The sequence below is a fragment of the Vanessa cardui genome, chromosome 28, assembly GCF_905220365.1.
Source record: "Vanessa cardui chromosome 28, ilVanCard2.1, whole genome shotgun sequence".
Lineage (NCBI taxonomy): Eukaryota > Metazoa > Arthropoda > Insecta > Lepidoptera > Nymphalidae > Vanessa > Vanessa cardui.
Window position 1 is genome coordinate 6848077 of NC_061150.1, and position 144179 is coordinate 6992255.

A 144179-nucleotide genomic window follows, 5' to 3' on the forward strand; every position below is an offset into this window, starting at 1 on the left:
ATATGTGTTTGAATGAAATGGTATATCTTAAAATTACAATAATATAACCTACTTATACTACCTTTGCGTTCACACCACAAAGATAATTCTTTCTAGAATGACACTGCATTTGACATTTACCATCTCTTTCACACATATGGTGTTAAAAAGAATAGCCAAGATATTTATCATTGCGATATATTATACATACAGCACTTATGTGTTTATATTCTTACATAGGATTTGTAAACTCTTTTGTAAATATGTTTTAATCAATGACGTTTACTTCGGTTATATTTTATATAAAATGATTATTTTTTGTTATATTATTTTTCATCTGGTTTACAAACATTGAAATATTTTTGGAATGAAGATCTTAGGGACCATTCTTTATAACGTAAGACTATTTTCGCTAGTTCTTGATCCCCCCTATTATAGGTAAAAATAATAATAGGCCAACCCCCTGTTTAATATTTATTACGTAAAAAAATGGATACACGATTGGTTTATTTTTCTTTACATTTACTTTTTTTTACATGACTATATTTAATTTCGGCAATACTAATACTCCAGGGCCCCGGAGTTTAGGGGGCCTTCTAAACTCAACCTTAAGTTCACGACCCTGCGCACAAGATTTCTTATTTGCTATAAATTTAAAGGGTATTAGTTAAAGAGGGATGGGAAAGAGGGCATGAGGGCCCGATTCTTTTTCTATGCACCGGGGCCCTTCCTCACCTAGCGATACAATTGGTAAGAACTATCGTAACTCTTTCCCCCGATCAGAAAATGGTCGACTCCCCCAAAGCCACTGCTAAGAACTTTGGCACTCTTTCCCCCGATCAGAAAATGGTCGACCCCCCCATAAATGGACCCTTAAATAATGTAAAGCCTCTGTCTGTCCATCTTTTGTTCTTGTATACAATGTTAAATAATATTATTTAAACGAGTTTTTATATATTTTTTTAAATTCAGATAACATTTTTGTCAAGGTAATCTATCTTAAATATTGATATAAAGTATCTTTAATTTAATTTTCATTACATAGTATAAGTATAACACAAAGTCGCTTACCGCTGTCTGTCTGTATGCTTAGATCTTTGAAATTACGCATCGGATTTTGATGTTTTTTTTTTAATAGATAAAATATTTCGAGATGAAGGTTTTCGTTTATTATACACTTACAATACAGTAAAGAAACAAGAAAAATCTGTAGTATATTTAGTATCGGCATTGAATCCATGCGAAACTGGGCCGGGTCGCTAATACATGAAATATAGTTAAAGCTGCATTTTTCAAGCGAGTGTCCTATGACGCCTCTCGTAATTTTATTTGTCAAGTTCTTTATAAAAAATACAGCAGGTAACTGCGCGTGTCTTATTAAGCTCAAATATAAATATAATCGGAAATGTTAGAAAGAGACAAAACATTTAATTGTTGTATTGTATTGCATTTGTTTTTATATATATAAAGAACGGTTCCCGCGCTTTTTCTTATTTGATTAAGGCAATGGAAATTTGTTAAAATTCCCAAGATTAAAGCTGAAACGCTAATATTAATATCTATTTAAAAATCAGTATGATTTAATAATTAAGAAGGTATTTGTTTAAATAACGATATTTTTCGTGATATTATGTATATTTTTAATTTTGTTTTTTTTTTTTTTTTTTTATGGAACTCGTTGTCTTCGCATAGCTAAAGCTTAAGTATATACATACTTTCATAGAAACTTTTTTTTTTATTTATGTTAAGTTATGTGTAAGTCAAAGTTATTAATTATTAACAAAATATTTTCTGATATTTATATATAAATGTATTTAAATTTATAAGGGGTTAAGTTATTTTTCTTGTATTTTTTTTTTTTGTATTTCTAAGGTACTTAAAGTAATTTGTAATTTTATTTTTATGATAGCAACACAATAAAGAAACACGATGGATATTTTTATAATTTTACTTATTTTCCCAAATGATAAAATTAACATAAAGCCGAGATGGCTCAGTGGTTAGAACGCGTGCATCTTAACCCATGAGTGCGGGTTCAAACCCAGGCAAGCACCACTGAATATTCACGTGCTTCATTTGTGTCTGTAATTCATTTCGTGGTAAAGGAAATCGTGAGGCAACCTGCATGTGACTAATTTCAACGAAATTCTGCCACATATGTCGATACTAAGCCGCTTTAGAGGAGCGTGCTGTAAAACGCTCCCATCCTTCTCTTCAAACGGAGAGGATGCCTAGCCAGCTGTGGGAAATTTGATTTATTTATTTATTTATTATGTCACACTGTATAAATATCATTACAGGATTGTGTCCCAATTCGATATTTCAGCACTTAAAAAAAAATTTAAATATCTATCTATATTGTACATGATATATTCCAAGCAGCAATTATTGTGAGTTCAGTCAGGCTGCAACAAAACAAATCCACTCTGCGTGCTATCGCATTGAGAGTACGTAGTGTATGATGATGATGATAAATTAACATTCAGCGAATCATAAGTTGAAATTATTTTGAAAATTAAATATTCAATCTAAAAATCAAATTTATAAACGAATAATATTTAAAATTAAATATGTTTGTAAGAAGTGAAGACTTTTATTTTATTTTATCGATAAGACGTTTAACAGAATCCCAAAAAGCGTGCAAAATGCTTCTGTTGAAAAATTAAAAAAAAAAATGATTAAGGAACGCGTGTGGGCAAAAGGTTATTATACAATTAATGAGTTTATGATTGATAGCACACCCTGGAAATGAAACGATCGCTCCCTGGCTATTTCATTTCATTTAAATTGTTTATATAATACATGAGACAAAAAACTCTCTGAGTTTCTTTCGCCGGTTCTTCTCAGGTCAGGGTATTTTCTTTTCCGAACCGGTGGTAGTGTTTCAATTGTCCATCAATAAGAAAGTGTAATTGAATAAAGCAATTTGAGTTTGAGTTTAAGTGATCGCGATAATCATTAAATTAGATATTATCACTTTAATCATTTTTTGAACAATAGACATAGCTTTTATTCACAAACATTTTGATCAATATTAAGGGAAACTTCAATGATATTCTGATAAACAGATATGTTATACTCATACTAAACAACAAAAAAAAGTGTGCCGCGCCGGGGACCGTTTATTTTAAATTTCGCTGCAATTAAAAAGGATAGTTTGATAAAAAACAATAAATAAAAGGAATAACTAGATTTTTTAATTACGTAAAACGTATTACTACATAATTACGATGTATTATGACGTATTACTGGAATAATTATGATGAAAACGACTGAAGGCAAACGTCCCAATTAGGACGTTTTCAAGTCTTCACTTTTTGCGCGTTAATGACATATCTGTTTACTAGAACATCATTGGGAAATTTAGTATTAATGTATATCTTTATACTTTTTTTAATAGTATAATTTATTGGTAATGGCAACATAGCGTACATTTACTGATATTCAAGGTTGTTGATAATAATGTCAAATATTTGCCAATTTATGACGTTCAATTAGTGTTACTAGTATATAGATTTGCCTTTACAGAGTCTTATTTATTACAATCAAGTAAGAAATCCGGGAAATATAAAAGAATCACAAAATAATAACAATTTGTTTTTAATACTCGAGTCGGCAAGTAATTTCCTAAATTTTTACATCAAATTTAATTTTTGTAGTACTTCAATTTTTTTATTGAATAAACCTTTACATATGATATAGTTATACATCATGTTAGCTTTTAAATATTTTATTTTTTGTTGAAGAATAAATTTTGAATAAATATTAGTTAAAGAAGATGAAGTTTAATTAAATTTGTAAAACTACTTAAAATAAATATATAATATTATTTCTGCTTCACCTTTCAAACCGAAGATCCTTACGTACCTTTTGAAAAGCCTTTTAATAGCAGTAATGTTACATTTAATATTATATTTGTATACAATACGAAGAGTTTAATGAGTATATTTAATCTTGTAGCGTTATTTAAGTAAGTTCTAACGTTCTAAGAGTCGGTAGCTTTAGGGAATATTTTACAGATTGCACTGGCAATACCGTTATCAAAGTCAAGCAAATTTCCCAACCCCCTCTACATACAATGTTTTGGCAAAATAATAAAATAGAACAATAAATATATTTTACTTTAGATTAAATTAAATTATTATTGAAAAATAAAATGCCACTTTTACGCTCGGCCAGTTATAATCTATTCATAGAAATTCTTCTTCGTATTCTTTTATTCTCTGCTTTTTGGTGAGTTGGCGACCATATGTTATAATCTAATTTTTCGATAAGATTTTATGAATGAAACATATACCAAATATATGTTAAACCCGCACTTATATCTTTATTATTTCATTAAGTTCTTCGAACATTAAGTAATATTGTGTTAAAAACGATTTTGTGTCGAAAAATATGTGCTCAAACTAATCATTCATTTTAAATGTAATGGATTTCCGCTGTATGTATCCGCAGCGCGATTTGTGCAATAAAGAGAGAGTTACTTATTAAAGAAATCAATGTTTACACTTTATTATTCATATTACAATTATTACATATTTATTATTTATATTACAATTTATTATTATTATGGAGTCTAGATGGCCCAGTGGTTAGAACGCGTGCATTCTAACCGATGATTGCGGGTTCAAACCCAGGCAAGCACCGCTGATTCATGTGCTTAATTTGTCTTTATAATTCATCTCGTGCTCAGCGGTGAAGGAAAACATTGTGAGGAAACCTCCATGTGACAAATTTCATAGAAATTCTACCACATTTGTATTCCACCAAACCGCATTGGAACAGTGTGGTGGAATATGTTCCAAACCTTCTCCTCGAAGGGAGAGGAGGCCTTTAGCCCAGCAGTGTGAATTTACAGGCTGTTGTTGTTGTTTGTTATTACTTTATTATTTAAGCTATTAAAATATTACCGAACAATATTTGTTTATATATTCTTATTAATCATTTACATTGATGAGGATGTGCCCTAGAGCCTACACAAGAGAGGAAAACAATCATAATTGGAATGAGCTTAACTTACCATTACAAAAAAGATAAAATGGATAATTTATTATTATGTCAATACTGTATTGCGATTTATCAAATTTGAAGGCATGCCAAGGCAAACAATGGTTTAGTTCAATCTTGAGTAAAAGTATTAACTCAAGAATAAATAAATAAAACATATTAATTAGTATCTAGTCTTTGCATGCATCTTTGTTCATGATTAAGGGGATGTCAGTAATTAACATAAAAAGGTACCCTATATCCATGGATCCAAATTTGCTATATACAAAATTTAATCAAATTCAGTATCAATATTTTTGCCGTGAAAGATCAATAGATAGATAACGATTGGAAGTCACAAATTAAATATATACTTTCTATTTTCCAGTTACATGGAATCATTGAATCCGTTCATCAGAGTGATACCACATTCGGAATTGGAAAATAACTGTAAATACCCTCGGCACGAATCCTACGTTCCCAGTGGAACGCTTTGGTCGATTGTACTATCAGTACCATGTGTGCTGTCGTTGATAGCGTGGGCAGTGTGCAACGATTGCAACGATGCTTTGGAGGTAAGGCTTGATAACATCGGTGGCAGGGACAGATTTGGTACTTTATTTTTTACTTTGGACTAATATTATGCGAAAGTTTGTTGGATGTATGTATGTTTGTTGTTTGGCGGATTTACAAATCTGCCCCTACTAGACTAGTAGGCTATTCAATTTTTGCCGCCCCTACTTTTTTTTGCAATTTATGATTTGTGTTCTATCATCCTCATTACATCGGTTTTTTCCAGTTATTAGTATGATTATAAACTAGGTGATATTTCTGTCAGTTACTAGATTATTTTTCTAACCCGCTATGCAGTGACGAGTATACGGATTACGGACGTAATGTGTGTACAATATACATATAATTATAAGATTTTTTTAATTTCTGTAAGATAATAGCAAATTTGGGCTAAATTTGCAGCGCCTCTGAATCTGCCGCCCTAGGCCTGCTTAGCCTATTGGTAAATCCGCCACTGTGTTTGTTACCTTTTCACGAAAAACACTACTGAACGGATTTGGATGAAATTTTACAGTAATATAGGTTATAAATCAGAGTAACATATAGGTTACAATTTATAATGATGTTACGTGATTTGTTTATAATATAACGATACATATCAAGTACTCGTGCAAAGCCGGATCCGGTCGCTAGTGGAGTATATACTGTAGAATCCCGATTATCCGAACATCGATTTTATCCGAATATCCGATTATCCGGAGTCATACGTCTCGGCTTTAATTAGTAAGTAAATAATATAAAAATGTTTTGACGGCGCAACGAGGCATGTATACGGAATATTTTTAGACATTTGTAACTTTGTCGTTTCGTAAATTCGAATCGTTTGTAAAAAATACATTGGTAAAACAGGCATATTATTCGATACAAGATTTTGTAGATGATAAAAAAGCGTGGAATTAGTACCTGTTGACTTCCAAGCATACATTTACATACATATATAATTGTATTTAACTAATATGACTGTATTTTGTAAATGTTGAAAAAGAGTAACTACTGCGTTTCTTGCCGGTTCTTCTCGGTAGAATCTACTTTCCGAACCGGTGGTAGCTTCACTTAATTGTTCAATGACGATTCAAAAGTGCTTGTAGAAGCCTACTTGAATAAAGTTTATTTTTATTTTTGATTTTGTATAGCCCTGGTTTTATTTCATCCGAATAATTGGGATTCCAGTGTATGTAATAATATCGAAGTTTGTCGGCCACAGAGTAAATAATTGAATTTATATTTCCAGTTTCTCCTTTCCTGGTCGCTTGCTCTGGGGATAACGGGAATGTTAACTGATACGGTTAAACTAATTGTTGGTGAGTGTTTTATTGACTGCCTCGTTGGTCCATTAGCTAGATATATGGTCTAAGATCATCTGTATTTAAACCCTAGATTGGGGCGGTAGTAAGTTACTGAGTTTTTCTATTGTGCAATAGCCTATTGGTTATTATTATGAGTTTAAAAATGTTTATTTATTAATGAAAGTTGGCAATAGTAATTAATTTATTCAAAAATCAATAAATAAAAATGCATTTTTTCAAACGTTTGTCACGTGACACAAAACGCTCCTGATTGGCCGGGCTTATGATGAAGTCACTTTCTTGTAAACCCTGCTTTTCTACTATATGTACCACAGATTAAAATACAGTAAAGTGACGTCACCGAGCCCATTGCAGCGCCATATTGTCCATGTAGCGTTTTCGCGCGTTATTTAAGTACGGAATTTTTAATATGATATCTTTCGGCAAATATGTACTAGAACTAAAAAAATCAACTTTTACTGGTTTCCTCTACTAAATAATATAAAATGGTGGTTTTCTTGGTGGTAGGGCTTTGTGCAAGCCCGTCTGGGTAGGTACCAACCACTCATCACTTATTCTACCGCCAAATAACAATACTCAGTATTGTTGTGTTCCGGTCTGAAGGGTGAGTAAGTGTAACTACAGGCACAAGGGACATAACATCTTAGTTCCCAAGGTTAGTGGCACATTGACGATGTAAGGAATAGTTAATATTCCGTACAGCGTCATTGTCTATGGGCGATGGTGACCACTTACCATCAGGTGGCCCATATGCTAACCGCCAACCTATACCATAAAAAAAAATGGATTTTAAAAACCAGTCTAATAGCCTATTGATGCTTTTTCGCATTGTCTAATAGCCTATTACTATCGATCAGGTCGACCGCGCCCAGATTTCTTCTACCGCTGCTTCCCTGATGGCATCGAAACGCCAGAGCTTCAGTGCACAGGCGACATATCCGACATTATGGAGGGGAGGAAATCTTTCCCTAGTGGGCACAGCAGCTGTAAGTACAGCACACACATAAAGATTATTTTAAGCATAAGATATTGTAATGAGCTGAGATGGCCCAGTGCATCTTAAGCGATGATTTCGGGTTCAAACCCAGGTAAGCACCACTACATATATGTACTTAATTTGTGTTTATAATTCATCTCGTGCTCGGTAAAGGAAAACATCGTGAGGAATGCATGTGTCTAATTTCATCGAAATTCTGGCAAATGTGCATTCCACCACAATTGGAACACCACAGTTGGAACAGCGTGGTGGAATATGTTCCAAACCCTCTCCTTAATGGAAGAGGAGGACATTTACATTTACTTTACTTACTACTTACTTGGTTGTCTCATGATTGTCGAACGAGATGACTTATAAAGACAAAATAAGCACATGAATCAGCGGTGCTTGCCTGGATTTGAACCCGCAATCATTGGTTAAGATGCACGCGTTCTAACCACTGGGCCATCTCGAGTCTTATAATATAACTGATATAATAGTGAGTAACTTAGGCTACAATACTATTTTTTTTTTTGTTAAATTCAAACGCGTACAAGGTTGCGGGCTCAGCTAGTATATTAATAATAATAATTATCCATGTTTTGTTTTTATTTGTTTTTATGGAATAGCTTGGCGGACGAGCATATGGGCCACCTGATTGTAAGTGGTCACCATCACCCATAGACAATGACGCTGTAAGAAACATTTACTATTCTTTACATCGTCAATGCGCCTCCAACCTTGGGAACTAAGATGCTATGTCCATTGTAACTGTAGTTACACTGGCTGACTCACCCTCAACAAAGCAATACTGAGTACTGATGTTTGAGGGTAGAATAACTGATGAGTGGGTGGTACCTACCCAGACGGGCTTGCACAAAGCCCTACCACCAACTGTCTCAGATACCCAGGTATAAATAAATACCTGTCTCAGATATAGAGGTGCGCTTTGGCATTTTGCAAATACATGCATAACACCTTTATGGTAGTAAAGCAAAACTAAAACTTGGAGACTTTGATACCTCAAATTACATACATAGTTAAGTGCGGAATTTGCGGGTAGAAAAAGAATAAGTTAGTAAAAATACAGTAAAATCAGTTACTGAAGTTTATGGATAAAAAAATCTCTTGCTGTCTCACGTATAGAGGTTATTGTAATGATACAATAAGGAACAAACCCCAGTTACAGAGGCTTGCTTCGTCCAACTAACAGAGGTGATTCAATGCCAAAGTGATGGGACCGCAGTATGAGTTCCAGTTATGGAGGTATTTCACTTATCCAGGTCCCAATCAGAGTCGGATCTAAAGGTCTGGAGGCCCCCGAGCCACAAAGCAGTGGGGGCCCTAGACAAACAGAAGCGTGAACAACCATAATTATACTATCATGAATTAATTACTTTTTCATTTCAATCACTAAGCTATGATTTATTTACTTGTATCGGTAACTTTTAAAATATTAAATAATAACATTATTATAATTTGACTATATCTCGGTATTTGTTTACTTGCTGAAAAATGTGGCCCCCACTCATGTGGAGGCCCCAGGACAATTGCCCCGGTTGCCCTCCCCTGAATACGGCCCTGGTCCCAATTAACCAAGTTTCTTTTTTATCAAATTCCATTTTACGAACCATCGATTTCTTCACAGTGTCATTTTGTTCGTTGGGTATCGCGTCAGCTTGGATCTGTGGACGATTGGGCACGATATCCAGGAGGCGTGGGTCAGGGGCCAGGGTGCTGACCACAATCATACCCCTCGTGATGGCAGGCTGTATCGCACTGTCCAGGACCTGTGACTACCATCATCACTGGCAAGGTAATTCGTATAATAATAATAATTTTAATAAACATGAGACAACATCACATACATTACTCTGATCTTAATGTAAGTAGCTAATGCACTTGAGTTAGGGAAAATCAGACGTAACGATACCACAAACACCCAGACCCAAGACAACATAGAAAGCTAATGATAATCTACATCGACTCGGCCGGGAATCGAACCCGGGACCTGAGTGGCGTACCCATGAAAACCGGTATACACACCGCTCGACCAAGGAGGTCATCAATATATAATATACTCCATTCATATCGTAGATAAACAAATAAGTATACCATCAGATTTTCTAATAGGTCAGCTATGTAATAGTATATTAATACTAACAGCCTGTAAATTTCCCACTGCTGGGCTAAGGCCTCTCTTTTGAGGAGAAATTTAGGAGCATATTCCATCACGCTGTTCCAATGCGGGTTGGTGGAACACATGTGGCAGAATTTCGTTGAAACATGCAGGTTTCCTCAACAACTGCCTGTAAATTCCCACTGTTGGGCTACAGCCCTGCTCTCCCTTTGAGGAGAAGGTTTGGAACATATTCCACCACGCTGTTCCAATGCTGGTTGGTGGAATACACATGTGGCAGAATTTCTATGAAATTTGTCACATGCAGGTTTCCTCACGATGTTTTCCTTCACCGCTGAGCACGAAATGAATTATAAAGACAAATTAAGCACATGAATCAGCGGTGCTTGCCTGGGTTCGAACCCGCAATCATCGGTTAAGATGCAAGCATTCTAACCACTGGGCCATCTCGACGCAGGTTTCCTCACGATGTTTTTATAAACACAATATTAACAGAATATTCAGTGGTTCTTGCCTGGATTTGAATCTGTAATCATCGTTTACGACACTTTTCATTTAGATTATATTCATATTTGGGTATAATACTTGTTGACTTCCAGGCAGGATATATAACATACATATATAATTGTATTAACTTTGTGTTTTTAAATGTTGAAAATGAGTAACTATTGATTTTCTTACTGGTTCTTCTAGGTAGAATGTACATTACGAAACGGTGGTAGCTTCTCTTAATATAGTTGTTAAATGACTTACTTGGTGGTAGGTTGTGGTAGCAAGCCCGTCTGGGTAGGTACCACCCACTCGTCAGATATTCAACCGCCAAACAACAGTACTCAGTATTGTTGTGTTCCGGTTTGAATGAGCCAGTGTAACTACAGGCACAAGGGACATAACATCTCAGTTCCCAAGGTTGGTGGTACATTGGTGATGTAAGGGATGGTTAATATTTCCAACAGCGCCATTGTCTGATTGGTGGTGATCACGTACCATCAGATATTGATAGTTGGGAAAAAAGTTCATATATACGAATTATGGGATTGTGGTTTTCAGATGTCCTGGTGGGATCGATCTTGGGGTTCACGGTTTCAGTGCTTTGCTACCGTCAGTACTACAATCCCCTCACTTCGGACCTAGCTGGAGTGCCATATATAGTATCAAAAGCAAACTCAGCTAAATACTTCAGCGGCAAACCGGATATAAGTCCGATTAAAGACTGCAAAGAAGAATCTACGCCGTTGCTGAACGGGAAGAAAGACGATAAATGGATTTAATGTTATCATCAACAAGTGTTGCCAGGATAAAAAAATTCGGTACCTTTTTTGTTGTTGGAAAAATTTGATGATGACTTACTGAAGTTCCATTGTTATCGTAATGACAGTATTCGGACTGTGTTGCCATGATAAAAAAATCGATACTTTTTTATTGTTGGAATATTTGATGACTTGATGCAAGTTACACCAGATTCACCTGCCCTGGAGGCAGTCTGCCTATTCGATTTGATAACTTATAGAATCTTATTCAGAGTAATTATTAAATAATTACTGATTTAAAGAAGTAAGCGGTGCTTATGTATTATAAAAATGATTGGAGTGCGTCAAACATTACAGTGAGGCTAAAATAGCGAATACAATTATCTAGTATTCGATGTCAATAATAGGCTATTTGACTGGTTTTTAAAAACAATTTTATATTACTTAGTAGAGGTTACGTAACCCAGTAAAACGTTGATTTTATTTCTAGTACATATTTGCCGAAAAATATCATATTAAAAATTCCATATTTAAATCACGCGAAAACGCTACTTGGACAATGGCGCTGCAATGGGTTCGGTGACGTCACTTGCCTGTATTTTAATCCGTGGAACATAGTAAGCAATCGAGGTTAACTAGCAATTGACGTCATCATAAGCCCGGCCAATCTGGAGCGTTTTGTGTCACGTGACAAACGCTTAAAAACTTTTGAATAAATATTATTTTCAACTTTCGTTAGTGAATAACCATTTTTAAACTCATAATATACACTGATTACAATAATTCACAATTTATTTTTTGCATTGTCAAATAGCCTATTAATTAGTGATATCTTTTGACTTATAACCTATAAGGCGAGTAAGGAATGCAGTTATATCATTAATATATTATCTGTGGTAACGATAGGTGTTGCCATATACAAAAAATGAACAAATTCGAGTAGATTATTATGAAAAATTTATTTTAATTAATTAATTGGTTCTATAGTTCTAAACTATATCAATAGTAATATATATGTGTATGTCTGTCTGCAACGACTAAAATACTGAACCAGATTTGATGGTATTCAATATTCATTCTGCCTGTACACGTGCATCTTAACCGATGATTTCGGGTTCGAACCCAGGCAAGCACCACTATATATATGTGCTTAATTTGTGTTTATAATTCATCTCGTGCTCGGTGAAGGAAAACATCGTGAGGAAACCTGCATGTGTCTAATTTCATTGAAATTCTGCCACATGTGCATTCCAGCAACCCGCATTGGAACAACGTTGTGGAATATGTTCCAAACCCTCTCCTTAATGGGAGATGAGGCCATTAGCCCAGCAGTGGGAAATTTACAGGCTGTTACTTTATTTTATTTTACTGCCTGGAAATCAACAAGTATTAATTCCACGCTTTTTTATAGTCTGTATAATCTTGTATGGTATAATATGCCTTCTTTACCAAAGTATGATTTTAGAAATGTATTAATTATGAAACGACAAACTTAAAAATGGATAGACGTAAAGAACAATAATATACGAACAAAAATATATATTAATATTATAAATGTGAAATTAATACTGTCTGTCTTTCACGACCAAACCGCTGAACCGATTTTGATGAAATTTGCTATGAAGCAAACTTGAACTCCGAGGAAGGCTACTTTTTTACTAACAAATGACAACTAATACCCTAAAATTTGAACGAAGTTTCGGGCAACTAGTTGTATATACATATATGTATAGTACGACACAAATTAGATGTAGCATCGGAAAATGCAATGGAATGATAATAAAACCGATCACTGCCGATTCACAACCAACAGAAACAGCTCCCTATCGCGCCACTCGACGCTATTCGTCGCTATAGATTCCCGCGTCAGTTCGACCCGAGACAGCGAGTGCGTGTGAAGCGACGCGTCAAATTGACGAATATATCAGGTCATGCGATATTACAAGTTATTACGTTTGTGTAAAGATCATATTCGCATGAGAAATAAATATTGATAATTTGCGATAGCGTACTCAATTCGGATGTGATCGGTTTTACGAATTTTGCCGATGCTACATCTAAGTTGTGTCGTACTATATATATATGTTGTGTATTCAAATCATAAGAGAGAGAAAGTGAATAAACAACATATGACCTTCAACGAACGCGTTGTCATTGGGCGAAAGCATAAATACTCTATGATATTCTCTATGGATTTTCAAGTTAAATTAAAGCTGATATAAGTTATACATAGTGTTGTTTTATATATGTATATTATGTAGTGTTTGTAGTAGAATGATATAGCTGAGATATTAGCATTGAATATTAAAGCAGAGGTTTTATAGATTCGTAGAACACACATGTGGTATTCTACCGTGAAACAGTAATACTTATTGTTATGTGAGGTTTTAGAGCCGAGATGGCCCAGTGGTTAGAACGCGTGCATCTTAACAGATAATTGCGGGTTCAAACCCAGGCACCATATATATAGATAGATTTGTAGTACGTGTTCATTGTTTTACGAATAATGGTGTTGATATGTTAAATCAATGATGTGAAAAATGTTTTGGTATCAGTGTTTTGGTGGTCGATTCTGATGGTCACCACTACCCATAGACATATCACCATTAGAAACTTTATTTATTTCTTAATGATCTCCAATTTTCCACCAAATTGAAGTACTGAGTTACAATATCCCTTGTGCCTGTTACACTGGCTCACTTATCCTGTAAACCGAAGCAAAGTATTCCTGTTTGACGGTAGAATATGTACAGCCAGAGTAAGAAAACCTTCGTCAGTTTTCAAATTAATTCCTTTATCAAGTCTTCAACTCTTAGTACCTTTTGAAACTAACGCACTGAACTGACAGCTGCATATAAAATTAATCTTACACAGTACGATAACTTGGTTCAAAATAGCGTAACATCTTTGGACTGCGTCTAGTTTTATATCAACGTGAAACCTTATTAATGACGTAATTAGTCGTTATAAATTCAAATTAGATAGGATATCGTCTACTGAATTGTCAAAATATGTCTGTCAGTGTCATATATTCTCGATCGGTAGAGCAGATTATCGCTCGCACTGAGCACGCGAAAATAGATCTTAAGGTGACGAACCTTTTCTTACCCCGACTGTACAAAGCCCTACCACCAAGGAAAGTATATAATATTTATGAGTTATGACGTTACGTTTTAAAATTGTCTGTATTTAAAAATGTATATATTAGATTTGCCAGTGGATTAACATTGGTGTAGATAACGAGTAGAATATAAAGGGGATATATGAAACCTACTAAAATCTTAATATAATACGAGATGTGATAGTTTTTCTGCCGTATTTTTAAACCACTGGCTCACTGAATCCCAGTGTATTATTTGGTAGTGTTATATGATAACATTCCGACGATTTGTGATATTTTGTGTTACCAGATGTATTTGAAAACGAATTTATTATATTTTTTTATTATGTCATTATTATTTATTTTTTATATTTGAATGAGTTTTTTAATTTTTTTTTTTATTTTGTGCCACGGCACTTAAATTGAATGGCCCCTTTCAGCAGCATCTGACGGTATTATAAAATTCGCTGCTATTTTATTAATTTATGATAAACACAATGAAAATATAAATTTATTTATAGTAAATGAACACATGTTTTTTTAGTTTAGTGTATCATCATAATTTGAACGATTTTTATATATATAGAAAATAAAAATGGCCGCTATTAATCCTTTAGTGATGTAACATCGAAATTGATTATTGTAACTGTTTTTTAATTAAATATAACTAATTAATATGGAGTACAGTTAATAAAAAAGAGTTTCGTTACTGAAATAAATAGTTTTTTTTTTTATATCTACCCACGACCGGCCCTCTTCACACGGGTAATACTGATACTTTTTTTTCTCGCTGGAAACACGCATTGCGCGCTTCCCCCACGTGATGGAAAGTGGGGGGGTGTCTGGGACTCCCCGGAGCCATGAACGCCGAGTGCGCCCAAGCACACCGGGTGTACCCATTAAAAAACCAGCGGTACCCTCTCCGTCTTTCGGCGGGCGCTACGGGATCGCTTACGCATGCTACCGTGGGGTAATACTGATACTAAATATACTACAGATTTTGTTTATTTACGACATTACGTTAGAAACTTCTGAAATCATCAGTGTTTCTGTATGTTTTCTAATAAACTACAGAAACACTGTTTTTTTTTAAAACAACACTGTAAGACATTCTGTAATATATTTAGTATTAGTATTGCATCCATGTGACCCGATGATTGCGGGTTCAAACCCAGGCAAGCACCACTATATATATGTGCTTAATTTGTGTTTATAATTTATTTCGTGCCCGGTGAAGGAAAACATCGTGAGGAAACCTGCATGTGTCTAATTTCATCGGAATTCTGCTACATGTGTATTCCATCAACCCGCATTGGAACAGCGTGACGGAATATGTTCCAAACCCTCTCCTTAATGGAAGAGGAGGCCTTATCTCAGCAGTGGGAAATTTACATGTTACTTCTACTACTATTGCATCCGTGCAAAGCCGGGGCAGGTTGCTAGTTTATAATTATAGTACATACATCTAATTGTTTTGTTGTCAAGGAAATATATAAGCACAGTAATGATAATTACTCATCATATTCCAGTTCGAATCACGGTGTTTATAAGTGATCGAAAATCCACGGGAAAACCAAATATATCACCTTAGATAGACATACATACGATTCAGTAGCTAACCACCAGCCACAGATATGGCCCAGTGGTTAGAACGCGTGCATCTTAACCGGTTATTACGGGTTCAAACCCAGGCAAGCACCGCTGAATTTTCTTGTGCATATGTCTAATTTCAACGAAATTGTGCCACATGTATGTATGAATACACCAACCAGCATTGGAGCAGCGTGGTGGAATATATAACCATTCTCAAAGAGAAGAAACGCCTTAGCCCAGCAGTGGGAAATTTACATGTGCATGTACAAATAGCGGTTACTTTATTATTACAAACAGACACTCCAATTTTCTTCTCTCTTCAATTAATGAATACATTTTAATATTATGCTTGTATTTACTACTGATTAATTTCTTCAGAAAAACCCAATAATCTTTAGTGTTATCAACTCCACCTGTTTTGAACCCAGTCTTGGAATCTACGGCCTTACTAGTCACCAGACTAACGAGACACTGACTAGTTATTTTTTATTTTTATTTATTTGAATGGCACATCAAAAGTACATACATTAAACACTTAAAATTAAACATTTAAAACTGACACATATCTGATGTATGTACCAATTACAGACGTACACAGCACTGCTGAAGATTACTGTCTAGCTGCTTAATAATAATACTTATCTTTTGACATTACAAAAATAAATAAATAAAGATAACAAAATAATTTTCAATTACAAAATTATTACGAAAAAATTACAGATAACAAAAGAAGAAAGAATATCACATAAGTATAATAAAAATATCACATAAGTTGATTTCACATTCATCATATGACAAGGAACCGCCATTTTGTTTAATTTAAAACATAGATAATATTATAAATGATAATTTAATGTGTGCAGATTTGTTTAGTGAATATATTATATATTTAATGTCTATTGTCTATTCTATATATATTTATATTAATTTAAGTACTCGTATTATAACTTGGTCACCGCCCGTCAGTGGTTATCAAAGAGGGTACCATTGAAAACCAGCATTGGATGTCCACGCCTATTAATTGCTGAATGGTACACCTATTTGGGACACGTCATATATAGGATTTTTTTTGTTTCTTTTAACCCTTTTTTTGTATCAAGTAATTTTTTATTGTTAATTTTTTTTAATGATTTTTCGCGTAAATGTTAATAGTAATTTAAGTTGCTTTTTTTCTTTGGTTAACTTTTTTTATTTTCTTTCCAATTTTGAAGTAACTTATATATTTTTATAATTTTTGGATTATTGTTTCCAAATAAAAGCTATCACTACATAGTATAAAACAAAGTCGCTTTGTCTGTCCCTATATCCCTATTTATGCTTAGATCTTTAAAACTACGCAACGGATTTTGATGCGGTTTTAATAGATAGAGTGATTCGAAAGGAAGGTTTTTGTAAATTTTTGATGTGATTTTTTTACTTGATGGCCTCTACATCAGTTAGTTAGCTCTGATTATATGTAATTTTGCTTTTCGATGGCTAAAGATGTATCAGGGACCAAGGTGAAGTAAAAATATCCAGTCTAAAACAGATTTTAAAAATGTTATGCTGGTAAGTAGGTAGAATTTCGGTGTAAATTGAAAAATTAACGAAAAAAATCTTTAAAAAAAATGGATGGGTTTTGAATTTTTTGGCCAACTTGTATTCTCAAAATGGGCCCCCGAACACGCTCACTGATTCGTCGGACCCTCTACAAAACACTCTGTATCATATGACATGGACATGGACAATATAGTAAAAAAACGTTGACAATTTAAGAAGTTTCTAATGTGATGTCGTAAATAAACAAATTATGTAGTATATTTAGTATCACTCTTGCCCGTGCGAAGCCGGGGCGGGTCGATAGTAATCAATAATTAAGTGCTACAATTAATAACACATACACAAACATTGTTTTTCTTTCCTGCTTTTATCATATTGTTTTGACCTCAGTACGTTTTACTAAATAGTGAGGCGTTTTATCGACACGAAATATCGATGATTATAAAATCAAAATATACTTGCCTTGCTATCCGCCCCGGCTTTGCACGGGTGCAAAGCCGATACTAAATATACTACAGAATGTCTTACAACGTTCACAGCTTTTCTGATATTAGACAATATAAACCACTGTGTCCCTGCTTTTAAAATCTGTAATATTTTCGAAAATATTCATTTAAATTACATATAGTAAAGGACTATATTGATGTATATTAAATGCACAATGTATTTAAGGTACTTATTTAGATCTTTATCTAATTGATCTTTATCAATTATGTACTGCGTAAAATCGCTTCGGAAATAAACCAATACTTGATAAAAATGGTTACTGTGGGTTATCCCTAAGAGATAGACATATACCATTGCGGACTTTTTTGAAGACCTTTTCAAGATGTACAATGCTGTAGTATATTATTTTGATCTATATCGTAGGGTTCAGCCAGCGTTCACAATGTAAGCGCAAAAAATGTGTTTATTTACGACATCACTTTAAAAACCTCTGAAATTGAAAACTGAAAGCCCACTTGAATAAAGTTTATTTTGATTTTGATTTTGAAATCAACCTAAATTTTTAAGAAAACCCCGTTAAAACCCGGCTTCTGACCACCGACCGCTCTCTTCTGTTTTTCTTCTTTTATTTCTCCTGTCACCTCATAATCTCTCCAGTCATCCAATCAAAGTCAGCTGATCAAAGTCGGCTTTCTAACCAGCCAACCACAGTGCAACAGAATAACATAATTAAAATCATCCCAGGTATAACACAATTTTACAAATTCCACCATTAATTTTTTTAATAGATTAAACACTGTAAAATAATTTATTGTATAGCGTAAGAACTGCGCGCGAACTTCAATGAAATTTGTTCAACAACATCGATATCGATAAAATTAGTGCTACATCACTAGTGCCGTGATAAATGTTAGGATTTTTTACCGACCAAGCAGTCATCCGTCCGGTGCGCTGCCGGGACGAACCTTTCGTTTCGTGCTATTATAAATTAGAACAATTAAATATGTGGTACGTATGATCTATAAAATTAAGCTAGCAAAGCTCGCTCGGCAAAGCTACAGAATTTGTTTATTCACGACATCACATTAGACACATCTAAAATTGTCAGTGTTTCTTTACTATATTGTTCAATGTATTATATACAAAAACCTTCTTTTCGAATCGCTCTATCTATTGAAAAATACCTCATCAAAATCCGTTGCGTAATTTTAAAGATTTTAACATACATAGGGATATAGGGACAGAGAAAGCGACTTTGTTTTATACTGTGTAGTGATATAATTAAGACGAATATTTTTAAACTAGCTGACATTGTTAGTGAAAGAAGGCAGGTTTCCTATTCGTTAAGTTAAGTCAGCTGTCGACTATTTTTTGGAGGATGGTAAGAAGTTGCAATTTTGATTTATTTTGAATAAAGCTGAAAAACTCAAAAATTGTTCACTTTTGCATTATGCACATGGGGGTTGCGAGCTGAAATGGCCCAGTTGTTAGAACGCGTGCATCTTAACCGATGATTGCGGGTTCAAATCCAGGCAAGCACCACTATATATATGTGCTTAATTCGTGTTTATAATTCATCTCGTGCTTGGCGGTGAAACCTGCATGTGTCTAATTTCATCGAAATTCTACCACATGTGCATTCCACCATCCCGCATTGGAACAGCGTGTGGAATATGTTCCAAACCCTCTCCTTAATGGAAGAGGAGGATTTATACCAGCAGTGGTAAATTTACAGGCTGTTGTTGTTAATCCCCATATGCATAATTTTTTTTTACTTGTTGGTAGGGCTTTGTGCAAGCCCGTCTGGGTAGGTACCACCCACTCATCAGTTATTCTACCGCCAAATAACAGTACTCAGTATTGTTGTGTTCCGGTTTGAAGGGTGAGTGAGCCAGTGTAACTACAGGCACAAGGGACATAACATCTTAGTTCCCAAGGTTGGTGGCAAATTGACGATGTAAGGAATAATTAAAATTATTGCAAATAGTCGGGGTGAGTATCCCCTCCTAACGGAAATACGTCGAATTACCAATAACCCTATATAAATTACTAACAATCGTATTTTTATCGTTCCGATCCATTCTGATCTCAGTCGATTTTGTATTCTAGGTTTAATTTGGTGCATCTCTGCGCGTTGATGCTGTGCGTCGCCGCATCTGACAGGGATGTTGAACTAACCGAAGAATTCTTGTTACAAGCTTTCGATGAGGGCACAAATAACGAAAGGGGTAAATCACGGAGCCTAGAAAAATGTAAGTATTGATTTTTGTTTGAATTTAACAAAAAAAATATATAGCCTAAGTTACTCCTCATTATATCAGTTATGTGTCAGTGCAAGTCCCGTCAAAATTCGTCCAGCCGTTCCAGAGATTAGCCGGAACAAACAGACAGACAGACAGACAAAAATTTAAAAAATGTTATTTTGGTATATGTATTTTGGTGTATATACATATGCATTGAGTAAAAAAGGGCTATTTTAATATTACAAACAGACACTCCATTTTTATGTGCGAAAAAAAACATGGAATAAATACTTGTTGACTTCCAGACAGGATATATTACATGCATATATAATTGTATTTAACTAACATGTCTGTATTTTTAAATGTTGAAAAAGAGAAACTACTGACTTTCTTGGCGGTTCTTCCCTGTAGAATCTACATTTCGAACCGGTGATAGCTTCACTTAATACAGTTGTTAAATGATGATTCAAAAGTGCTTTTTAAAGACTACTTGAATAAAGTATATCTTGATTTGCTTATAGCCACTCACCCAGAAAGCCTGTGTACAAACCCAGACTGAAAAGTCATTGGAGTGTTCCAGAAAATTCTCTGTAAACAATATTATCGTCTTATTTTTATCATCAGTTATTCTACCGTCAAACAACAGTACTCAGTATTGTTGTGTTCCGGTTTGAAGGCTGAGCCAGTGTAACTACAGGCACAAGGGACATAGCATCTTAGTTCCCAAGATTGGTGGCACATTGACGATGTAAAGAATTGATAATATTTCTTACAGAGTCATTGTCTATTTGTGCTCGTCCGCCAACCTATACCATAAATAAAAACAAAAATTTTGGTTGTAACTTAGAACAATACTTTCAGATAAGCTATGTGACCACGAAGACGGCGAGGATGCAAGATGTGTTAAGAAATCGCTCTGTGATGTGAAATCGCCCCCCCTCGACCCGGCCACGACCTTCACCTATAGGTAAGACAGCACTTTTTTTTTCTCGCTGGAAAAACGCTTTACGCGCTTCCCCCACGTGAAGGGAAGCTGGGGGGGGGGTATGGGACTCCCCGGAGCCCTGGACGCCGAGTGCGCCCAAGTACGCCGGGTTTACCCACTAAAAAACCAGCGGTACCCTCTCCGTCTTTGGATGGGCGCCACGGGATCGCTTATGCATGCTACCATAGTAGAAATTCTGGAAGTTATCAATCATGCGAACATTCCTACTACTCTGGATGACCACATGGAACACGTGGTAAGCGGTCACCACCACCTATAGACAATTCAAACTCAAACTCAAATAACTTTATTCAATAAAGAAGCATTACACTTTCTTATTGACGGTCAATTGAAACACTACCACCGGTTCGAAAAAGAAAATACCCCGACCTGAGAAGAACCGGCGAAAGAAACTCAGCGGGTTTGTTTTTGTTTGTCTCATATATTATATAAACAATTTAATATGAGATGAAATAGCCAGGAGACGATCGTTTCATTCCCAAGGTGTGCTATCGATCACAAACTCATTAATTGTACAATAACCTTTTGCACACAAGCGTTCCTTAATATTTTTTTTAAATTTGGCAACAGAGGCATTTTGAACGCTTTTTGGGATCCTGTGATCCTGTTTTAAAATCGTAATGATAATTAATTACGTAACGATAATACTAATCGTTCCTTGCATCGCTAATTCGCCACCAACCTTGGCAACTAAGACGTGACCCTTGTGCGTGTGTTACACTGACTTACCTTTCAAACCGGAACACAACAATACTGAGTACTGTTGTTTAGCGGTAGAATATCTGATGAGTGGGTGGTGCCTATCCAGACGCGCATGGGCAAATATCTGCTACAACCTTGGCGGACGAGCATATGGGCCACCTGATGGTAAGTGGTCACCATCACCCATAGACAATAACGCTGTAAGAAATATTAACTATTCCTTACATCGTCAATGTGCCACCAACCTTGGGAACTAAGATGTTATGTCCCTTGTGCCTGTAGTTACACTGGCTCACTCCCCCTTCAGACCGGAACACAACAATACTGAGTACTGTTATTTGGCGGTAGAATAACTGATGAGTGGGTGGTACCTTTAATCTACCTTTTAAAGATTTCACCTGGATGGAGAATGCCCTACACTGAAAAAACAGAAACTCGAATTAATATATTCAATACAAGCTGTGCCCGCAAAGTTGTAGGCGTTTGAATTTACAAAAAAAAAATTGTAGTCTAAGTTATTCCTTATTATATCAGTTATCAGCCAGTAAAAGTGCCCTCAAAATTGGTAAAGCTTACTACTACTAGGTTCAATATAATTTATTAAGCTGTAAAATGCAAAAATCAAAATCAAAATCAAAGTATACTTTATTCAAGTGGGCTTTTACAAGCACTTTTGAATCGTCATTTAACAATTAAGTGAAGCTACCACCGGTTCGGAAAGTAGATTGTACCGAGAAGAACCGGCAAGAAACTCAGTAGTTACTCTTTTTCAACATTTAAAAAAATACAGGCATGTTAGTTAATACAATTATTAAATTAATATATCCTGCCTGGAAGTCAACAGGTAATAATTCCACGCTTTTTTATCATCTGTTTTTATATATATTATTTTTTAAAATCTTGTATCGAATAATACGCCTTTTTCATTTCAATTCCAAAGTAAATCGTTAACCAAAACTTTTTTCTTGCAGAGAAATGGTGGAAGGTGGTTGCACTTACCTGCAGACCTGTTGTCCTGAAGATAAAATAAGAACTGAACCAAGGAAACCCAAGCCGGTGAAGAAACTAGGCTGTGGTTACAGCAACCCTGGGGCGAACGTACTCCGAGAGCTGGCCACTAAAAATGGATACACAGACTATGGCGATTTTCCATGGATGATTGTTCTTATGAAGTGAGTTGGTTTATAGTGTATCGACGACCTCCGTGGTTAAGTATTGTGTATACCGGTTTTATTGGGTACGCCGCTCCGAGGACCTGGGTTCGATTCTCGGTCGAGTTGATGAATGTTAGAAAAAGTTCATTAAATTTCTATGTTGTCTTGGGTCTGCGTGTTTGTGGTATCGTTAATTCTATTTTTCCAAAACACAAGTGCTTCAGCTACTTACATTGGGATCAGAGTAATGTATGTGATGTTGTCCAATATTTACAGAAAGGGCGTGCCCAAGGAGAAATTCGATGAAGCGTACATCGGTGGAGGTACCCTAATAGATCCGTCTGTGGTTTTAACTGTAGCTCATAAAGTGGACGAAGTCAGCTCTTCTGAGGTATTTTCATTTCTAGTATTAGCATGTGTGTATTGTATTTTGATTAGAAGATTATATTTACAAGAAAATCCTTAGTTTTTTCCACAAATAAAACCCTAAATCAAATCAAATCAAAATAAACTTTATTCAAGGAGGCTTTTACAAGCATTTTTGAATCGTCATTCAACAGTTAAGTGAAGCTACCACCGGTTAGGAAAGTAGATTCTATCGAGAAGAACCGGCAAGAAACATATACAACAGTCGTTTTGAATTTTGTAGATCGTAATCATAAGTGTGCTGTACATTTAATTCTTCGAAATTGGAGTAATAAACCACTGAGTTTCTTGCTGGTTCTTCACAACAACAGCCTGTAAATTTCCCACTACTGGGTTAAGGCCTTCCTCTACGGGGAGAAGGTTTTGGACAAATTCCACCACCCTGTACCAATGCGGGTTGATGGAATACAAATGTGGCAGAATTTCTTTAAAATAAGACACATACAGATTTCCTCACGATGTTTTGCCTCACCGATCTCGAGATAATAAACATAAATTAAGCACTTGAATCCGCAATTATCGGTTAGGATGCACGCTTTATAAATAAAGTATTTCATCCTAGGTGATGTGCCGCGCTGGGGAATGGGATACGAAGTCAGAGGATGAAACATTTAAGCATCAGGACAGAGATGTAAAGAAGATCATCATACACAATGAATACGTGAGACGTGAGTGATTTAGGTCACTGGATCACTTGGCCATAGCCATAGCCATTTATGGCTATTGTGCCAGTCCGCCCAAATAGTCATGACGCTAATACTTGGAGCACAAGAGATATATGATCAGAGTACTCAAGATTTGGCAATAAAATGCAGATCCCAATATCCTGGCTGCAAATTAAATTTATTCAAGTAACTAGCAAAATTTGCCAAAAATATAACCCAGCGAGAAGAAATGGCAATGTCTGATAGTTGACATGACATGTACAGCCTGTTAATTTCCCACTGTTGGGCTAAGGCCTGCTCTTCCTTTTGAGGAAAAAGTTAGGAGCATGTTCCACAGCGCTGCTTCAATTTTGCAGGTGGATTCACATTTGGCACAAGTTCGTTAAAATTAGACATATGCAGGTTTCCTCACGATGTTGTCGAACGAGATGAATAGGCTATATGACTAGTTTTTAAAATCCATTTAATAATATTTAGTAGAAGTTAAGGAACCCAGTAAAAGTTGTGTTTTTTATTTCTAGTACATATTTGCCGAAAAATATCGTATTAAAAATTCCATATTTAAATAGCTCGCAAAAACGCCACTTGGACAATATGGCGCTGCAATGGGGTCGGTGACGTCACTTTGCTGTATTTTAATCTGTGGTACATATAGTAGAAATGCAAAGTTTACAAGAAAGTGACTTCATCATAAGCCCGGCCAATCAGGAGCGTTTTGTGTCACGTGACAAACGTTTGAAAAAATGCATTTTTATTTATGGATTTTTGAATGAATTGAGTATTATTTTCAACTTTCGTTAGTAAATAACCATTTTTAAACTCATAATATACAATGATTACAATAATTCACAATTTATTTTTCGCATTGTCAAATAGCCTATTATGAACACAAATTAAGTACATGAAAATTCAGCGGTGCTTGCCTGTGTTTGAACCCGTAATAACCGGTTAAGATGCACGCGTTCTAACCACTGGGTCATATCTGTGGCTGATGGTTAGCTACTGAATTGTATGTATGTCTATCTAAGGTGATATATTTGGTTTTCCCGTGGATTTTCGATCACTTATAAACACCGTGATTCGAACTGGAATATGATGAGTAATTATCATTATTGTGTTTATATATTTCCTTGACAACAAAACAATTAGATGTATGTACTATATTATATCTCGACTCTCATTCGGATAGTTGCTTTAAATAATGATTTACAATAATTCATTCACAATTATTATTGATATAATTATTGTACAGTATTTTTACTTGGTGGTAGGGCTTTGTGCAAGCCCGTCTGGGTAGGTACTACCCATTCATCAGTTATTCTACCGCCAAATAACAGTACTCAGTATTGTTGTGTTCCGGTCTGAAGGGTGAGTGAGCCAGTGTAACTACAGGCACAAGGGACATAACATCTTATTTCCCAAGGTTGGTGGCACATTGACGATGTAAGGAATAGTTAATATTTCTTCCAGCGTCATTATCTATGGGCGATGGTGACCACTTACCATCAGGTGGCCCATATGCTCGTCCGCCAACCTATACCATAAAAAAAATCTATCGGGGTAAGACAAGGTTCGTCACCTTAAGATCTATTTTCGCGTGCTCAGTACGAGCGATAATCTGCTTTACCGATCGAGAATGACGTATGGCGTCGCAATGTTTTGATGTTTAGATTCAAAAGGTACTAAGAGCTTAGGACTTGATAAAGGAATTTGAAAACTGACGAAGGTCTTCTTACTCTGGCTGTACATGTATGTGTTTCTTTTATCATGAACAGAATATGCTCGGAACGATGTAGCGCTGATCATCTTGAAGGAGCCGTTCGTTTTGGAAGGAGCTCCCCACATCGGGGTGGCGTGTCTCGAGAAAAAGCTGCCCAGACCTGGAACGGAGTGCTTCAGCATGGGCTGGGGCAAAGACTTCTTAAATGGCGATAAATACGCTTCTATACTTAAAAAGGTACCACTTCATACGTCACATTCATCTATACATATAATAAAATTGGAGTGTCTGTTTGTAATATTAAAATAGCTTACTTTTTTACTCAATGCATATTTAATGTACATGGTACATATATCAAAATAACATTTTTTACAATTTTTGTCGGTCTGTCTGTTTGTTCCGGCTAATCTCTGGAACGGCTGGACCGATTTTAATGGGACTTTCACTGACACATAACTGATATAATGAAGAGTAACTTAGGCTACAATAATATATTTATTTTCTGTTAAATTATATTGTGTACAAGGTCCCGGGCTCAGCTAATTAAGGTGTATAGAGTACTTATTCTTTAAAGGCCAGCAATGTGTCAGCAAGTTGTGTTCCGGTTTGAAGGGCGAGTCCAGGGCCGTATATAGGGGAGGGCAACCGGGGCAACTGCCCTGGGGCCTCCACATGAGAGGGGGCCTCCACGTGAGAGGGGGCCTCCACGTGAGAGGGGGCCTCCACGTGAGAGGGGGCCACAGTTTTCAGAAAGTTAACAAATACTGAGATATAGTCAAATTATAATAATGTTACTATTTAATATTTTAAAAGTTACCGATACAAATACGAAACAATTCATAGCTTACTGATTGAAATGTGTTGTGTGTTTGTGTCCCCGGGGCCTCCACACCTTTAAATCCGACTCTGGGTGAGTTAGTATAATTATAGGCAAATGAGACAATACATCTTAGTACCACGGCTGGTGGCGCATTGGCGATGTAAGGAATGGTTAATATTTCCTACAGCGCAATTGTCTATGGGCGATGGTGAACGACAGGTGGCCCATATGCTAGTCCGCAAACCTATAGCATAAAGAAAACACTGGACGTTACTTTTGAAGCCTGTTTCACTGAATATTTTTAATACTGTAATACTTTCAGTTGAAACTACCGCTGGTCCCGGCTGACAGGTGTCAGAATCTCTATAGGAACAGCCAGCTGGGACAGTCGTATACCTTGCACAAGAGCCTCACGTGCGCTGGAGGGGAGGCCAACGTGGATACATGCATTGGAGACGGCGGCTCATCGCTCGTATGCCCTATCCCTGTAAGTACAGCATACAAATCGTCGACCTTTTTACCCCTTTGAGGGTCGAATTACAAAAAACCCTTTTCCAAATCGCGGTTGAAGCCTGAGTAACAGACAAAGTTACTTTAATAATTATTAAAAATATTAATATTAATGTTAACCAAAAATAGTTCCAAATTAGAATTTAATTTTAACCGATGACTGTGGGTTCGAACCCAGGCAAGCACTGAATATTCATGTGCCTAATTTGTATTTATAATTCATTTCGTGCTCGGCGAAGGAACACATCATGAGGAAACATGCATGTCTAATTTCATATAAATTCAGCTACATTTGTATTCCACCGCATTGGGACAGCGTGGTGGAAAATGTTCCAAACCTCCTCGGAGGGAGAGCTTTAGCCCAGCAGTGGGAAATTTACAGGCTACTATTGTTATTGTAAAAGAACAATACTAAGAATGGAAATCCAGGACATTTTGGCTAATATCTCCAATTTTTTCAGGATAAATCTGGCTTGCGGTATTCCGTAGTGGGCATGGTCGCGTACGGTCTAGGTTGTGGCGCTGAGAACCTGCCTGGGGTCTATGTTAAAATACCAGAAGTATACGATTGGATATTTAAAGAGACTACTTTGGAAGGATTCACTGATAAGTTATTTGTAAGTTAGGATAAATGTACCAATAAATATTATAAACGGAATTGTGACTTTTTTTGGCAGAAAACCCAAATATTTTTTTATTGGCTTGACCTTAGACTTGAACACGGAATCTAAGGGTTAGTGACCTTATATCAAGCTACTAAAATAACTAGGCAGTGGAATAAATATCGGCTAATAAAGTCATATGACGGTGAATAAATAAAAACATCTTTCTAGGATTAAGCTTGTGTTTCTAAATCGAAAAATGCACGCTGATCGAATAATTTCCGTTTCTATAATAAAATTCCGCAGACATTTTTAACTTTGCCGTTTTTTAAATTCCAATCGTTTGTAAAGAATACATTGGTAAAAAAGGCATATTATTCGATACAAGATTTTGTAGATGATAAAAAAGCGTGGAGTTAATACCTATTGACTTCCAGGCAGGATATATTACATACATATATAATTGTATTTAACAAACATGATTGTATTTTTTAAATGTTGAAAAAAAGTAATTACTGAGTTTCTTGCCGGTTCTTCTCGGTAGAATCTACTTTCCGAACCGATGGTAGCATGACCTAATTGTAAAATGACGATTCAAAAGTGATTGTAAAAGCCTACTTGAATAAAGTATATTTTGATTTGATTTAGACAATATCTGCGACTCAAACGAAGGATCGACTCTGTGAACGATTTGTTATATATTATATGTATATGTTATATATTTTGGTATTTCGGCCATGTTGTCCAAAATTTCAAGAGCGACCGGAAATCTACGAATTACGTAGAGCTGCCGTTGAGGAAGCAAAATAAAAACCGAAACGAATTTATTTAATTGAATAATTAAATATAACAATATTTAATTGGCCCCATCTCATATCCGAGAAACAATGTTGAGAGCCGGTGCCGCTGCGGAAAAAGCTGAAGCCAAAAAAATAACTAAATATTCGTGTATTATATCTAATTACTTTTTTGTTCCATTTGCTGTCGAAACGCTTGGCCCTTGGAGTAGTGGTGCAAAAAGCTTCATCAAAAGTATAACACCTCGCCTCATTGCCTCCACTGGTGACAGGAGGGCTGGTTCGTTTTTTGCCCAGAGGATCGGAATTGCGATTCAACGGGGAAATGCTGCTAGCATTCTTGCCACCATTCCACGCGGTCAAGATTTATACAGTAACTAGTTTTAGTTCATATTTGTATATATTAATATAACAATTAATTACTTCTAATTTGTAATGTGTGCAGTGGCGTAGCTAGGTGAGGGAGGGCCCCGGTGCATAGAAAAAGAATCGGGGCCTCACCCCCTTTTTCCCATCCCTCTTTAACTAATTATTACCCTTTAAATTTATAGATACCAAATAAGAAATCTAGTGTGCAGGGTCGTGATTTTCTAGCTTCAGAAGCTTAAGGTTTAGTTTAGAGGGCCCCCTGAACTCCGGGGCCCTGGTGCACAGCACAACCTGGCCTTACGATAGCTACGCCACTGAATATGCGACAATCTGTTAATGTTAGAACAAGTGAGTTAGTTTCTTGGTAGTAGGGCTTTGTGCAAGCCCGCCTGGGTAGGTACCACCCACTCATCAGTTATTCTACCGCCAAATAGCAGTACTCAGTATTGTTGTGTTCCGGTTTGAAGTGTGAGTGACCGAGTATAACTACAGGCACAAGGGACATAGTATCTTAGTTCCCAAGGTTTGTGGCGCATTGGCGATGTAAGGAATAATTTATATTTCTTACAGCCATTGTCTATGGGTGATGGTGACCACTTACCATCAGGTAGCCCATATGCTCGCCCGCCATCATACTCGTATTCCATAAAAGAAAAAGTGAAGATATCTGATAGAAAGAAAGTCTTAAGTACGTTTAAATGCAATCCAATGATATACCACAATCCCTCACCATGATATGGTAATTCTTGGTAGCGCTCGCTGTTCGAGAGGGCTTGCGAAACAAAAAAAGCGGCCACAGGTGTTAGCTCGAGCAACGGCCGTGAGTCATGCATGGTGTGATTATTTCTTAACATACCCAGAGCCTTTTACGAGTGTGTTCAACCACAGACTACAGAATTTGTTTATTACTACATTACATTAGACACTTCTAAAATTATCAGTGTATCTATATTCTATTGTCCATGTATTACATCAAAAAACCTTCCTCTCGAATTACTCTTTTGAAAAATTTCCGTTAGGTAATTTTAAAGATCTCAGCATACATAGGGACAGAAAGCGGTAAGCGACTTTGTTTCATACAATATATGTCGGCGCGAAACCTCGAATTTAAGAAAAACACTTGTCCAGAAATGATTATTTTGATAATAATATAAAACTGTTTGATTGTTAAATTAATATTTTTTAGTGAATTTTGATATGTTAAATTAGTCTAAAATATTTTAGTGTTTGTAAACAGCTGTTATGTTGAGTGAATGAGTCTACCCACCTATTTTTGTTATAAAAGATCAAGCGCCCGCTGGTATCGACAGGATCGGACCGATATTGCCTCATATTGGAATAAATCACAGAAGAATATTCCCAGAATTTAATTTCAAACCTCCGAGGATGGATAAAGATCGAAACCCTGATACTCGTTTTGTTGTTTGTTGTGTGTATGTTTTTTTTAATAAAACGGGCTCGGACATACTGCCCCGTTGTATATAATAATGTTGATACTATTTCTCTTAACTATTTAGTACTAATGTCAAAACACATGACAAAAAGCTCTATTAAATGTAGGTATAACACCTCGAATTATCTCTACTGGTGACAGGTTCGTTCGCCCAGAGGATCGGAATTGCGATTCAACGGGGAAACGCTGCTAGCATTCTTGCCACCATTGCATGCAATTACAGCAACTGTTTTTAAATCATATTTTTATATATTTAAGCTCTTAATTACTTATATTCACTGTTCTGTTCGTCTATGAATATCTTATTCAAGGTCACCAATGATATATAAAGTTGTTTCATGACCTCTTTTTCGAAAAAGGTTTAAAACAGTTTGAGAAGAGTATGTAAATAAAAGAAACAACAAATTTAGAAAAAAAGCCATCTTTATGCGGTCTAGCTGACGAAGAACTTCTCGTTGTATCCCTGGGAAACCATTTCCCGGAACACCCAGTCGTACACTTCCGGTATTTTCACATAGACGCCTGGCAAATTTTCCGTTCCGCAACCGAGCCCGTAAGCGACCATCCCGACTACGGAATACCGTAAGCCAGATTTATCCTGAAAAAATAAATAAACTCAAACTCAAATTACTCTATTCAATATAGAAGCATTACACTTGCAGAGCTGAGATGGCCCAGTGGTTAGTACGCGTGCATCTTAACCAAAGATTTCGGGCTCAAACCCAGGCAAGCACCACTATATATATATGTGCTTAATTTGTGTTTATAATTAATCTCGTGCTCGGTGGTGAAGGAAAACATCATGAGGAAACCTGCATGTGTCTAATTTCATCGAAATTTTGCCCCATGTGCATTCCACCAACCCGCATTGGAACAGCGTAGTGGAATTCGGGGCATTCGCGGTCAAAAAATTTAAATTATGTACCGATGTTGATACGGCTCGCTTAGTATATTTCAGTTACTTTCACAGTATAATGTCATACGGTATTATGCTTTGGGGTAACGCAGCCGCTATCCATACCATATTTGTGCTACAGAAGAGGGCTATTCGCGCAATCTATAACCTAGGAGCTAAAGAATCGTTAAGGAATAAATTTAAAGAAATCAAGATATTGACTGTTGCTTCTCTATATATATTCTGCAATGTTATGTATGTACGAAAAAATATTAATGATTTCGTGAGAAAATGTGATACTCATAGCATTGGTACAAGGAACAAACACAAACTTGTTACTCCTGTTACTCGACTACATAGAGTCAGTAACTCTTTGTGGGGCAATGTATACGGTTTTACAACAAGATTCCAGAAAGCGTTTGCCTCTAAACTCTAACTCAGCGGGTCTTTTTTTGGGTGGAATTATATACACAATTGAATATGAAAATAAATAGCCAGGAGGCGATCGTTTCATTCCCAAGGTGTGCTCGATCATAAACTCACTAATTGTATAGTAACCTTTTGCACACAAGCGTTCCTTAACATTTTTTTTAATTTGGTTCACCCATGGTACAAAATTTTCATTTTGGAATACTTTTAATTAGTTCGAACAATAGGCTATTTGAAAATGCAAAATGAAGTGTCAATCATTGTAATCAGTATATATTATGAGTTTAAAAATGGTTATTTATTAATGAAAATTGAAAATAATAATTAATTTATTCAAAAATCCATAAATAAAAATGCATTTTTTTAAACGTTTTTAACATGATAAACGCTCCTGATCGGTGGGGTTTTTGATGACGTCACTTTTTCGTTAACCTCGTTTGTTTACTGTATATGGAATACATGTGCCACATGTTTTACAATTTATTACAATACAGGCAAGTGACGTCACCGACCCGATTGTCCAAGTACCATAAGTATAAGTTTTCGCGCGCTATTTAAATATGGAATTTTTAATTTGATATTTTTCAGCAAATATGTACTAGAAATAAAAAAAAAAACAACTTCTACTGGGTTCCTTAACCTCTACTAAATATTAAATGATTTTAATAAAACAAGTCAAATAGCTTATAACAAATCGCTTGGTGGTAAGGCATCCTATCACTTATCAGGTATTCAATGGACCACTACTGTTCGTATTCGCTGAAGATATATTAAGCACCATACATCGCCAATGACCTTGGACATTTCACTGGCTCACTCACCATTCGGAATACAACAGTACTGTTTGTAATATTTGATGAGGTACCAGACATGCCCAGTGCTCAAGTATTAATGCCTTGCTAATTAATGTTGATCCTCAAAAATTACCATAATCTAAGGGATACTAGGTCTACTTACAGGGATAGGGCATACGAGTGATGATCCGCCATCTCCGACGCATGTATCCACGTTGGCCTCCCCTCCAGCGCACGTGAGGCTCTTGTGCAAGCTGTACGACTGTCCCAGCTGGCTGTTCCTATAGAGATTCTGACACCTGTCAGCTGCGACCAGCGGAAGTTTCAACTGAAATGAATCAAGCCACTAAGTTGAGGCAGGAAAACATTGAGGCATATTATCTATACATATAATAAATTGGAGTGTCTGTTTGTAATATTAAAATTGCCCTCTTTACACGGTACATATACCAAAATAACATTTTTTACAATTTTTTGTCTGTCTGTCTATTTTGTTCCAGCTAATCTCTGGAACGGCTGGATCGATTTAGACGGGACTTTTTTGTTAAATTTAAACGCGTACAAGGTCACGAGCACAGCTAGTTATTCAATATGAGTAATGGAGGAGAGATGGCTCAGTGGTTAGGACGCGTGCATCTTAAACGATGATTGCGAGTTCAAATCCAGGCAAGAACGTGAAAATTGATGTGCTTAATTTGTTTTTGTAATTCATGTTGTGCTCGGCTATGAAGGAAAAAAAGGTAATCTGGATTTGGCAGAATTGCAAAGAAATGCTGCCACATGTCTATTCACCAATCCGCATTGAAGGAGGGAGGCTTCTGTCTGTCGGTGACTCGATATAAGATCAGAATAGTTTTGGTATTTGTTCATATCTAAACAGAATATACCAATTTAATTGTATTATATTGATATCTGTAATTAAAATGGTGGAAAAGAATAACTACTGAGTTTCTTGCAGGTTCTTCTCATTTAATTCAACTGTAAAATGATGATTCAATTATTCTTCTATGAGCCTATTTGAACCTAAATTAATATAATAAATGTGAAACTAACTCTGTCTGTCTACGGTCTGTCTATCTGTCGGTCTTTCACGAGCAAATCGCTGAATCGAATTTGATGAAATTTGGTATGAAGCAAACTTGAACTCTAAGAAATGACTTTGGCCAATTCTCGCCTAACATATAAATAAATAATATATAAAATAAATAACATACAACTATAAATAAATAATAAATATGAGACAACATCACATACATTACTGATCCCAATGTAAGTAGCTAAACTTGTGTAATGGAAAATCAGAAGTAACAACGGTACAAACACGCAGACCCAAGACGAATTGAAAACTAATGATAATCTACATTGACTCGGCCGGGAATCGAACCCGGGACCTCGGAGTGACGTACCCATGAAAACCGGTGTACACACCTCTCGACCACGGAGGTCGTTATCAATCAAAATCCATCCAATGTTTCATTGGTCCATTTCCTCTATATCCATACATATGTTTTGGTTTACTTATTAATTTATAATAAACATAACTTGAAAATGAGTATAGCCTAACGTAACCTTACCTTTTTGAGTATCGCAGCATACATTTGATCGTTAACAAAGTCCTTGCCCCAACCCATGCTGAAGCACTCCGTCCCAGGACTGGGCAGCTTCTTCTCCAAGCATGCGACTCCTATGTGAGGAGCTCCATCCAGGATGAACGGTTCCTTCAGGAAGATCAGCGCTACATCGTTATGTGCTTTCTCTGGATGTGATAAGGAGGTTTAAGTTCAGATTTATTTATTAGCAGTAATTAAACAGCAGCTGTGGTAACTGAGATGGCCCAGTGGTTAGAACGCGTGCATCTCAACCGATGATTTCGGGTTCAAACCCAGGCAAGCACTATATGTATGTGCTTAATTTATGTATATATTTCATCTCGTGCTTGGCGGTGAAGGAAAACATCGCGAGGAAACCTGCATGTGCCGAATTTCAACGAAATTCTTCCACATGTATCCAATTCCTTCCTTCCAATAATCCACATTGGAACAGCGTGGTGGAACATGTTTCAAACCTTCTCCTTAAAGGGTGAAGAAGCTTTAGCCCAGCAGTGGGAAATTTACAGGCTGTTGTTGTTGTTGTTGATATAATACGTACGCCTCATATATTCGTTGTGTATGATGATGCTCTTCACATCTCTATCCTGATGCTTGAAGAACTCCTCATCCGTCTTGGTATCCCATTCCCCAGCGCGGCACATTATCTGGGATGGGAAAATTTTGAGTGCAATATAGAAAAAAAAAATCGAGGTGGCACTGTAAGAGCAATTTTTTTAGTTACAGGGTTATTTGGCCTACCACCTATTTAAATTTGGCAAGAGGTCCAAAAATAATCCTGTATTAAATGGGTACTTATTATGAATATTGACACACCATCTATCTTATCTTATCTATCCAAAAATTTTATATGTCTAGTGCAATAAAGAATTTCACACATAGTAAATCCACACCAACTCGTCACAGTTACAAGTGTTTTAAAACGTAATTTTTTGGACTACTAGATATTTTCTGTTTCCCATCAAACTTACTTGTACAGGGTACAGCAAATCACATGAAATATTTCTATACGACACAACTCAGATGTCGCATTGACAAAATTCGTAAAACTGATCACATCCGAATTGAGTACGCTATCCCAAATTATCGATAATTATTTCTTATGCGAATATGTATACATATGTACTTGTAATATCATGTGACTTAATATATTCGTCAATTTGACGCGTCGATTTACACGCACTCGCTGTCTCGGGTCGAACTGACGCGGGAATCTATAGCGACGAATAGCGTCGAGTGGCGCGATAGGGAGCTGTTTCTATTGGTTGTGAATCAGCAGTGATGGTTTTATTGAGTTTGCCGATGCTACATCTAAGTTGTGTCGTACTATAATATACACAATGTGCATATCTACCTCAGAATTGTCTTCAATATCGTCTACTTTATGAGCTACGGTCATGACAACAGATGGATCGATCAGAGTTCCACCAGCTATGTAAGCCTTATCAAACTGTCCCGCGGGTATGCCTTTCCTGTAACGATGATTATTATCATTAAATTTTGCCAACTTCCATGGTCGAGTAGTGTGTACAGCGGTTTTCATGGGTACGCCACGGGTCCCGGGTTCTATTTCCGATCGATGTAGAAAAAGTTCGTTAGTTTTCTCTATGTCGTCTTGGGTCTGGGTGTTTGTGGTATCGTTACTTCTGATTTTCCACAACACAAGTGATTTAGCTGCTTACATTGGGATCAGAGTAATGTATCTGATGTTTGCCAAGGTATTATTACCTCATAACGTATTATGTATACTTACTTCATCACAACAATCATCCAAGGGAAATCACCATAATCTGCATAACCATATTTGTCAGCTAGTTCCCTCAGCACGTTGGCCCCAGGGTTACTGTAGCCGCAACCACGCTTCTTCTCCACTTTGGCCTTCTTTGGTTCGGTACTTATTTTATCTTCTGGACAGCAGGTCTGAAGGTACGTACAGGTCCCACCGATTTCTCTGTAAGTTAATTGATCTGGCTTGAAATTCTTGTTATTATTATTGATATGTCGGCGCGAAACCACGAATTTAAGAAAAAAACGTGTCCAGAAATGATTATTTTAATAATTTAAAACTTTTTCATTGTTAAATTAATAATTTTTAGTGAATTGTGAAATGCTAAATTAGTCTAAAATATTTTAGTTTTGTAAACAGCTGTTATGTTGAGTGAATAAGTCTACCCACCTATTTTTGTTATAAAAGATCAAGTGCCCGCCGGTATCGACAGGCTTGGTCGAGCCGGCAGAGCGAATAAATCAGAGAAGAATATTCCCTGAGTTTAATTTCAAACTTCCGAGGATGGATGAAGATCGAAACCCTGACAATCGTGACGTCAGTTATGCTGTCGTCGTGTTTTTTAAAAAACGGATTCGGACATGCTGCTCCGTTAGATATGTATTTAATTAATTAGATAAAAAAGACCCGATGAATTTCTTTCAGTTTTAGAGGCGAGATGGCCCAGTGGTTAGAAGTTTGAATAAGATGCACGCGTTCTAACTTAGAACTAACTAACTTAGAACGCGTGCATCTTAATTGATTGCGGGCTCAAACCATTCCACCGCGCTGTTCCAATGCTGCTTGGAATTCACGTGTGGCAGAATTTCTACAAAATTAGACACATGTAGGTTCCCTCGCGGTGTTTTCCTTCACCGAGCGCGTGATGAATTATAAACACAAATTAAGCACATGAGTATTCAGTGGTGCTTATCTGGGTTTGAATCCGCAATCATCGGTAAAGATGCACGCGTTCTAACCACTGGGCAATCATAGTTCTCATCATTATAAGGTAACCAACATGATTATAACACACAAATCATGAACCCCCCCCCCCTGATAAAGTTAAGGCACTTATTTTATAAAGAGGCAAGTAAGTGTGTTGCGTGCTCAAGGTAATACATTTTGACCTCTGGACCGTCTCTGCTGGTTCTTTCTTACCTGAAGGTAAAAGTCGTGGCAGGATCCACGGGAGGTGCCTTGTCTCCACAGAGGGATCTCTTGACGCAGCGCGCGGCGACCCCCTTCTCATGATTACATAATTTGTCTGAAAATAAACATTAAAGTAAACATATCTGATGGTAAGTGGTCACCACGCATAGACATTGTCACCGTTGGGACTGCTTTTTACCCCAATTTGCCACTGATCTTGTGTTAGTCAATTAAGGATAACTCTTTCGAATCGTCACTTTACAAGATATAGGTAAACATGTATATATTTTTTTTAGAATTATATATTCTAGAGTCAGCGAAACTCAGAGGTAGCTTCAATCAATGAAAATAAACTTTATTCAAGTAGGCTTTTATAAGCTCTTTTGAAACGTCATTTAACAATTAAGTGAAGCTACCACCGGTTCGGAAAGTAGATTCTACCGAGAAGAACCGGCAAGAAACTCAATAGTAAATACAATTATTTAAATTAATATACCCTGCTTGGAAGTCAACAGGTATTAGCTCCACGATTTTTTATTATCATCAAATCTTGCATAAAATCTTGCATCGAATAATATGCTTTTTCTACCAATGTAATTTTTTACAAACGATTTGAATTTACGAAACGGCAAAGTTAAAAATGTCTGCGGAATTTTATTACTTTTTTTTTTTTAAATATTTGTATAAAAACAATGATACAATCATTAAAGGGCTACGTTATCAAAATTTGGTGGAGCATTGGTGATGTAAGGTGACCACTTACGATCATGTGACCTTTTTAACCTAACGTCTAAATCTAAATTAATATATGTATATACATATTTCACATTTCTATATAATTATATAGAAATGTGAAAGTAACTCTGTCTGTCCGTCGCTTTCACGACCAAACCGCTGAACCGAATTTGATGAAATTTTGTATGAAGCAAACTTGAACTCCAAGAAAGGCTACTTCTTTTGCCTGACACATGACCAACACCTTAAAACGAGAAAAGCCACGGACGACTAATAGTGTATCATTAAAATACAATAACGCACAGTTATCTGGAAGTAATGCTTTAACGGTTTCGTTTTTTTCTTTTTCATCTGCGATTTCCAGTAGGAATGTTTCTATCTGAGAGACATCTACGTCGCTCGCCGCGTTACACAGCATCAACCAGCCGAGAACGGGGAACAGATGAATCCTGTAATAGAAAACAAAATCAAAATTTTATTCAAGTAGGCCTTTGCAAGCACTTTTGAATCGTCATTTAACAACTAAGTGAAGCTACCGCCGGTTCGGAATGTAGGAAACTCAGTAGTTACTCTTTTTCACCTTTTAAAAAATACAGTCATGTTAGTTAAATACAATTATATATGCATATCATTTTTCTTGCCTGGAAGTCTGCAGTAATCTCAGTATAGAAAAAAATATGTATATCAAAAACATGAGTGTGAAATGACAGCCAAGTTCAGTATTATGACATAGATTTTGGTTGTTGTCTTCAACGACAAAAGAGGTGAGATCTAAATGGATGCCAAGTTCAATGGTCAGTCCTGAATAACTACATAAAATATAATTTCTTTATATAACATAGGAGAATGCTGTAGATATGTTTTGACTAGTTCTTATATTCGTTACTCAAATATCACACAACAACAGCCTGTAAATTCCCCACTGCTGGGCTAACTGCTCTTCTCCCTTTAAACATATTCGTATTAGGTTTGGAACATATTCCACCACGCTGCTCCAATTCGGGTTGGTGGAATACAGATGAGACAGAATTTCTATGAAATTTGACACATGCAGGTTTCGTTACGATGTTTTCCTTCGCCGCCGAGCACGAGATGAATTATAAACTCAAAATAATTATATTCGGTGCTTGCCTGGGTTTGAAACCACAATTATCGTTTAAGATGCACGCGTTATAGCCGCTGGGGCATCTCGTCTATATCACACGTTTAAGTGAAATAGTTTTTAAGTTATGAATGGTTGAAAAGTGGCTCAAAATGGTCCGTGTGATATTACACACGGAGGCTCGTCAGTTATTTGAACTTGGCTTGACACGCTACCGCGTAGCTTGATAGATTAAGCAACAAATATTTCACATCTAGGACTTTGTGAAATGTAGGTAGAGGTATCATCCAATCATCAGGTACTCTCCTGCGAATCACCGGCTTACACATAGCTCTACCATTATGTATATACATACCAATATATATATTTTTTTTTTTCGGACATCATTAATGATCCTTTGTATCCCCTGGGCCTATGAATCTTAGGCCCTTACTTTTCAAGCGAGCCTCCGAAAAAAGTAAAATTTCCAGAAAATCAAAAATCATATATTACTAATAAAATTATTTAAATATTTTACATTTGCTTATACAGTATATGATTTATTACATTACCAGCGTCATTTTTTCCCCAATATATGTATATTGTGAGGAAGGCCTTGAGCATGGATGTGGATAGATATAGACGTAGACGACGGATGGATTGTGTGACGATATGGTTAGAAAGAATGTTACTTGTGAGATGACGTCTGACAGAGAAGTATGGAAGGAGAAGAAATGCTGCGCCGACCCCGAATAGAATTGGGATAAGGGCAGGAGGATGAATATCGGCTCGACTAGGATTCCCTGTGCAATGTGCTATTTAAGCCCAATAAATATTAAGACATCACTTCAAAACTTCTAAAATTATTAGTGATTCTCTTCTGTATTGTGTGTGTATACATATAAATTCCTCTTAAATATGTATATACAAATATGAACTAAAACTAGTTACTGTATAAATATTGACCGCGTGCAATGGTGGCAAGAATGCTAGCAACATTTCCCCGTTGAATCGCAATTCCGATCCTCTGGGCGAACGAACCAGCCTGTCAATTCAATTGCTTTTGAATCAATGTATCTATTAAAATTCAATATTTGCATTGGGTTTGAACCCGCAATCATCGGTAAATAATTATATTATATTATTATATAATTAATTAGTTTTAAACAAACTACCGCTAACTTCATTCACCGCTGTCTGTGCATATGTATGTATCTTTGAAACTACACAACAGATTTTGATGCGGTCTTTTTTAATATATAGACTTATAGAGTAATTCAAGAGGAAGGTTTTTGTATATAATACATGGACAATATAGTAAAAAGAAAGTAATAATTATTTATATAATAAATTAACACATTTTTTTGCGCTTACACTTTTACGCTTTTGCGTAAACGCTGGCTACAACCTATAAAGTAAATCGAAAGAATTATTGTCGTACGAAGCCGGGGCGGGTTGCTAGTCACTAGATATAAAACAAATACCCCCGGCGTCTGTCAGTCTGTATGTTAGCGATAAATTTCAAAACCACTGCTTTTAAACTACATGCCGTTTTCACTAATAGACAAAAATATTAAAATAGAAGGGTTACGTATAATTTATTAAGGTTTTTGAGTAAATCAGTTGAAATAGAATGACAATTAAACATGTCGGAATAGAAACGAAAAAATATTAAAAAAAAAACTTATGAGCTGAGATGGCCCAGTGGCAGGCAAGCACCGCTGTATATATGCGCTTAATTTGTGTTTATAATTCATCTCGTGCTCGGTGACGGAAACCTGCATGTGTCTAATTTCATCGAAATTCTGCCACATGTGCATTCCACCAACCCGCATTGGAACAGCGTGGTGGAATATATTCCAAACCCTCTCCTTAATGGAAGAGGAGGCCTTATATCAGCAGTGGGAAATTTACAAGCTGTTACTTTACTTATGCCGCATAGTATATTTATATAACCAAACAAAGATCTTTTAATACCTTATAATGACCTCATAATACCTCGTATAATAATATGCGAATAAAATAAAAATAAAAACACAATCGCGTCAAACTAATCAAATATTATATACACAGAGATTATATTTATCATGAACTTAGTTAATTATTAATGAAATATATTTAATTATAAACACAACTCACCACATATTATTAATAAACGAGTAAAAAAACTGGTCGTCACTCAAGGGAAACACATCGACGACTGACCGGTCATACAGGTAATATACAGAACAGCGCTAGTGATGTGACTCTGTGCTTAATTTATCGATGTTATTTTTGACAGCAAAACTATTTAATAATTGAATTGTTTAACGTGATAAAAGCTTATGTTGTTATTTGTTTTTTGGTTATAATAGTATAATAATGTAAATGGAAGGTTATTTTTTAAATAAAATCTTTTTGATGTTTTAAAATATTACGTGTATCACACTGGTGTGTATTTGACCCCTTAGGGTAGAATATCCAGATACTTACTTATTTTTAATAAGTATACCAAAATTAAACTTTCATATATGTAGTTAAAAAATGATGGATTTCTATACAAACTTTCAACGCCTATTTCACCCCTTTAGGGATAAAAATTCAAGAATCTTTTCTTAGTGGGTGTCTACTCAATAAATCGATACTACTTAGCAAATTTCAAGGCTCTTTAGTAGTTTACGGTCGGCGGTGATGAATCAGTCATTCAGAATTTGTTATTTTTTATATATATTTATATACATATAATATATTTTACTATTCTTGATTCAATTTTGTGTATGTACAGTGGGGGTAAGAAAAGGTTCGTCACTATAAGATCTACTTTCGTGTGCTCAGTGTGAGCGATAATCTGCTTCACCGATCGAGAATATATGACACTGACAGACATATTTTGACAATTCAGTAGAAGACATCACATCTAATTTGAATTTGTAACGACTAATTACGCCATTAAAAAGATTTCACGTTGATATAAAACTAGACGCAGTCCAAAGATGTTACGCTATTGAACCAAATTATCGTACTTTGTAAGTTTAATTTTATATGCAGCTGTCAGTTCAGTGCGTTAGTTTCAAAAGGTACTAAGAGTTTACGACTTAATAAAGGAATGAATTTGAAAACTGACGAAGGTTTTCCTACTCTAAGTGTACATATCATTACAGGGCATATTTGTCCCAATTAATACGCCATTAAAATTTTACGTTGGTAAAACCAGACGTAGTCCAAAGATCAGTCAGTGTGATGTAGTTTTGGTAATTATTTCCTTAATTTGAAGCAACCATTTTGTTTTTCGAGGAATATATCGAAATTTTTACAACAACAACAACAACAGCCTGTAAATTTCCCACTGCTGGGCTAACGCTTGCTCTCCCTTTGAGGAGAGGGTTTGGGACATTTTCCACCACGTTGTTCCTATTATGTTGTTCCAATATGCTGTTCCAATCCTATGTCTTTAGTCACATGCAGGTTTCCTCACGATTTTTCCTTCACCGCCGAGCACAAGATGATCACGTCACGTCGGGTGCCTTCCAACGACTTTATATCACATAAGCTACCTCTAACACAATTAAAGTTATAATAAAATCTGTGAACTGAACAATAATATTTTCGTTTGTATTTAATATTTTACCTAAGTGGCGGATTTACTAATAGGCTAAGTAGGCTGGAGCCTAGGGCGGTAGATTTAGAGGGGCGGAAAATGTAGCCCAAATTTGTTATTATCATACAGAAATAAAAAAAAAACTTATAATTATATGTGTACACATTACGTCCGTAATCCGTGTACTCGTCACTGCATAGCGGGTTGGAAAAATAATCTAGTAACTGACAGAAATATCAGCTACTTTATAATCATACTAGTAACGGGAAAAAACCGATGTAATGAGGACGATAGAACACAAACCAATAATGTTTCAAAAAAAAGTAGGAGCGGCAAAAAATGACTAGCCTACTAGCTTTTACCTCGATGTCCGAAAATCCAAAACAGCGCGATTTCTAATACATTTTCTGCCTCGCACAATCACTTTGTGCAACCAGCTTTCGCCGGCGATTTTTCCGAACCGATAGGACATGGGAACCTTGAAGAAAAAAGCGTACTCCTTTCTTAAAGGCCGGCAGCGCACCTGCAAGCCCCCTGGTGTTGCAGATGTCCATGGGCGGTGGTAGTCACTTTCCATCAGGTGAGCCCCCTGTTCGGTTACCACCTATCACATAATTTTTTTTATGGTATAGGTTGGCGGACTAGCACATGGGCCACCCGATGGCAAGTGGTCAGCATCACCTATAGACAATGACGCTGTAAGAAACATCAACTATTCCTTACATTGTCAATGTGCCACCAACCTTGGGAACTAAGATGTTAGGTCCCTTGTGCCTGTAGTTACACTGACTCAGCCTTCAAACCGGGATACAACAATACTGAGTACTATTATTCGGCGGTAGAATAACTGATGAGTGGGTGGTACCTACCCAGACGGGCTTGCACAAAGCCCTACCACCAAGAAATTCAATTCAATTTTTAGTTTAATGGCTTTTAATTGTGACAGGGCACAGATTATTTCGCAAATGTCACGTAGGATGGAGAAGACACGAATGAGATTGATCGCTACGGTTGAGACACTAAACTTTATTATAAAGCCAAGTATAGTAGTCATTTCCTTGTTTATCCTTAACCTAGGACAACACAAACATTAAGATTTAATAATAGAGTACATTAAAAATAGTTGTTAGTATTCTAAATTATATAACATAAAATAAAATTGGAGTGTCTGTTTGTAAAATTAAAATAACCTTTTTTCAATCAATCCCTATGTATGTGTACACAGTACATATACCAAAATAACATTTTTTACTATTTTTGTCTGTCTGTTTGTTCCGGCTAATCTCTGGAACGGCTGGACCGATTTTGACGGGACGGGCAGATAACTGATATAATAAGGAGTAACTTAGGCTACAATAATATATATTTTTTGTTATATACAAAGGCGTACAAGGCCACGGGTACAGCTAGTATATGTGATAAAGCATGTAACTATATAAATCATTCATGGTTTATAAATAAGGCCGATGTCAAAACTCGTCTTGTGACGTCAGAGTTAAAGGTCAATGACGCCATTTTTGACATTTGCTTTTTTTCGTAAGAAGGACAAGGTATCGTCCTGTTCAGCCTAATTTATTTAAGTTATTATTTATGTTACTATTTGTTGTCATGAGTCAGACAAAAGAGGTAGCCTAGGTCGTTTGGGGTTCATGTTTGCTTCATAGCAGCAACAACAACAGCCTGTAAATTCCCACTGCTGGGCTAAAGGCCTCCTCTCCCTTTGAGGAGAAGGTTTGGAACATATTTCCACACGCTGTTCCAATGCGGGTTGGTGCAATACACATGTGGTAGAATTTCTATGAAATTTGTCACATGCAGGTTTTCTCACGATGTTTTCTTTCACCGCTGAGCACGAGATGAATTATAAAGACAAATTAAGCAGATGAAACAGCGGTGCTTGCCTGGGTTTCAACCCGCAATCATCGGTTAAGATGCACGCGTTCTAAGCACTGGGCCATCTCGACTCATAGCATAGGCATACTGTCATACTGTCATATTTATAATATTAATATAGATTATAAATGCGACAAAAACTCTGTCTGTCTGTGACGTATAAACAGTTACTACACCGTCTAATTTTTTAATTCATCCGTTTAAGGAGGCAAAGTTGGGTTAATAAAATTGGAGTGTCTGTTTGTAATATTAAAATAGCCTTTTTCACTCAATGCATATGTGTGTATACACGGTACATATACCGAATTATTTTTTTTTTACAATTTTTGACTGTATGTTTGTTCCGACTAACCTCTGGAACGGGTGGATCGATTTTGACGGGACTTTCACATTACAATAAATTTGTTTTTGTTAAATTCAATCGCGTATAAGATAATATATAATATAACAAGTTGTAGTTCGCGGATTTGCTTGCATTTTAAATCCTTTTCTTTAGATTGAGTTTATTAATTTCGGGGTTTAAGTTTATATAGCAAAATTTCATCAAATTGAATTTGAAAAATGACCAGAGTCACTTAGCATTAATAACATCAGTGTAGTTAATTACGATTAAAGACATAGATATACATAGAGAAAGAGAGCCAATATAGAAACGTAATATGTCAGCATCATTGATCTTACGAGAACAGGATTTTTTTTTCTTTTTTTTTTATGGTATAGGTAGGCGGACGAGCATATGGGCCACTTGATGGTAAGTGGCCACCATCACCCATAGACAATGACGCTGTAAGATATATTAACTATCCTTACATAGTCAATGTGCAACCAACCTTGGGAACTAAGATGTTATGTCCCTTGTGCCTGTAGTTACACTGGCTCACTCACCCTTGTAACCGGAACACAACAATACTGAGTACTATTATTCGGCGGTAGAATAACTGATGAGTGGGTGGTACCTACCCAGACGGGCTTGCACAAAGCCCTACCACCAAGTAAATAGGATAATGTTTGATTGTAAATAACTGCGACCCAATGAGCTTTACAAGCTGGTATACCCAGTGCTTATCATGTGACCTTAGGTCATTCTTATCAGAGGCTATCGCAGTTAATTTAGTGTTTATTAAATATATAACAACGATACATAAGGCAGGGATCGCTTCTGTTTCAAAACAACATATATTTATTTATTTTCAACCGACTTCCAAAAGGAGGAGGTTATCAATTCGTCTGTATTTTTTTTTTTTTTTTTTTTTATGTTTGTTACCTCATAACTTTTCACTGGGTGGACCGATTTTGATAATTTTTTTTTTGTTTGAAAGGTAGTACTTCCCGTGGGGTCCCATTTTTTTTATTTTTTTTTCCGATGATGGTATCCATGTGAAAACGACATAAGTCTTAAATTTGCGTTATGTATATGCGCGACAAATAGGTGAATAACTGAAAATCACGTTAACCAATTTTGATAATTCTTTTTTTATTACAAAATATATACTTCAAGGGTAATTTGGTGAAAGTTTGGTAAGGTTCTGAGCACAGGATCCATGACAAAGTGACGGAACGGAAGGGAACGGAACAATTCTGAGGAGCACGTTAGCGATACTCGGTCGAATCTCTTATTTATAGGTTATTTGGATATTTGAGTCACCTTCCGTAATGTGGTTATGTTTATGTAATTATCATAGTCGAATATTATAATCAACTAGCTACCCACCCCGGCTTCGCACGGGTGCAATACTGATACTAAATATACTACAGAATTTGTTTATATACGACATCACATCGCAAACTTCTAAAATTATCAGTGTTTCTTTACTATATTGTTCATGTATTATATACACAAACCTTCCCCTTGAATCACACTATCTTTTAAAAAAAACCGCATCAAAATCCGTTGAATCCGTTTTACAAATTACCTTTTACACAATAATATACTGGATCAATCAAGGGACTCGTATCGCTTCTTTCTTTTGATTGTTGGGGCAAGGGCACCGTGGCTGACACCGGCTCCAAATATACCAATAACTATAACTACATGATATAATCGTTAATCCACTTTTAAGTAGTCTAATATTTTTCATTTCATTTAACTTAGGAAGACTCTAAAAAATATGTTGAATACGCAATTATTTTTATTACTTTTTCGTGCATATTCATTTGTTTTAAAATAGTGTTTTGTTTGAAGTCGGTTTTTCTTTTTGTTAAAATTTTATTTATTACATAGTATAAAACAAAGTCGCTTACCGCTATCTGTCTGTATCTCTGCTTAGATCTTTAGAATTACGCAACGGATTTTGATGAAGTTTATTTTATTACATAGTTTGATTGAAGAAGGTTTATATATATAATCAAAATCAAAATAAACTTTATTCAAGTAGCCTTTTAAAAGCACTTTCGAATCGTCATTTTACAATTAAGTGAAGATACCACCGGTTCGGAAAGTCGGTTCTACCGAGAAGAACCTTTAAACTCAGTAGTTACCCTTTTTCAATAGTTAAAAAATACAAAGTCGTGTTAGTTAAATGCAATTATTTAAATTAATATATCCTGCCTGGAAGTCGACAGGTATATACATTCACAATATAGTAAAGAATGATTTAAAAACTGTATTCAGAGTAAGAAAATATATTTATATATTTGCGTTCTAGAGTGGAGACCGCGTCTCGGCAAACGTAGTGTAGGACGTCCTCAGGCACGGTGGAGTGACGATATACGCAAGGCGGCAGGAGCTGGATGCGAGTAGCCGAAAGACCACAGTGGCGTGCACTTGGAGAGGCCTATGTCCAGCAGTGTACGGGTACGGATGATGATGATGACGATGATTGCTACCTTGACTGTGCGATGCCGGGGCGAGTTGTTAGTTTATTCATAATGCGAAACTGTGTACAGTCGGGGTAAGAAAAGGTTCGTCACCTTAAGATCTATCTTCGTGTGCTCAGTGCGAGCGATAATCTGCTTCACCGATCGAGAATATATGACACTGACAGACATATTTTGACAGTTCAGTAGAAGATATCACATCTAATTTGAATTTGTAGCGACTAATTACGTCATTAAAAAGATTTTACGTTGATATAAAACTAGACGCAGTCCAAAGATGTTACGCTATTTTGAACCGAGTTATAGTACTGTGTAAGTTTAATTTCATATGCAGCTGTCAGTTAAGTGCGTTAGTTACAAAAGGTACTAAGAGTTTACGACTTGATAGAGGAATGAATTTGAAAACAGACGAAGGTTTTCCTAATCTGACTGTACATATAGTTACAGGGCATAATTGTCCCAATTAATATAACAAAACGTTTAATAATAATATTTAAAGAAGTATAAAGCTGTTGAAAGTTGAAGACATGATCAAATCCGGGTTGGTGGAATACACGTGTGGCAGAATTTCGATGAAATTAGACACATGCAGGTTTCCTCACAATGTTTTCCTTCACCGAGCACGAGATGAATTATAAACACAAATTAAGCACATATATATGTGGTGGTGCTTGCCTGGGTTTGAACCCGCAATCATCGGTTAGATGCACGCGTTCTAACCACTGGGCCATCTCGACAAAGTATTGCATATTGATTTATAATAGTAGTTAGTTCAACGTAATTACTCTGTGAGAAGACGACTGTGAGTTTTAATTAATAAATTAAGACTTACTTGACCTTGAAAAAACAGGTATTTTATTATAGTACGATACAACTTAGATGTAGCATCAGCAAATTTAATAAAAACCGATTACTGCCGATTCACACAACCAATAGAAACAGCTCCCTATCGCGCCACTCGACGCTATTCCTCGCTATAGATTGTCGCGTCAGTTCGACCCGAGACAGCGAGTGCGTGTAAATCGACGTGTCGAATTGACGAATATATTAGTTCATATGATATTACAAGTTATTGCAATTGTGTAAAGATCATATTCGCATGATAATAAATGTCGATAATTTGGGATAGCGTGCTCAATTCGGATGTGATCGGCTTTACAAAATACCGATGCTACATCTAAGTTGTGTCGTACTACACCTGAGTTTTATTAAAAGCGATGCCATTTGTATACGTCTAGAGAAGATTAGTAAACATATTTGACCTTTGATCTTTGATTATGATTTGAAATTGTTTGATAAATCAAAATATATATAATATAATAAATTGTTGACTTTCAGATATATGTATGTATTACTATAAAACAAAGTCGCTTACCGCTGTCTCTCCCTATGTATGCTTAGATCTTTAAAACTACGCAACGGATTTACAACGGGATCTCAGAAAACGTTCAACAATATTCAATTATAAAATTCAAAAGAATCGTTAAAGAGCGTTTGTGTGCTAAAGGATATTACAGCACTAATGACTTTCTAGTTGACTGCACACCGCGGGAATGAGATGATCGTTCAGGCTGTTTCAAATAACAACAATATGTTTATTATTGTATGTTGTAAATCGATATTATAACAAAAAAAATTGATCCCGCTGAGTTTCTTTCGCCGTTTCTTGTCAGGTCTGAGGTGTTATATTCCGAACCGGTGGTAGATTTTCGACTATCAATAAGAAAGTGTAAACAATTCCATTTTAAATAAAGGTTTTTGATTTTGACTTTGAGTAACGGATTTTGATGAGACTTTTTCAATAGATAGAGTGAATCAAGAGGGCAGTTAGGTTACGTTACATACAAGGTTTATATGTTATCAAGTGGAACATAGGCACACAGCTATGTGACATATGATAACAACTCTCAATAATATATTATATCCTGATTTATTTACCTATACTTTATTATTTGTATAATGTACTAGCTGTGCCTATGTTTGAATTTAACAAAAAAAATATTGTAGCCTAAGTTACTCCCTATTATATCAGATATCTGCCAGTCCCGTCAAAATCGGTTCAGACACACAGACATATAGACACATATGTACCGTGTATACATATGTATACATTGAGTAAAAAAGGGCTATTTTAATATTACAAACAGACACTCCAATTTTATTATATGTATGGATTATTTGTAATTTCGTTATTCGTCATGTTATTAAATTAACAATAATTTGACTAATGTTATACTTGGTGGTAGGGCTTTGTGCAAGCCCGTCTGGGTAGGTACCGCCCACTCATCAGTTATTCTACCGCCAAATAACAGTACTCAGTACAGTCGTGTTCCGGTTTGAAGGCTGAGTCAGTGTAACTACAGGCACAAGGGACATAACAATATCTTAGTTCCCAATGTTGGTGGCACATTGACGATGTAAAGAATAGTTAATATTTCTTACAGCGTCATTGTCTATGGGTGATGATGACCACTTACCATCAGGTGGCCCATATTCTCGCCAACCTATAGCATAAAAAAATTGAGTGTTTTAATTGTAAGGCTGTGTTTTATTTTCTTAAAAACTCACAAGTCATTTAACAAATCATTGATAAATTAATTACAATAATAATTAAACTGTAATTAATAATATTTTATATGGCATAGCATTTAATACCGGCATGTAATACTATTTCACATTTTCAATATGATTAAGCTGTCATTAGAAAACAATAGCGTGATATTGTAACAAAAGATAGAGAGAATGGAGCATCATTATAAAACGATAATATTATTTTGGCCATCCCGATCTACTGATATTACAATAGTAAACGCTGGTTGAAATAGATCAAAATAATGTACTACAGTATTGTACGCCTATGACTATGTCTATCTCTTAGGGATAACCCACAGTGACCATTTTTATCCTTTACTTTTTACCACAAATAATGGCTTATATACGAAGCGATTTTAAGCATTACTGCATTGATTCGTAACCAATTAAGTGCCTTAAATAATATATATATATATATACTTATATATTGATTCTTTATTTTTATTTGACAATACAATATATATATAATAACGTTTTTGCATTTTAAATCTGTTGTATCTTCGAAACGATTCATTATTAAATTATACGCTGTAAGAACCATATTGATCTATATTAAATGCTGAATTATTTAAGGCACTTAATAATATATATATATAAAACTGTTCCATTACTGAGTGACTATGTGACTGACAGACAACGCACAGCCTAAACCAATGGACCTAGAGACTTCAAATTTGGCACACGTATGCCTTAAGAGTCCTAGAAGTGCACTAAGAAGGGATTCTTCAAAATTCCCACTGGTTTTTTTATATATTTGTAGTATTGCTGTTGGCCCTACTGGCCTTTACAGCGTCATCGATCTTTCGGGCGAGAACTAATATCCTCATCTCTGAGGTTGAGCGCGGGGCTCAGATTTAAAGTTCGTCCTGAGGGTGTCTCCTATGAGATCGCACCTCGGCTCAGAACGAAGTCGGTTGGGGAGTGAATCTAAGCACTGAGTGAATTTACTGACGTCTCGGCCGCTTCCGAGACGTCGCTAATTTCGGTCCTCCCACGGGATAGGGAATAAATGGTATTTATATTTTCGAACCAAAGTAGCTCTATCTCCGTAACTTTAATTATTAGGGGTTTCAAATTTAGCATGCAAGTAGGTTATAACAACAACTAAAAACTGTTTTTAGGATATTTCAGAATTTCCAAGGGATAGAGAATAAACGGGACTTGTAAAGTATAGAAACATACCATATTAAAATTTTAAGGATAATTAAAAAAACGAAAAAAATATAAGACATTTATTTAGTCTGTGTTACAAAATATGTCGCAGTTCAAGTGGTGTATGTTGCAGTCGTATAGTTAAGTTTGGTCATTTCTTGGTTTATCCAGTCGAGTGCTGCTGGTATGTTCGCGTAGACACCTGGGCGGTCAGCAACGCCGCAGTCAATGCCATAGGCCACCAAGCCGTATGCTGCGTAGCGTGTATTATTATCCTTTGTCTGGAATCAGAATGGATTAATTCCATATGTTGGAATTTTACTAAATCCTTACTTATAGAAGAGCCGAGATGGCCCAGTGGTTAGAAGACGTGCATCTTAGCCGATGATTGCAGGTTCAAACCGTTTCGTGTGCTTAATTTATGTTGGTAACTCATCTCGTGCTCGACGGTGAATGATAGCATCATAAGGAAACCTACATGTGTCTAATTTCAAAGAAATTCTACCACATGCGTATTGCATAAACCCGCATTGGAACAGCGTGGTGGAATATGTTCTGAACCTTTTCCTCAAAGGGAGAGGAGGCCTTAGCCCATCAGAGGGAATTTCCAGGCTAAATACTGACAAGAAACTCAATATTTAATATACAATTAGGTAATTTATTTTTCCATAATATTAACGATAAGTCGCCCTCGACTTCTCTCGTATTTTAGGGTGTTGGTTGTCACGTGTCAGGCAAAAAAAGTACCCTATGCCCTTCCTCGGAGTTCAAGTTTGCTTCACACCAAATTTCATCAAAATCGGTTCAGCGGTTTGGTCGTGAAAGAGCGACAGAGATTTTTATAAGTAAATATTGGACAACATCACATACGTTACTCCGATCCCGTAAGTAAATAAAGCACTTGTGTTATGGAAAAACAGAAGTAATGACGGAACAAACACCCAGATCGAAGACAACATAGAAAACTAATTAACATTTTCTGCATCGACTCGGGAATCGAACCTGGAACCTCGGAGTGGCGCACCCATGGAAACTGGTATACACTACTCGACCATGGAGGTCGTCGTTACATTTATATTGATTGAACTCACTTCGATCGGGCATACTAGTGCGGAGCCGCCATCGCCTTGACAGGTGTCGATACCCTTGACACCCCCCGCGCAAGTCAGAGACGAGTGGAGTCTAAAATGCATCCCTAGTCTCGCCTGCTGGAGTTTCTCCGTGCAATCTCCTGAACCGACCAGTGGTAATTGAATCTGTAAAAGAAACACCATAAACATCTAGAATATTTACAGATAGATGGCCCAGTTCTGCAGGCAAGCACCACTGAATTTCCATGTGCATAATTTGTGTTTTTTTTTTATGGTATAGGTTGGCGGACGAGCATATGGGCCACCTGATGGTAAATGGTCACCATCACCCATAGACAGTGACGATGTAAGAAATATTAACTATTCCTTACATCGTCAATGTGTCACCAAACTTGGGAACTAAGATGTTATGTCCCTAGTGCTTATAGTTACACTGGCTCACTCACCCTTCAGACCGGAAAACAACAATACTGAGTACTGTTATTTGGCGGTAGAATAACTGATGAGTGGGTGGTACCTACCCCGACGGGCTTGCACAAAGCCCTACCACCAAGTGCTTTATACTTCATCTCGAGCTCGATGGCGAAGGAAACCTGCATGTGTATAATTTCAACGGTATTCTGCCACATATCTATCCACCAACCAGCGTTGGAGCAGCCTGGTGGAATATGATCCAAACCTTTTCCTCGAAGGAACATGAGGCCTTTGCCTAGCAAATTTACAGGCTGTTGATGATGATGTGAATATTTATAGATACAAATTATATTTGGATAAGTTTATGTCTACCTACACCCACTGCTGGGTGAATGACAACTTTATTTTGCATGTTGAACCTAACTTACCGAATTGGGCTGTTGGTTACAACGCATGCATTTCAACCGATGTATGGGTTCAAACCCAGGCAAGCACCAAGCAAGCAAGTGTTTACAATTCATACAATGGAAAACATTGTGAGGAAAATTGCATGTGCACAATTTCAGTGAGTTTCTGCGTGCTGGGATAAGCTCCAAACCTTTTTCTCAAAGGAAAAGGAGGCTGTAACCCAAAATGGGTTGAAGGGTGTGATTACTACCAGTGCTCATAGTAGCAAAATTATAAATACGAATTGAGTACATGAGAATTCAGTACCAGCACGGGTTTGAAGAGCTGAGATGGCCCAGTTTTTAGAACGCGTGCATCTTGACCGATGATTGCGGGTTCAAACTCAGGCAAGAACCACTATATATATATGTGATTAATTTGTGGTTATAATTCATCTCGTTCTCGGCGGTGAAGGAAAACATCGTGAGGAAACCTACATGTGTCTAATTTCAAATTATTCCTATTGTGTGCTATATACAATTACCTTTTTCAAGATGGTTGCATATTTGTCTTCATTGTTGAAATCAGGACCCCAGCCCATACTGAAACAGTCTGTCCCAGGGGATGGGAGCGAGTCTCCGAGGCAGACTGGCTTTATGTGGGGTGCAGCCACCAGATCAAAGGGTGTCTCCATCACGAGCATTGCGACATCGAAGTACAATGATGCTGTAGAAAGAAACAAGTGTCTTCAAAAATGTGGGTTTCGAAGCTTGTTTTATATTTTCATGAAAATACGACTTACTTTTGAAAAAGTGGGGGTGTATCAATATCTTCTTGACGTTTCTCTCTTGATATTGATATTTCTCTTTGACTGTCTGTGTGTCCCATTCACCGGCGCGGATTTTTATCTGAATAAAAGATATTTAGAGAAAATTATAGTTTGTTCGACAATAGCGCAATGGCGTAAGCCCAAATGGTCCAGTGGTTAGAATCAAACCTTCAAACCCAGGCAAATCACCACTTAATTCTCATATGCTTAATTTGTGTTTATTATTCATCTCGTGCTCGTCAAAGGAAAACATGTATCCAATAAATATATGAGACAACATCACATACATTACTCTGATCCCAATGTAAGTAGCTGAAGCACTTGTGTTATGGAAATCATAAGCAACGACGGTACCACAAACACCCAGACCCAAGACAACATAGAAGAGTAATGGTAATCTACATCGACTCGGCCGGGAATCGAACCCGGGACCTCAGAGTTTCGTACCCATGAAAACCGGTGTACACACCACTCGACCATGGAGGTCGTCAAAATGAATAATAAAGATATATGATTTTCTGAATATTACATTATTATATGTATGTTTCTGTGTTCTGTATGTTTAGCCACTAATACGTATTGCAGAGTGGTAAGCTCCAATCTAAGTCCTTAAAGGGACAGGAGCCCCTTAGCCCAGTAGGGGATCGATATAATATAGGCAATATATATGTATGTATGTACTAGCGACACGGGGGCAACTGATTTTAAACTACATAATTTGTTTATTAACTACATCACATTAGAAACTTCCAAAATTATCAGTGTTTCTTTACTATGTTGTCCATGTATTATATACATAAACCTTGCTCTCGAATTACTCTATCTACTAAAAAAAACCGCATCAAAATCCGTTGAGTAATTTCAAAGATATAAGCACACATAGTTACAGACTAGTAAGAAACTTTGTTCTGTACTATGTAACTATGATATAGTATTATGAGACTTCGTACATCGTATGGATAAAAAATACATTGGTAGAAAAAGCATATTATTCAATACAAGATTTTATATATAATAAAAAAGCGTGGAGCTAATATCTGTTGACTTCCACGCAGGATATATTAATTTAAATAATTGTATTTAACTAACATGACTTTGTATTTTTAAATGTTAAAAAAGAGTAACTACTGAGTTTCTTGCCGGTTCTTCTCGGTAGAATCTACTTTCCGAACCGGTGGTAGCTTCACTTGGTTGTAAAATGACGATTCAAAAGTGTAAAAGCCTACTTGAATAAAGTTTATTTTGATTTGATTTGATTTGATATGGGATGGGGTACAGATCTGTCAATTTCATATTAAGTGTGTGTTGTGTGTGAGATACATACCCTTTTAGCGTTCATTTTATCGACCTTGTGTGCTACCGTCAGCACCACCGATGGATGTATCATGGTACCACCACCGAGGTAGTCGTTTGGTGACCATGCTGTCGAGGGCCGTTTCCTGATCAACAACAACAACAGCCTGTAAATTCCCACTGCTGGGCTAAAGGCCTCCTCTCCCTTTGAGGAGAAGGTTTGGAAGATATTCCACCACGCTGTTCCAATGCGGGTTGGTGGAATACACAGATGGCAGAATTTCTATGAAATTTATCACATGCAGGTTTCCTCACGATGTTTTCCTTCACCGCTGAGCACGAGACGAATTATAAAGACAAATTAAGCACATGAATCAGCGGTGCTTGCCTGGGTTTGAACCCGCAATCATTGGTTAAGATATAATAAGGAGTAACTTAGGCAACAATAATATTTCTTCTGTTAAATTCAAACGCGTACAAGGTCGCGGGCACAGCTAGTATGGTATAAGTACTCTTTTATCGAGAACATACAGACAGACCACCGAACTTTGTTTTATAATATTGTATTCAAAACTGCTTTCATGAGTGCCTTTGTACAAAGAATATTTTGTTTTGGATGTGAATGTACTTTCATACTGTCAGTTTGTCAGTTTGTCAGTTTCATACGAGTCAGTGATCAGTGATCAGCAGACTTACGATCTAGTAGTAAGCTCCATATTACTGCCAGACATTTCATCTGCTGTTGGTGAAATAGAGGTTCACGATACCCATCGAAGGTTCCTTTGAGCGAGCCATGGAGTCGAAGGCATAAAAATTGACTTTCAAAACGTGATCGCAGCTAGTCTGCCCTTTTGATATCTTAAAATATATAGAAGAATTCAATGGCAGACGCTTTCTCCGGTTCCGGTACTTAAATTTGTGTACGTGAATCTCCATTTCTTTAACAGCGGGTGAAGCAGTATACCTTTTTTATGGCATAGGTTGGCGAGCATATGGGCCACCTGATGGTCACCATCACCCAAAGACAATGACGCTGTAAGAAATATTAACTATTCCTTACATCGTCAATGCGCCACCAACCTTGGGAACTAAGATGTTATATCTCTTGTGCCTGTAGTTACACTGCCTCAGCTTACAAACCGGAACACAACAATACTGAGTACTGTTATTTGGGGGTAGAATAAATGATAAGTGGGTGGTACCTATTCAGACGGGCCACCACAAAGCCCTACCAAGTAAACCTGGCAGTAATATGGAGCTTACTATAACGTAATTATGCCTATCACTGGCTCTTGGACTAATTAAGTGCACAGACTTACAGAACGTCTTCTTCAAGAAGGTGAATTATGAAATCAACTTACTTTATGAGGGCCACGGCCCATGGAAATTCGCCATAGTTCGCGTAAATTGCTGAATCGTTCTTCGGGAATACGAACAGGCTCGGCACATCCCAGCCGCACTGAATGGACGAATCCTCTGAAATTTGAATTGTCTAGATGCAAAAATATAAATGACTAGCCCGCGGCTTCGATCGCGTTTTATGTGTTGGTTGTCATGTGTCAAAAAAAGCCCATGTTTTTTCTTGGAGTTCGAGTTTGTTCATACCAAATTTCAACAAATTCGGTTCAGCGGATTGGTCGTGAAAGAACGACAGACAGACAGAGAGACTTTATCACTTATAATCAATCAGTGAAATAATGCTTTAAGCAACAACATCCTGTAAATTTCCCACTGCTGGACGGACCCCCCCCCCCCCCTTCCATCGAGGAGAAGGTTTGGAACATATTTCACCACGCTGTTCCAATACGGATTGGAATACACATGTGACAGAATTTCTATGAAATTTGACACACATAGACTTTCTCACGATGTTTTCCTTCACAAGCACATGAGTATTCTGTGGTGCTTGCCTGGGTATGAACCCGCAAACGTCGGTTAAAATGCACGCGTTCCAACCACTGGGCCATCTCGGCTCATCTATATTAAACAGAAGCGAACTCTGCTTGATATTTTATCGCTAATTACAGATAGATGTTGAATACTAAATTAGCTTCGATAACCTCTGATAAGAATGACCTAAGGTCACATGATAAGCACTGGGTATACCAGCTTATGGAGCTCATTGGGTCGCAGCTATTTATAATTAAACATTATCCTGTACTCATAAGATCACTGATGTGTATGATGCTTGGACATTTTCTCTCTGTATTGGGCATGGGTCGTATCCGAAGCCGAGGTGGCCCAGTGGTTAGAACGCGTGCATCTTAACCGATGATTGTGGGTTCAAATCCAGGCACTGAATATTCATGTGCTTAATTTGTGTTTATAATTCATCTCGTGCTCGGTGAAGGAAAACATCGTGAGGCAACCTGCATGTCCCTAATTTCATCGAAATTCTGTCACATGTGCATGCTGTAAATTCCCACTGCTGGGCTAAAGGCCTCCTCTCCCTTTGAGGAGAAGATTTTGGAACATATTCCACCACGCTGTTCCAATGCGGTTTGGTGGAATACATATGTGGCAGAATTTATATGAAATTTGTCACATGCAGGTTTCCTCACGATGTTTTCCTTCACCGCTGAGCACGAGATGAATTATAGAGACAAATTAAGCACATGAATCAGCGGTGCTTGCCTGGGTTTGAACCCGCAATCATCGGTTTAGATGCACGCGTTCTAACCACTGGGCCATCTCGACTCTCAACCATGTACATCAGCTGTTAAATATAATAAAAGTGAAATTTTAAAGAATATCGCAGTTGATGTTTGTTTTACCTGGCACAGTTAAAATATATATACAGAAACTAGCGACCGCTATCGGCTTCGCACGGATGCAATACTAAGACTTAATATACTACGTAATTTGTTTATTTACGACATCACATTTGAAACTTCTGAAATTGTCAGTGTTTCTTTACTATAAAAGTAAAAAAGTAAAGTAACAGCCTGTACATTTCCCACTGCTGAGATAAGGCCTCCTCTTCCATTAAGGAGAGGGTTTGGAACATATTCCACCACGCTGTTCCAATGCGGGTTGGTGGAATGCACATGTGGCAGAATTTCGATGAAATTAGACACATGCAGGTTTCCTCACGATGTTTTCCTTCACCGCCGAGCACGAGATGAATTATAATCACAATTAAGCACATATATATAGTGGTGCTTGCCTGGGTTTGAACCCGCAATCATCGGTTAAGATGCACGCGTTCTAACCACTGGGCCATCTCAGCTCTTTTTCTTTACTATATTGTCCGTGTATTATAAACTTCCTCTCGAATCATTCAATCGATTAAAAAAAAACCGCATACATAATTGTATTTAACTAACATAACTGTATAATTTTTGTCGTGGTGCTTTAATATGTCAATGGTTTCTTTTTACTTTTTTTTTGTTATACATAAACATGTTACGGAACGGTGCGGCGCTATAAGTTAAATATAAGTAATTTAGAAGGAGCAAGCTGAAAATCAGCGCTGTGCGTAGCACAGCACATAGCTGAGCTAGCATCCAATTGCGATACTGTCGCCAAGAAAAAAAGCACTATGTAAGAAAAAAAAATAAGTTGTGATATTAACAATTAAGTAGAATGTATAGTTATTTTTTCTTAAGAAATATTTTGTAATGTGCGGTGTTATCTGAAGCAATAAATGTTTTTTATTATTTATTATTATTTTTAAATGTTGAAAAAGAGTAAATACTGAATTTCTTGCCGGTTCTTATCGGCAGAATCTACTTTCCGAACCGGTGGTAGCTTCACTTAATTGTTAAATGACGATTCAAAAGTACTTGTAAAAGCCTACTTGAATAAAGTATATTTTTATTTAAAAAAAAAAAAACATGCTCAAGGTCATCATAGTTCCCAAGATGGCGCATATGGGCCACCTGATGGTAAGTGGTCACCATCGCCCATAGACAATGACGCTGTAAGAAACATTAACTATTCCTTACATCGTCAATGTGCCACCAACCTTGGGAACTAAGATGTTATGTCCCTTGTGCCTGTAGTTGCACTGGCTCACTCACCCTTCAGACCGGAACACAACAATACTGAGTACTGTTATTATAGTAGATAACTGATGAGTGGGTGGTATCTACCCAGACGGACTTGCACAAAGCCCTACCACCAAGTAAATGTAATGAAAGTAAAGTAATGTCATTGTATTTGTGCTGGTGACCACTTACCATCAGATGATCCATGTGCTAGTCCGTCTACCTATATCACTATTTTATGAATCAGAGTGATAGATTAAAGAGTATCCATGTCTTGGGTAGTTCTCTGGTCTTCAAAATCAAAATAAACTATATTCAAGTAGGCTTTTATAAGCACTTTTGAATCGTCATTTTACAATTAAGTGAAGCTACCACCGGTTCGGAAAGTAGATTCTACCGAGAAGAACCAGCAAGAAACTCAGTAGTTACTCTTTTTTAACATTTAAAAAATACAACGTCATGTTAATTAAATACAATTATTTAAATTAATGTATCCTGCTTGGAAGTCAACAGGTATCAACTCCACGCTTTTTTATCATCTATAAAATCTTTTATCGAATAATATGCTTTTTCTACAAATGTATTTTATACGAACGATTTGAATTTACTAAACGGCAAAGTTAAAAATATCTTCTGATTAGCCACAGTTACCCAAAACGGTTAAGACGAAATCGTCAGCATTGTTTACGTACTTTTAACAGGTAGGGCGTCTTCCATCTTGTCAACCTTAAAAGCTGGTGTAGTCTGAGTTTCCTCTTGAAAGTTTATGATATCGTGGGCGTTCAGTTTCGGTGGGTTTGGCGTCGTGACCAGCGTTTCATCCGGTAGAACGCTCTTGTGTCCACAGCATACATCGAGGTATGAGAGACATTGCCTCTGCCTGAAACAGTAAATTATTAAATTGACGACCGTGGTAGAGTGGTGTGTTGCCTTTCATGGGTACGCCACTCCGAGGTCCCGGGTTCGTCCGGCCGAGTCGATATAGAAAAAGTTCATTCTATGTTGTCTTGGGTCTGGGTGTTTGTGGTATCGTTACCTCTGATCTTCCACAACATAAGTGTTTTAGCTACTTATATTAGGATCATTAGTAGTATATGGGATGTTTTCCAATATTTATTATTTAAATTACAAGTACTACATCAAAGGCTAAAAGTATTGAGTAATGCGATCAATGAGGAGCGAGGTCTAATAGGCCTCGTATGTGCCCTTGCTGAGCTAGGAAAAACATAGATATATCTGTCGTGCAGAGGCCGTAACGTCTATTTGACGTATTGTACGAAAATAATAAACATATTTATATGACGCCTATTGAAAACAGAATTGCTATGATGTTCTTACATTAATACGGGGTCACTGTGACCACGTACCGCACTAAAGAAATTAAATTCGATCACATTACATCGAGTTTTATTTTACAAACGTAACGGGGTCTAATAAGCCCCGTACCGCAGGAGTGGAAAAGAAAGGCCATTGTTAACGTGTTAAAATACACTCACAGACGGAAAAAAGTAATTTATATAATATCAATTACGTAGAATTATCTATAGCAATATGCAGTATATACTAACTAAACCTAAATTTATCAAACCTAGACTTTCCACCCCCGTTTTACCTCCCTAGGGGGGCAGTTTCGTAACATCCGTTCTTATTGGACTTCGATCAATAAGGCATATAATTATAATATATAATAATAACCGCCTGTAAATTACCCATTGCTGAACAAAAGCCTTCCATCCCTTTGAGGAGTAGTTTAGGAGCATATTCCACCACACTGCTGCAATGCGGTGGATTCACACTGCATCTTAAATAATGATTTTGAGTTCAAGCAAGCACCGCTGAATATTCATGTGCTTAATTTGTGTTTATAATTCATCTCGTGCTCGGCGGTGAAGGAAACCATCGTTAGGAGTATGTGTCTAATTTCATAGAAATTTTGCCACATTTGTATTCCGCCAACCGGCATTGGAACGTGGTCGAATATTTTGAAAACCTTCTCAAAGGAAGAGGAGACCTTAGCCCAGCTGTGGAAAGTTTACAGGTTACAGTTTACTATTGTTGTTGTTGCTGTAGCCTTACCTCATGTCAATGATCGTTGTACCATCTGAGATGATCGTATGGGTGTCCGGATCGCACAGATAGTACACCACACACGTGCCAACGTCACCGTTGTCCGTTAGGCAGTCTAGATCATTCAACTCTGTTGGAAAATAAAGAAATTAAATCGAATAATGTCTCAGCTCTAAACTGCAACGAAATACTGCTCTGTAGATTCAGAAGGCTTCATTGAAGATTTGATTGCGCTAGTTTTCAGTAGGACATAAAATAAAAGGTGGTCCATGATTTTGACCAAAATGCCAACGTATTCGTCATGGTATAGGTTGGCGGACGAGCATATGGGCCACCTGATGGTAAGTGGCCATCATCACCCATAGACAATGACACTGTAAAAAATATTAACTATTCCTTACATCGTCAATGTGCCACCAACCTTGGGAACTAAGATGTTATGTCCCTTGTGTTTGTAGTTACACTGCCTCACTCACCCTTTAAACCGGAACAAAACAATACTTGAGTACTGCTATTTGGGGGTAGAATAACTGATGAGTGGGTGGACCTATCCAGACGGGCTTGCACAAAGCCCTAGCACCAAGTATAACATTACGGGAACATTTCGGGCTACAAACTTCAGTTCCTGAGTCATTATTTTTTATATTTCATCACGTTTTTTGGATAACAGGATTCGTTCTCAATATTATTCAATCAAAATCAAAAATCAAAATCAAATATAATTTATTCAAGTGGACTTTTGAATCGTCATATAAAAATTAAGTGAAGCTACCACCGGTTCGGAAAGTAGATTCTACCGAGAAGAACCGGCAAGAAAGTCAGTAGTTACTCTTTTTCTATTTTTTATAATTAAATTTATACTTACTGTCGCCTGTCGGTGACAAATCGAGGACTTCTTCCTCTGCAAACAAAAGAATAACGTCTTTTAATAAAGAAAGTTTATAAGTAATGACTTTCGGAAAGTTGGGATGTTGTGAAAATTGGTAGCAGTTTTCACCAAATTCAGTGATTTGGATACTTTCACATTTCTAATACTAGTAGTCGCGCGTGGCTACGGTCGCGTTTGGTTGTCATGTGTCAGGCAAAAAGTACCCTTTCTTGGAGTTCAAGTTTGCCTCACACCACAGAGTTTCTTTCAACAACAAAAACAACAGTCTGTAAATTCCCACTGCTGGGCCAATGGCCTCCTCTCCCTTTGAAGAGAAGGTTTGGAACATATTCCATCACGCTGTTCCAGTGCGGGTTGGTGGATTGCACATGTGGCAGAATTTCAATGAAATTAGACACATGCAGGTTTCCTCACGATGTTTTCCTTCATCGCCGAGCGCGACTTGAATTATAAACACAAATTAAGCACATATATATAGTGGTGCTTGCCTGGCAGTCATCGATTAAGATGCACGCGTTCTAACCACTGGGCCATCTCAGTTTTTATTTGACATACAATGAAAGACATACAATTTGGATAGTTCATAGTATATCGGTTAGGGTTTTTATAATTTAACTGAAATTAACTTTCATTGCACTGTTTTATCCACTATTTATATCGATTTCAGTCATAACTAAAGCACATAAATATTGGAGAACATCATATATATTACTCTGATCGCAATTTAAGTAGCTGAAGCACTTGTGTTGTGAATAAATAAAAATTTTAACAAAAAGAAAAACCGACTTCAAACAAAACACTATTTTAAAACAAATGAATATGCGCTAAAAACTAAAAAGTAATAAAAATAATTGCGTATTCAACATATTTTTTAGAGTCCTCCTGAGTGAATTGAAATGAAAAATATTAGACTACTTAAAAGTCGATTTACGATTACATAACGTAGTTATAGATATTGTTATATTTGGAGCCGGTGTCAGCCACGGGCACGCGTCTCGACAATCAAAATACGATACAAGCCCCTTGATTGACCCAGTATGTTATCGTATAAGAGGTAATTCGTAAAAAACATATTTCTAAAAGTATTCTCGTATTATATTTTGATAGATATACTGTAGGGTTTTCGTGGCAAAATGGGACCACACGGGAAGCATTACTTTTGAAAAGTTATGAGGTAACAAACATAAAAAAAAAGTACAGACGAATTGATAATCTCCTTTTTGAAGTCGATTGAAAATCAGAAGCAACGATACTACAAACACCCAGACCGATAAATTTTTATAAATAAAAAAAAACCGCCTTCAAAAATGAACTAAAAAGAAAAAAATAATCAGTTACATCCATATCCAATTTACGATTTTTTAATCACCTCTCAAAGTCGGTGCCAACATTGCTATATATGCATATAGGTACATAATACATACATACAAAGACTAAATCTATTTATTGTATAGATGACACCATTAAACAAACCTTACTATCGATACAAATTAAATGATTTCAACATAGTAATTTATTTACTTTGTTGGCACCGCCTTCAAAAGGTGATTAAAAAATCGTAAATTGGATATGGATGTAACTGATTATTTTTTTCTTTTTAGTTCATTTTTGAAGGCGGTTTTTTTTTATTTATAAAAATTTATTTACTGCTTTTCAGTGTTGTTTTGTTATTTATAATTACAATTGGTAGTGTTTGTCATTCACTTTAATGCCGTTAATCATTGAGGAGTTCTCCTGGTAGTCCACCATCAGCTAGACTTCATCATAGGCATGTTTACTAACATCAATTGCTTGACGACTATCTTAAAGAAATAGAACTAAGCCCGTAAAATAGTTACTTACTAATAGGTTCTGATTACTAGTTGTGGTCTTCATCATCAGTTCCACTTCATCAAATGTCACTTTTCGTGAGCATATGACCAAGGCACTTTGAATAAAACCGAAATCACTATAGGTGTGCCTATAAAATTTGAGGAGTTCCCTCGATTTCTCCAGGATCCCATCATCAGATCCTAATCTCCTGACAATGGGACCACCTGTAAAACATGCCCTTTTAAACAAAAAAAGAATTGTCAAAATCGGCCCAGCCATCTTCGAGTAATTCGGTAACATACATAAAAAAAAAAAAATAAAAAAAAAAAAGGCCCCGACGAATTGAGAACCTCCTCCTTTTTTTGAAGTCGGTTAAAAACAGCATGGAGAACTAATGAACTTATAATGTTGTCTTAAATTTTCAAATCCAACAGACTGCAAGATCTAAAGATACAGTCAGTGCCTTCTGCGTGCAACCGGAACGTTACTCAAGATACCAATTGCGAAATCGTTGGCGGTAGTTGCAAATAATATTTTCTTTTGTTATTCAAATAGACAAATACCACCTTAGTCTACCCGTGACCACGAACGCTGTAAAGTACTCGAAACGTCGGGATGTACAAAATAATTAATATACGCGATTAAAATCCGTTATAACTAGTTTTATTTTAATGAACTTATCCTACATCGACTCGGCCGGACGAACCCGGAGTGGTGTACCCATGAAAGAGTATACACACGAGTGTACGAGTGAATCAACTGCGGTCAATAAACTTAATCATATAAATACCTGTTGTTGTGTTGAAAGTTTGTTGAATCCATTTGGACGTATCTTCATCATTCGCCGCTAGGGCGATTGAAATATATGATATTATGAGAACGACAATCAAACAGGACCTGCAAATGAAATGAGTTTTTAATATATATACAACCTTTTTAGTATATATACCTATACCTATACCTATATACTTATATTGGACATCACATACATTACTCTGATCTCAATGTAAGTAGCTGAAGCACTTGTGTTATGGAAAATCAGAAGTAACGAAGGTACCACAAACACCCAGACCCAAGACGACATAGAAAACTAATAAACCTTCTACATCGACTCTGCCGAGAATCGAACCCGGGACCTCAGAGTGGCGTACCCATGAAAACCGGTCGATCACGCAGGTCGTCAATAGGTGACTTGCTGCTTACAATGAAATTAAATAAAAAAAACTGTCATATGTTTCGAAAATTCCTTAAAAAGACATATAATCAATGTATAATAACCGGGTTCGGCGGCCGAGTCGATGTAGATTATCACTAGTTTTCTATGTTGTCTTGGGTCTGGGTGTTTGTGGTATCGTTACTTCTGATTTTGCAACACAAGTGCTTTAGCTGATTATATTGGGATCAGAGTAATGTGTGTGATGTTGTCTCATAATTATTATAATTTACCTATTATCATTATTATCTATATTAGGCGACAAAATGAATAAATTTAAGATTTTAAATTAACATGGTTATTTTTATTATTAAAGTTATTAATTTCGGGATATTTTCCATGTTTTTTATTTCTGTTCGGTGGTGCTCGATATTTCGACATTGACTACGAATGTCTTGTTCACGAGACAAAGTTGTCTAAAAAACATGGTAAATATCCCGAAATTAATAACTTTAATAATAAAAATGATTAAAACCTTTCATTGACATTATTTTAGTTAATTTACTTCAATCTTTGTAATTCTTTTTTTCATATTTATCTAACAATAACGCTCTTCATCAGTGACTTTCCGCCTTCTAAAATTAAATATATTTTTTAAATTGTAACAATTTAGTAAATTTCAATCAAGAAATCTCTTTAATTTTCTGCATATCTATCTTTTTTATGGTATTGCTTGGCGGACGAGCATATGGGCCACTTGAATGTAAGTGGTCACCATCGCCCATAGACAATGATGATGTAAGAAATATTAACTATTCCTTACATCGTCAATGCGCCACCAACCTTGGGAACTAAGATGTTATGTCCCTTGTGCCTGTAGTTACACTGGCTCACTCACCCTTCAGACCGGAACACAACAATACTGAGTAATGTTACTTGGCGGTAGAATAACTGATGAGTGGGTGGTACCTACCCAGACAGGCTTGCACAAAGCCCTACCACCAAGTGGTACCCTATCTATCTATATCTATCTGAGAGCTCTTCAAAATGATACCATAATCGATGTTCTATGTGCTATCCACAATCACTAGGACAAAAACCGTCTTACGATTTTTATATATGAGTATCTAGATAAACTGGCTTGTACAAAGCTCACTGGCGGATTTACCAATAGGCTAAGTAGGCTGGAGCCTAGGGCGTAGATTAAGAGGGGTGGCAAATTTAACAAAATATTTTTTTTTTATTACAGAAATGAAAAAAGACTTACAATTATATGTATACACATTACGTCCGTAATCCGTATACTCGTCACTACATAGCGGCTTGCAAAAACAATACAGTAGCTAACAGCAATATCTAGTTCACAGTCATAGAAATAATGGGAAAAAGCCGATGTAATTAGGACGATGGAACAGAAATCAATAACTTTCAATTTCAGAATAAGCGTAGATAAATATTGAATAGCCTACTAGAGGCAAATTTGTAAATCCGCCACTGACAAAGCCCTACCGATTACCAATTTTTTGAGCAACAACAACAACAACAACAGCAGCCTGTAAATTCCCACTGCTGGAGAAGGTTTTGGAACATATTCCACCACGCTGTTCCAATGCGGGTCGGTGGAATGCACATGTGGCAGAGTTTCGATGAAATTTGTCACATGCAGGTTTCCTCGCGATGTTTTCCTTCACCGCTGAGCACGAGATGAATTATAAAGACAAATTAAGCATATGAATCAGCGGTGCTTGCCTGGGTTTGAACCCGAAATCATCGGTTAAGATGGACGCGTTCTAACCACTGGGCCATCTCGACTCATTTCGATTTTTTGAGCAAACATTTGTAAATTATACATTGGTAAAAAATGCATAAATTACATATGTACATATATAATTGTAATTAACTAACATGACTGTATTTTTAAATGTTGAAAAATACTTACTGGTGAGTTTCTTGCCGGTTCTTCTAAGTAGAATCTACATTCCGAATCGGTGGTAGCTTCACTTAATGTAGTTGTTAAATGACGATTCAAACGTGCTTGTAAAAGCCTACTTGAATAAAGAATATTTGGATTTTTTTTTGATATATTGAATCAAATTCAACTTCTCCATTTCACTAATTGTTATAAATATAAATAAATATAATAATGTAAATATGAGACAACATCACATACATTACTCTGATCCCAATGTAAGTAGCTGAAGCACTTGTGTTATGGAAATCAGAAGTAACGACGGTACCACAAACACCCAGACTCAAGACATCATAGAAAGCTAATGGTAATCTACATCGACTCGGCCGGGAATCGAACCCGGGACCTCAGAGTGGCGTACCCATGAAAACCGGTGTAGGTACACACCACTCGACCATGGAGGTCGTATAATATTAAAATATATTAATAGTGGGTGAGTCATGTAACAATAATACTTTTATATTCGCAGTCCCAAACAAGGGAGGTAATGGAAGGGTTTACCGATCAAAAATATACTTTATTCAAGTAAGCTTCATAATCACATTACAACAACAACAACAACAGCCTGTAAATTCCCACTGCTGGGCTAAAGGCCTCCTCTCCCTTTGAAGAGAAGGTTTGGAACATATTCCCTCCACGCTGTTCCAATGCGGGTTGGTGGAATACACATGTGGCAGAATTTTTATGAAATTTGTCACATGCAGGTTTCCTCACGATGTTTTCCTTCACCGCAGAGCACGAGATGAATTATAAAGACAAATTAAGCACATGATACAGTGGTGCTTGCCTGGGTTTGAACTCGCAATCATCGGTTTAGATGCACGCGTTCTAACCATTGGGCCATCTCGACTCATAATCACATTAGGAACTTCTAGAGTTATCAGTGTATCTTTACTATATTGTCCATGTATCATATACAAAACCGTCCTCTAAAATCACTCTATCTCTTAAAAAAAACGGCATCAAAATCCGTTGCGTAATTTCAAAGATCTAAGCATACACAGGGACAAACAGCGGTAAGCGACTTTGTTTTATACTATGCAAAGTTATATTATATAATTACTTATAACATATAATATTGCAATATTAAATATATCAAATCAAAATGAACTTTACTCAAGTAGGCTTTTAAAAGCCCTTTGAATCGTCATTTAACAAACTGTTTTAAGTGAAGATACGACCGGTTCAGAAAGAAGATTCTCACGAGAAGATCCGGCATCGAACTCAGTAGTTATTCTTATTTTAGTTAAACACAACTATATATTTTTGCACAATGATGTTGTACTTAACAGATATGTTATTAACACGCAAAAAGTGAAGCCTAGAAAACGTCCTAATTGGGACGTTTGCCATTAGTCGTTTTACGTAGTAATATGTTATAATACATCATAATTACGTAGTAATACGTTTTGCGAAATTAAAACATCTGGGATAGCTAGATTTTACTTAATGTTTTTATCAAGCTATCCTTTTTACTTGTAACGAAATGTAAAATAAACGGTCCGCGGCGCGGCACACATTTTCTGTTGTTTAGTATGGATATAACATATCTGTTTATTAGAATATCATTGTTTTTGCACCACAGTTTTATACTATCGCAGTAATTATCGTTCACATCTTGTTTTTGTTCAAAATTATGCTTAAATAAATAAATTATTATTAATTATATTATTATAATATATGTATGTCCACGCCCTTTTATTATCTATATAATCTTATCTTGAATAATATGCTTAATTTATTAATGATTTTTTTTAGCTTTTTTTTTCTAAATAATTTGTAAAATATTATTTAAACACGTCGAGGACTAGATGAAGTAAACTTTATGGTAGTACATGTATACATCATGAGCCGTTTCAAAATCAAAATATACATTATTCAAGGAGACTTTTACAAGCACTTTTGAATCGTCATTGAACAAACATATTAAGTGAAGCCACCAGTTTGGAAAGTAGATTCTAACGAGAAGAACCGACAAGAAACTCAGTAGTTCTTTTTCAACATTTAAAAATATAGTCGTGTTAATAAATTACCTACTATTAAAAGTAACAGCCTGTAAATTTCCCACTGCTGAGATAAGGCCTCCTCTTCCTTAAGGAGAGGGTTTTTGGAACATATTCCATCACGCTGTTCCAACGCGGGTTGGTGAAATGCACATGTGGCAGAATTTCGATGTAATTAGACACATGCAGGTTTCCTCACGATGTTTTCCTTCACCGCCATGATATATATATTCTTATGATATTTAACACTTACAAATGACCTTATATCAATACCAACTCGCCTCCCTTCAAAACCACATATTATCAATTAACTTCACATAAAATATACTAAATTATAATATTTTGTATATTAAAAACAGATACACTGATCACATTGTATATATTTAATGTATTTTCCTGATACAAAACATCGCGGCGTAAAAACCACAATAATGATTGCCTACCTCAAAAACATTGTTTAAGTAATCGCTTCAGCGCTTTATATGTGTATATTTATAAAGAGCAGGAGCGCTTCAGATGGCGTCTCGCGCTTTACTGGCGAGACGCGCATGCATATTTATGTTGACATACAACATATACGATCGTAAAGGTTAACATATGTAACTAGCGACCCGGCCCGACTTCGCACGAGTTAAATATTATATTACATATATTTTAAATGTTAAAAAAGAGTAACTACTGAGTTTCTTGCCGGTTCTTCTCGGTAGAATCTACTTTCCGAACCGGTGGTAGCTTCACTTAATTGTAAAATGACGATTCAAAAGTGCTTATAAAAGCCTACTTCAATAAAGTTTATTTTGATTTTTTTTTTTGAAAAGATATGTCTATTACAAACTTCTAAAATAATAGGTGTCTCTTTACTATATTGTTCGTGTATTATATACAAAAATCGAATTTATCTATTAAAAGAATCGCATCAAAATCCGTTGCGTAATTTTAAAGATCTAAGCAAACATAGGGACAGACCGCGGTAAGCGCCTTTGTTTCATACTACATATGTAGTGATAACTCATATTTTAATAAGGAAATAATTGAAATGATTCAATATAATATATAATTATATGTTCTGGTGTTTCGTTAAGTTATGTGTGTTTTTAATAATGTCTACTATATTAATCAATGATATTCTAATAAACAGATGTTATACCCATACTAAATAACAGAGTTGTTATTTTAATTTATTTTACATTTCGTTACAATTAAAAAGGATAGCTTGATAAAAACAATAAGTAAAAGGAATAACAAGATGTTTTAATTACGCAAAACGTATTACTACGTAATTATGATGTCTTATAACGTATTACTACGTAAAACAAATAAAGGCAAACGTCCCAATTAGGACGTTTTCTAGTCTTCACTTTTTGCGGGTTAATTACATATCTGTTTACTAGAACATCATTGATATTAATGTATTCCCGTAAATAACCCATTGAATTATTTTCAAAACTAGCTGTGTCCGCGACCGCGTACGCGTTTGAATTCAACAAAAAAAAATATATTATTGTAGCCTATGTTACTCCCTATTATATCAGTTATCCGCCAGTGAAAGTCCCGTCAAAATCGGACCAGCCGTACCGGACATTAGCCGGAACAAACAGACAGACAAAAAATTGTAATACCAACGTTACGGGCTATTTTAATATTACAAACAGACACTGCAATTTTATTATATGTATAGAAGATGACGCTCCAATCTATCCATCTTTTTTAAATTGCCGCATTCGTCCAATTGTTTTCTAATAATGGCTCAATTATTTTTAAAATAAGAAACAGTGTTACATGCCAGTTGTAAATCATATGCCATATAAAATAAAATTAATTACAGTTTTACAAATTAATGATCAATTAATTACAATAATAATTGTATATAATAGAGTAAATTCAATCGCTAAATGCTAAATTCATAATATGCGGCAACAATGTGATACAATCAATAATACAGAACTAAATGAGAACACCGTATCGGAGGCTACGGTTAAGTCCATTACACAATGAAAAAAACAAGATATAATAGATAAGGAATAAGAAATAAGGAATAGCGGAATCGAGCGATGGCAGCACCGTTAATCAATTCATAATTCAAAAATAAGGAATAAGAAATAAGAATAAAATTTCCGACGCAGCGGGAATTTGTTTCTTATTTCTTATAGCCAGCCAATCGTAGGGCTTTTTTCAACCTAGTGTCGTAAAACTAACAGCAGCACGTAACTAGTAGCAGGTATTCAAACGCTGTGATTGGTTGAATATTGTAGCCTATCGCCTATTGTGTTTTCCTTATTCCTTATCTCTTATACCTTATTTATTTTATTGTGTAATGGGCTTTACTCAAACGCATGTTATTGTTTATAATAATATCATTGTTATCTGTATATCACGGATTCGTAGTTGGCACTTTTAATTTTTTTTATTTTCTGATCCGCTTTTATTCTGCCAAAAAGGCACAGACTATTTCGCGAACGTCGTATCTGTCACTTTGTATAATAATATTATCTTTTTAATCTGTGAAGATGAACATTGACATATAGTCGTCGTGGCGGGAAAATTTGACATTCGGATTTTTCATTGCGAATTGAGTATTGGCTGGGTGCTAAGTATAAGGTGGGGGAACCACGAAACGATCGCAGCGCGCGTCGTGGCCAAAAAAGGAACTTTCTGTGGCGGGCGATGTCACTTTTTACTAGCGAGATTTACATTTTTAGTAAATAAAACATGGTGTGGATTATAGCATCTTCATATTTAATTTCTTTCACATCTTGCACATGTTGAGCTAAAACTAATTGTTTTCCTTTCAATGTTGTTTGTGGTTGGAAAATGATGCCGTGTGTGATTGGTCGGAATCCAGTTTTTATGATTAATTTGGGCATGTTTAACTGAAAATACAAAAAGGATGGATCATTGAGAACACAAGCACTCATAAATAATCGTCTGCTATTTACATGAAATGCGTTATTCGATGAAATTTGCTTCTAAAATAATAGGTGTCTCTTTACTATATTGTTCGTGTATTATATACAAAAATCTAATTTATCTATTAAAAGAATCGCATCAAAATCCGTTGCGTAATTTTAAAGATCTAAGCATACATAGGGACAGACCGCGGTAAGCGCCTTTGTTTCATACTACATATGTAGTGATAACTCATATTTTAATAAGGAAATAATTGAAATGATTCAATATAATATATAATTATATGTTCTGGTGTTTCGTTAAGTTATGTGTGTTTTTAATAATGTCTACTATATTAATCAATGATATTCTAATAAACAGATGTTATACCCATACTAAATAACAGAGTTGTTATTTTAATTTATTTTACATTTCGTTACAAGTAAAAAGGATAGCTTGATAAAAACAATAAGTAAAAGGAATAACAAGATGTTTTAATTACGCAAAACGTATTACTACGTAATTATGATGTATTATAACGTATTACTACGTAAAACAAATAAAGGCAAACGTCCCAATTAGGACGTTTTCTAGTCTTCACTTTTTGCGGGTTAATTACATATCTGTTTACTAGAACATCATTGATATTAATGTATTCCCGTAAATAACCCATTGAATTATTTTCAAAACTAGCTGTGTCCGCGACCGTGTACGCGTTTGAATTCAACAAAAAAAAAATATATTATTGTAGCCTATGTTACTCCCTATTATATCAGTTATCCGCCAGTGAAAGTCCCGTCAAAATCGGACCAGCCGTACCGGACATTAGCCGGAACAAACAGACAGACAAAAAATTGTAATACCAACGTTACGGGCTATTTTAATATTACAAACAGACACTGCAATTTTATTATATGTATAGAAGATGACGCTCCAATCTATCCATCTTTTTTAAATTGCCGCATTCGTCCAATTGTTTTCTAATAATGGCTCAATTATTTTTAAAATAAGAAACAGTGTTACATGCCAGTTGTAAATCATATGCCATATAAAATAAAATTAATTACAGTTTTACAAATTAATGATCAATTAATTACAATAATAATTGTATATAATAGAGTAAATTCAATCGCTAAATGCTAAATTCATAATATGCGGCAACAATGTGATACAATCAATAATACAGAACTAAATGAGAACACCGTATCGGAGGCTACGGTTAAGTCCATTACACAATGAAAAAAACAAGATATAATAGATAAGGAATAAGAAATAAGGAATAGCGGAATCGAGCGATGGCAGCACCGTTAATCAATTCATAATTCAAAAATAAGGAATAAGAAATAAGAATAAAATTTCCGACGCAGCGGGAATTTGTTTCTTATTTCTTATAGCCAGCCAATCGTAGGGCTTTTTTCAACCTAGTGTCGTAAAACTAACAGCAGCACGTAACTAGTAGCAGGTATTCAAACGCTGTGATTGGTTGAATATTGTAGCCTATCGCCTATTGTGTTTTCCTTATTCCTTATCTCTTATACCTTATTTATTTTATTGTGTAATGGGCTTTACTCAAACGCATGTTATTGTTTATAATAATATCATTGTTATCTGTATATCACGGATTGGTAGCTGTCACTTTTAATTTTTTTTATTTTCTGATCCGCTTTTATTCTGCCAAAAAGGCACAGACTATTTCGCGAACGTCGTATCTGTCACTTTGTATAATAATATTATCTTTTTAATCTGTGAAGATGAACATTGACATATAGTCGTCGTGGCGGGAAAATTTGACATTCGGATTTTTCATTGCGAATTGAGTATTCGCTGGGTGCGAAGTATAATGTGGGGGAACCACGAAACGATCGCAGCGCGCGTCGTGGCCAAAAAAGGAACTTTCTGTGGCGGGCGATGTCACTTTTTACTAGCGATATTTACATTTTTAGTAAATAAAACATGGTGTGGATTATAGCATCTTCATATTTAATTTCTTTCACATCTTGCACATATTGAGCTAAAACTAATTGTTTTCCTTTCAATGTTGTTTGTGGTTGGAAAATGACGCCGTGTGTGATTGGTCGGAATCCAGTTTTTATGATTAATTTGGCCATGTTTAACTGAAAATACATAAAAGGATGGATTATTGAGAACACATGCACTCATAAATAATCGTCTGCTATTTACATGAAATGCGTTATTCGATGAAATTTGCTTATTTCTTTACTTACTTCTCATGACGACAGCCAAATCCGTAATGAACGAAGCGAAATCTATTGATAGTGTCATTTTAGACGAAAAATAAAAAAGACGCTATTCGTCGCTTGTGTAATTTCAGTAGTTCGGGATGGCCAAAATAATATTATCGTTTTACATTGATGCTTCAATGTCTCTATCTTTTGCTAGAATCCCCACGCTATAGTCCAATTGTTTTATAATGACAGCTATATAGCCAGTATTAAATGCTATGCCATATAAAATAATATTAATTACAGTTTTACAAATTATTGATCAATTAATTACAATAATAATTGTAATTAAATATAATAAAGTAAATTCAATAGCTCCTGCTATATTAATAATATGCAATAATAATGTGATATAAATTATGATATAGAATCAAATGTCATAAAACCGTATTGAAGGCTAAGGTTACTCTCGTAACACTAGATTCTCGCGTCAGCTGGACCCGAGACAGCAAGTGCGTGTAAATCGACGCGTCAAATTGACGAATATATTAGTGTATATGATATTACAAGTTATTGCGTATGTGTAAAGATCATATTCACATGAGAATTCCAACACTTAATTTGGATGTGACCGGTTTTACGAATTTAGCCGATGCTACATCTAAGTTGTGTCATACTATAAAACATTATTATTAAATGAAAACCCGACTCCGCTTGGTAAAAGTAAATAAAACTTTACCGTCCAAGATCCCAGTGGCCACAGACCTATGTAATTTTACTTATGACAGTATTGGCACAGTTTCGTAAATTCAAATCGTTTGTAAAAAGGTCATTGGTAATATTGGCATATTATCCGATACAAGATTTTATAGATGATAAAAAAGCGTGGAGTTAATACCTGCTGACTTCCAAGCAGGATATATTACACACATATGTAATTGTATTGACTAACATGACTGTATTTTTAAATGTTAAAAAAGAGCAACTACTGCGTTTCTTGCCGGTTCTTCTCGGTAGGATCTACTTTCCGAACCGGTTGCAGCTTCACTTAATTGTTAAATGACGATTCAAAAGTGCTTGAAGAAGCCTACTTGAATAAAGTTTATTTTATTTTGATTTGCGCGCTTACTAGATGGAAAGCGGCCCTTTCTGCTGGTAGGTTGAACTAAATGTGTATAAAAAGTAAAGTAAAGCAACATCCTGTAAATTTCCCACCGCTGGGATAAGGCCTCCTCTTCCATTAAGGAGAGGGTTTGGAACATATTCCACCACGCTGTTCCAATGCGAGTTGGTGGAGTGCACATGTGGCAGAATTTCGATAAAATAACGAGCACGAGATGAATTATAATCACAAATTAAGCATACATATATATATATATATAGACCCAGTGGTTAGACGCGTTCTAACATCTTAACCGATTATTACGGGTTCAAACCCAGACAAGCACCACTGAAAATTAATATGCTTAATTTGTGTTTATAGTTTATCTCGTTCTCGGCGTTGAAGGAAAACATCGCCAGCACACCTGCATGTGTCTAATTTTATGGAAATTCTACCACATGTGTATTCCCTCAACACGCATTGTAACTGTGTAGTGGAATATGTTCCAAACCCTCTCCTTAATGGAAGAGGAGGCCTTAGCCCAGCAGTGGGAAATTTACAGGCTGTTATTTAAGTTATATTGTGTGAAATTAAGACGCATTTTAATTAATATTTGTTTATTAATCGTATCTCATATCTATTTAATTATTTTCACTATTTTCATTCACCAACTCCATGCCATTATACGAATTAGTAACATTTGCGTGTTCTATTATAACTCTGATATTATCTCGTAACTTAGTTTTATCTGTAAAGACAAAATTTATAGTACGACACAACTTAGACGTATCATCGACAAATTCGATCACTGCCGATTCACACAATCGAAAGAAACGGCTCCCTATCGCGCCACTCGACGCTATTCGTCGCTATAGATTCCCGCGTCAGTTCGACCCGAGACGGCGAGTGCATGTAAACCGATGCGTCGAATTGACGAATATATTAGGTCATACGATATTACAAATTATTACGTTCGTGTAAAGATCATATTCGCATGAGAAATAAATATTGATAATTTGGGATGGCGTACTCAATTCGGGTGTGATCGGTTTTACGAATTCTGCCGATGTGTCATCAAAATTGTGTCGTACTATACTTTATTAATTAACTTTATACAAAAGAAACCTGACTCGTTTAAGTATCGTTCACAAGTATTATTAACACTTCGGTATACAGAATTATTCGGCTATGATTTATATATATAATATAAGGAGATGAAATTGCCCAGTGGTTAGAACGCATGCATCTTAACCGTTTCTTGCGAGCTCAAACCCAGGCAAGCACCACTGATTTTCATGTGCTTAATTTGGATTAGTTGGCCTTCTCCTCAAAATCGAGAGGAGGCCTTAGCCCAGCGCTGGGATATTTACAGGCTGTTACTATATGTAATTCTGTTGTATAGACTACATTACTGCTAAGTTTAATTTTTTTTTTATGGTATAGGTTCGCAGCGAGCACATGGGCCACCTGGTAAGTGGTCACCATCACCCATAGACAATGACGCTTTAAGAAATATTAACTATCCTTACATCGTCAATGTGCCACCAACCTTGGGAACTGAGATTGATGTGCCTTGTGCCTGTAGTTACATTGGCTCACTCACCCTTCAAACCGGAACACAATAATACCGAGTACTGTTATTTGGTGGTAGAATAACTGATGAGTGGGTGGTACCTACCCAGACGGGCTTGCACAAAGCCCTACCACCAAGTAAAATATATACAGTAAATTTTGCACAGTAACACTCATCCATACATACAAACTTTCGCATTCAAAATATTATCAAGTATAAGGAACTATAGATGGCTTTCATATCGGATTAGATGCGAAGATATTACGATTGGCATTTAAAGACTGTTGACTGACATGGACCGGGGTGATTGGAGTGTCAAAACTTACCTGGTAGGCAATCCGAGGGGCAAGGGCATATGGTCGATATATCAGGGCTGGTGATACGTATGTTGGCAAACGAGTGCTTCAGGACAAAATTCTCGCTGTCACAACCACACTTCCGACAGGATCTCACACGTTTCACCACCTCCTTGGTGCTGCTGAATCCTGGCAATTGTGTGCATCATCATTACATAGTATAAAACAAAGTCGCTCACTGCTATCTTTGCCTATGTATGCTTAGATCTTCCAAATTACGCAAACGATTCTGATGCGGTTTTTTTTAATGGAATGAGGAGTGGAAGGTTTTTGTATATAATACATGGACAATATAGTAAAGAAATATGGAACAATCTGTAGTGTATTTAGTATCAGCATTGCCCCATGCGACGTAGGGCCGGATCACTAGTAATGTATATACAACAACAACAACAGCCTGTAAATTCCCACTGCCCGGCAAAAGGCCTCCTCTCCCTTTGAGGAGAAGGTTTGTCACATGTGGTCACATGTGGCAGAATTTCTATAAAATTTGTCACATGCAGGTTTCCTCGCGATGTTTTCCTTCACCGCTGAGCACGAGATGAATTATAAAGACAAATTAAGCACATGAAACAGCGTTGCTTGCCTGGGTTTGAACCCGCAATCATCGCATTGGAACAGCGTGGTGGTATATGTTCCAAACCTTCTCCTCAAAGGGAGAGGAGGCCTTTAGCCCAGCAGTGGGAACTTACAGGCTGTTGTTGTTGTTGTTGTTGAAATAGAATAACTACTGAGTTTCTTGCCGGTTCTTCTATGTAGAATCAATTTACCGAACCGGTTGTAGCATCATTTAATATCGCTGTTAAATGACGATTCAGTGTTTATAAAAACCTACCCGAATAAAGTATATTTTTATTTTGTTGTTCAATCCAATGATGTTGTAGTAAACAGATATGTTATTAACGCGCAAAAAGTGAAGACTAGAAAACGTCCTAATTGGGACGTTTGCCTTTATTTGTTTTACGTAGTAATACGTTAAAATACATCATAATTACGTAGTAATACGTTTTGCGTAATTAAAACATCTAGTTATCCCTTTCACTTACTGTTTTTATCAAGCTATTCTTTTTACTTGTAACGAAATGTAAAATAAACGGTCCCCGGCGCGGCACACTTTTTTCTGTTGTTTAGTATGGATATAACATATCTGTTTATTAGAATATCATTGGTTAAATCATAATCTTACCGCCGTTATCTATGTGAATGGGAACATTTTTGCTTTTGTTTCTAGTTATCCGAGTTCCAATTGATTTGAAAGCCTTCTTGACAGATTGCGCGAGACCTGTTTTGTCTGGCGATGAAAATAGGGGGCACAGGCACTGATCAACCGGGCCCTTCCCTTCTCGTAGCTTCAGTAGTGATGTTTCGTCGATTTTCCTAAGTTTGCTTTCGTAGTCCGACATTTCTGTTCAAGCACGGCTAGAGGATCAGCTTAAATTTGATTGTAATTAAGGCTTCGCAAGGGATCTTTATTCATAATTTTGTTTGTGTTTATTAATTGTCGTTCTTTTTCGACTCACATACACTAGAACCTTTATAAAAAAAAAAAAAAAATTTTGTGCTCTTGGTTGTAGGGCTTTGTGCAAACCCGCCTGGGTAGGTACCACCCACGCATCAGATATTCTACCGCTAAACAACAGTACGCAGTACTGTTGTGTTCCATTTTGAAGGCAGAGTCAGTGTAACTACAGGTACCAGGGACATAGCATCTTAGTTCCCAAGGTTGGTGGCGCATTGACGATGTAAGGAATAGTTAATGTTTCTTACAGCGTCATTGTCTATGGGTGATGGTGACCACTTACCATCAGGTGGCCCATATGCTCGTCCGCCAACCTATTCCATAAAAAAACCTTAATAAATGATATATCTATCTATCTATCTAAATCTTCCTTATCAATCCTTCCGTCTGTCAGTGGTAACATGATAATCCGCTCAGTAGTTTTGGAGTTTATCGAGAACATACATACATAACTTTGACGACCTCCATGGTTGAGTGGTGTGTACACCGGTTTTCATTGAGACACCACTCTGAGGTCCCGGGTTCGATTTCCCGCCGAGTCGATGTAGATTACCATTAGTTTTCTATGTTGTCTTGGGTCTGGGTGTTTGTGGTATCGTTACTTCTGATTTCCATAACACAAGTGCTTCAGCGACTTACATTGGGATCAGAGTAATGTATGTGATGTTGTCTCATATTTATTTATACAGACAGACATCCGTGGTCGGGGGACTCTGTTTTATAATATGTGGTGATTCTCGGTAGAATCTTCTCTCCAAAACGTTACAACTTGATTTGAGGGTTGATTATGATGAATGTGGAAAAAGAGTAACTACCGAGTTTCTTGCCGGTTCTTCTCGGTAGAATCTACTTTCCGAACCGGTGGTAGCTTCATTTAATTGTTAATTGACGATTCAAAAGTGCTTGTAATAACCCACTTGAATGCAGAGTATTTTGATTATGTGTCTGTCTGTATGTATCTCTACAATTGCGGCACCAAAAACCTTACAACTACCAACCACTGACCATTATGACGTTTGAAATACAAACAAACATACAGATGTATAGTACGACCCAATTTAGATGTAGCATCGGGAAATTCAATAAAACCGAAAACTTCTTTTGAATCGTCAAAAGTGCTTGTAAACGCTTACTTGGATAAAGTGCATTGATTTTAATCGTCATGATCAACAGCCTGTAAATTTTCCACAGCCAAATACAGCAACAACAACAGCCTGTACATTTTCCACAGCTAGGCTAAGGCCTCCTCTCCCTTTGAGGAGAGCAGGAAGGTTTTGGAGCAAGGTAACAAAAATCCTTATTATAATTTTGGTTGGCGTCATTTTGGTTGGAGTTTCTTTAATGGTCTAATTGATGGAAATCTAACTTGAATTAGGTATTCCATCGCCTGAGCTGAGATGGCCCATTGGTTAGAACGCGTTCTCCATAGCCGATGACTGCGGGTTCAAACCCAGGCAGGCACCACTGAAATTCGTGCGTTTAATTTGTATTTATAATCCATCTCGTGCTCGGCGGCGAAGGAAAACATCGTGAAGAAACCTGCATGTGTCAAATTTCATAGAAATTCTGCCACATGTGTATTCCAACCCGAATTGGAACAACGAAATAGAATATGTTCCAAACCACCTCAGAGGGAGAGGAGGCCTTAGCCCAGCAGTGGGAAATTTACAGGCTGTTGTTGTTGTTGTATTCCATCGTTCCATCGACTGTTATATGTTGAATTTTCTTTTTCTCATCACTAGCTCGTCTGTCAAGATGACCAAGCTAACTTGTACAGGGTATAAAGTGAAATGTTTTAGATTATTATTACTTACATAGTTCGTATATGGTTTTTGTTACATGTTAAATATCTTTGATGCAATACATTTTAGATATACGTCTTAGGCCTTGCGTGAATCGGTTCTAGTTGAAGACTATATTCGTCTTGTTTGATGGTGGAACATTACTAAAACGTCATTTCGTTAATACAACAACTTAGTGATGTCATTTTGACTTTGACGTTTGTTTGTTTTTAATTATTTAATGCAAAGATCGCACACCAAAAGTCCATATTACTTTTTTGACAGGTCGAATTAGATTTTTTTTTAATAATTATATGATTACAAATAACGCTTACATTTATTATACGTTTTATTCAATTTTGTAATAAAAATAAATAAAATATTTTTTTTTCAATAGGGTATTTGACTTATTTTTAAAATCCATTTTTTATACTTTAATAGAAGTTAAGGAACCCAGTAAAAGTTGTGTTTTTTTATTAGTAGAACATATTTGCCGAAAAATGTCATATTAAAAATGCCATATTTAAATAACGCGCAAAAACTCTACTTGGACAATATGGCGCTGCAATGGGGTCGGTGATATCACTTTCCTGTATTTTAATCTGTGGTACATATAGTAGTAAAGAAAAGTTTACAAGAAAGTGACTTCATCATAAGCCCGGCCAATCAGGAGCGTTTTGTGTCACGTGACAAACGTGTGAAAAAATGCATTTTTATTTATGGATTTTTGAATAAATTAAGTATTATTTTCAACTTTCATTAATAAATAACCATTTTGTAACTCATAATATACACTGATTACAATAATTAACAATTTATTTTTCGCATTGTCAAATAGCCTATTGTATTGATAGCATTGATATTCGATAAGTGGGTACTTTGATTTTTATGTCCATTATTGAGAATCACGTGAATTGTAGTGAGGCTTAGGTATATAAGGGAAGAACCGATACGGCCCAGTGGTTGAATGTAAGCATCTCAAGCGTTGTGCTTGATTTGTGTTTATAATTCTTCTCGTGCTCGCCGGTGAAGGAAAACGTCGTGAAGAAACCTGCATGTATCTAATTTCAAAGATATTCTTCCACATATGTATTCCACCAACCAGCTTTGGAACAGTGGTGGAATATGTTCCAGATCTTCTCCTCAAAGGGAGAGGAGGCGTTAGCCCAACAATGGGAAATTTACAGGCTGTTGATTATGATACCTTAAATTTAAGAACTAGCGACCGGACCTCACCCGGTGTAATGCTGATACCAAATATACTTCAAAATATCATATACCTAATACTGTACAACTGTGCCAGAATTGTATTCCACTAACCCGCATTGGAACAGCGTGGTGGATTATGTTCCGAACCTTCTTAAAAAAACGGGAGAAGAGGTCTTATCCTAGCAGAATTGTACAGGCTTTTGTTGTTGTTGGATATATAGTCTGTCGGATTACAGGGTATAGGGCTTTTGTAACAATTCTCGATTATATGGGTCCTCAGGCAGTACTCTATAATCCGACAAATCGGATATGTTCATCGGATAAACGGGAATCCACTGAAATTAATTTAAAAATGATATAATAATATTTGCACGACATGTATTTTTTATTTCAAAAATTTGAAGTAATATTTCGATGATAATTCGAGCCGGTCTGCGTTGAATTCCGTTGAATGGAAACAGCTATGGAAGTTCCCAGAGGAGACCTTCACTCCAGGTGACGCCGAATTGGCATCGTGAATTACCATTGGGCTCAATACTGATACGATTATTATACACTTAAGAATATTCAGTTCCAGACTATAGATTCGATCCAGCTTAGATAGGGCGCGATTCGCGTATAGATTCCAGGGTGACCGGTCTTGCCGTGACTCACGATAGCAGTCACCAAGTACATGCATCGCACATCTGGATGACTTATCTGAGCCGGACCCCCGCTGTCGCCCTGCAGAGTGCAATTGAGATCGCGTTAGAGATCTACGTTAAGTCTAAGAAACCTTACATCTTAACATTACAAGTTACCATTTTTAAACTGTTGCACTTGGTGGTAGGGCTTCGTACTGTCTGGGTAGGTTCCCACCAGATATTCTACCGCCAATTAGCAGTACTCAGTATGGTTGTGTTCCGGTTTGAAGGCTATCCAGTAACTGCAGGCACTAGGGACATAACATCTCAGTTCCCAAGGATGGTGGCGCATTGGCGATGTAAGGGATGGTTAATATTTCATACAGCTGCATTGTCTATAGGAATTGGTGACCACTTACCAGCCGGTGGCCCATTTACTCCGCTCACCTCTCATAAAACAAAACTTGGTGATGTATATAAGATAATCCGTTTCCTGTTTCGTAATGTAGAATCTACCAGGAATAGCAGGCAATTGGCATCAGTGCACGTGAATGACATCAAACACTTGTTCTGATCATGGTCTCATGAACGGCAATCCTTCATCTCGATATGAAGGCATGTCAGGCCAGCGAGTCAGAGTTACCATGGGGGTCAGTGTATCATCACGAGACAACACCCTAGTTACCAAGACGGCTGGCACATCGGTTAGTACACCAGCTGCCCCTCGTCTAACTCTCCGCCGCAGCACGGATGCTGTGCTCTCACCTTGCTGGAGTCCCTGCCGCCGACCCTGTCTCCGTAGCATATCTGCGTGTTGCCGTCGTACCCGCGAGGCATGAGCCGCACCTGCTTCGGTCTGTATAGCGCTTCGCATTCCTCGTCCGGGAACTTATCAAGTGCTATCTGGAAAAACATCCAAATTAAATATTCGGAAATATAAAATGAATTGAAATTTCACTCACACCAAATGAAAATCGTAATAATAACAAAAATAATGTTATTTAGATTCGACGACGACCGTGGTCGAGTAGTGTGTACACCGGTTTTCATGGGTACGTTACTCTGAGGTCCTGGGTTCGATGATTCCCGGCCGAGTCGATGTAGAAAAAGTTAATTAGTTTTCTATGTTGTCTTGGGTCTGGGTGTTTGTGGTATCTTCTGATTTTCCATAACGTAAGTGCTTTAGCTACTAATATTGGGATCTGAGTGATGTATGTGATGTTGTCCAATATTTATTTATTTATTCAGGCATACTTCAACGTGATGATGAGATGAGAGGTAAGGTCAAGAGATGACCGAACTTCCAAGATTAGTCACAAATAATTTCTATTTTGAATAATAAGATGAGCTAAGGTAATCATAAAGCCTCATTTCCCTGAAGTGGAGAATGTTAAGAACATATTCCACCACGCTACTCGGTTGAATTTACACGTGGCAGAATTTCGTTTTAATTACACACATACGGGTTTCCTCACGATGATCAACCCACCGAGGACATAGGCCTTTTTGCCTAACACACGACAACCAAACACCTAAAACGCGAGAGACAGCTAAGCATGGCCGTAGGCAGGCGGGGGTTTTGGGGGTTCAAACCCCCCCCGAAATTTTTTCACTAACCGCTAATCAAAAAAATATTTTGCGCTAATTAAACAAACAAAACGTAAGTATTTATTGATTCCTTCAGAAAATTAAGCCATTTTGTCTAGATACGACAATAAATCTAAACAAAATGAATCATTTTACGCAAAGACTAGAAGCAATAAATATCATACCCTTATTCACATTTTATTAAGATACTAATTTTTTTAAAAATTAGTATCTTACATTACATTTTGAAAAGTGTAAGACAGATTGTAAAATTTCTGATACATGTACTGTAGATATGTGCAGGGTTATTGGTAATTCGACGTATATATCCGTTAGGAGGTGGTAGGGGTGACTATTTGCAATAATTTTAACCCCCATATACATAATCCAAAAGAGAACCATTTTTGAGTTATCACGTTTTTGAGCTTTTTTCAATTTATTTAAAAAAAGTATCAATTAAAATCTATTTTTTTCTTTTGTTTTATAAAAACGATTAAACACTGGATATTCGTCAATATTTAAACAGTAATTATCGGTCCAAATTTAAAAATGGGAGACGGAAAACGAAATTTATTCAATATTTTTCCTCAAAAATGCCTTAAAAACTAAAATAAACAATTATAATAAATCTTGGCCTGGAGATTATTTTAAAAACATAACCGTTTTCTTAGCTTTCCAAAAATTTATTAAAAAGAAGGAAATTATTTCAAAACAATCGAAATAAAATGATCAGAAAGGACGCTGGTGGAAATTCGTAGTCGAACATGAACGAATTCGTACTAATGGTCGCTCTTTAAAATTCCCTCATTTTTAGTTAATTTAACTAAAAATAACAACCAATGAAAACTTACTTAATACAAATTTAAAACAAAATTTAGGAACAGAAACAGTTCAATAGCTAAGTTATAAATAAGACATTTTGTAATGTAGCTTAAATAAAGTATTAATAATCGAATCCGAGAAACTCTCTATAAAAGAGCACAACACACACAGCATGTTCTACAATGTATAATGCAGAATTCTATCCTTACTATTCTCACGAAGAAGGAAGGAAAGGAAATTTATTTTTTATAAATTTGAGCTTAACGCGTATTCAGGAGTCGCGTCTTATTTGGAAAATAACTCTGAACCATTAGAAGCTACACTTGATCAAGATGGGGTTGCTAAATATCATAATGGCATGTTCATTGGAGTGAAAAAGTGTACAAAAATATCCTCATGTGAAATCCTCCTCAATAGTCCAAATAGTCACCCCTTATCACCTCCTAACGGTTATACGTCAAATTACCAATAACTATATTTTATTGAGAATATTCATACTATATTATTAAAAAACGGATAGTCGGCGTTCTTTATCGAATAGTCGCCGACTACGAAAGCAGCCGAACTCCTGGAAGACTACTTTGGTGCATCCTATCCCTAAAAAGAGCAACCGCCCAGACCCGTCCAATTATAGGCCAATAGCCATCATCTCCTTGTTTCGATTCCATCGGGGTCGTTCAGCCAGTGATCTTCTAGATTACCTTAGTCATAGATGGGCGGAAGCAGTTGAGAGCAAGTGGAAGGCATTGGTCGCCAGTCTGGACATAGCGAAGGCCTTCGATAGCGTATGGCACAAAGCGCTTCTTTCGAAGCTCCCTTCATACGGGCTTACCGGGAAATTATGCAATTGGAACACCAGCTTTTTGGCAGATCGGAACATTAAAGTCGTTATATGGAGCATGCTCTGATTTAAAATTCGTTAATGCCTGTGTTGCACAAGGCTGCGTTCTATCACCCACTCTGTTTCTTCTGCATATCACTGACTTGTTGCAAATCTGTAACATTCACTGCTATGCAGATGACAGTACTGTAGACACCTTATACACCGGCAGGGCTAATATTTCTCGGGAAAACTTCGGAGAAAACCGGAACAAACTCGTGTCTGAAATGAAGTCTTCAATAAACAAAGTCTCTAACTGGGGCCGGCTAAACTTAGGCCATATATAATTGTTATTTTGCTATTAAAATATCTGATGGCGGGGAAATACTCTCCCTTAGTAGTCCCTTAGGCTCACTTAGTAATTTCGGACACCCTGGCTAAAATTAGTCCACTTCAATCCCATAAAGAGGCAAGTTTGCGCGTTAGCTGCTAAAAAATTACCATTTCTCGTACCTCCACGATTTCAGAAGATTGCAATAGCCGCCATAGCTAGTATTGTAATACTTGACGTGGATATTTCGAGCCTCGTTCAGTTCCGCGGTCAATTGGAACGCATAGCCAAATTGGCATCAAAAAAGCTCGGTGTGCTCGGCAAGCCAGGACAGTATTTCACGCCGGCCCATCGCCTAAAACTATACAAGGCGCAAATTGAACCCCACATGGAATATTGCTCACAACTCTGGGCGGGTGCTCCCCAATACCAGCTTCTTCCATTTGTCCGTATCCAACGCAGAGCGGCTCGAATTATTGACGACCAAGCCCTTTTCGACCTGCTTGATTCTTTAGCTTTGCGTAGAGATGTTAGATCACTCTGAATCTTCTAGTTTCGAATCAATCAAAAATCAAAATCAAAATAAACTTTATTCAAGTAGGCTTTTATAAGCACTTTTGAATCGTCATTTTACAATTAAGTGAAGCTACCACCGGTTCGGAAAGTAGATTCTACCGAGAAGAACCGGCAAGAAACTCAGTAGTTACTCTTTTTTAACATTTAAAAAATACAACGTCATGTTAATTAAATACAATTATTTCAATTAATGTATCCTGCTTGGAAGTCAACAGGTATTAACTCCACGCTTTTTTATCATCTACAAAATCTTGTATCGAATAGTATGCTTTTTCTACCAATGTATTTTTAACAAACGATTTGAATTTACTAAACGGCAAAGTTAAAAATTTCTGCGGAATTTTATTATAGAAACGGATACCTTGCCCCAAGAAGGATCCATTGACTTTGCGGAGTCGGAAACTTGGCGTTATAAGTTTATCCTTACTTCTAGTGCATATACAATGATTATCACTGATTTTATCAAAGTGATCAATGTTACTGTGAATATACATGATATTGTTGTAAATATATTGCGACGCAACAGTAAGTATTCCTACTCTGTTAAAAACATCCCGAAGAGAGTCTCTAGCTCCAAGATTATATAAGATAAGATTATATAATATTTCACGGAAAATGTTCGGACGCATTGTTTGGATTAATCCCGGCTGCGAAATTTCACCTTCGGACAACTCGTCAAAATTCTAAGTTTCACCCGCACCACCTTAATGTTCGAAAAACCACAACATCATTTTTAAGACATTTCCACCTTGCACAACCTCTCTGTTGTACCAGCATTCGCCGACGCTTTTTCCGAACCGATACGACTTCGGAACCTTAAAAAAATAGCGTACTCCTTCCTTAAAGGCCGGTAACGCACCTGCAAGCCCCACAGATGTCCATGGGCGATGGTAATCACTTTCCATCAGGTGAGCCTCATGCTCGTTTGCCCCCTATAACATAAAATAAGCCATCGGCTGTCTTTTAAATAAATGTGTATAAATTATGTCTAATTTTAATATATCTACTTATGTATATTTAAAAAAAAAACCTGTTGTTTTTTTTCCTAGAGCACGAACCCCCCCCGAAATGAAATCCTGGCTACGGCCCTGCAGCTAAGTATCATTAAATTGGTGGTACCGTTTATGCACCGGCTGCACATACATTCGTTTTGAGTTATTTTTAAGAAGAAGAGGGCGTGTGATTGGTGTCGCCGTTAAAATAGGTTTAAAAACTTTGCATCCCAATAGTTAATAATCTGTACATATAATCAATACATATAATAAAATTGGAGTGTCTATTTGTAATATTAAAATAGCCCTATTTTAACTCAGTGCATATGTATACACGGTACATATAACAATATAACATTTTTTACAATTCTTGTCGGTTTGTCTATCTGTCTGTTTGTCCCGGCTAATCTCTTGAACGGCTGGACCGATTTTGACGGGACTTTCACTGGCAGATAACTTATATAATAGGGAGTAACTTAGGCTACCACTTTTTTTTTTTTAATTCAAACGCGTACAATGTCGCGGGCACAGCTAGTCTATAAATATAATTAACAGCCCGTAAATTTTTACTAAATATATAAGTAAATGAGCGACCCGACTTAATATACATCGTTTTATTATGACTAAATTACATAAACTCATCATATATTGTACCCTAAGTGTATTCTGATGTACAACCTACATTACTGTATTTTTTTTTATTGTATAGGTTGGCGGACAAGCATATGGACCACCTGATGGTAAGTGGTCACCATCACCCATAGACAGGGACGCTGTAAGAAATATTAACTATTCCTTACATCGTCAATGCGCCACCAACCTTGGGAACTAAGATGTTATGTCCCTTGTGCCTGTAGTTACACTGGCTCACTCACCCTGCAAACCGGAACACAACAATACTGAGTACTGTTATTATACCTATCCAGACGGGCTTGCACAAAGCCCTACCACCAAGTAATTTCATCCAAGTTCGTTCAGTGGTTTTTTCGTGAACAAAAAACATACATACATCTTCATAAACTTTTGCAATTATAATATTAGTATATATCAAAATCAAAATATACTTTGTTCAAGTAGGCTTTTACAAACACTTCCTACCACCTACCACCGGTTCGAAAGTAGATTCTACCGAGAAGAACCGGCAAGAAACTCAGTAGTTTCTTTTTCAACATGTAATTATCGTTAATTACAATTGTATATGTATGTAATATATCTTGCCTGGAAGTAAACAAGTAATAATTCCACCTTTTTTTATCGTCTGTATATTCTTGTATTGAATATTGTGCCTTTTTTAGAAATATATGTTTTACATTATTTATTTAAATTATACAATTATTTAAATTTATGAAACGGCAAAGTTAAAAATAACTGCAGAATTTCATTATAGAAACAGATACCTTGCCCCAAGAATATATTATGACGTATATACAGGGTTATTGGTAATTCGACGTATATCCGTTAGGAGGTGATAAGGGTGGCATTTAGGCTTAATTTTGTATTAATTAAGTCAGTTAAGTAACTCAGTAATCTTTTATTCATTGGATATTATTTTTAGTTACTTTTGTGGAAAATTTTAAGAGCGACCTCTAGTACGAATTTGTTCATATTCGAATACGAATATTCCACCAACGTACTTTCTGGTCATTTTATTTCAGTTGTTTTGAAATAAATTCCTAATTTTATACATTTTTGGAAAGCCTAGAAAACAGGCATGTTTTTAAAATAATTTTTGACAAATTTTGAAAAATGATATAAAACGTGATGACTCAAAAATTAATTTTTGCACTATGCATATGGGGGTTAAAATTATTGCAAATATTAATCTCTATCACCTCCTCAAGGATATACGTCGAATAACCAATAACCCTATATATTCATAGAAATTCTGCCACATGTGTATTCCACCAATTCGCTTTTGAACAGTGTGGTGTAATACGTTCCGATCCTTCTCCTCAACGGGAAAGGAGGCCTTAACCCAGCAAGCTTAAAATGTCTGCTTTATAACTCTTGCCTTTTGCAGTAAACCATTTCCTGTAATAGACTTGCCATATCCCGTAACAGTCACCTTTTCATCGCTGATTGGAGTGCCGTAGTGTAAACATGCTGGCACCCTGTATCGGTTCAGGATCATCCTAGAAGCAGCATCAGGAATTATATTGCTGTTTGAAGTCATTATAGTACGACACAACTCAGATGTAGCATCGGCAAATTAAATTCACAAAACCAACAGAAACAGCTCCCTATCGCGCCGTTCGACGCTATTCGTCGCTGTAGATTCTCGCGTCAGTTCGACCCGAGACAGAGAGTGCATGTAAATCGACGCGTCAAATTGACGAATATATTAGGTCATGCGATGTTACAAGTTATTACGTTTGTGTAAAGATCATATTCGCATAAGAAATAAATGTTGATAATCTGGGATGGCGTACTCAATTCGGATGTGATCGGTTTTACGAATTTTGCCGATGCGACATCTAAATATCTAAGGAAAGAAACATCTATATATAAAGGGATGTATTTGCATCTTTTTCTTAATGCTATAGGCTTTACAAGCATTTGGGCCACCTGATGGTAAGTGGTCACAATCGCCCATTGATACTGGCGCTGTTAAAAATATTATTCGTTCCATACATCGCCAAAGCGCCACCAACCTTGGGAACTAATATGGTTTGTCCCTTGTGCCTGTTACCCTGGCTCACTCACCCTTCAAACCGGATAACAACAATTCTGATTACTGTTAGGCGGTTGAGTGTCTGATGAGTGGTTGTAATTTCCTCACAATGCTTTCGTTTACCGCCGAATACAATATGAATTATAAATACAAATTAAGCATATGAATATCCAGCGGTGCTTGCCTGGTCTGAACCTGCAGTCATTGTTTAGATTGCACGCGCTCTAACCACTGGGCCGACTCGGCTCATTGGCAGAACACTGATAGATGATATGACTCTCTTGATATTATATGATGCTTAATTAAAATATTATTATTAAACACTTGTGTTTCCCTTATGACGCTTACTTAATAAATAAATATTGGACAATACCACATACATTACTCTGATCCCAACGTAAGTAGCCGAAGCACTTGTTTAAAATAGTAAAGACAGAAGTAACGACGGCACCACCAACACCCAGACCAAAGTAACGCAGAAAACTAATGAACTATTTCTACATCTTTTCGACCGGGAATTGAACCCGGGACCTTGGGGTTGCGTACCCATGAATACTGGTGTACACACTACTTGTCGACGGAAGTCGTCGAAGTTATTGTTTATGATATTTTTCTAAGAACTATTTTTCTAGTGGCAATTAGCCTGATACAAGTAAACCTACCGCTACCACTTACTTCCGGTCCGTCTTCAGGAGTGCAATGTCATCATACTTAAGCGGCGCCTTGTAGCGCGGGTGCTTATGTATCTCGGCCACGCGGTACAGCTCGTCCCGCAGGACGCTCTGCGTAATGCTTGGGAAGCCGACGCGGACCTTCGTCACGTTGCCGCTGGAGAGTCAACACGTAGACGTCATCGGAACACCGGTTACTTACAACAACAACAACAACAACAGCTTGTAAAGTCCCACTGTTGGGCTAAAGGCCTCCTCTCCCTTTGAGGAGAAGGTTTGGGACATATTCGACCACGCAGGTCCAATGCGGGTTGGTGGAATGCACATTTGGCAGAATTTCTATGAAATTTGTCACATGCAGGTTTCCTCGCGATGTTTTCCTTCACCGTTGAGCACGAGATGAATTATAAAGACAAATTAAGCACATAAAACAGCGGTACTTGCCTGGGTTTGAACCTGCAATCATCGGTTAAGATGCACGCGTTCTAACCACTGGGCCATCTCGGCCGATTACTTGACGAACTTATTATTGCTACTCTGTTAAAGTAGATGAGCACGTTCGCAAATGGTCTAATTGGCGGTGAGTGGTCACCACCGGCCACAGACTACACAATGCGACACAAACCCAGCGAAATACGATGTCATATTGGACATAGTCTAGTCGTCGCTCGCGGCTACGCTCGTGTTTGAGGGAGTTGGTTGTCACGTGTCAGGCAAGAAAGTAGCCTGTGTCCTTCCTTGTATTTCAAGTTTACTTCACACCAAATTTCATCAAATTCGGTTCAGCGGTTTGGTCGCGAAAGGGCGACAAACAGATAGTCAGAGTTACTTTTACATTTATAATATTAGTATAGCTAACTAGATCGACTGGCAAGTGGCTACCAGACGGGAAATGGTCACTGCCACCTCGCATTTCATATGGTGGTCATCTCTGGGCGGCAACAGTTTTCCGTCAGGTAACCTGCCATCCTAATAACAACAATCGAAGTGACGTACCCGTTGCGGCTGTAAGTGCAGTGCGCGGCGGTCAGTACGAATCTATCGCTGACGATGAAGCCGCTGCATTGCCATTCTCTGTCCGGCGAATCGTAACCAAGCAGCGCCTGCAAATGTGGTATCTGTTATGAATGAAATCAACATACGCCATACCAAATTATCAATATTTATTTCTTATGCGAATATGATCTTTACTTGGTGGTATGGTTGTAGGGCTTTGTGCAAGCCCGTCTGTAGGTACCACCCACTCATCAGTTATTCTACCATCAAATAACCGTACTCAGTATTGTTGTGTTCCAATTTGAAGGGTGAGTGAGCCAGTGTAACTACAGGCACAAGGGACATAACATCTTAGTTCCCAAGGTTGGTGGCGCATTGACGATGTAAGGAATAGTTAATATTTCTTACAGTGTCATTGTCTATAGGTGATGGTGACCACTTACCATCAGGTGGCCCATATGCTCGTCCGCCAACCTATAACATAAAAAGAAAACGTAATAACTTATGGGTGAATTTCAACAGGTCCAATAAAATCTTCATTTCCGTGGATTTTTTATTCTGCAACTTTAGAACAAGAAAAAATAGTGTTTATTCAAGTTTTTGATAATATATGTATTCTTGCTTAATATCTAGCAGATAGCTTAAAAAACTAACTAGATATACAAGATGAAAAATCTCGTGCCACGGCGATGAAACATGGCTGCACGGCAATGAAACATGTGTCCACGGCAATGAAAGAACTGTGCCACGGGAATGATAGAATCAATCCACGGTAATGAAAAAATCCAACAACACATGATATTTTTATATGTATTTAATACTTACCTGGGATGGACACATCCATGTCTCTGAGAGGGAAAGGCATACACATACACATGCACTCTTTTTACCCTCTTCTCAATAATCTTCTTGCATAGGAGTAAAATTAAAGAAAATTTTTATAGAATCAAAGCAACACAATCATTTATTTTAAGTTCTTTCGCACAAAAATTAACAGAACAGAAATTAACAAATAAAAATAAACTTTTCTAAAGTATGCAATATGTATTGCTAACAATATATACTTAAGACAACATAATTTTACAATTCGCGATTAAACAATTATTTATTATGATTTAATCAAGTCTGGACAAATCGTAGGGCCTACCTAATCACAGCCTTATTATCAACATAATATTTTTTACCTTTTCTCTATTAAATATTATATTACAGACTTACAGTATTGGATTCAACAAGATTACACATTTGTCTACGGTTCGTTTTCAGATATGATAGATATGTGTAGTGTAGCAAGAAAGATAAACCATACAAAAGGGTGTGAACTTGGTATGTTCATCGTTTTCCAATAAAGAAATCTTATTATAGAATACAATCAGCCTTTCTAATTAACACTTACATGTAATTAACACTAACAGTATAGCACTGTTAACAGGAATATCAGCCTTTCAAATTCACTCGTTTCATTATTATTATCTATACTTCAATATTAACTTAGATCACAAAGATATATTTTTGCACATCACAAATCAAAATAGTCTATTCATCTTCTTTTTTTAAATACTCCTCTCGTAAAACAGGGTCGCTTCTTAATTTTTCACGTCGCTTTTGTTCGGCCAATCTTCTTCTTTCCTTTCTCTCCTCTTCCGATAGTTTCGGTTTAGGCATCTTGGTTTTCTAAAAATAAGCAACCCATTATTATGTTTATAATGAGACTCTAATATATGTGTGTATGACTGTAAGTTTGTGCGTGTGTGTGTGAGTCTTTGTGCGTGTGTGAGTGTGTGCGCGATTGTGTGTGCGTATGTTTGAGTGTCTATTGTGTCCAAATGTATATAATTTCGTAAGGTTAACGTGGAGATATATTTTTGTAGTTGAATGTACACTCCAGATTGTTTTTTTCCTTAACCATACCGTGGCGATGAAAACATAAGTCACGGAAATGAAACAACTGCTCATGGCAATGAAACTAAATTGTTTTAAAAGGCATGGCAATGAAATTTCGTTTCATCACCGTGTCTTTTTTTCATTGCCATAGCAAATTTTGGCCACGGAAACCATGGCAATGAGAGCACGGCGATGAAAATCAAGGCAAAAACATCAAGTAGCCAAAAATCTATTAATTATTCAGAGTAATTAACACGTCACAAATAAACATAAGACATATGGCATTCTATCGAATGCCTAATCAAGAGGACAAACTTATTCAAATAGAAGTTAGGTCTATCCACGGCGATGATAGAAAAAATGTCCAGTAATATAAAATCGAATACTTACCTTTATGGCGCGAAAACGTAGGCACGTATGCACTTGCTTCCACGTGGAGCACCGAGCGAAACTATCATGCAACGTTTAGCGCACAGGGGTGGTGGACGCAAGTCCTTAGATAAAACAATATTCTTAAATATATTTAGGACACGGTGATGAAAGGTAGTTCTAGGACAAACGTATTTTTATTACACATTCTTTGTATTGTTTAAATACATGAATAAATGTATTACGTAACAATACTTTAACTGTTCACGTATCAATTAAAACTTGGTTTTAATATAAATAACCAATAGAATCTTATCAATGACGTATAATACACATCGAGGTAATGTGTGGACAAACACGGCAATGAAAGATTTCGAGGTGTAACTTTTTTTTGGACCTTATATTAATCCTATTAACTTCATATTTAGTGCTACACATAGGTTACTATTTCACCTAACCAGAAAAAAATGTTAGAACATTATAACCATGTTTTATAGTACCGATTTCATTGATGCCACGTAATTTTTGTGGCTGGGAAATTCACCCTTATTGACACGTCGATTTACATGCACTTGCTTTCTCGGGTTGAACTGACGCGAGAATTTATTATAGTGGTAGTGCCACACTGCATACCACTCGGTTGCAGTCGAATGGGCCGGCACGCACGCGGAAGTACTTCTCTCTCGATTAAAATCGGCGTGAAGTGGTAGCTATGCTACCGCATTTCGTCCGGTAAGTATCCCGCCCGGTGACGCTGTAGAGGCCACTCTGGCCAACAGTAACAGACAATTCGAAAAAAAAAACAAAACCGGTAAGTGAGAGTTCCGGAGGCCCGATCCCTTGTCCCCCGAAACCACGGTTGCGCAAAATTTGGTGACACTACCCAGGAGGGTACCATCAGCGACTGCGGTGGAGAATCCCACTCGCTGTGGACTTCTGCAACATAAGGGGACTCAACTCCAACTTGAATGCCGTTCACTTTCACCTTGAGACGGTGAACCTGGCCTTGCTCTTTCTTACCGAGACCCAGATATCTTCTCCTGCCGATACGTCTCATCTCTCTTTCCCCGGGTACCAATTGGAGCATACTTTTGTGCCACGAGCTGGGGAGTGTGTTTACATCAGAGATGATATCTGCTGTCGAGGCCTCGGCAGCCTTGAAGGGACCTATCAATTGTCTGGTTGCGCGTAGACTGCGACGACCATCCGCGAATCTACGCGTGCCTTTATAGGTCCCATAGCAGTAATGCCGAAACCAACCGACTGTCTGAGCACGTCCAATTAGCTACAGATTCCGTGCTGCAGCAGATTCCATCCGCAGAGAACATTATTCTGGGCGATTTCAATGCCCCTTATACAGAATGGCTTGTCGGACCACTGTCTCGTCCGGAATACAATGCCGGTTACACGGTACTCACGACCTCGTTTCGCGGGCTGCAGTCGCGTGAGGCACTACCAGTCAGCAGATTGGGATGGGATGCAGTCCTTCTTTGCATCTAACCCATGGGAGCAGGTTTGTTTCTCTATGCATGATCCGAGCGTTGTTGCTGTCTCTGTCGCCGATGTGGTGCTTCAGGGTATGGAACTTTTCATACCACATTCTGCGCTGTCCATTGGTGGCAAGTCCCAGTCCTGGTTTGGTCGTTTCTTCTTCGTCGTCGCTTCGTGTCGAAAATGGGAACGCTACCAGGACTAGGCTAACGCATTGACATCTCGTGATGCAAACACTAGCACAACACGTGCGTTCTGGTCTCTCGCCAAGGCTGTCCTAGGGAATTTCTGTCAGCCTTCCTTTCCATCCTTGCACAGGGACGGTGAGTTTTGGCCCATTACGCGAAGGAGAAGGCCGATTTTTTAGGGCTTCTCTTCGCGTCGAACTCGACTCTAGATGACCGAGGAAAGTCACCACCATCAATCCCGTGGTGTGATACGATGATGCCGGAGGTAAAATTTCGGCAAAGTGCAGTTCGAAAAGCACTGCTTTCTTTGGACATTCACAAGTCAAGTGGACCCGATGGCATACCTCCAATCGTGCTACGAACATGTGCTCCCGAGTTGGCACCGGTCTTAACGCGTCTTTTCCGGCAATCCTACGCATTAGGCGTCGTCCCAAACTCCTGGAAGACTGCTTTGGTGCATTCGATCCCTAAAAAAGGCAACCGCTCAGACCTGTCCAATTATAGGCCTATAGCCATCACCTCCTTTATAAACTGCCAGCTTTTGCGTTGTTATTTAGAAGAGAACTAGCTGATTAGCGACCGCCAGTACGGTTTCCATGGGGTTCGTATCTCCACGATTTGAGAACTTCCCGATAGCCGCTAGCTGTAGTATCGGAATACTTGGCGTTTATATTTCGAGCCTAGTTCAGTTCCGTGGTCAATTGGAAGGCAAGGCCAAATTGGCGTCAAAAAAGCTCGGAGTGCTCAGCAAGGCGAGACAGTATCTCACGTCGGCCCATCGCCTAAAACTATACAAGGTGCAAATTCGGCCTTACATGTAGTACTGCTCTCACCTCTAGGCGGGTGCTCCCCAGTACCAGCCCCTTCCATTTGACCGTATCCAACGTAGATCGTCTCGAGTTATCGACGATCAAGCCCTTTCCGATTTCCTTGATCCTTTGACTTAGCGTAGAAATGTTCTGCATTTTCTACCGAATTTTTCACGGGGAATGTTCCGAGGAGTTGTTCGTATTTATCCCGGCTGCTTTCGTCCAGCAGAAGACGGCAAAAGGCTGAATATCCCGGCTGCTTAATTTCACCTTCGGATATCTCGTAAAAATTCGAAGTTTCACCCTCACCACCTTGATGTCCGAAAATCCACAACAGCGCGATTTCTTAGACATTTTCTGCCTCGCACAACCACTTTGTGGAACCAGCTTTCGCCGGCGGTTTTTCCGAACCGATACGACATGGGAACGTTCAAGAAAAGAGCGTACTCCTTCCTCAATAGCCGATAACGCACCTGCAAGCCCCCTGATGGTGTTGCAGATGTCCATGGGCGGTAATAGTAACTTTCCATCAGGTGAGCCTCCTGCTCGTTTCCACCTATCACATAAAAAAAATCTATAGCGACAAATGGCGCGATTGGGACCTGTTCCTATTGGTTGTAAATCGGCAGTAATCGGTTTTATTGAATTTACCGATGATACATCTTACTTGAGTCGTGCTATACTAATATGAAAAAGTACAATGGGGTAGTCCAAAAAAATCCTTACCATATGAGGAAACTCTCCATAATGCGCATCAGTACCAGGAATGATCTTAGTATCTGATTTCCAATTGCAGTGGTTCATCCGCGCCATCTTTACTTCCTCCAACTTCACCGACATGGTTACCACTTGGCACGGATACACCAACAGATCCTGGTAGTGCAGACATTCTACGAAATATCAAGATCATTATAGTTGAATAACCTTAGTTGAATTTTATTAGTGAACTATTTTCCGCCCGCACGCGAGAGCTGAGAATAGCGTTAATAATCGCGTTCTCAGCGGCATATTTTTTTTTATTTTTTACCTTTCCAGCTAACTTTCATAATAGCAGTACGGGGTAAAGAAACTAAAACTTAATGTGAAGTGTTGGAATTTTATCTCTTAAGTCCGGTGCATGGTCAACAAGATCCCGTATTAAATTAGATACGCTATAGCGTTCTTAGGCCTCCCCCAAAGATCGCCACGACGCCCGGTCTTGTGCAGCCCGCAACCAGCGTCTTCCCGCGACCTTCACCAGGTCGTCAGACCACCTCGTGGGGGGCCTACCCATGCTGCGTCTTCCGGTCCGTGGTCGCCACTCGAGAACTAGTCGGCTCCATCGGCCGTCAGTTCTTCGTTGTGACGATCTTTAGGGGAAGCCTATGTCCAGCAGGGGACGTCTCACGGCTGAAATGAATGAATAGCGTTCTTCTGTCAACAGGCAACTGCAGAAAAATCTATGTTCTATATATGACCTCGCTCCGCATTTAACGTTTTAATATATAAAAACACTTATATAAATAAATAAATATTGGATAACATCACATACATTACTCTGATCTCAATGTAAGTAGCTTAATCACTTGTGTTATGGAAAATCAGAAGTAACGATACCACAAACACCCAGACCCAAGACAACGTGGAAACTAAAGAATTTTCTAGATTTACTCGGCCGGATATCGGACCCTACACCTCGGAACCGGGAACTCACACTTACTCTGGAATGATATGTTGCCGGGAGCGCTCATTGAGTAGTTCGTCAATGGCTCGCACTGATCTGTTGGTGTACCAACGTTTCCCGGAATCTCAATACTAACATTTGTAGAGGTCGTCATATTTTCTCTACAACATTAAAAACGAGTTATATAAGCCTGAGAGGCGCAAATAAAACGTTCTATATCTGAAGAGCTGAAATGGCAAAGTGGTTACAACGCGTGCATCTTAACCAATAATTGCGAGTAATAACCCAGGCGAGCACGGCTATATATGTGCTCAATTTGTGTTTATAATTCATCTCGTGCTCCGCGGTGAAAGAAAACATCGTAAGGAAACATGCATGTGTCTAATTTCATCGAAATTCCGCCAAATGTGCATTATATCAACGCGCATTGGAACAGCGTTGTTGAATATATTCCAAACCCTCTCCTTAATGGGAGAGGAGGTCTTAGCCCAGCAGTGGGAAATTTACAGGCTGTTACTTTACTTTACTTTTTTTTTATTTCCTAAACTGTTTATTAAAGAAACAGAAGTAAATAAATTACATTAATCCTATCAACTAATTAAGCTAGTGTCAACTGCTCAAAGTGTGGAGTCATAAGTGAAGTTTCTGATTCACCAGTAGTCTCGATGTTGCAACTCGTACGATTCCCACATTATGTATTTAGAAGAATTATTGATTTCACGGCGATCGCTTTTGTGGTCTAGGTGTGGCATTCCCTAGAAAGTCAAGTTAAGTTCTACGAGAAATTTTGAATGTGGAATCTCAATGGGAAATATATTACGAAGAGTATAGATCGATACTGTAGTCTAGTGCTATTATAAAAAACGGGTAAATAAGAGGCGAAATGGAAGACAACGTGTTCAAATAAAAAATAATTAAATATTAGAGAACATTACATACACTCTGATCCCAATGTAAGTAGCTAAATCACCTGTGTTCAGGAAAATCAGAAGTAACGACGGCATCACAAACACCCATACTCTTTTTTTAACTGGAAAAACGCAATACGCGCTTCCCTCGCGTGATGGATCATAGGGGGGGACTATCCTGTTTCCTGGACGCCGAGTGCACTCAGGTCCACCGGGTTTACCCACTAAAAAACCAGCGGTACCCTCTCCATCTTTCGGCGGACGCCACTGTATCGCTTATGCATGCTACCGTGAAACAAACACCCAGACCCAAGACAACATTGAACTAATTATCTTTTTCTACATCGACTCGGCCAGGAATTGGACCTGGGACATTGGAATAGAGTACCCATGAAAACCGGTGCAAACACTACTCGAACATGGAGGTTGTCAAACACCATTGGTCTTCAATAACAGGCCACAGGTTCAATTCCGGATGTGAATCCTGTCATGTGTTCAATCTGTGGTACTGTTTCATCTTCTCAATATGTAGTAAGGTTTGTGTAAACCGAGATAGGAACAACCCACTCATTGCGTTTCGGTTTAAAGGGTAAGTGAGCCAGTGTAAATACAGGCACAAGGGACCAACTTTGTTACTGGTTGTTGTTGTCTTGTTCTGTTGATGGTTACCATTTACCATCCAGGTGGTCCATTTGCTCGTGTACCAACATTAAACCTTAAAAACAAAATGATTCTTACTCTTTGTGAGGCCTGAGATGTCTCGCGTCTAAAATGGGCATGTAGTCCTCTACACAGCAGACCTTGAGTTTATCACAAAACTGGAATTAAATTATAAAAAGTTGTTTTATATAAGACTTTGAAAGTTCTCTTGATGATTGGGCGCTGTGCAACCTCACCTGAGTAGGTACCCTGGTCGTGGGCACTAGGAATTATTAACCCTGGGCATGATAATCCCCATACTCGGGAAGCAAGATGTTAAGACTCTTACACCTCAGAAGACAACCATGCTTAGTGTTGCTGCTTGGCGGTAGAATACATGATGGTAGTCAAACCAAATCAAAATAAACTTTATACAAGCACTTTTGAATCGTCATTTTACAATTAAGTGAAGCTAAGTGAAGCTAAGTGAACCACTACAGTAGATTCTACCGAGAAGAACCGGCAAGAAACTCAGTAGATACTCTTTTTTAACATTTAAAAATATAAAGTCATGTTAGTAAAATACAATTATTTAAATTAATATATCCTACGTGGAAGTCAATGGGTATTAGCTCCATTCTTTTTTATCATTTATAAAATCTTGTATTGAATAATATGCTTTCTCTACCAATGTATATTTTACTAACGATTTGAATTTACTAAACGGCAAAGTTAAAAATGTCTGCGTAATTTTATTATATAATTATTTTATTATACTCAGGTGGGTTTGCACAAAGCCTGACCACCAAGCACGATAAGGAACTTCATTCCAAAATATCTCTCCAATTATGTAACTTTGCCTACCACTGGCTTCTTCCCCTTCTTTATTTCGTTGAAAGCAAACGGACACTTGAATATGTCCATACAAGTCCCCTGTTTTCCATCCCTTCCGAAGCACAACCCTGTTGGTCCTACAAATTGTAAAAACATAATGTAACAACTAGCAGATGTTCCAACGCTGGTAAACGGTAAGATACATATGTGGCAGACTTTCATTCGATCCTGACAGGTTTCCTTACGATGGTTTCCGTCACAACCGAGCACTAGATTGATTATAACCACACGAAATATAATTGTAATTACTCGGGTTCGATTTCATCTTTTGAAACACACGTGTTCTGACTTTTGAGTTTGCACGGCTCTCGTTTATAATAATGTTGAATACAACACTATGCAGGAAAATATCGTCAGAGAACCTGCATTACCTATCCATCAAACAACATGTTCGCAGCATTTGTTCCAGCTTCAAACCCTAAATAAGGAGAGGAAAACTCAGCATACTGGCCGGTGATTAAATTAACTAAATATATACTCACGATAAAGGATCCACAGGATAAATGCCAGAATTATCATTATCACAGTTACACAGAGAAAATTAAACTTGTGTCTCAACAAAAAATTCTGAAAAGATGATGAATGTTTTAATATTTCGGAGATACTGTTTTCCCCGTCGTTGAAATTCGGCAGTACCTATTCAGTATTCAATCAAAAATTCGAGGAAAGCAAGGAGGCTTTGACGCGTAACATCTTTCCACTTTCCTGCAATCTGTGGGCGTGGTTTCGTGTAATGGGGTGGAAGTGTTCACTTGGTTCGGAGTACAAATCCGTATGGGTAGGTACCACCCAATCATCAGATAATCTACCGCCAAACAGCTCTCAGTATTGTTGTCTTACAGTCTGAAGGGCCCTTAACATTTTAGTTCCCAAGGTTGGTGGCGCGTTTTCGATTCAAGGAATGGTTAGTATTTTATTACAACGCTATTGTCGATTAGCGGTGGTGACCACTTACAGCAGGTGTCCCATATGCCACGCCGTTTCCAAACCTAGTCCATAAAAAACTACGTTACATACGTTTTGAATAACGCATTGTACACATTGAAATTACTCGATTCTACAGATTAAATAAAGAAATTAATTAAAGACATTTTTTTATGACATAGGTGGCAAACGAGCAGGAGGCTCACCTGATGGAAAGTGACTACCACCGCCCTTGGACATCTGCAACACCAGGGGGCTTGCAGGTGCGTTGCTGACCTTTAAGAAAGGAGAACGCTCTTTTCTTGAAGGTTCCCATGTCGTATCGGTTCGGAAAAACCGCCGGCAAAAGCTAGTTCGACGAAGTGGTTGTGCGAGGCAGAAAATGTCTAAGAAATCGCGCTGTTGTGGATTTTTTCAGACATCAAGGTGGTGCGGGTGAAACTTAGAATTTTGACGAGATGTCCGAAGGTGAAATTCAGCAGCCGGGATTAATCCGAACAATTCCTCGGAACATTTCCCGTGAAAAAATCAGTAAAAGATGCAGAGTGATCCAACGTCTCTACGCAAAGCCAAATGATCAAGGAGATCGGAAAGGGCTTGATCGTCGAAAATTGGAGCCGCTCTACGTTGGACATTATATTAATTAAAAGAAAACCTATCAAATAGGCCACGTGTTGGTAGGTAGTCACCATTGGTTAATTATTGGAAAGTTTTTGACCCCATCTATAAAGCTGGTGCCAATCCCTGACCTCACAAAATTTAATGTTTTTGTTAGGCATCTCTTCCCGTTTTTGCCAAAAGGAAATATATTTACAACCTGTTAGAGACGGAGTAGCCTAGTGGTAAGAACGTGTGCATCGTAACTGATGATTGCGGGTTCAAACCCAGGCAAGCACCATTCATATTCATGAGCTTAATTTATATTTATAATTCAACCCGTAATCGGCGGTGTGGGAAAACATCGTCAGGAAACCTGCACGTGTCAGATTTCGTAGAAATTCTGCCACATATATATTCCACCAAAACGAATTGGAACAGCGTGGAATATGTTCCAAACCTTCTCCTCAAAGGGAGATGATGCTTTACCCAGCAGTGAGAAATTTAATAAGGCTGTTGTTTTTGTTGTTTAATATGATGGTAAGTGGTCACTCCCGTCCACATACAACAACAAACAACAACAACAGCCTGTAAATTCCCACTGCTGGGCTAAAGGCCTCCTCTCCCTTTGAGGAGAAGGTTTGGAACATTTTCCACCACGCTGTTCCAATGCGGGTTGAATACACATGTGGCAGAATTTCTATGAAATTTGTCACATGCAGGTTTCCTCACGATGTTTTCCTTCACCGCAGAGCACGAGATGAATTATAAAGACAAATTAAACACATGAAACAGAGGTGCTTGCCTGGGTTTGAACTCGCAATCATCGGTTAAGAGGCACGCGTTCTAACCAATGGGCCATCTCGACTCGAGATGGTCCACATACATTGACGCTGTAATTTTAACCGTTCTTTAAATAACACCAATACGCCATCAAGCCAATAAAGTTTACGTGCTATGTCCCTTGTGTCAAGCCGTTACGTTACATAGGGTCTGTGTGAACTTAGCAAATCATTGTCCAGCTGATCACAATTAAATGTGACTTATGTTAACATGCAGAAGAGTTCTATAGTTTCTGATAGTTTTAAGAAACAGTTCTGGCGTTTTTACCTTAAAAAAAATTAGTCGACGAAATGATCTGCTAACTTCCCGTAGCAGATCATTTCCCAGCAGATCAAAAATAAATACTGAGTTCTATAGTTCCTGATACTTTTTAGAAATAGCACCGGTGTTTTTACGGGGAAAATCGTGAAAGATAAAAAAAAGTTGTAGGAACATAAAAAGCCTAAAAAATACCGTTTTAAAAGTTTTAAAACATTTTTAAAAGCAGGAACTCTTTTGTCTCTGATATATAATAATGATAAATATCAATTGAAACTCGTAATTAAGTCAAAACAAATATTTTACTGTCAGCAGATCATGGTAGAGCTATTAACTTAACGGAAAAATTAAATTCAATGGTTAAAAATTATAATTATCAACACTAAAGGCTAGAACTCCCTCCATTATCACAAACGCACAGACTGCTGTGAGATCTGAAACAAAAAACTCGTATCGAGTCAAAAAATTGCGTTTCAGAATCAGCAAATCATGGTAGAGCTGTTGAAAAGCCAATTTTTTGTTATATCAATGCAATCTATATTCTGATCCTGCCTGATGGCCTGATGAAATGATCTGCTACGGGAAGTTAGCAGATCATTTCGTCGACTAATTTTTTTTAAAGTAAAAACGCCAGAATTATTTCTTAAAACTATCAGAAACTATAGAACTCTTCTGCATGCTAACATAACTCACATTTAATTGTGATCTGCTGGACAATGATCGTACCTACCCAGAGGGACAACAAAGCACTACCCCCGAATAAGCTTGCCAGTTTTCGATCTGTATCAATAACAACAACAACAACAACAACAACAACAACAACAACAGCCTGTAAATTCCCACTGCTGGGCTAAAGGCCTCCTCTCCCTTTGACGAGAACGTTTGGAACATATTCCACCACGCTGTTCCAATGCGGGTTGGTGGAATACACACGTGGCAGAATTTCTATGAAATTTGTCACATGCAGGTTTCCTAACGATGTTTTCCTTCACCGTTGAGCACGAGATGAATTATAAAGACAAATTTAGCACCGGAATCAGCGGTGCTTGCCTGGGTTTGAACGCGCAATCATCGGTTACATGCACGCGTTCTAACCACTGGGCCATCTTCGATCTGTATATCGTAATCAAATAACTATATTCAGCTTAGAAGCATTACACTTTCTTATTGATGTTCAAAGTATGGCCACCTACCATCACTACCATCGGTACGGAAAAAGAAACTCCCTGATCTGAGAAGAAAGATAATCAGCGAGTCTTCTTTCTCTGTCAAATTCATTAAATAATAAAATTGGAATGTCTATTTGTAGTAATAAAATTGCCCTTTTTTACTCAATGCAAATGTATGTACACACGGTACATATACCAAGATAGCATTTATAACAATGTTTGTCATTCTGTCTGTCTGTTTGTTCCGGCTAACATCTGGAACGGCTTGATCGATTTTGACGGGACTCTCACGGGCAGATGACTGATATAGTAAGGATTAACTTAGGCTACATTATTTTTTTTTACTTTTATATTCAAACGCGAACAATGTCGCGGGCATAGCTAGTGTAATATATGAATGGAAGTAGCCCAATGTATGTCCAAATTGTTTGATTCTCGTGACGATGCAAGATTATCTAAATGACCCAGTTTGTAACCCAATATGCCGACCATCCCATATAAGGTTGAGGAATCCTTAAAAGTCTGATAACTCACCTCTGCGCCCTCCCTTATTGAAGCATTACCTTCCATCAGAATCTCTTGGTATGGTGTCGTAGATGTCATAAAAATGGTATGAAATAAGCAGGTTTAAAATGGTTTGATAGAAAATACAACACAATTGACTTGATGTATTTCGACGTCTGGTCAAACATTTATTATATACAAATAAGTATTTATTTCCTACTTGAAATAATCATAATTATTACACTTGATCATGATAACAGTTGGGAACGACGTTATTTAATTTATAACAATTTCATTGCATTATATACCTTTTTTTTATTTTATGGTATAGCTTGGCGGACGAGCATATGGGCCACCTGATGGTAAGTGGTCACCATCGCCCATAGACAATGACGCTGTAAGAAATATTAACTAAGTATTCCTTACATCGTCAATGTGCCACTAACCTTGGGAACTAAAATGTTATGTCCCTTGTGCCTGTAGTTACACTGGCTCACTCACCCTTCAGACCGGAACACAACAATACTGAGTATTGTTATTTGGCGGTAGAATAACTGATGAGTGGGTGGTACCTACCCAGACGGGCTTGCACTACCACCAAGTAATTTCAAAGATCTAAGCATACATAAGGACAGACAGCGATAAGCGCCTTTGTTTTTTATTTTAGGTCGATTTCTTGGTCATATATAGCTGTTCCTTATATCAAACCGAAATTAAGTTATTGATGCCTAGAAATATTTTCAGATCGGAGTATAATCATGTTTCCGATTCTTGCTTTAACTAGAAATAGGGTAGAAATAAATCTACACGCTTCAAATAGCAATGAATGTAAAGTAAAGTAACAGCCCGGAAATTTCCCAATGCTTGGCTAAGGCCATCTCCCAGTAAGGAGAGGGTTTGGAACATTTTCAACCACGCTGTTCCAATGCCGGTTGGTGGTATGCACGTGTGACAGAATTTCGATGAAATTAGACACATGCAGGTTTTCTCATGATGTTTTCCTTCATCGCCGGGCTTATGCTTACTATATGCTATATGCTTGATTATATATATACACATATATATGCTTGATTTTGACGACCTCCATGGCCGAGTGGTGTGTACACCGGTCATGGGTACGCTACTCTGAGGTCCCGGGTTCGATTCCCGGCCGAGTCGATGTAGATTACCATTAGTTTTCTATGTTGTCTTGGGTCCGGATGTTTGTGGTACAGTCGTTACTTCTAATTTCCATAACACTAGTGCTTCAGCTACTTACATTGGGATCAGAGTAATGTATGTGATGTTGTCTCATATTTATTTATTTATATATATATGTTGCCTGGGTTTGAACCCGAAATCATTGGTTAATATGCTGTTCTAACCACTGGGCCATCTCAGCTCTTCAAGTTTGTCCTGTGTCTTGTTCCCTCTGAATGCAAAATCAGTCTTTAAACCAAGTATGCACCAGCCCTTGGGGAAATTGGTATTACGCCATTTAACAGGTTTTTAAAATGATGTAAATAAATACATTTTACTTAGTATTGGCATTGCGCCCGTCCGAAACCGGGGCGGATCGCTAGTTATGGGATAATTTGAAGTGGGTGATATCTTATGGATAAGATATAACCCACTTAATAAGTAATATAATTACATCTATTATTAAATTGGAATTTAACAATAGATATTATTATATTACTCACTCTTTCATATATGTGACACAGACATTCTTCTTAAAATTATATAAAAATTATCCCATGACAGAATATGTCTATCTTTTATGGTTGACTCACAATAACACGTCACTGCCAATAGCTTAGTAGTTCGAAGCTTTCTGATTATATTTTTCTATTCCTACTACTATAACACTCTCAATCATCCCAAATTAAAAAGTTATATTGTATATTTAACAGTATTAATATAAAAGAATCATAGAAATCGGTATAGAGACACCAAAGTTATACATAAAATCCGCTAATAATAAAGCTATCGCACGTGAGTAGCAAATCTATACTACTATATAAATCTCTAGAATCTGTCTGTACACTTATTATTGTCGTAATACGTCATAAGTGTGTAATCTTTATATGATTAAATGATCACACACATCACATTTTTACCATTTTTGAAATTTTATCTGTCTGTATGTTCTGCTCTAGCAGTCTTAACTCGAGAACAGCTGCACCGATCTTTATAAAAATTGGTATACAGGAAAAACATGTGCTTGCGCAAATCATAGGATATCTATATATACAAAAGTGGATGTGTTTGTATATGTGTCATCGATGAACTCAGAAACTATTGACCGATCATTATGAAAATTGGTATGTATATCTATTGTTTTATGGAGAAAGTGATTATGCTATCCCCATTGATGTTACTCGCCACCAGGTGGCGCTGCGATATAAAGATTTCTACACCGTTCAAACGATTGTCATGAAAATAATAAACGTACAAGTATTTTTTCATGGAGAAAGTGATTATTTTATCAGTATCATTAAAAATAACCAACGGATGGCCCTTATGTGAATCACGATGCACTTTTATACCGATCAACCGATAACTATAAAATTGAAATAATAAATAGAAAACTATTCAAAAAGCATAACAAATAACTTAATTTCCGTCATATGTCAATAAGCATAAAACAATCACGACAATAATAATTGTAATTTTAAAATAAAATAATTATAAATTACATATACGGGAAGAAGTTATTAGCTGTTTTGATTATAAGAAAGTAAACAATAGTCATAATTGGTAAGGATACTCATAACTCCAATAATAATAAATCTTTAGTATAAAATGTAAACGTAAGACAAACAGCCAAAAAGCAACTACAAAAGAAACAAAAGATCGGAACATCAACAATATATGCGCAGCGTCATCCAAAAGAGCTACGGAAACAATACACCAACAAGAAATACGTTTAGAAACACATAGAATCCGAATTTCTACTTCGAGAGCTGCCAAAATAGTTAGTCAACGTCATGATCAAGTTCCAGATCTTCGAACAAGCATCTTCATCAAAAGATACTGTAAAACCTGACGAGCGAGCAAAATGACTGGATGATCAACGATTAAAATAAACTAAGACAAGATCTAGAACCAATCTCAATAAATCTGCCTTCAATTACGATATAGGTTATGATAACAAGATGCATCCCGATGTGATCATTGGTTCAATGAATATAGTATGCCCATATTGTCACGTTATGATGTTGAAAATAAACTGCTGGTATGTGCTACTCCACTGGCAAAATGTATTTACCACAACTGGTTGAACCACCAGAACCTATTCTTACTTACGTTACGGGAACTATTAAGGAGTCTAAATATTTCCTATAGTACATTAGAAATTACAATTCATGCTTTCAAAAGACATCGTTTGGAGCAACAAATATTGTACAATACAATAATTTCGCGTCTACGTTTAAATTATTATATGTATCATATAATTGTTTCACTTCTTCCAGCATCTTGATCAAATCACCAGTTTTTGGATATTTATTTCATGAACAACGTAGAAAAAATTGATCTTCGATGCATGTTCAGTACCACAACAAATCGAAAAATCATTGCTAAATTTATATGAAAATAATTGTTTAGTTAAAGATTTTAAAACTGCTCTAGAAGGTTAAACAACAAATGATTCAAAGTCATTATCAATGCAGATAGAACGCTATTGAATGCAGAGCATGAAACGCGTTTTTATGCTCCCATAGATCCTGAAGTGACAGCTGTAATTGTCGGTACAGAAATTATAAAACGAGGTATTGTTATCACTAAGCGACACTAAAACAATCAAGGTGTCGCTGAAACACATTAATCATATGACAATTATTACGATTATCCAATTATCTTTATGCTAGCAGAAGATGGATATAATCTCGGACTGTGTCAAAATAATCTCACGACAGGCTCTGTGACATCGAAGAGTTAGTTGTATGGATTTTAATGCGTATTGTATAATGATTAGAGATAATCAATCTAACCATATTCTGAAGTGTCGTCAACTGTTTTAACAATTCACTGTTGACATGTACGCTATAGTCGAGAACGAACAAATAAACTACATTCGATACAACCAATCGAAACTTCGAGCCAAAAAGTACATTTATTCACGAGATACAATATCGAATGATAAAGTAGCTCCTGATATTGGACGAAGATCTTCATACAGTGGAAGTCCAAAACATATGTACGAATATACTCAGGATGCTTTGACGTACGTTCGAAAGTATTGACAAGGTTGTAAATGTAATAACATCGATATTTGATAGAACTGGATAAAAGAGGACGTGTTTGTGTGATGCAAACTTTTATAGACTATAGAAATTTAGCTAAAATTGTCATCGCACCATCTTTACATCGATATTACACAAACGAAAACATTTTCATGAATCATACGTTTTCGGATTCAACAAAAAGGAGATGTGATCTTGACAAATAAGTTTATATGTGTCATGACCAATCGGCAGCCTATCGAGAACATCATTGAAGAAGATGAAATAGATGACGAATATTAAATGAAATAATTTTTAAGTATTTGACTAGATCTCGCATGTTTCTTGATTTGTTTCTTTATTATTTGTACATTGTCTGATTGATGATCAGTAATTAATTACATAATGAAAAATTTTAAAAATATTTTTCTGTTACTAATGCCCAGCGAAGCGGGCGGGTATAGCTAGTTTTAAATATTTTTTTGTACTATTTCCTCAAAAATGCCTTAAAAACTAAAAAAATCATTATGAAACTTGGCCTGCAAATTATTTTAAAAACATAATCGTTTTCTTAGCTTTCCAAAAATGTATAAAAAGAAGGAAAGTATTTCAAATCAATTGAAATAAAATGACCAGAAAGGACGCTGGTCAAAATTCGTAGTCGAACATGAACAAATTCGTCCTGAGCTGAATAGCTGAATTATAAACACAAATTAAGCCCATATATATAGAGTTGCTTGGGCTTGAACCCGAAATCATCGGTTAACCACTGGGACATCTCCGCTCAGCATAAAAAGAATAATAATAAAACAGTTTTAAGAAGAACAAAATTGATAAAAATGTGTACGATTTAACCCCATTGCTGGTCTTAATCCAACGCATCCACTACACTAATTTTTCTTCAAGCTAGTCTTTTCTTCACCCACGAGAATCAAAACGCTTTGAGAGAGTCAAAGCGTTTCGTATCAATGAAATCCAGTCTAAGATAAATATTGAAACTCCCGAGTGCTAAAGTGGAGTGCGTAAGAGAATACTCTACATCAAATAGTATTAATAACATGTCTAGCCGTCTACATCTAAGTAAACTCTCATTTTATATAAAAACGGCTTGTTACGCGCCGATGTTATTCAGTCGTCAGCTGTTCAGCGGCCATTTTGTACTGCGTTTTGTTACTGCTGTCAACATGACGAAGATAGCCGCCATTTTGGTTTTGATGTTTGTTGGTAAATATATAATACTGGTTTATTTAAAAGAGGTTTATTAATAACTGCAGTGGTAGAATAGTTGTAAGGGAACAGATTATAACGTTATTTATCATAAATATAGTATTACAAGAAGACAAGTCAGCTAAGGTTAGATAACTATAGAGGTAGGTGGCATTCAAGATGGTTTCACGCCGCCCCACACGTTACATGACCAAAGCAAGAATGTCGAATGCGTTAAACCGAAACGCTCCCTTACCCCCATAAACCCATGTCGATGATGGTAGGGTTCGAAACCCATATAAAAGATTCTTCTTCCGGGAACCGGTTGCCTGCCTTGTTCTGGTTGCTATAAAAAAGTAATGATTACAGCGCCAATGTCTAATGTCGATGCTGACTGCTGAGGTGCAACCAGATGGTTACCATGAAAAAAGCACAACCCACAGGCGTTTGTAATGTAAGGACCTCCCAACGGGAGGAAAGTTAAATACTCCTGTCAGCAGACCCCTCTTTCCCATTGGGCACTTTGGGTAAGTGCCCAGGGCCCCACGATCGGTAGAGGCCTCCTCGGATCAAATAAATAAATATAACAATCGTTAGATAAATATATCTATAACATTGTTTATCTAGTCTTACTCCTGGTATGGCCCGGGGTTGGAGGCCCCGTAAGTTAAAGACGGCTCTGCCTGTGAGGTTTTAACAGCTAAACTCAACCCAGGCGAGCTACTGGCGGCGGGTCGCTCGTGCAACTCGTGCGGGACGGAGTGCGCCCCGGCGTGCGGCACGAGGCACTTCCGGTCCTGCTGCTTCAACTACCTGAGGAGGAAGAGGGATCCGGATATGCTTCAGGTGATATTTGTTTTATGCTTTCGAAATATTATTATATCGATCTAAGGAATGATTTACTATTATAGTCGAAGTCTTACAGATACAAATGCCAGTGTAAAGTAAGCTACAAGAGATATAACATCTTAGCTCCCTAATTTGTATCTTTAATTTATCTCGTGCTCGGTGTAGGAAAACATCGTGAGGAAACCTGCATGTGTCTAATTTCATAGAAATTCTGCCACATGTGTGCCACTAACCCGCATTGAAACAGCGTGCTAGAATTTATACCGAATCATTTCCTCAAAAGGAGAGTGGGCCTTAAGACAGCAGTGGGAAGTTTACAGGCTGTTGTTATGCTATTTTCTTGTTTATTTCGACTGAAAATAAAACAAGTCTCATCTTATTACAGAATATGTTCGAGGAGCAAGACTTTCCACTGGAGACTGTTCACAGGTCTCTCCTTAACGAAGAGCTGCCCGTACGAGCTTTGCTATACAACCGCAGACGTTGACACCAACGTATAGCCATACCCATGAACACAATAATAGGCTATTGGACTAGTCTTTAAAAACCATTTCATACTATAAAGTAGAGCTTAAGGAACCCAGTAAAAGTTTCTAGTACATATTTGCCGAAAAATATCATATTAAACATTCCATATTTAAATAGCGCGCGAAAACGCTACTTGGACAATATGGCGCTGCAATGAGGTCGGTGACGTCATTTGCCTGTATTGTGATCTGTGGTACATATAGTAGGCAAGCAAGGTTAACAATACTTCATCATAAGCCCGACCAATCAGGAGCGTTTTGTGTCACGTGACTACCGTTTAAAGAAATCGATTTTTATTTATGGTTTTTTGAATAAATTAAGTTTTTAACTTTCGTTGATAAATAACCATCATAATTTATACTGATTACAATAATTTACACTTTATCGCATTGTCTTATAGCCTATTGTGTATATGATTAGGACTAAAATAAATTACTTTTATAAATCGTCTATTTTGAAATAATAAGAGAATTTAAATTTGAATACGGTTACTAGCGACCCGGCCCGACTTCGCACGGGTGCAATACTGATACTAAATATACTACAGAATTTGTTAATTACGACATCACATTACAAACTTGTTAAATTATGTTATAATATTGTTTATTAGTGTTTCTTTACTATATTGTCTATATATTATATACAAAAACCTTCCTCTCAAATCACTCTATCTATTGAAAATCTGTTGTGTAGTTTCAAAAGATCTAAGCATACGATCTCCTACATAGGGATAGACAGTAAGCTACTTTGTTTCATACTATGTTATGTTTAAATGAAACTAAATAGTTGATTTAAAAAAAAAAAACAAGTACATATAGTTATGTAAATTTTTCATTAACATATAATGAATTATAATTGTAATGAATACTTACTATATGTTTTATTTTACACCAAAAACAGAAAATAAATAAATACACCATTGACACGGTCTAAATAAGATATAGGTAGAATTTTCATTTGAATCAATTAAATTTTATAGAGACGATATGGCTCAGTGGTTGGAACAAGTTGGAACGTGCACCTTAACCGATGATTGCGGGTTCAAACCCAAGCAAGCACCGCCGAATATTCATGTGCTTAATTTGTGATTATAATTCAACTCTTGCTCGGCGGTGAAGGAAAACATCGTGAGGAAACTTGCATGTGTCTCATTTCATAGAAATTCTGCCACATTTGTATTCCACCAACCACCTTTGGAACAGTGGTGGAATATGTTCCAGATCTTCTCCTCAAAGGGAGAGGAGGCGTTAGCCCAGCAGTGGGAAATTTACAGGTTGTTGATATTGACGATGATAGGCCAGTGAACGAAGGCCAAATTTCACGAAATAAAAATAATAAATACGAAAGTATGTATAATGAACGGGTTGAAAGTCCTGAGCAATTGAAGCTCCGGAATCGCCGCCATATTGAAAAAAAGGTGCTCATTTATGGTTTTTGCTAAATAACTCCTCAATTATGATATTTATTGAAAAAATAGTTATTATTAAAGTTGGAGAGCATTAAATTTCCTTCAAAAAATGTTCACAAACTGTTGTTTGTTAACATAACCCGAACACAAAGGTAACCCGTTCATTAAAAAGCCAGAATGAACATTGTAACCAAAATTAAAAACTTTCGTATTTATTATTTTTATTTTACCTTAGTTGCCTGGGCTATGATGCCTTAAATTAAAGAACTAGCGACCGGGTGTAATGCTGATACCTAATATACTACAAAATATCATATACCTAATACTGTGCTATAATATTGAAACATCTTTTTTTATTAAATATGTTGGCGGACGAGCATATGGACCACCTGATGGTAAGTGGTCACCATCACCCATAGACAATGACGCTGTAAGAAATATAACTATTCCTTACATCGTCAATGTGCCACCAACCTTGGAAACTAAGATGCTATGTCCCTTGTGCCTGTACTTACACTGGCTCACTCCCCCTTCAAACCGGAACACAACAATACTGAGTACTGTTATTTGGTGGTAGATTATCTGATGAGTGGGTGGTACCTACCCAGACGGGTTTGCACAAAGCCCTTCCACCTAGTAAATATATCGTCGAAAATATTCATATAAATTTCAGGCTTTAAGTCATTTTAGTCTATATTACACGCACAATGTATTTTAGGTACTTAATCTTTATTAACATAAGAATGATAAAATTAAATGCTTAAATATATACAAATATGAAGTAAAACTAGTTACTTTTTTTAATATGAGACAACATCACATACATTACTCTGATCCCAATGTAAGTAGCTTAGCACTTGTGTTATGGAAAATCAAGAGTAACGGTACCACAAACACCCAGACCCAAGACAACATAGAAAACTAATGGTAATCTACATCGACTCGACCGGGAATCGAACCCGGGACCTCGGAGTGGCGTACCCATGAAAACCGGTGTACACAACACTCGACCACGGAGGTCGAGTTACCGTATATAAATATTGACCGCGTGCAATGGTGGCAAGAATGCTAGCAGCGTTTCCCCGTTGAATCGCAATTCCGATCCTCTGGGCGAACGAACCAGCCCTCCTGTCACCAGTGGAGGCAATGAGGCGAGGTTATACTTTTGATGAAGCTTTTTGCACCACTACTCCAAGGGCCAAGTGTTTCGACAGCAAATGCGACAAAAAAGTGATTTTATATAATTTGAAAATTATCATTGGATACTATAAAACAAAATCGCTTGTCTCTATGTATGCTTAGATCTTTAAAATTACGTAACGGATTTTGATGTGGTTTTTTTTTCAATAGATTGAGTGATTCGTGAGAAAGGTTTTTGTATATAATACATGGACAATATAATAATGAAACAAGAAAAAATCTGAAGTATGTTTAGTATAAACATTGCAAGATGCGAAGCCCGGGGTGTGCCGCTGATATACGTATTTTAGGATGGTCACGAGTTTAAACAACGATATTCTTCCAGATTCATTTATTAGCACTATTTTCACATTCATTTTATCCACTAATTCGTGTTTTACAATACATCCCGTATTTTATATCTAAATTTAGCCTCTCATTCTCATTATTTCCAAATTAATAATCAATATCACCAAACATTGCCGCCGCATTCAATTTCTTGACATTCTCTTTCTGACCGGTCAGTATCAGACAATCGGCCAGTATTAATCGTGAACAATTAAAATATTACATTACAAGATATTCTAAAAATAGTCAATCGACATATTATTAACTAAATTATTCTAATAAATTATAGTTATACAATGTATAAAAAAAAATAACTCTAACACGTAATAGTACCAAAATCTATTTTTTACCAAAAATCGTGTTACTACCTAATGCGTAAACGTCGTAACGTCGAAGTTTTAAGCTCCTATGTTATGATTTTTTAAAGATATTCATATAATTTTAATTGAAATAATAATATTTAGTACGATTTCGATTTTTAAATACGTTTTTTTAATTGAAATAACATTTATTAGTATGATTATTGATTCTGTTATCGAAGCCGTATTGTGGGACTCCCGTCACTTCCTCTCGTGGCGTGGTGCGGCGCTGGTGCTGCCACGAGAAAAACAAAAGGCGGTGGATTTTGAACGGGCAGGGGAGAAGAAAGCTAGATTCATGGATGAGCGGTGAAACGATATAATTATATATAATAAGTGGATAAATAATATATGTATCGATTGGTAAATTAATATAGTGACATAAATTAATGTTATTTGAGTAGTTTTGTTACACTTGCATTTTTCTAATTTTTTGCCGTTCACTATAATTAAAATAATTTCAAGCTAACACCTATTGGGAATGTAGATAATACTTAGATGAAACGAAAGAGTCGAGATGGCCCAGTGATTAGAACGCGTGCATCTTAACCGATGATTGCGGGTTCAAACCCAGGCAAGCAGCTGATTCATGTGCTTAATTTGTCTTTATAATTCATCTCGTACTCGGCGGTGAAGGAAAACATCGTGATGAAACCTGCATGTGACAAAATTCATAGAAATTCTGCCACATGTGTATTCCAGCAACCCGCATTGGAACAGTGGTGGAATATATTCCAGATCTTCTTCTCAAAGGGAGAGGAGCCCTTTAGCCCAGCAGTGGGAATTTACAGGTTATTGTTGTTGTTTTTACGTAATCTTTCTTAATAATCAATCGTCACTTCGGTCGATATAAAAATTATAAATTAAGTTAATTCAATTATATGCAAAAGATGGAAAAACGTTCGGTTTAACCCGGGGATACCAGGTCAATGTGACCATGAAAAAACCCCAAGTGAATGTCAACTAACGCCTTATACGGTTTAAAGTTTGACCACAAACATACATTCATTAATATTTTATTAACCGACCTTAAAAAAATGTGGTCATCAGTTCGACATGTATGTATGTATGTAACATTGTTGAAAATGAATTATATTTGACTATGATAATCCGTTGAGGCTGCTTAATGTCGTAAATGTGTGTTTGTATGTTTCTTCGCGAATTTCTCGAAAACTAAATGTTTTATTATTCAAAGTTATTTATGTAAAACTTAAAGTAAATGAACACTTGTAAGTTTCATTAAAATCGGTCTAGTAGTTACATGGATATATTTTTTTTTATCTGTTCACTAGCTGTTTCTAACTTTGAAGTCGGTTTAATTTTTTTTTTAAGGTATAAGTTGGCGGACGCGCATATTGGCCACCTGATGGTAAGTGGTCACCATCACCCATAGTCAATGACGCTGTAAGAAACATTAACTATTCCTTACATCGTCAATCTGCCACCAACCTTGGGAACTAAGATGCTACATATGTCCCTTGTGCCTGTAGTCTTACACTAGCTCACTCGCCCTTCAAACCGGAACACAACAATACTGAATACTGTTATTTGGCGGTAGAATAACTGATGAGTGGGTGATACCTACACAGACGGGCTTGCACAAAGCCCTACCACCAAGAAAAAAATTATAACCTTTTACAATAATTTTACTTTAAACCTTATCAGCTGTGTAATATTCGCGACTATACTGAATAACATGTAATAATTACTGCCTGATTAATAAGCCTAACAGGATGGTATGTTATATAGAATTCCGTATAGTACGACACACCTTAGATGTAGCATCGGCAAAATTCGTAAATCCGATCACATCCGAATTGAGTACGCTATCCCGAATTATCAATATTTATTTCTCATGTGAATATGATCTTTACACAAACGCAATAACTTGCAATATCATACGATCTAATATATTCGTCGTCTAATAATAATAATTTGTCGCGTCGATTTACACGCACTCGCTGTCTCGGGTCGAACTGACGCGGGAATCTATAGCGACGAATAGCGTCGAGTGGCGCGATAGGGAGCTGTTTATATCGGTTGCGTTTTTAACGGTTTTATTTAATTTGCCGATGCTACGTCTAACTTGTGTTGAACTTATACAAAACTAAAGTTGAATGGTTTAAATTTTAATGAAATTTAAAAAGAAACACACACTTGTTCGCAGATTGATATATAACATTAGAAACTTGAAAATTTAATTATTCATTTATAGTTTTTCGAAACACCGTAAGTAATATGCTTGGTTATAGAAATAACTTAAAATGATCGTAAGTAGAATAGCCGTGTAAATCTAAGCACACGAAATAATTTATTTCCTTTGTATCTGTAACCTGCTGAACACATTTTGTATTTTTATATTTTCCTCTGTTCTGATTTTTCGTTTTTAATGAGAAAATAAATATTCTTTAAACTAGATTCACGAAACATTAGGCATAAGTAGTTGCTAAATTAAAAAAAAATATTAAGGAACGCTTGTGTGCAAAAGGTTATTATACAATTAATGAGTTTATGATCGATAGCACACCTTGGGAATGAAACGATCGCCTCCTGGCTATTTCATCTCATATTAAATTGTTTATTTATATAATATATGAGGCAAACAAAAAAAAACCCGCTGAGTTTCTTTCGCCGGTTCTTCTCAGGTCAGGGTATTTTCTTTTCCGAACCGGTGGTAGTGTTTCAATTGACCATCAATAAGAAAGTGTAATGCCTCTATATTGAATAAAGTTATTTGAGTTCGAGCTTGAGTAGGAAATAAATTAATGTACGGTGTGAAAAGCTACAGGCGTTTACATATTACATTACAAATAACAAATAATAAAAAAAACATTACACCTTAAATTAATAAATCTTTAAAATAACAACAAAAATATATAAAAAAAAAACATAATAAACTACTGCAAATTAAAAAGAAACGAAAACAAAAAAATATCTCGACACAAATTGAGCAAAGAGCAATGATGTTATAGTAAACAGATATGTTATTAACGCGCAAAAAGTGAAGACTAGAAAACGTCTTAATTGGGACGTTGGCCTTTAGTTGTTTTACGTAGAAATACGTTATAATACATCATAATTACGTAGTAATACGTTTTGCGTAATTAAAACATCTAGTTATCCCTTTTACTTATTGTTTTTATCAAGCTATCCTTTTTACTTGTAACGAAATGTAAAATAAACGGTCCCCGGCGCGGCACACTTTTTTCTGTTGTTTAGTATGGATATAAATTATCTGTTTATTAGAATATCATTTGCAAAGAGTCTATTTCTTTCCTAAATTTTTACTTAAAAATTGATCAGACTTCTGTTTTTAATTAAAAGACATATACAAGATTACATGAATTTAACTGAAAACAGTTATGTAATTGGACATGATGGCTTTGGAAGAAGGTTTAGCTGTTCTATGATGAGATATTGCTACGACTAGTATTTTAGATTATTGCTTGCGTTTCATGAAAGCGAATCTGAGCTGGGGTACGGGGAGCGGGCGGGGTGGTAGCAGCCATCTTGAACTGGTTTTACGATATTAGCGGAAAGTCCAAACGCGCTGTGCTTCCCAGACTACACGTGTTTTAATCTTTTTACACATAATCAATTAAAATATTATTGGAGTATTCTTTTTAGAAGTGAGTATAAGCTTATAACGCCAAGTTTTCGACTCCGCAAAGTCAATAAAACCTTCTTGGGCAAGGTACCCTGCTAGGCTACTATGACAACACTCTGCAGACATTTTTAGCTATGCCAAATAAATACAATGGTAAAGAAAGCATTTTATGAAATACGAGACTATATAGATGATAAAAAAGCGTGGAGTTAATACCTGTTGACTTCCAAGCAGGATATATTAATTTAAATAATTGTATTTAACTAACATGATTCTATATTTTTTAAATGTTAAAAAAGAGTAACTACTGAATTTATTGCCGTTTCTTCTCGATATAATCTACTTTCCGAACCGGTGGTAGCTTCACTTAATTGTTAAATGACGATTCAAAAGTGCTTGTAAAAGCCTACTTGAATAAAATCTATTTTGATTTCATTTATTCAAATACGAATTAATGACTGTTTGTTTATAAATAAGGAATCTTAATTGATTGTGTCATATGTCATATTACAGTAAAGCAAAGTAAATTATCAGCCTGTAAATTTCCCACTGCTGGGATAAGGCCTCCTCTTCCATCAAGGAGAGGGCTTCGATGATGAATTATGATGAAATTAGACACATGCAGGTTTCCTCATGATGTTTTCCTTCACCGCCGAGCACGAGATAAATCTTAAATACAAATTAAGCACATATATATAGTGATGCTTGTCTGGGTTTAAACCCGCAACCATCGGTTAAGATGCACGCGTTCTAACCACTGGGCCATCACAGCTTACAGTGTTGGAGAATTGTTCTAAATAGTGACTATATTAAAAATTCATATGAACACGAAAATTATATATATTTCATGCAAATCATAGAGGGACAATCATTTCCTTGTTTTTTTTTTTTAATTTATTTACAACTGGATGTTGCTCGTGACTTTTATTATATTTTAATACGAGACAACATCACACACATTACTCTGATCCCAATGTAAGTAGCTAAAGCACTTGTGTTGTGGAAGATCAGAAGTAACGATACCACAAACACCCAGACGTAAGACGACATAGAAAGCTAATGATAATCTACATCGACTCAGCCGGGAATCGAACTCGGGACCTCGGAGTGGCGTACCCATAGAAAACGGTGTACACACTCGACCACGGAGGTCATCAAATTATTATATATAGTATCGTTATTTTACATTTATACATTTATTTTTATGATATTAGTTGGCGGACGAACGTATAGGCCACCTGATGGTAAGTGGTCACTACCGCCCATAGACAATGGCGCTGTATGAAACGTTAACCATGCCTTTCATCGCCAATGCGCCACCGACTTTAGGAACTAAGATGATATGTCCCTTGTGCCTGTAGTTACACTGACTCACCCTTCAAACCGGAACACAACAATACTGAGTACTGTTATTTGTCGGTAGAATAACTGATGAGTGGATGGTACCTACCCAGACAGGCTTGCGCAAAGCCCTACCACCAAGTAAAGTATTTTGGCATTTTATATTTTTTACTCAATGTCGACAGATCATCTTCGAAGACGTGTACTTAATTTTAAAATAATATATTCGAACTTTTTAACAAATAATATTAAGTAATACCCAATGATATTCTAATAAACAGATATGTTATACCCATACTAAACAACAGAAATAAATAAAATTTTAACAAAAAGAAAAACCGACTTCAAACAAAACACTATTTTAAAACAAATGAATATGCACGAAAAAGTAATAAAAATAATTGCGTATTCAACATATTTTTTAGAGTCTTCCTAAGTTAAATGAAATGAAAAATATTAGACTACTTAAAAGTCGATTAACGATTATATCATGTAGTTATAATTATTGGTATATTTGGAGCCGGTGTCAGCCGGTGCCCTTGCCCCAACAATCAAAAGAAAGAAGCGATACGAGCCCCTTGATTGATCCAGTATATTATTGTGTAAAAGGTAATTTGTAAAAAACATATTTGTTAAAGTATTCTCGTATTGTTTTTTGATAGATATACTGTAGGGTTTTATTGGCTGACACCGACTCCAAATATAACAATAATTATAACTACATGATATAATCGTTAATCGACTTTTAAGTAGTCTAATATTTTTCATTTCATTTAACTTAGGAAGACTCTAAAAAATATGTTGAATACGCAATTATTTTTATTACTTTTTCGTGCATATTCATTTGTTTTAAAATAGTGTTTTGTTTGAAGTCGGTTTTTCTTTTTGTTAAAATTTTATTTATTTTTTGATTTTAAGTGAAGCTGATGTTGACTAACTAATTTTTTTTAATATGGATAGATTAAGCGTTCCGTTTATATGAGTCAGAAACTACTTCGAGGACAATTTCAAAGGAAACTTGCGAATAAAGCAAAAATAGACTTTCGAAAATGCGGATTTAATACGTCACGCGGCGTAAACTACAAGGATCCCTCGAAAGAGCTGTAATCGAAATCAGCAAAAAAACTTTGAAAAAGACCAACTATATTTCGTACATCATATGACATCACATCACATACACAAAATTTGATTAGATAGTAAGAAATTCTGCCCCATATCGCACCCTAACTGCGAGCCGTATAGGAGTTCCATCACTACATAGTATAAAACAAAGTCGCTTTCTCTGTCCCTATATCTTTAAATCTACGCAACGGATTTTGATGCGGTTTTTTTTAAAAGATAGTGTGATTCAAGGGGAAGGTCTGTGTATATAATACATGAACAATATAGTAAAGAAACACTGATAATTTTAGAAGTTCGCGATGTGATGTCGTATATAAACAAATTCTGTAGTATATTTAGTATCAGTATTGCACCCGTGCGAAGCCGGGGTGGGTAGCTAGTTGATTATAATATTCGACTATGATAATTACATAAACATAACCACATTACGGAAGGTGACTCAAATATCCAAATAACCTATAAATAAAAGATTCGACCGAGTATCGCTAACGTGCTCCTCAGAATTGTTCCGTTCCCTTCCGTTCCGTTACTTTGTCATGGATCCTGTGCTCAGAACCTTACCAAACTTTCACCAAATTACCCTTGTAGTATATATTTTATAATAAAAAAAGAATTATCAAAATTGGTTAAAGTGATTTTCAGTTATTCACCTATTTGTCGCGCATATACATAATGCAAATTTAAGACTTATGTCGTTTTCACATGGATACCATCATCGGAAAAAAAAATAAAAAAAATGGGACCCCACGGGAAGCACTACCTTTCAAACAAAAAAAAATTTATCAAAATCGGTCCATCCAGTGAAAAGTTATGAGGTAACAAACATAAAAAAAAAAAAAAAAAAAAAAAAAAAAAAAAACAGACGAATTGATAACCTCCTCCTTTTGGAAGTCGGTTGAAAAGTGTGCCGCGCCGGGGACCGTTTATTTTAGTTTATTTTTACATTTCGTTAAAAGTAAAAAATAAAGCTTGATAAAAACAATAAGTAAAAGGGATAACTAGATGTTTTAAATACGCAAAACGTAATACTACGTAATTATGATGTATCATTACGTATTACTACGTAAAACGACTGAAGGCAAACGTCCCAATTAGGACGTTTTCTAGTCTTCACTTTTTGCGCGTTAATAATATATCTGTTTACTACAACATCATTGGTAATACCTAATCTTTACTATATTTACTGCAATCCAGCGGTGCTCCGTGCTCAATCAGAGAGAGATCGACTCGACGACTCTGAAGCCGTCAGATGTCTTGAGGCTGTGCTGTAGTATGGTCCTTTCTGAAGCAAATAAGGGACAATCTTAAAACAATAACAACAGCCTGTTAATTCCCACTGCTGAGCTAAAGGCCTCCTCTCCCTTTGAAGAGAAGGTTTGGAACATATTCCACGCTGTTCCAATGCGGGTTGGTGGAATACACATGTGGCAGAATTTCTATGAAATTTGTCACATGCAGGTTTCCTCACGATGTTTTCCTTCACCGCTGAGCACGAGATGAATTATAAAGACAAATTAAGCACATGAATCAGCGGTGCTTGCCTGGGTTTGAACCCGCAATCATCGGTTAAGATGCACGCGTTCTAAGCACTGGGCCATCTCGACTAAAAACAATATTGTAGTCTAATACACGAGTATAGCGTGCCTTGATTGGGGGCTCTTATTGCTATGCGTTTGTCTCATTAGCAAGATGCTTAGGCGAGTTAGAGTTAGAGGCGGTTAGGAAGGGTAAAGCCTTCTCACAAAAGAAAAAACAATTGTATAATATAAGTATAAAAATAAAATACTTTATTAAGATTAGAATTAAAAACATTAAATGCTTAAATATATATATATACAAATATGAACTAAAACTAGTTACTGTATAAATCTTGACCGCGTGCAATGGTGGCAAGAATGCTAGCAGCGTTTCCCCGTTGAATCGCAATTCCGATCCTCTGGGCGAACGAACCAGCCCTCCTGTCACCAGTGGAGGCAATGAGGCGAGGTTATACTTTTGATGAAGCTTTTTGCACCACTACTCCAAGGGCCAAGCGTTTCGACAGCAAATGGAACAAAAAAGTAATTAGATATAAATATTTATTTCTATAATAAAATTCCGCTGGCATTATTAACTTTGCCGTTTCGTAAATTCAAATCGTTTGTAGAACATACATTGGTAAAGAAGGCATATTAGCTTGCAGCTAATACTTGTTTATTTCCAGGCAGGATATATCAACATCATTACATTGTATAAAATAGAGTAGCTTAACGCTGTCTGTCCTTTGAATGCTTAGATCTTTATAATTACGCAACCGATTTTGATGCGATTTTTTTTAATATAGAGTGATTCGAGAGGAATATTTTGTATATAATACATAAATACAGTATAGTATAAAAACACTGATATTTTTAGAAGTTTTTTTTATTATTATTTTTATAAGTATAATGACTTTACACCATTGATGTTTGCTAATAATGGAAACAAAGAAATCAATACAAACTCCCAGTCAGTAACGTAATAAATAAGTGCTAAAACGGAATTATTTAAATAAAATTTTTAGAAGTTTCTAATATAAGTATATTTATAAACATTATTTGCGAAGCCGGGCGAATTAGTATGTAATAATACAATGGTAATATGATAACATTGTCTTAATTCAATAACATATATAAATAACTATTGAATTGACCATGTATGTATCTTCAGAATTGTGGTATAGCACCCACGACGTAAAAACCATTATTTAAACAAGTTTTCCTCACGATAATAATAAGTCACGTATTACTTAATAAATACATTTTCTATTATGAATAGTAAAATAATGTAGAAAAGTAACAGCCTGTAAATTTCTCACTGCTGGGATAAAGCCTCCTGTTACGTTAACGAGAGGGTTTGGAACATTTCACCACGCTGTTCCAATGCGGTTTGGTGGAATGCACATGTGGCAGAATTTCGATGAAATTAGACACGTGCAGGTTTCCTCACGATCTTTTCCTTCACCGCCGAGCACGAGATGAATTATAAACACAAATTAAGCACATACATATATTGGTGCTTGCCTGGGTTTGAACTCGCAATCATCGGTTAATATGCACGAGTTCTAACCACTGGAAAATCTCAGCTCATTAAATACTTAGTACTTCTGCTATATTGTCCGTGTATTATATACAAAAACCATCCTTTCGAATCACTCACATCTCACAAAAAAACCACATCAAAATCCATAACGTAACTTAACAGATCTAAGCACAGATTACAAATGAATTTCAAATTTCAAAGAAATTCTGCTATATGTGAAGTCACCAACCCGAATTGGAACAGCGTGGTGGAATATGTTCTACGTTCGACTTTCGATTCAATGTTCGATTATTGACGACCTCCGTGGTCGAGTGTGTACACCGGTTTTCATGGGTACGCCACTCTGAGATCCCGGGTTCGATTCCAGGCCGAGTCGATATAGATTACCATTAGTTTTCTATGTCGTCTTGGGTCTGGGTGTTTGTGGTATCGTTACTTCTGATTTCCATAACACAAGTGCTTCAGCTACTTACATTGGGATCAGAGTAATGAATGTGATGTTGTCTCATATTTAAATTTGTATACGTTATGTGTTTTATATGAGAGTAGGCCTTAGCCCAGCAGTGGGAAATTTACAGGCTGTTAATGTAATATATATTAAAAATATCAAAATTGTTAAGAGGCAGTATCACAAGTCTGGGGAGTTTTTCGTCGATTTAATAGGAAATGTTTGTTATTTTATTGCATACTAGCGACCCGCATGTCTTCGCACGGTTGCAATGCTGATACTAAATATACAACAGAATTTGTTTATTTACGACATCACATTAGAAACTTCTGAAATTATCTATATAAAAACCTCTCGAATCACTCAATCTATTGAAAAAAAAAAAAAAAACAGAAAAATCCATTTAAAAAATCTAAGCATACATAGGGACAGATAACAGTATGCGACTTTGTTTTATACTATATAATGATAATCATAATTATCTGACAGATCTGTTTGATATTAATCCGTCCAATGATATTCTAATAAACAGATATGTTATACCCATACTAAACAACAGAAAAAAGTGTGCCGCGCCGGGGACCGTTTATTTTACATTTCGTTACAAGTAAAAATGATAGCTTGATAAAAACAATAAGTAAAAGGGATAACTAGATGTTTTAATTACGCAAAAAGTATTATTACATAATTATGATGTATTATAACGTATTACTGGCATAATTATGATGAAAACGACTAAAAGCAAACGTCCCAATTAGGACGTTTTCTAGTCTTCACTTTTTGCTCATTAATAACATATCTCCGTCTCTATTTTTTTTAATATTTAAAATCGGCAAACAAAATTTAGAATCAAGATTAAGAATTATACATATTAGATATTTATTTTTTGTTTTATTTGAGGTCCTATATATTTTTTTAATTGTATTGCTTGGGTTACCTTATTAAAAAATACTTAATATATATATATATATTTTAAATGGATTTTTATTTGATACGGTTATTTATTTCTTTAAAAGACACACCATCGTCATACACACAATAAAATAGTAGTTAATAAAAGAACATCATACTTATTCTGTGTGGTACACCATTACAGGCGTGTACGACACTTGCTACAATAAGAATATCAAATTAAAAAAAAAATAATGTGAGACAATATTTTGACAAAAATGAAAACAAATATAAATTAAACACAAATTCTAACGAAAATTACAGCTAACTAATCACACTAAAATAAACTTAAGAAAATATAATAAAAAATACAATTGAATTAAAAAAAAAAACTGAATAAGATAAAAATTTAAATTAGACTAAGACTAAATAACAGATATAATTTTTTTCTTAAACTTAGGTAATGTATCGTGGAAGACGTCAACATCGTTTGTACTACCAATTTCATTGTAGGTATTTACTATGCGGTTTATAGATGAATGTTTGTCAAGATCCATGTAAGAGTTTATAAAGTAGCAATAAATCTAAATAATTACGACGACTTTCCAGTGATCAGGTATAGTAATAAATATAGATATTAATAATTTGTACTTGCGTTTTGTTTTTACTTTTATATGTTTGCTCTGGATAATGTCCATGCAAACCCACTAATCCAAGACGTATTTGTCTTATGTAGTATGAGTATGAGTCTCCTGCACAATCATACGAGCAAAGACCGTAGAACCAAGAAGCTTATCACATTTCCAACTGCCAAGTTTTTTTTTTTCAATAAATAAATCTGTAATTTTTTTACTAGCCCAGGATTTGAATCCAAGTTCAAGATAGTAGTCATGTAGGTTTATACAGCAGGTACACACGTGTAGTGCTTAGCGCATATGTTTATGTTTGTATACTTATTTTGTTGTTTTTTTTTTTCACGTGTCACAACCGAGTATGTTTTTGCCATGATATTAAAAAAAATATAAATGTCAAAAAGTTATTAAGTTTTTAAAATGTATACGTAGTTTTATTTATATGTAGAAAGAGTATTTATTGAGATTAAATATTGGTATGCATTAATCTTATCAGTGGTACTGATTGTTAATGTTTAATAAAAATGCATTTTCGGATTATTACATTCCAAATTTAAAAACAACAAACACAAACATGACTACATAGAAAGAGACAATTAAATGAAATAGCGATAATTTTTCAATATATATTCTAGACCGGATTTATACGTACAGTTGTATGGCGAGTTTCGATAAAAGCGCACATGACTCGCATTAATAAGTATTAATATAAAAAAACATATTATAATAATAAAATATTAAAGAACGGTAATAATAATATTACGAATTAGTTTCTGGACGAAAGACAAACTTTGTTGACAGTATAAATCTCGAATATATGTTTCGGCGCGAACGGAGTTCAATGACCTCGTTTATTTAATGGTAAATATATTTTTATTGATAAGTAATACATTTAAATACCACGTAACCTAATTTAAATATATTTTTTAAATTATATTAAACGTTGATTTATTTAATTATTAATATAATGATGCATACAATATTATCAATATTTTGTTATTTATAATCTGTAGCGGTGTTAGCAAATGTCATTGTATTCGAGAACTTTAGAAGCGTCAAGCGGGCCGATAGAGCGGCGGCGGCCGGCGGGAGAACGTTTTGACGACAATTAAACGGCATAAATTTTTCGCAACAGCCGGTGAATGTCGTTTTCTTGTGTTTAGAGGTTTTATTGACCTCTTATTTTATAGTTATATTGTATTAAGTGCTGTGATATAAACTTTCTGTGATAGTGTTTACTTTATAAGACCGAAATGTACTTCGAAACTGAAAAAGGTAAGGTTATATACATCAATTTGTAGTCCCAATGTTTGTTTCAATGAAAAGGTAATAATATTATTATAAAAATGTACCTATTAGAAATATATTGATTATATTTCAGTTAGAAATCGATTTCATTTATAAGTCACGTAGGCCAGACGTTACACTCAAATAATACATATATAGTATAAATATATACCACAACCTTTTTTTAGTATAAAAATCATAATCTCGTAGGTTTTTTTTAATATACATACGAAGGCTGATCAAATAGACCACCTGACGGTAAGTGGTCACCACAGATACATGCGACTGGGGTTACCTTGAACATAAAGGAGCCCGTGTAATTACACTGGCTCACTCACCACTCAGAACATGACAATACTAAGCATTGCTGTTTGGCGGTAAAATACCTAATAAGTGGTTGGTACCATATCCACAAGTGCCAACCACCAAGCAATTCTTTGTACGTTACAGTAGAGTTATTAAAAAAGTTTATTTAAATTTAAAAAAAGAATAATCCAGGAACCATTTGACTTATTGCTTTTTTTTTCTTTTCGGCAAAGATTTCCTATATTCGGTTTTCGATAAAATATATATATTTAAAATTATTTGTAAGTAAAATTCTATAATTACACATACATGATTAAGATTACAGAATGTTATTTAGGTATGCTCTATCCCAACCGTGAGAGGATAAAACCAAATGACGCCGTTTTGAACGACGACCGGATCGGAATTTTGGAATTAAAATTAAAGTGTACCTATATAAATAGTTAAGTTAGATATATTAATCATAAGCTCTTAGTAGTGCACAATATAGCTGAGTTATCAGTAAATCGCATTAAATACGTATAGAACATATATAAATTCAATAGAACCGATTCCTGACGATTAACAACCAACAGAATTAGCTCCCTATCGCGCCACTCGACGCTATTCGTCGCTATAGATTATCGCGTCAGTTCGACCCGAGACAGCGAGTGCGTGTAAATCGACGCGTCAAACTGCTAAATATTAGATCATATGATATTACGAGTTATTACGTTTGTGTAAAGATCATATTCACATAAATAAATATTGATGATTTGGGATAGCGTACTCAATTCGGATGTGATCGGTTTTACGAATTTTGCCGATGCTACTATTGGAATAGGATATAAGTAAATGTGACAAAGTTCTAACGACTGTGTCAACATAATATGATCTTAACATTTATTGATTTTTATAAGGCAATGTTTATTAACATTAAAATAATGACATATGGGAATAACAATATATATTTATAACTAGCTGTGCCCGCGACCTTGTACGCCTTTGAATTTAATAATAAAAAATATTTTTTTAGCCTAAATGTTATTGTATAATCTGCCCGTAAATGCCCCGTCAAAATTGATCCAGCCGTTCCAGAGATAAGCCGGAACAAACAGACTGACCGAAAAAATGTAAAAAACAAGCCAAGAAAACCCTACAGTATATCTATCAAATACAGTACGAGAATACTTTTAGAAATATGTTTTTTACAAATTACCTCTTATACGATAATATACTGGGTCAATCAAGGGGCTCGTATCGTATTTTGACTGTCGAGGCGCGTGCCCGTGGCTGACACCGGCTCCAAATATAACAACAACTATAACTACGTTATGTAATCGTAAATAGACTTTTAAGTAGTCTAATATTTTTCATTTCATTTTACCTAGGAGGAATCTAAAAAATATGTTAAATAAGCAATTATTAATTATTACTTTTTAGTGCATTTTTATTTGTTTGAAAATATTGTTTTGTTTGAAGTCGGTCTTTCATTTTGTTAATTTTTTTTTTATGGTATATGTACCGTGTAATACATACATACGTATTACGTATGGGTTGAGTTAAAAAAAGCTCAGATAGCCCAGTGGTTAGAACGCGTGCATCTTAACCGATGATTGCGGGTTTAAACCCAGGCAAGTAACGCTGATTCATGTGCTTAATTTGTCTATAATTCATCTCGAGCTCAGCTGTGAAGGAAAACATCGTGAGGAAACCTGCACGTGACAAATTTCATAGAAATTCTGCAACATGTGTATTTCACCGACCCGCATTGGAACAGCGTGGTCGAATATGTTCTGTGCTTTACCACTCACCATACACTGTCCGAAAACAGCTTTTTCACAAGACATACAATGCACTATTATTTATATTTTTACTATAGATAGTAAAATTCGTTACACAAAAAATAAAATAAAAAAAATGTTCAGGTTTCGTGGTCACAGCGATTGATAAATTTTATTTTTCTTATTTTTCTGATAACCCCCATCAATTGGTCTATGGTCGTTTGAAAGAAAAGAAAGAAACGTTTATTAGGACACGACATAATTATAAAAAGAATTAAAGAAAGAAAATAGTAGGGAACATCCAAATCAAAGGTATAAAACTGGCGCGTAACAAGAACAACAGCCTGTAACTAACCCACTGCTGGGCTAAGGCCGTCCGTTTCAGGAGAAGGTTTGGAACATATTCCACTACTCTGTTCCAATTCGGAATTTCGATGAAATTAGGCACATGCAGGTTTCGCGATGTTTTCCTTTACCGACAAACTCGAGATGAATTACAAATAAAATTTATCACACGAAAATTCAGTGGTGAAAATTCTCGGCTGTGTGATTCATCATTATAGCATATACATATATAGGGTTATTGGTAATTCGACTTATATCCGTTAGGAGTTTTTATATGAAATAAGACATATCGCACCTTTAGTAATATAAGGAATCAAGTCAAAATTTGTGATTTTAAAAGCTAAGGGCACAAAATGAGATGTTGAACCGATTAGCGCTGACAGAGAAAGAAAAAGAATCAGATTAACTCGGTAATAGGCTATTCGACAATGCGAAAAATAAATTGTGTATTATTGTAATCAGTACATATAATAAGTTTAAAACTGGTTATTTACTAACGAAATTTGAAAATAATACTACACTGGGCCGTCTCGGCTCATTATATATATTATTTCCATTTACTTTGTATAAATAAATAACCGTTACGCACTGTAGTAGTGTGTCGGAATAATCAAATCAAAAAAAAAAAACTTTATTCAAGTAGGCTTTTACAAGCACTTTTGAATCGTCATTTTACAATTAAGTGAAGCTACCACCGGTTCGGAAAGTAGATTCTACCGAGAAGAACCGGCAAGAACTAGTTACTCTTTTTCAACATTAAAAAAATACAAAGTCATGTTAGTTAATTCAATTATTTGAATTAATACATCATGCTTGGAAGTCAGCAGGTATATATAATCGATACATCCTCAAAGGGAAATCGTTGAAATATGTGATTGTGGCGTAGATTGTGGAGTGGGTGATATATTATGATAAGTCACAGATAAAACCAAAGCGGTTCATTGGAAAAGCTGAACATATAATTTATTAATATACATATATTTGTACAGTTGTACAGTACAGATCTTGGTGGCAGGGCTTTGTGCTAGCCCGTCTGGGTAGGTACCACCCACTCATCAGTTATTCTACCGCCAAATAACAGCACTCAGTATTGTTGTGTTCCAGTTTGAAGGGTGAGTGAGTGTAACTACAGGCACAAGTCATATGTCTGTCAGTGTCATATATTCTCGATCGGTAAAGCAGATTATCGCTCACACTGAGCACACAGGAGTAAATGGTAATGTGACGAACCTTCTCTGTCCCCGATGTTAAGGAACCCAGTAAAAGTTGTTTTTTTTATTTCTAGTACATATTTGCCGAAAAATATCATATTAAAAATTCCATATTTAAATAACTCGCGAAAACGCTACATGGACAATATGGCGCTGCAATGGGGTCGGTGACGTCACTTTGCTGTATTATAATCTGTGGTACATATAGTAGAAAAGCAAGGTTTACAACAAAGTGACTTCATCATAAGCCTGGCCAATCAGGAACGTTTTGTTTCACGTGACAAACGTTTGAAAAAATACATTTTTATTTATTGATTATTGAATAAATTAAGTATTATTTTCAAGTTTCGTTAGTAAATAACCATTTTTAAACTCATAATATACACTGATTACAATAATTCACAATTTATTTTTCGCATTGTCAAATAGCCTATTGTGTCAATGCTGATATACTTTGTACACCAACATAGAGAACAATGCATAGAGCCCACCGCGCTTGAGGTAGGAAAAAAGAGAAACAAACTTTATTTATATTACGACACAACTGTGATGTCGCATCGGCAAAATTCGTAAAACCGATCACATCCGAATTGAGCACGCTATACCAAAACCTCGATACTTATTTCTTATGCGAATATGATCTTTGCACAATCGTAATAACGTGTAACATCATATGACCTAATATATTCGTCAATTTGACACGTCGATTTACACGCACTCGCTGTCTCGGGTCGAATTGACGCGGGAATCTATAGCGACGAATAGCGTCGAATGGCGCGATAGGGAGCTTTTTCTATTGGCTGTGTGAATCAGTGATCGGTTTTACTGAATTTGCCGATGATACATCTAAGTTGTGTCGTACTATACGTATTTCATTCGATCTACTGATAACTCAGCTGTATTGTGCACTACTAAGAGCTTATGATTAATACATATATCTCCATTTTATAATACAACACTATTGGACTTTACTACTTATACACACTTTAATTTTACTTCTAAAATTCCGATAATAGATTCGTCTACGTTCAAAACGGCGTCATATCGTTAAAAAATCAAAAAAATATTGCAAGAAATTTCTTTTCCGCCTCGCATTTTTTAATTTGGACCGATAATTATTCTTTAAATATTGACAAATATCCAGTGTTTAATCGTTTTTATAAAACAAAAGAAAGAAATAGATTTTAATTCGTATCTTTTTTAATAAATTTTTTAAGTTACATTTTTGACAAATTTTTGAAAAAAGCTAAAAAAAGTGATAACTCAAAAATGGTTCACTTTTGGATAGTTCACTTAGGATGCATATGGGGGTTAAAATTATTGCAAATAGTCACCCCTATCACCTCCTAACAGATATACGTCGAGTAACCAATAACCCTGTATATTACGAGTTTAAAAATGTTATTTAAACTCGTAATATTTAAGTGTTTTCAAAATATGTACTAGAAATAAAAAACAACGTTTACTGGGTTACAACTAAATAATATAAAGTGTTTTATAAAAACCAGTCAAATAGCCTATTCGAATCCCTGTTTTACCCCCTAGGGGTGGAATTTTACACCCTATAATTAACCTATGACACTAACGCTGCAGATGCATTAAATAATATATATAATCTATTTGTTATCCAACAAGGTTAGAAAGCTAGATTGTTATCATAATTCCTAGAAGACTGATAAAAGACCTAGGTAGTGATAATGGTCTAGGTTTTGTTTAAAAATATAGGTAATTAAAGTGGCTAATTAAAACTTATCACTTTGTTATATGTATTTTTTTTATCGTGTAGGTTGGCGGACGAGCATATGGACCAGCTGATGGTAAGTGGTCACCATCACCCATAGACAATGACGCTGTAAGAAATATTAACTATTGCTTACATCGTCAATGCGCCACCAACCTTGGGAAATAAGATGCTATGTCCCTTGTGCCTGTAGTTAAACTGGCTCACTCACCCTTCAAACCGGAACACAACAATACTGAGTACTGTTATTAGGCGGTAGAATAACTGATGAGTTGGTGGTACCTACCCAGACGGGCTTGCACAAAGCCCTACCACCAAGTAAAATATAAAATATATAATATATTAAATAGAACCATTTAAATCTATACATATAAGAAAATTGGAGTGTCTGTTTGTAATATTGAAATATCCCTTTTTTTACTCAATGCATACGAAAACAAAATATTTTTTTTACAATTTTTGGTCATTCTGTCCGTTTGTTCCGGCTTATCTCTGTAACGACTGGACCGATTTTGAAGGGATTTTAACTGGCAAATAACTGATATAATAGGGAGTATCTTAGGCTACAGTAATATTTCTTTTTGTTATATTCAAAGGCATACATGGTCGTTGGCACAGCCAGTAGTAACTGAATATATTTTTACAGCTAAGTGCGATTACGATTTATGCACTGAAATTTCCGCCAGAAACATATCAACCGTATACAATAATGTAATTAATGAATGAATGAATTATTCTTTATTGCACACCACAAACAAAAAACAAAAAAAAAAGAAAGTTACATACACAAAATTAATAAAATACAAAAAAATAATTTAAAAAACAAAAGAAGAACATTAAAAGTGTTGTACAACGGGAGGACTTACGGCTTGTTAGCCGTCTCCTCCAGACAACCCAATCAGAGGGAGATTTTAAAACCATCCGCGTAGGCGGTGCAATCATAAGCTTACATACAAATAGTTACACACTATTCATTATACTTCCTGCATATATAAATATTATGTATAAATAATATATATCTCTATCATACACTTATACATACTTAAGATAATAAAATTATATAAAAATAATCTTAATGTCTCATCTCTGCTCATTTGGTAATAAAACTAAGGTTTTTTTTTGTTTTTAAATATAAGACAACATCACATACATGACTCTGATCCCAATGTAAGTAGCTGTAGCACTTGTTTTATGGATAATCAGATGTAACGACGGTACAAACACCCAGACACAAGACAACATAAGAAACTAATGATAATCCACTCGGCCGGGAATCGAACCCGGGACCTCGGAGTGGGTACCCATGAAAACCGATGTACACACCACTCGACCGAATAGTAGTAGTAGGAAATGCGGTTATGATAAAATTTTTGATTGAGTAAATCTCTGAGAACGCGTGCGTCTTAACCGATGATTGCGGGTTCAAACCCAGGCAAGCACCACTGAATATTCATGTGCTTAATTTGGGTTTATAATTCAAAACACAAAAACGTGGTGGGGAAACCTGGATGTGTCTAATTTCATAGAAATTCTGCCACCTGTGTATTCCACCCGTATTAGAACAGCGTGGTGGAATATGTTCCAGGAGGCCTTAGTTCATCAGTGAGAAATTTACAGGCTGTTGATGTTGATTCCTGAACTGTAAATGTGCCACCACGGCATAGGAAATATTAACCATTCTTTACATCAGCAATGCGCCAAAAACTTTGGGATATATGATGTCATATCCCCTGTGGTTGATACAGATATAAACATGGATTACATGGTCCCATCACTAATATAACCAATTATTTCAGATTGAGAAAAGTTGAAGCAATATGTTTCCCTTCGGCGAGAAGGGGAAGGAGGCCTGTAACGAACGCCTCAATTTGGAGTCTTCTGAGGTCAGTGTGTAACGAGCACAGTCGTTAGGCATGTATTCTAGGTATATCTCGAAAAACATCTAAAAATGTCCTCGGAATGTTATGTCATCTAAACATTAAAAAAAGATCATGAAATATTCGCCCTGTCTCTCTTTAACTTTATGGTAACCCCTCTGTGTGAAAGAGATGAAGCGAATTTTAGTCTGACTTCGATATCATATGTGGATAGGTGCATGTAATGATCAATTATTAACATAAGAATTAATAACATTAAATGCTTAAATATATACAAATATGAACTAAAACTAGTTACTTCATAAATCTTGACCGAGTGGAATGGTGGCAAGAATGCTAGCAGCATTTCCCCGTTGAATCGCAATTCCGATCCCCTTTGCATGTTGGATAGGTATACCTGAATGTGTACGGCCAAATTTCAAAAATGGTCCAATAATTATATCATGATTAATTTTAAAATATTCGTCATCTTTACAGAACCTGTTGGTGGTCAGAGAAAGGGAAAACTTCTTAAAGAGACACCGCAGGATCATTTTACAAGCTCTCTCTGTAACTGTGTTGATAATTCTTGCATTTGTGTGTTACTATTGTCGTGAGTATATCTTTGTGGTTTTTAGTTAATTTAAGTATCTCCACAGCTGGGCAAAATTTTTCACTTCTTATTTCACGCATGGAGGTAGTGGAACAAATGCGCGGATTGGTAGGTAATGCAGGTTTTCTTACGATGTTTAACTGCACTGTGTCGTGTACAATATTATCACCATACAGGTATATACCTAACGAGCCGAGTAAACCAAAATGTCAGAACATTTTGGTTTCAGACATGGGTTGTGAAGGAAACCATCTTGAGGAAACCTGTCTGGATCGTATGAGAGTCTGCCACATATGTATCTTACCGTTTACCAGCGTTGGAACATCTGCTAGTTGTTACATTGTTTTTACAATTTGTAGGACCAACAGGGTTGTGCTTCGGAAGGGATGGAAAACAGGGGACTTGTATGGACATATTCAAGTGTCCGTTTGCTTTCAACGAAATAAAGAAGGGAAAGAAGCCAGTGGTAGGCAAAGTTACATAATTGGAGAGATATTTTGGAATGAAGTTCCTTATCGTGCTTGGTGGTCAGGCTTTGTGCAAACCCACCTGAGTATAATAAAATAATTATATAATAAAATTACGCAGACATTTTTAACTTTGCCGTTTAGTAAATTCAAATCGTTAGTAAAATATACATTGGTAGAGAAAGCATATTATTCAATACAAGATTTTATAAATGATAAAAAAGAATGGAGCTAATACCTATTGACTTCCACGTAGGATATATTAATTTAAATAATTGTATTTTACTAACATGACTTTATATTTTTAAATGTTAAAAAAGAGTATCTACTGAGTTTCTTGCCGGTTCTTCTCGGTAGAATCTACTGTAGTGGTTCACTTAGCTTCACTTAGCTTCACTTAATTGTAAAATGACGATTCAAAAGTGCTTGTATAAAGTTTATTTTGATTTGGTTTGACTACCATCATGTATTCTACCGCCAAGCAGCAACACTAAGCATGGTTGCTTTCTGAGGTGCAAGAGTCTTAACATCTTGCTTCCCGAGGATGGGGATTATCATGCCCAGGGTTAATAATTCCTAGTGCCCACGACCAGGGTACCAACTCAGGTGAGGTTGCACAGCGCCCAATCATCAAGGGAACTTTCAAAGTCTTATATAAATCAACTTTTTATAATTTAATTCCAGTTTTGTGATAAACTCAAGGTCTGCTGTGTAGAGGACTACATGCCCATTTTAGACGCGAGACATCTCAGGCCTCACAAAGAGTAAGAATCATTTTGTTTTTAAGGTTTAATGTTGGTACACGAGCAAATGGACCATCTGGATGGTAAATGGTAACCATCAACAGAACAAGACAACAACAACCAGTAACAAAGTTGGTCCCTTGTGCCTTTATTTACACTGGCTCACTAACCCTTCAAACTGGAACGCAATGGGTGGGTTGTTCCTATCTCGGTTTGGACAAAGTTATCTACATGTTGAGAAGGTGAAATAGGTGATTCACATACGGATTTGAACCTGTGGCCTATTATGGAAAGCTCCGTGGTCGAGTAGTGCGTACACCGGTTTTCTTGGATACGCAACTTCGGTACCCATTCCCGGCCGAGTCGAAGGAAAAGTTAGTTTTCTGTGTCGTCTTGGGTCTGGGTGTTTGTGGTATCGTTATTGGGGCATTGTATACGGTTTTACAACGGGATCCCAGAAAGCGTTCAAAATGCCTCTGTTGCCAAATTAAAAAAAAATATTAAGGAACGCTTGTGTGCAAAAAAAGGTTATTGTACAATTAATGAGTTTGTAATCGATAGCACACCTTGGGAATGAAACGATCGCCTCCCGGCTATTTCATCTCATATTAAATTGTTCATTTATATAATATATGAGACAAACAAAAAAAAAACCCGCTGAGTTTATTTCGCCGGTTCTTCTCAGGTCAGGGTATTTTTTTTTTCCGAACCGGTGGTAGTGTTTCAATTGATCATCAATTAGAAAGTGTAATGCTTCTATATTGAATAAAGTTATTTGAGTTTTTTTTTGAGTGACTTCTGGTTTTCCACAACACAAGTGCGTTAGCTGCTTACATTGGGATCAGAGTAGTGTATGTGGTGTTGTCCAATATTAATTTATTATTAGCGGCCCGTCCCAGGTTCCCACGCGTAGACAAAAGTCTTTTTTAAATATTTTTACCTTGTATTTACGTATATTTTTGTTGCTTTTTCGGACATGTTTAGCAATTATCGTACTCTTTCAACTTATTTACACAAAAAGCCTTAATAAATTATACACCTACACAACAAACAACACAACAATAGCCTATAAATTCCCACTGCTGGGCTAAAGGCCTATTTTCCCTTTGAGGAGAAGGTTCGGAATATATTCCACCACGCTGTTCCAATGCGGGTTGGTGGAATACAGATGTGGCAGAATTTCTATGAAATTTGTCACATGCAGGTTTCCTCACGACGATGTTTTCTTTCACCGCTGAGCACGAGATGAATTATAAACACAAATTAAGCACATGCATCAGCGGTGCTTGCCTGGGTTTGAACCCGCAATCATCGGTTAAGATGCACGCGTTCTAACCACGGGGCCATCTCGACTTTGAACAAGTGTGTTTCCATTTACACGTTTTTTAATGTTGCAGAGAAATAAAGACTACAACTGATGCTTACGAGTATGTTTTCGTGACCCCGAGGTTTCCTGTGACGAATGATCAGTGCGATCCTCTGACGAACTATACAACGCCCTCTTCCTACAGGATATCATTTCAGAGTAAGTATTCTTTATATACGAGGAGATATATATTTGCTGAGATGGCCCAGTGGTTAGAACGCGTGCATCTTAAACGACGATATCGGCTTCAAACCCAGGCAAGCACCATATATATGTGCTTAATTTGTGTTTATATTTCATCTCGTGCTCGGTAAAGGAAAACATCGTGAGGAAACCTGAATGTGTCTAATTTCATCGAAATTCTGCCACATGTGCAATCAACCCGCATTGGAACAGCGTGGTGGAATATGTTCCAAACCCAAAATGGAAAAGGAGGCCTTATCCCAGCGGTGGGAAATTTACAGGCTGTTACTTTACTATACTTTCACTTTTATTCTTTATATACTAATCTAATCTAAAGTGTGAACGTTTCTAGAATGTCTTCAGTACCAAGATGAATTGGTGTTCCCGTGCGAGGACAGCCTGACGCCGTTTATGGGGATGGAGAGGGTGAACCGTTGCAACTGGGGCCCGGACAGTTTGATCATTGATGGAACTGACGCGACATATGGAGAGTTTCCCCATATGGTAAGGAGGATCTTGGACTTGGGACTCCTCGTTTTGGGCACAAGTCGAGATGACCCAGTGGTTAGAACGCGTGCATCTTAACCGATGATTGCGGGTTCAAACCCAGACAAGCACCGCTGATGTATGTGCTAAATTTGTCTTTATAATTCATCTCGTGCTCAGCGGTGAAGGAAAACATCGTGAGGAAACCTGCACGTGACAAATTTCATAGAAATTCTGGTAGCGCCCTGGTACGCCAGGTTTACCCACGAGAATCCTATACTTGGTTTCATTCGTACAACAACAGCCTGTAAATCCCCACTGCTGGGCTGAAGGCCTCCTCTCCCTTTGAGGAGAAGCTTTGGAACATATTCCACCTCGCTGTTCCAATGCGGATTGTTGGCATACACATGTGGCAGGATTTCTATGAAATTTGTCACATGCAGGTTTCCTCGCGATGTTTTCCTTCACCGCTGAGCACGAGATGAATTATAAAGACAAATTAGGCACATGAATCAGCGGTGCTTCTCTGGGTTGGAACCCGCAATCATCGGTTAAGATGCACGCCTTCTAACCACTGGGCCATCTCGACTCGGTTTAATTCATAACAGATACCACATTTACAGGCTCTGCTTGGTTACGATTCTCCGGACAGAGAATGGCAATGCAGCGGTTTCATCGTCAGCGATAGATTCGTACTGACCGCCGCTCACTGCACTTACAGCCGCAACGGGTACGTCACTTCGATTGTTGTTATTAGGATGGCAGGTTACCTGACGGAAAACTGTTGCCGCCCAGATATGACCACCATATGAAACGCGAGGTGGCAGTGACCATTTCCCGTCTGGTAGCCACTTGCCAGTCGATCCAGTTAGCTATACTAATATTATAAATGTAAAAGTAACTCTGTCTGTTTGTCGCCCTTTCGCGACCAAACCGCTGAACCGAATTTGATGAAATTTGGTGTGAAGTAAACTTGAACTACAAACAACTACTACTACTCACTTGGTGGTAGTGCTTTGTGCAAGCCCGTCTGTGTAGGTACCACCCACTCATCAGTTATTCTACCGCCAAATAACAGTACTCAGTATTGTTGTGTTCCTGTTTGTAGGGTGAGTGAGCCAGTGTAACTACAGGCACAAGGGACATAGCATCTCAGTTCCCAAGGTTGGTGGCGCATTGACGATGTAAGGAATAGTTGATATTTCTTCCAGCGTCATTGTCTATGGGTGATGGTGACCACTTACCATCAGGTGGCCCATATGCTCGTCCGCCAATTTATCACAAAAAAAAAATACAAGGAAGGTCACAGGCTACTTTCTTGCCTTTCACTGACAACCAACTCCCTCAAACACGAGACGACTAGAATATGTCCAATATGACATCGTATTTCGCTGGGTTTGTGTCGCATTGTGTAGTCTGTGGCCGGTGGTGACCACTCACCGCCAATTAGACCATTTGCGAACGTGCTCATCTACTTTAACTGAGTAGCGATAATAAGTTCGTCAAGTAATCTGCTGAGACGGCCCAGTGGTTAGAACGCGTGTATCTTAACCGATGATTGTGGGTTCAAACCCAGGCAAGCACCGCTGTTTCATGTGCTTAATTTGTCATTATAATTAATCTCGTGCACGGTGAAAGAAAACATCGTGAGGAAACCTGCATGTGACAAATTTTATAGAAATTCAGCCACATGTGCATTCCACCAACCAACATTGGAACAGCGTGGTGGTATATTCCAAACCTCCTCCTCAAAGGGAGAGAAGGCCTTTAGCCCAGCAGTGGGACTTTACAGGCTGTTGTTGTTGTTGTTATTGTTGTAAGTAACCGATGTTCCGATGACGTCTACGTGTTGACACTCCAGCGGCAACGTGACGAAGGTCCGCATTGGCTTTCTGAGGATGTCTCAGAGCGTCCGGCGGGAAGAGTTGTACCGAGTGGCCGAGATACATAAGCATCCGCGCTACAAGGCGCCGGATATGTACCACGACATTGCTCTCCTGAAGACGGACCGGAAGTAAGATCTAGCTGTGGTCAACATCGGCTTTGGGGGGGGGGGGTAGTTACTGTTACTGATGGCCATAGTACCGGATCCAATAAATCAAATCAAATCAAATCAATTTTATTCAAGTAAACTTCACAATGAATCAAATACTACCACCGTTTCGGAAAGCAGCTTCCAGCGAGAAGAAACGGCAAGAAACTCGCATAGTTGCTCTTTTCAAATAAACAGATTTACAATGCTGTTATTGACAGTAATTAGCGTCCTATGATGGAACCAGAGCCTAACTCCAGGCGTTTCTCTCTAAAAAGTACTCTTTTAATGAATAGTATGATTTATTTATTAATTTAGTCTTAATAATATTTTTAAATTTTGCAAATGGTAAATTGATTATATTTTCCGATATCTTATTATATATGCGTATACCATTGCCCAAAAACGTTCTATTTACCGTATGCAAACGGAAATAATAATAATACGACGACAATAATACGACGACCTCCGTGGTCGAGTAGGGTGTACTGTACTTGGAGGTCCCGGGTGGGATTCCCGGCTGATGTAGAAAAAGATGTCGTCTTGGGTCTGGGTGTTTGTGGTATCGTTACTTCTGATTTTCCACAACACAAGTGCTTTAGCTGCTTATATTGGGATCAGAGTAATATATGTGATGTCACATATTTATTCATTCGTGAACGAAACAAGTGTGTTGAGAACAGTCGTAATGGAAAAACACGCTTAGAGACGATTGGCAAACTTATGGGCAGTATAATATAAGTCATTTATCATCATCATTAAACATTATAACATGTGACACCTCCCTTCTCTGAAATCATGACTGTGTTTCTAAGCCCATAAGGTTGTCTGGTAGAAATCGCTACCTAGCGATAAGACCGCCTTATTGTGCGTCTACTTTTATTTTGTATATATTTCATTTTTACTGTTAAATTACTGTGTGACTGTGGTGTACAATAAAGTATATTATTATTATTATAAGTCTTGTAGTGAGCGGGATTGTGGAATGGAATGAGTGAATGGTTTTTTTTTTTCAAATAAATGTTTTTCAAAGGCGCTGAGTTGACTTTTTAGGAGGCAAGTGCGTGCGTAGTATTCCCCAAATTGCGGGGAACCGCAAGTCGATCGGGGATTGGTGTGGGGATTGTCCTATGTGGGGAAAATGAGGGGAATTTATACTTATGCGTTTTATACCAAAACGATCGGTAATTGATTGTTTACCCGTGTTTTAGTTAGTACGAAAATTGACATTGTAGTCAGACATTGACCATGACTAGTCTGATTTCACGAAAAAAAAAAGGTCGTCAGTAACCATTAGTCTGATTTACCTTCGAAAATTAGATTTTATATTTAGGAAATGAAAGAAAACAAAAAAAAAACATACAATAACATGGTTTTTTTCCTTAATTCTGTGCGGGGAATTTGGACAATTTTTTCACCAATTTGGGGAATTAGGTGAATGGGCATTGGCAACCCTACCCTAAAGATGCTTCAGGAAACAATTGTTTGATAGTGGACTGTGCCATTAGTGATTACGTTTTATTACAAAAAAAATGATAACATTATATAGAATAGTTAGCGAATCTTGCCATCGCGATGTAGAAATTCATATAATTTATCGTAACGCCATCTAGTAACAGTAAGCTACATTAATTACGTGTATATGTAGCATCGGCAAATTCAATAAAACCGATTACTGCCGATTCACAACCAACAGAAACAGCTCCCTATCGCGCCACTCGACGCTATTCGTCGCTATAGATTCCCGCGTCAGTTCGACCCGAGACAGCGAGTGCGTGTAAAGCGACGCGTCGAATTGCCGAATATATTAGGTCATATAATATTACGAGTTATTACGTTTGTGTAAACATCATATTCGCGTGAGAAATAAATATTGATAATTCGGGATAGCGTGCTCAATTCGGATGTGATCGGATTTACGAATTATGCCGATGCTACATCTAAGTTGTGTCGTACTATACACTATGTGATGGTTATATTTAATGTACATATACTAATGATTTCATGTATTTGGTGTTCTAGAATGATCCTCAACCGATTTAGGGTACCAGCTTGTTTACACGACGGCACCCCGATCAGCGATGACACGGTGACGGTCACCGGGTGGGGGGCCACTGATGCTCACTCGGGAAGTAAGGATACCTTACAAAAGGTAAACTTGGTCGAGAACAATGATGTTCTAGTAAACAGATATGTTATTAACGCGCAAAAAGTGAAGACTAGGAAACGTCCTAATTGGGACGTTTGCCTTTAGTCGTTTTACGTAGTAATACGTCATAATACATCATAATTATGTAGTAATACGTTTTGCCTAATTAAAAAATCTAGTTATCCCTTGTACTTATTGTTTTTATCAAGCTGTCCTTTTTACTTGTAACGAAATGTAAAATAAACGGTCCCCGGCGCGGCACACTTTTTTCTGTTGTTTAGTATGGGTATAACATATCTGTTTACTAGAATATCATTGGCTTAATTTGTGTTTATAATTCATCTCGTGCTCGGAAAACATCGTGAGGAAATCTGTCTAATTTCATAGAAACTCTGTATAACACCAACCCGCATTGGAACAGCGTGGTGGATGTGTTTCAAAACCTTCTCTTCAAACGGAGAGGAGTTCTTAGCCCAGCAGTGGGAAATTTACAGGCTGTTGTTGTTGTTTATTCAATTAGGCTCATAAAAGCAGCAGTCTTGAATTGAATGTAAACCTAATACCATAACATTAACATACACACTAACATTTTACGCTTGCGAAGCCGTGCCCGGTCGCTAGTTAAGACAATTTTAGTCTTAAAAAAAATCAAAATAAACTTTATTCAAGTGGGCTTTTTACAAGCACTTTTGAATCGTCATTTTACAATTTAGTGAAGCTACCACCGGTTCGGAATGTAGATTCTACCGAGAAGAACCGCCAAGAAACTCAGTAGTTACTATTCTTAACATTTAAAAAATACAAAGTCATGTTAGTTAATTTAATTATTTAAAGTAATATATCCTGCTTGGAAGTCAACAGGTATTAACTCCACGCTATTTTATCATCTATAAAATCTTGTATCGAATAATGTGCCTCCTTTACCAACGTATTTTTTACAAACGATTTGAATTTACGAAACGGCAAAGTTGGCAAATGTCTGCGGAATTTGACTATAGAAACGGATTTCCCCAAGAAGGATTTACTGACTTTGCGGAGGATTTGTTTTTATGGAATAGGTTGGCTGACGAGCATATGGGCCACCTGATGGAAAGTGTCACCATCACCCATAGACAATGACGCTGTAAGAAATATTACCTTACATCGTCAATGCGCCACCAACCTTGGGAACTAAGATGTTATGTCCCTTGTGCCTGTAGTTACACTGGCTCACTCACCCTTCAAACCGAAACACAACAATACTGAGTACTGTTATTTCGCGGTAGAATAACTGGTGAGTGGGTGGTACCTACCCAGACGGGCTTGCACAAAGCCCTACCACCACGTGATTTAAATAATTTGTAATCTGTTTGTCTTCAGGTAGCGCTTGATAAGTTCCCGGACGAGGAATGTGAAGCGCTATACAGTCCGAAGCTGGTGCGGCACATGCCTCGCGGGTACGACGGAAACACGCAGATATGCTACGGAGACAGGGTCGGCGGCAGGGACTCCAGCAAGGTGAGAGCACAGCATCCGTGCTGCAGCGGAGAGTCAGACGAGGACGATGTGCCAAACTCAAACTCAAATAACTTTATTCAATATAGAAGCATTACACTTTCTTAATGATGGTCAATTGAAACACTACCACCGGTTCCAAGAAAATACCCTGACCTGAGAAGAACCGGCGAAAGAAACTCAGCGGGTTTTCTTTTTTTTTTTTGTTGTCTCATATATTATATAAATGAACAATTTAATATGAGATGAAATAGCCAGGAGGCGATCGTTTCATTCCCAAGGTGTGCTATCGATTACAAACTCATTAATTGTACAATAACCTTTTGCACACAAGCGTTCCTTAATAATTTTTTTAATTTTGGCAACAGAGGCAT

General features: G+C 36.7%; 7 protein-coding genes across 11 annotated transcripts in view; 3 read left to right on the forward strand and 4 right to left on the reverse strand.

Annotated features, from left to right (window-relative positions):
- The first annotated feature begins 4010 nt into the window (after window positions 1–4010).
- On the forward strand, window positions 4011–11818 carry LOC124541706 (phospholipid phosphatase 5). The gene is made up of 6 exons (XM_047119642.1): window positions 4011–4212; window positions 5354–5540; window positions 6770–6839; window positions 7703–7831; window positions 9470–9637; window positions 11012–11818. The coding sequence occupies exons 1-6, from the start codon at window positions 4136–4138 to the stop codon at window positions 11230–11232; spliced, it is 852 nt and encodes a 283-aa protein (XP_046975598.1). The 5' UTR covers window positions 4011–4135; the 3' UTR covers window positions 11233–11818.
- Window positions 11819–18793: 6975 nt separating this feature from the next.
- Window positions 18794–27794, forward strand: LOC124541705 (phenoloxidase-activating factor 2-like). Its single transcript, XM_047119641.1, has 9 exons — window positions 18794–18898; window positions 20000–20142; window positions 20995–21100; window positions 22813–23013; window positions 23272–23386; window positions 23984–24089; window positions 25862–26043; window positions 26949–27113; window positions 27598–27794. Exons 1-9 carry the CDS (start codon window positions 18798–18800, stop codon window positions 27760–27762), a joined length of 1284 nt encoding a protein of 427 aa, XP_046975597.1. The 5' UTR covers window positions 18794–18797; the 3' UTR covers window positions 27763–27794.
- Window positions 27795–30762: 2968 nt separating this feature from the next.
- LOC124541746 (phenoloxidase-activating factor 2-like) lies at window positions 30763–41028 on the reverse strand. Its single transcript, XM_047119690.1, has 9 exons — window positions 40955–41028; window positions 38038–38183; window positions 37009–37114; window positions 35836–36033; window positions 35437–35554; window positions 34624–34729; window positions 34050–34231; window positions 32639–32803; window positions 30763–30955 (listed from the first exon to the last, which is right to left on the reverse strand). The coding sequence occupies exons 1-9, from the start codon at window positions 40957–40959 to the stop codon at window positions 30791–30793; spliced, it is 1191 nt and encodes a 396-aa protein (XP_046975646.1). The 5' UTR covers window positions 40960–41028; the 3' UTR covers window positions 30763–30790.
- Window positions 41029–50911: 9883 nt separating this feature from the next.
- On the reverse strand, window positions 50912–69282 carry LOC124541722 (phenoloxidase-activating factor 2-like). The gene is made up of 11 exons (XM_047119659.1): window positions 69186–69282; window positions 64408–64514; window positions 61782–61817; window positions 60926–61046; window positions 59542–59729; window positions 56222–56336; window positions 54892–55006; window positions 53541–53646; window positions 53283–53464; window positions 51938–52102; window positions 50912–51127 (listed from the first exon to the last, which is right to left on the reverse strand). Exons 1-11 carry the CDS (start codon window positions 69194–69196, stop codon window positions 50960–50962), a joined length of 1314 nt encoding a protein of 437 aa, XP_046975615.1. The 5' UTR covers window positions 69197–69282; the 3' UTR covers window positions 50912–50959.
- Window positions 69283–75528: 6246 nt separating this feature from the next.
- On the reverse strand, window positions 75529–80552 carry LOC124541695. 3 transcript variants are annotated; one of them, XM_047119626.1, is made up of 4 exons: window positions 80176–80552; window positions 78029–78247; window positions 76813–76971; window positions 75529–75661 (listed from the first exon to the last, which is right to left on the reverse strand). In XM_047119626.1, exons 2-4 carry the CDS (start codon window positions 78243–78245, stop codon window positions 75555–75557), a joined length of 483 nt encoding a protein of 160 aa, XP_046975582.1. In that variant the 5' UTR covers window positions 78246–78247; window positions 80176–80552; the 3' UTR covers window positions 75529–75554. The 3 variants fall into 3 exon arrangements, with proteins under 3 accessions (XP_046975582.1, XP_046975580.1, XP_046975581.1); XM_047119624.1 differs by having other exon boundaries at window positions 78029–78273; XM_047119625.1 differs by having other exon boundaries at window positions 78029–78374.
- Window positions 80553–81397: 845 nt separating this feature from the next.
- Window positions 81398–104753, reverse strand: LOC124541758 (serine protease snake-like). 3 transcript variants are annotated; one of them, XM_047119702.1, is made up of 11 exons: window positions 104611–104753; window positions 100768–100852; window positions 100256–100362; window positions 99491–99570; window positions 97881–98005; window positions 96908–97071; window positions 91441–91547; window positions 90449–90601; window positions 89114–89234; window positions 82740–82877; window positions 81398–82074 (listed from the first exon to the last, which is right to left on the reverse strand). In XM_047119702.1, the coding sequence occupies exons 1-11, from the start codon at window positions 104677–104679 to the stop codon at window positions 81919–81921; spliced, it is 1305 nt and encodes a 434-aa protein (XP_046975658.1). In that variant the 5' UTR covers window positions 104680–104753; the 3' UTR covers window positions 81398–81918. The 3 variants fall into 3 exon arrangements, with proteins under 3 accessions (XP_046975658.1, XP_046975659.1, XP_046975661.1); XM_047119703.1 differs by having other exon boundaries at window positions 81400–82074; window positions 89168–89234; XM_047119705.1 differs by having other exon boundaries at window positions 81922–82074; window positions 82740–82873; window positions 89168–89234.
- Window positions 104754–126800: 22047 nt separating this feature from the next.
- LOC124541655 (serine protease snake-like) overlaps window positions 126801–144179 on the forward strand; it is an 18909-nt gene continuing 1530 nt past the window's right edge. The window contains exons 1-11 of the mRNA XM_047119582.1: window positions 126801–127038; window positions 134213–134299; window positions 134771–134885; window positions 135245–135351; window positions 136037–136116; window positions 137493–137620; window positions 137997–138148; window positions 138754–138860; window positions 139992–140144; window positions 142185–142314; window positions 143671–143808. Of these exons, the coding sequence (XP_046975538.1) occupies window positions 134234–134299; window positions 134771–134885; window positions 135245–135351; window positions 136037–136116; window positions 137493–137620; window positions 137997–138148; window positions 138754–138860; window positions 139992–140144; window positions 142185–142314; window positions 143671–143808 (1176 nt within the window). The 5' untranslated portion in view covers window positions 126801–127038; window positions 134213–134233. The remainder of the gene's footprint in view (window positions 127039–134212; window positions 134300–134770; window positions 134886–135244; window positions 135352–136036; window positions 136117–137492; window positions 137621–137996; window positions 138149–138753; window positions 138861–139991; window positions 140145–142184; window positions 142315–143670; window positions 143809–144179) is intronic.

Excerpts from the sequence above, each read along its gene's own strand:
- LOC124541706 (XM_047119642.1), top strand. The coding sequence starts at position 4,136 with ATGCCACTTTTACGCTCGGCCAGTTATAATCTATTCATAGAAATTCTT. Across the intron at positions 4,213-5,353 it reads CTTTTATTCTCTGCTTTTTG|TTACATGGAATCATTGAATC; the intron begins GTGAGTTGGCGA and ends TCTATTTTCCAG. Across the intron at positions 6,840-7,702 it reads TACGGTTAAACTAATTGTTG|GTCGACCGCGCCCAGATTTC; the intron begins GTGAGTGTTTTA and ends ACTATCGATCAG.
- LOC124541705 (XM_047119641.1), top strand. The coding sequence starts at position 18,798 with ATGTTAGGATTTTTTACCGACCAAGCAGTCATCCGTCCGGTGCGCTGC. Across the intron at positions 18,899-19,999 it reads TTAGAACAATTAAATATGTG|GTTTAATTTGGTGCATCTCT; the intron begins GTACGTATGATC and ends TTTGTATTCTAG. Across the intron at positions 23,387-23,983 it reads ACGAAGTCAGCTCTTCTGAG|GTGATGTGCCGCGCTGGGGA; the intron begins GTATTTTCATTT and ends ATTTCATCCTAG.
- LOC124541746 (XM_047119690.1), bottom strand. Across the intron at positions 35,555-35,835 it reads TGGATGATTGTTGTGATGAA|GAAAGGCATACCCGCGGGAC; the intron begins GTAAGTATACAT and ends TCATCGTTACAG. Across the intron at positions 34,730-35,436 it reads ATATTGAAGACAATTCTGAG|ATAATGTGCCGCGCTGGGGA; the intron begins GTAGATATGCAC and ends TTCCCATCCCAG.
- LOC124541722 (XM_047119659.1), bottom strand. Across the intron at positions 59,730-60,925 it reads ACAACGATCATTGACATGAG|GCAGAGGCAATGTCTCTCAT; the intron begins GTAAGGCTACAG and ends TTACTGTTTCAG. Across the intron at positions 55,007-56,221 it reads TGGGCCGTGGCCCTCATAAA|GAAACGGCCCTCGACAGCAT; the intron begins GTAAGTTGATTT and ends GTTGTTGATCAG.
- LOC124541695 (XM_047119626.1), bottom strand. The coding sequence starts at position 78,245 with ATGTCGGACTACGAAAGCAAACTTAGGAAAATCGACGAAACATCACTA. Across the intron at positions 76,972-78,028 it reads CATTCACATAGATAACGGCG|GATTCAGCAGCACCAAGGAG; the intron begins GTAAGATTATGA and ends CACAATTGCCAG. Across the intron at positions 75,662-76,812 it reads CCCCTCGGATTGCCTACCAG|ATAAAACTAAGTTACGAGAT; the intron begins GTAAGTTTTGAC and ends TTGTCTTTACAG.
- LOC124541758 (XM_047119702.1), bottom strand. The coding sequence starts at position 104,679 with ATGACATCTACGACACCATACCAAGAGATTCTGATGGAAGGTAATGCT. Across the intron at positions 98,006-99,490 it reads CATCTCAGGCCTCACAAAGA|AGAAAATATGACGACCTCTA; the intron begins GTAAGAATCATT and ends TTAATGTTGTAG. Across the intron at positions 82,075-82,739 it reads GCGGCAGGGACTCCAGCAAG|GGCGACAGCGGGGGTCCGGC; the intron begins GTGAGAGCACAG and ends TGCACTCTGCAG.